Genomic DNA, 129,273 nt, shown 5'->3' with positions numbered 1-129,273 from the left:
TATATATATATATATATATTTCAGTAATAAAAGAGGGAGGGACGGAAAAATAGAGTTGTGAAAGTGTGGGTCTCCATTTTTCCGATGAATAAGATGTGTGTTAATATTCTGTTGTTAAAATAACTAAAATATCCTTAAATATTTGCAAGATAATATAATTTAAAAGTATCCGTGTAAAGAAAATGAGGAACGACGGATACAAAATGGAGAGGAAGTAAGAAGCTTTGTTTTGGAAAAGATATGTTGTGAATTAGAAAAGGTATGATCTACCGTTGAAGTAAAAGGGGACACACCATAGACCAAAAAAGAAGATGGGAGTATGATACTAGGTTGTATATGGTGGACTATGTGAAGGGAAAGGAATCTAAGATGTAAGGAAAGAACAACCCAATCCAGAAGATAAAGCTTAATCGTATTTCACTTTTTCACTTTTGGTGTAAACAGGAGTACCGAGTACATAAAGAATATTGAGACTCTAATGCAGTTGTTAGAGTCTCTATAGATATCAATTAAAAAATTTAGAGAGAGTATTAAGGATAAAATCGTAAATACTTGGTAAGCTAAAATTGCTTACAAGCTGAAAAGTCATAAATTGGGCAGTCGTAGTTGGGATGACCAACTTATGACTTTTGGATGATTTTGGCGTATAAGCACTTGGCTTATAAACACTTAGGTGTTTTACCAAATGAGTAGATAAGCTAAAAAGTGTTAATAAGCCAATTTGACCAGCTTATAAGCTTAGTCAAACACCCTCTAAGCTTATAAGCTGGTCAAACTAGCTTATAAGCAATTTTTTGGCTTATCTAGGCATTTGGTAAATGTCGCCTAAAGTCATAAATTAGTCACCCCTAAATTATGGATTTATAGCTTATAAGCACTCTTCGTTTGATCGAACCTCTTACAATTCATCCCTTGTATCTTTTGTGATCTCCAAAATACTCTTCCTACCATAATATTTAGTTCTCCACCTTCTATTTCCGCTTTTTGTTCTTTTATATGTAAAAATTACTATTAGATTTAGCTTGAAGGACGTTTCAATCATTTTAACATAAAAAGTGATTATCAAGACTTACCAAACATGTTAATGGCTTATTATCGGCTTCAACACTTCTATCCAAACCCGTAACTATTTATTTAAATATTAGCTTCAGCATGTAAAGGTGTTTTTCAACCCTTGATGCTTACAATTACTTTTAATCAGCTATCAGACAGTCTTATAAGCTTATCCAAACACCTCAAAGTAATTTCAGAATATTGTAAACTAGGGTCAAAGATCCTCTAGGAAGGATTTCACAAGTTTAGTCCAAAGCTCAAATAATGATTCTTCTATTTGATTTGATCAAGTCTTTCTATAGACATAGCTCTATTCAGTTCATTATGACGCCCAAACGAATATTGTGAGATTTCCCTAATACTTGATTATTGCCTTTGCAGTACTTTTCTATCCCAACCCACGGACACTACGGCAAGAAATGTGCACTACTTTACCTCTTGTGATTACATGGTCCAAAATCCACATAGTTTTCAGCATCTATATGTTTCTTTGTCATTCAGCTGCTTACAACAGACACTTAAAACTCATCACAACTCTGGTGACTATAAAAATTGAATCTTTGTCTTAACTTTAACAGTTCAGTACACATGGATCAAGATGTTGCGTCGCACCAATGCGCTAGTTGGTTATTTGATAAAATATGCGACATTTGTTATCCTAGGTAGGTCAGTTCATCTTTTTGTTTACAACCGAGAAATTATTAAGGGTTAGTGGTGCACGGTACGGAAGTCTGAGGACAATCAGCTTGATCCTCCCCCCTTCTCCACTGAAGTACCAAGCTTTCGTGTTCAAATCCATGACATGTGCGGGGGGGAGGGGGGGGACGGGGGGGCTTTCATCGCATGGTTCACTGAATATCTAGAGGGTGCTTCATTCATTGTTTCTCTTGTTCTTTTTTCTTCTCAAATCCTAACATCTTCATTTCTCCAAATAAGAAAACATCTTCAACACTACATAATTAACCATTGTAATTGTTCCTCAAAAAAAAAAAAATTTAAACACTGTAATAAATATCATTAATATTATGTACTGTATTTTTTAAAATGGGAATATTTTGTAGTGTTGAAGTCAGTCCTTATCAGGTTCCTTCTTTTAAGTGATTTTGCAAGACAGCATATACTCAAGGATGTCTTCTTCATAATATGTGCCCCTTCAAACGACCCGAACACTACATCAAAGGCCCTTGAGTTTTACACCTCAAGTTCTTCCTTTTTTGTCCAAATTCCTTCCACCTAATTCTTTAAAAGGTTTTAAGATTCTCTTTCTTTGATACTCAATGTACTATTAGTTCAATCTGATCTTTCATAACTAGTCTATCAGATGTTTTAGAGTTCAGAAAGAAAAAAGCAACAGTGTAAGGAGCGAAAAAGAAATGTCGCCATTCAGCACTAGAGAAGTCCATGAAAGTTGGAGTTCATGGAAGCTGATAAAGCCATCAAGAAAATCTGGGCGTGGTACCTTGTTGTATTTTATGGTGTACTTGGAAAAAAGAAATGAAAGATGCTTTAATGAAATTTCAACTCCAAGCAACATCCTGAAAGGCTAGATGCTTAATGAATATATTTAGCTGGTGCAAGTTGTTCCCTATAATTAACATTGACCATTCATTGAATTTCATCAGCTCTTTAGTAACTTGCAATTCTGTTTTGGTAACATATCTTTTGCGCCGAGGTAGATAAAACAGCCTCTCTACCTCACAGAGGTAGGGTGCATACATCCTTTCCTCCCCAGACCCCACTTATGGAATTACATTGTTGTTGTTAGCTCCTTAGTATACTTAAGAAATGAACTGAACAGATCAACATTTTGTATCTATTGCATCTTCCTAATGCCTTTTATGAAATCTACCTACTTTTCTTCAGGTCAGATTTAGCAATTGCTCTGGAATAATCCCTTAAGTTTTAATCTTTATATAAAGCTTACTACTTAGCAATGCCCAAGCTGTAGAAAGCACAAAGCAGATAAACAAAAGCCCAATAAAACACAAATCTCAGGTCTTATAGTCTGCAATAGGAGCAACAAACTCAATATACTTCAAAAGGGTCAATGAATTTAACCTTTTTCTCCATAGACTGCATAAGAGGGGAATCAAATGAGCTACTGCCAGTATCGCTAGTTGCTCGAATACTGAAACTCCGATGACCGGCGAAAGCCTCAAACTTCAACCCTATGTGGGAAAGTTGCTTCATCGGCCTGTAGGAACGGACTGCAATAGAATAGCATTTCACCATTGCAGGTAGACGTGGCTGAACGGAGCAGCTCAGTCGCCGGATACATAGCGCCGCCACGTTTGGCCTCACAAACAGAGCCTTCGTCATCTCTACTGCTTCTTTCCCGTATATGGTCACAAGCAAATTAAAATTTAGAGGTCGTCAGATATACAATCCCCAAATAAAATGTTTTTAAAATTATTTTATGTTATTTTTCTTATTTCCTATATATGGTTTCGAAATTATTTTTGTATCACAATAGTACTATGTAATATGAAAAACTATTTCAGAATACGTAATTCGTTATTTAATAAAATAAAATATCAAAGATGTTCTTCCAAAGTCCCTTAAGAATGACAAAATTCAAATTGAAGTTCAAATATTATTATTCAAATTTATTTAATATTAAACTAAATATTTTTAAATGAAAATTTACTTGATTTATACTATTTAATTACTCATCATAACTATAATTTGCTATAATTATCCCTCACAATTAATTTTATACATTAATTACGTGGCTAATTTTCAGTTAGTATAATTAATCACATCTGTATACGTACAATTCGCAAGAATATACAAATACATAGGTATAATATACAATTATCTAACCGATATACATATACAATTCACATCTCTCCCACTCTTTGCCCTCTCTCGCTCGCCTCTCTCCTCCCTCTCTCAATCTTGCTTGCAATATAAACAAATGCATATATATAATATACAATTATCTAACCGATATACATAAATAATTTACCTCTCTCATACTTTTTGCCCTCCCTCTTGCATCTCTCCTCTCTCTCTCCCAATAACACTCGCATATCTCCTCCTTATAACATGTACCTACGGATTATAATCATCAAATTATAGCTATGGAGAATAGTTAAACTATTTTTTAGCGGTTATATGTAAAAGTTTCCCTATTTTAAATGCTTGTGTATTTCTACTTTTTTGTTATAAGAAATGATAGATAAAACATTAAACAATAATTACTTCTTTGTATTTGGTATGGATTTTAAACTGATACCTTAAGATATCTTTTAAGTTTTCAAAAGTGATTACTTTTGATCTCCAACAAATATTTATTGTTTTAGATTTAACAAAAAGTTTTTTTAAAAAGAAGTACATTTAACTAAAGTATTTCTATTTGTCCTTTTATTAAAATTGTTGAATATGTGTAGAGCTTTAAAATATTTCTTTTATTAAAATTGAGAATTTGGGAAATATACCAAGAGAATCTTTTAGCATCATTTGTTGTTCTTTTTTTGTTCAATGTCAGTCATTTGTAGAATACAGTTATAAGCTTTTTATTTGGACGTATTATCATTCTTTATACGTGATCAAGCAAAAAAATAAAAAAAATTAAAATGTCATCATTACTGTAGTATGTAAAACACCATCTAGGAATTATAATTTTTTTGGAATGTAATGGCTTCATGTTTTTTATCAGTTTTGGCATCCCCATGACGTTAATTTTCTAAAATAATAAATGTAATGTTTATAATAAAATACATATAACTCCCATTATTATATAATTAGTAATTTCTTATCTAATTAAAAACAATTGTTTGATTTTTCAAAAATCAGAAGGCAGAAGAATTATAAAAGTTATAGGAAAGGCAGCATAGGGGGAAAGAGTTCTTATTTAAACATAATTTTACTTAGTATTCACTAATTATAAAATGAGATGTTGAGTTATATAATTTTTTTAAAAATTATTTAATATAGAGAGAAAAAGATTTTCGAGTTTTACAAGTTAGTTTTAAAGTAAAATGTTAATTTTATACAAGTTATAAGATCGAATATATTATATGAATTATGGTAGTGGATATTGGATCGCTAGAGTTCAGTATATCCACGAGATGTATGTTGTGGAGATCGTGCAGATACTGTGATAAATGAGTGATCATATTAATTTGAAAATTATCATACTCATCAAAAGGTATAAGTAACATGCGTTGATGATAAAATGTGAGAAGATTACTTAAGATGGTTTGAACATTTTATGCGTCAAACCAATATATGTATCCATGTATAGGTGTGAAACTATGGTACGTGAAATGATAAAAATGGACATAATAGACCTAAAATCGCATAGAAGAAAATGACATTAACACCTCCAAATACTTTGTACTAGCATAAACATAGCTAAAAATAGGGTACAATAGTTGCCATTATTATTGTTATTATTATCTATTTTGATGATATAGTGTGAGTCTAGAGAAAGAAGAACGAATTCACACATTCTAATTAATAGTATTATATTTTTTAAAAAAGTTGGATCTAGTATGAAAAACACGATTTTAATAGAATCGAACATTTTGGTCTAACTTTTATATATCTATCAAGAATTCTACTAAATATATATAAAATAAAAAATTTTCGATAAACTTTTAATCTCAAATCCATTTCTGAACCTCTCTGACTATATATTATTATAATATATATATGTTAACTTATTTTTATTTTTAGTTTTTATTATTTGTTTTGATATATGAGACGTACCTAAATGAAGAAGGGTGAATTCACACGTTATAATTAATAGTATCACATTTTATTTAAAGGCGAATCTAGTATGGGAAAATGACTTCGGTAAAATCCAACCTTATCTTCTAAATTTTGTATATCTACCGAGAAATCTACTACATATATAATAGAAAAATTGTTTATATAAACTTTTAATCTTAAAACAGTTTCCAAACTTCTTTGACTATATATTATTATAATATATTTTTAACTTATTTTTATTTTTATTTTGATAATATGATAGAGCCTAAATGAAGAAGGGTGAATATACACGTTCTAATTAATAGTATCACATTCCTTTTTAAAGGCGTATCTAGTTTGAGATACACGACTTCGATAAAATCCAACCTTATCTTCTAAGTTTTGTATATCTACCTAGAAATCTACTAACTTTATATAAAATAAAATTTTGTATTTATAAATTTTTAATCCTAAATCAGTTTTTGAACCTATCTGACTATATATTATTATAATATATATTTTAACTTATTTTCATTTTTATTTTAATTTATCTATTTTGTTAATATGATACGAGCCTAAATGAAGAAGGGTGAATTTACACGTTCTAATGAATAGTATCATATTTTTTTCTAAGGAGGATTTAGTATGAGAAACACGATTCGATAAAATCCAACCTTATCTTTTAAATTTTGTATATCTACCGAGAAATCTACTCTCTATGTGTATAAAATAAGATTTTGTTTCTATAAATTTTTAATCTAAATCAATTTTCGAACCTTTGTGACTATATATTATTATAATATATATTTTTACTTATTTTTATTTTAATGTATATATTTTGATAATATGATATGTGCCTAAATGAAGAAGGGCGAATACACACGTTGTAATTAATAGTATAACATTTCTTTTTAAAGGCGGATTTAGTATGAGAAATATTTATAAAATAAAATTTTATTTCTGTAAACTTTTAATCTTAAATCAGTTTTCGAATCTCTCTGACTATATATTATTATAATGTATATTTTAACTTATTTTCATTTTTATTTTACTTTATCTGTTTTGATAATATGATACAACCCTAAATGAAGAAGGGTGAATTCACACGTTCTAATTAATAGTATCACATTTTTTTAAAGGCGAATCTAGTATGAAAAACACGACTTCGATAAAATTCAACCTTATCTTTTAAATTTTGTATATCTATGCAGAATTCTACTCTCTCTGTATATAAAATAAGATTTTGTTTCTATAAATTTTTAATCTAAATCAATTTTCGAACCTCCCTGACTATATATTATTATAATATATGTTTTAACTTATTTTCATTTTATTTTAATTTATCTATTTTGATAATATGATACTAGCCTAAATAAAGAAGGGTGAATTCACACGTTCTAATGAATAGTATCATGTTCTTTTCTAAGGCGGATTTAGTATGAGAGACACGATTTCGATAAAATCCAACCTTATCTTTTAAATTTTGTAATCTACCGAGAAATCTACTAAATATATATCAAATAAAATTTTGTTTCTATAAATTTTTAATCTTAAGTCAGTATTCGAACCTCTCTGACTATATATTATTATAATATATATTTTAACTTATTTTAATTTATCTATTTTGATAATATGATATGAATCTGAATGAAAAAGGGTAAATTCACACGTTCTAATTAAGAATATTACATTCTTTTTTAAAAGCGAATCTAGCATAGAAAACACGACTTCGAGAAAATTCAACCTTATCTTCTAAATTATGTATATCTATCAAAAATCTACTATAGGTAAATAAAACAATTTTTTATTTCTATAAACAGTAAATCTTAAATTCGTTTCCGAACCTCTGTGACTATATTTTTGATAATTGATTATTTCAAACTATTATACTTTATTTTTCTATATATGTAGTATATATAATTACCCAATCAAGTACATATATATAAAAGAAAAAAAATTTCCTCTACAAATACTAGTGTTGGATAATTGGATATTAGTAGAGTATTATATTATCTTTTTGGTCCAATTAACAATAGATGAGAAATAAGAAAGCTTTAATATATATAATTAATAATAAATAAAAGTTTTACATAATCTCTTTGCTGTGACACAGCGCCCACATCGAAAAAAACAAAAGAAAACAAAACTGAAAAATCCCATCTGGAGCAAACTCCAGCGACGGTGGCTGCCTCTTCTCTCTAAATTTATATATAAATTGACACTTCTTCAACCTCAGATTCACTCAAAAACTCCGTCAATTGCCATTTTCTTTGTTGATTATACCTATTAGTTCGATCAATTTGTCACCGCCGATACTTTCCCCGTTGTTTTCTTTGTATCAATCATCGTCTTTTTTGATAAAGACTAGATTTTTACGGAAAAGGGGGAAAATTGATTTGAGTGGAATTTCGGTGAGTTGAAAATCTTGAGGGATGGATCTGTTGATGATAAAGTTCATGGTTTGATTGATTGTTGATGTAAATTGGGTGAATGAGGATGGGATTAGAATCTTCTGGTGAAATTCCTCGTGTTTACCGGAAGATTAATGTGTTACATGAGGGTGCTATTTGATCCGATGACGCCCTTGCTTTAGATTTTTTTTTGTTTCTGTTGTGAGTTGTAATATTAATAGTTATTAAGCGGAGGTGCGTTCATGGATGAAGGTAGTTCTAGCTCTATGGCGGTTGGTTCATCGGAGCTGGCAGCAGAGGGAGCCTTATCATCAGCTGCTGCTGCTGCGGTAGTGGCTCCATCATGGCGTCCGAGCCAGGGAATCTTTGGTCCTTATTTGCCTGGACAACAGGCAAATGCTAACCCCCAAAGTTTGCGGGTAGTTGTTCGAAGACCTGTAAGTGATCCTGTTTACTTTATTCCACTTTGCATTTGGGACTTTCTTGATTGGGGCTCAGATAAGATTTTGTTCATTAATGTCTGCTGAATTTTGAGTTTTAGCAATCAATGAGTCACTGGAATTATGAATTTCTCTATCTGTAGAAAATCTTATGTTCTTAGAGTTGAATGTTTATGATAAAGCTCATCGTATAGCAGTCTGAAGCAGTCATCTTTAATGCTGTTTGTTTTATTCAACCTCGTCAAAAATGACAAAGAAAGGAACCCATTTGAGGCAAGTCAATCTAGATATAGGGAGTGTACCCGGGAGGGGCTTCAATCATACGTTATATCTGTCGCTATTAATAAGAAAGAGTATTGGTCAATTTTTCTTATGGACCAAATTTAGAGCTGATAGCTGAAGCTGTATCGCTTAGGGGTAGTTTGGTTGGGAACAAGTTATCCAGGGGTAACTTATCCCAAGCATGGCAACCAAACAAGACACAAAATTTTCATCCCATCACTTTTTTCTTATCCCGATGCTATTTATTTTTATCACTCACACCAAACGACCCCTTAGAGTTAGGAGTCCACTACATGGCTGGTTTAATCCACAACATTATCCTGGGTGAAGAGGTGATGACTGTATGCCATATCAGCTCCAAGGAGGGGTGAGTATGGGTCAATGTGTTTTGCTGAGTAAGGTTGAGAGTCCTATCTCTGCTATACCCGAAATGCTCAATTACATGACAACGATCATTACCACCCCTTCCCATCGTCATTGACTTTACTATAACTTGGCCTTCATAAACCAATGCCTATAAATAGGTAACTCCCTAAATGAACGATGGGATTAATCATATATATAACATCAAAAAATTACAAAGATATACATATTTCATTTAATAGTTTTTCAATTATTGTCCTTCACTTAAACTTCTCAGTATCACGTTACTAGTATAAAGAAATATTATACAATCATTGGTAGGAAGTCTATTTAATAATATTACACTCTTTTTAAAGACGGATCTAGCATGGGAAGTATGACTTTGGCAGAATCCAACATTTCTGTCTAACTTCTGTATCTGTCGAGAAATCTACTGAATATATATAATAAGATTTTGTTTCTATAAACTTTAAAATTTAAATCCGTTTCTAGAGCTTTCTCACTATATTTTTACTTGTCTTTGATAATTTATTATTTCAATTATCTTACATTATTTTCCTGGTAGTATGTACCCAGTCAATTATAGATATGCGATTGTACAAAGAATTCCTCTACAATTACTAGTGTTGAATAATTGAATATTTGGCATTATCTTTTTGGTCCAATTGACAATAAATGAGAATTAACAAAAATAATACAAGCTTAAATAAAAGATTTACATAATCTTATTGCTGTGACACAGCAGATTTTTGCCCACATTGAAAAAACAAAAGAAAACAAAACTGAAAAATCCCATCTGGAGCAAACTCCAGTGACGGTGACTGCCTTTCCTCTCCAAATTGTCACTTCTTCAACCTCAGATTCACTCAAAAACTCCATCAATTGCCATTTTCTTTGTTGATTACACCTAATATTTCAATCAATTTGTCACCGCCGATATCCTCAGTGCCGTCTGCTTTGTATCAATCATCATCTTTTTGATAAAGACAAGATTTTTACGGAAAAGGGAGAAAATTGATTTGAGTGAATCTCCCGGAGTTGAAAATCTTGAAGGATGGATCTGTTGATGATAAAGATCATGGTTTGATTGATTGTTGAGGAAAACTGGGTGAATGAGGATGGGATTAGAATCTTATGGTTAAATTCCTCGTGTTTTCCAGAAGATTAACGCGTTACTTGAAGGTGTTATTTGATCCAGTGATGCCCTTGCTTCATATTTTTTTTTGTTTCTGTTGTAAGTTGTAATACCAATAGTTATTAAGTGGAGGTATGTTCATGGATGAGGCTAGTACTAGCTCTAAGGCTGTTGATTCCTCGGAGTTGGCAGCAGAGGGAACCTTATCATCATCGTCTGCTGCTGCTGCGGCAGCAGTGACATCATGGCGTCCCAGCCAACGAGTCTTTGGTCCTTATTTGCCTGTTGTCCAGGCAAATGCTAACCCCCAAAGTTTGCGGGTAGTTGTTAGAAGACCTGTAAGTGCCCCTTTCTGATACTGTTTACTTTATTCCTCTTTGCATTTGGGCCTTTCTCGATTGGGGGTGAGATACGATTTTGTTCATTTATGCCTGCTGAGGTTTGAGTTTTAGAAATCAATGAGTAATTGGAAGTATGATTTTTCTATTTTCTGAATCTGTAGAAAATCATAAATGGTTAAAGAGTTAAATGTATCGTAAAGCTCATCGTATGGCAGTCTGAAGCAGTCCTGTTTATTCTGTCTGTTTTTATCAACCTTGGGTCAAAAATGACAAAGAATGGAACCCATTTGAGGCAGGTCAATCTAGATATCCGGAGTGCTGGGAGAGTCTTCAATCATAGATTATATTTGTTGCTAGTAATAAGTAAATGCGTATTCAATTTGTCTTATGGGCCGAATTTTAAAGCTAATAGCTGAAGCTGTACCTCTGAGAGTTAGGAAACCACTACATGGCTGGTTTAATCTACAGCATTATCCTGGGTGAAGGGATGATAGTTGTATGCCATATCAGCTCTAAGGAGGGGTGAGTATCGGTCAATGTGTTTTGCTGACATCAGCAATAAGGTTTATGACTATTTTAATGGAATGTCTGCTGTATTTACTCTTTAGACTGGAATTTGTAGCCGTATAGTGATGGAAGTAATGCTCTGACTCTCGTTCTCACAGCTTCCTTCTAATTATGATTGATGAGTTGAGAGGTGTCTTTACTCCCATATAATATTCCTTTAAGGGGTGTCGTATTGTAATCCCTCCTCCTCACGAAAAGAAAGAAAAATTATGCAGCATTTGTGTAGAAAAAAATATTCACATTAGTAAAAAGAATCCCTTAGTGCCACTTTTAACGATCAGTTAACTTCCCTGTAACAACTTTTTTTTTTTTTGAAATAGGTAACTTTGTATTATATCACAAAACAGTACATACTGAAACCATTATATACAGATGTCTCCTTTTCCAGTGGTTTCAGTTTATATTGAGTCTAAAAATCACTTACTGATACAGTGTAATTGGAGTATACTTGATTACACCAAAAATATAACAATAAAGTGCAGTTTAACTTGACCTTCAGGAATTATTCTCTATGCTCTCAAACACCCAGAATTCATTTTTTCCAAATAGTCCACCATATACTAGCAGGGATAATTCTCCATGTGTTCCTGTCCGGTTGAACTTCATATGTAGGGTTTAGTTTTTTTGTTAATGGGATATGATTGTGCACCTTAATTCTCAGAGATTTGGGGGGGGGGGAGGGGGAGAGTATGGAAGATGATTGTTTAGACTGCGCATGGTAAATAAATTTACCTTTGCATATGTCTATGAGTGTTTCAGTTCCAGGGTTCTATATATAAGAAAATCCTCACTTCACCAATGAAATGATGTTGGATATCATCCCTGATATCATACTGATTATTTTAGTTAAATAGAGCTATTTATGAAGTTTGTATTGTAGTGTACTTCAACTAAATACCCGTCACATGTATTTTAAACTAGTTATTTCTTACTTGATCAAAATGTTTGAGGAATTTTGATCACAAGTACATGGTGGGTCAATGTTCTAGTGTTTTATACTTTAGTTTTTATTTTTATCTCAAAAACATCGAGATAAGTACTCCTCCATTCATTTCCTTATTATCTATCTAAAAAGAATGACGTCTTTCAATTTCTTGAAACAATTTAATTTTAAGCGTCTCATTTTCTCCTGAATGCATGCTAGTTATATAATCTCATGGTATGTTTAAGACACAAGTTCCAAAAGTCTGCTTGTATTTCTTAAACTTTGTGTCCTATCAATCTACACCACATAATGATTGAATGTATACAGGTTACATTGTCATTTGATCGCTGTATGTTCTCCAACTTTATAATTCCACCTACGCTCTTTTTACATCTGAATTCAAATACATCTAGCGTATGAACTTATCACAATTATTCAGCATCTTTGCAATTTTGCTTTATCATTATTTATTTATAATTTTAATGAAGCCGCCCCTGTAATCTAAGCCTAATTAATAATAATGTGTTTCTTTCTCACACCATGATCTCAAAACTGCAGTTGGTGGCAAGGTTAACTAAAGATATCGTTGAGACATACCGCATCTGCAATCCTCATTTCACTTACTCTGAAGAATTGAATCCAAAAAGATTCCTGACGTCCCCATCGGCCGGTGTGTTGAACGATGGCCACGATAATGCAAACTCAGACCTCATTCTTTCTGTCAATCTTGAGTTGGTCAATTTGGACACAAAGAAAAGGTTGGTAATCTCTTCCCTGTTACACATTTTTCTGTCATGTATTTTTGGGTCCTAATTGCCCTTTGAGAGGGTTGATATGCAAAAGCTTTAGAGAGGTGGGGTTCTTTTTATACTTTACACTTCAGAAGTATCCAATTTGGGTAAATTGGATATTTTGCTACTAGTTGTCTCATTATAGCAATTGAATACTTCTTTGCTGTGTATGCTTTTATGTACTTTCTGGTCAAGTGCACTTTATTTATGTGACACTGCTTTTCCTTTGCAGGCTAAACCGCCTGAAAAAGTAAAAGAAAAAATGTATCTGAAATATTTTTCCAAGATTAGATTACATAAGAAAGAAAACAAATATTTGATTATCTACTTAACGACATGAATGATCATGCTTCTCTCTTTAGTTATGAGTAAATGTGTTGCTGTGTGATGAGTCTGAAGTTCTTTTATACTCAGCGGGCAGTCCTTTTTATGATTTTTTCCATGAAACAATTTAATGACCACTGAAGTTTTTTTTTTCTTTCACACCTGCATACTTCATTCTAGTCATTGTTTCCTGTAAATCCTCTCACTTTGTCACAAATTTGACTATTTTGTACTGTTTTCACTGTATACAGGTATGTAGTCAAGGATATGCTTGGGCATGGAACTTTTGGCCAGGTTGCTAAGTGCTGGGTTGAAGAATCGAATTCATTTCTTGCTGTTAAGGTCATCAAGAATCAACCAGCATATTATCAACAAGCACTTGTTGAAGTTTCTATCCTGACAACAGTAAAATTACTCAGCTGGTTTTGTATTTTCAGTGCTGTCTGTAAAGTTGATGCGGATATCATTAGCTCCCTTCCTTTTTCTTTTTCCAGTTAAATAAGAAGTATGACCCTGATGATAAGCACCATATTGTCCGGATCTATGATTACTTTGTATATCGACGTCACTTGTGCATTGCTTTTGAACTGCTTGACACAAATCTGTAAGTTCTGGAGAAGCAGCATTTTAAAATGTTTTGTGTGATTATCTGCAATGTATTACAGACTTCAACATTCTGATTGATTTAAATTTCTTATTTTTTCCAGCTATGAGCTTATAAAGTTGAACCATTTTAGAGGATTGTCTTTGAGCATTGTCCAGTTGTTCTCGAAGCAGGTAATTGGTTGCTGGTCTGAACATAGAACTTCTGATGGTGACCACATCTGTTTGTGTAATAAAGTTTGTAATATGTTTGCCTTACCGTTGTGTATAGATATTGCGTGGATTAGCACTAATGAAAGATGCTGGTATAATTCACTGTGATCTGAAGCCTGAGAACATTCTTTTATGCACTAGGCAAGCTTCTCTGATACCAATGTTGGAGATATCATTTTGCTTCACTAACTTTTCATTTCACTTAGTTTCTTGCATCTTGTCAGTGAAAAGCCAGCTGAAATAAAAGTTATAGACTTTGGATCAGCATGCATGGAGGATCGTACTGTTTACTCTTATATCCAGGTTATTGTTGCTTCTTTCTATTAAAGTTTACTTGATTGCTCTAATATCTCTTAATTTACTAATATCTTCTTATGCAGAGTCGGTACTATAGGTCACCTGAAGTGCTCCTTGGATATCAGTATCCTTGAGTTATTTAGTTTGATCTTACTTTCTGTTCATCGTTTCTTATATTAGTGCCTGCAGGAGGCTGCACCGAATTTGACTGCTTGTATCATTGTGTGGGGAATTTTTTTGTAGTAACTTCCATAGTTTTTCAGTTAGAAGTGTTTCTTCATTCAGCTTCTTGTGGCAATATGATTTGAATGCTTTCCGTCCTTCATCTTAAAGTTTGCCAGCAGAATCACAAACTATCAGGTGGGCTTTCTCTAATTAGATAAAAATGATAGGAGAAGTCCTCCCTTAACCCTCTGCAACTATGAAGTTCATCAGTTTTGGAAATGTTGTTAAATTTTGTTATGATGTTCAAAAAGAGCAGCTTTTGTCCCTAGTAAGGGCATCAAAAGTTTATTTTTGATAGTTAATAAAGCTTTGTATTAAAAGTCCAGCAATCAGAAGGTGATTTGGGGGATTTACATGGGGTAGCTCCATTACGTTTTGTGTAATGAGCTCAAAAAATCTATCACGGTCTCTATCATTTGCAGTTGCCTCGTTACACCCAAAAAGTAGTTGGGATAAACGCCTGTACTTGGTACTAACTACAGATTCTGGTTTGCTTTCAAAAATCCTTACATTCCTTTCCTTCCAAATGGTCCACCATACTCTCGAAGGGAAAGTATTCCATGTTTTCATCTTTGTCTTACCCAAACCTTTTCAGTACCAGAATTGGAGTAGTTCTGTTGTCATCCTCGGTATTGTCCAGTTAATCCCAGCGGTTTTCAGAACAAAATCCCATATCTATCTAGCATAACTGCAGTGAATAAAAAGATGTTTGGCATCCTCATTGTGTCTCTCACATAGTGCACATCCACTACAAATGATTGCTCCCCTTCACATGGCTGTTCGTGAGACACCAGCCACGTGAAGTTCTATTTTTGCAGTCTTTTATCATACTGGGACAATCACAAATGCTATTTTATTTCCATGTAGTATTGTACCTTTTTATTTGGATTTTTTATGTATCGTATACCTTAATCCTTCCTCAGATATACCACTGCTATTGATATGTGGTCATTTGGTTGCATCGTTGCTGAATTATTTCTAGGACTTCCGCTATTCCCTGGAGCTTCAGAATTTGACCTTCTGAGGAGAATGATTAAAATACTTGGGTAAGCTTCTTTCCCATGCCTTAGAAATCTCCTATTTCATCTTACAATTTGTTTCCATTGTATATTAATAATTTTTGTATTTTGTGTTTGTGTCTTGGCTTCAGTGCCATCCAACTTTATGTTTTGTTTTTGGTCTTTGCTTTATTGTTTGTACAGTTAGTTTTCTAGCAGTGAATTTTACTGTTAGGGTATCAAAAATTGGATACTCTAGCAGATTTTGAGTACCTGAGCCTGTGGGGCACTATAGCAGTTACGTTGTTTTGGTGATTTTATGTACCTAGTAAAAAGATGGTAAGTGCCACGGCCCAAGCCTACACCTGGGCAAGACCGTACCCGATGCCATTTGCTGGTCTGAGCGTACCCATAACATGACATAAATCGTAGAGCACTCATCTAGACATGAGCGGAAAACATGTTTTAAAGCATTTGAGGAAATAAATCTTGTAAAGTAGATACTACATATGTTATATTGTAAAACCACACAAAGGTCAAAATCTGAGTACATGACATGACTGCATACTGGTTATCTATCTATCTATCCATGAAGCCTCTTGTTGGAATAGGTATAGGTATATACAATCCTACTTAGAACAAGAATAGGAATAGGAATAGTAAATAGTATTCTACTTGGTAAAGGATTGTATTTTAGTGTCTATAAATAGGGTCTTTGTGTAATAATGTAGATACACAATTCAATAATATTCTTTTCCAATATTTCTCACACCTCTTAACATATTGAGTGCCGTCTACTGAGACAAGACCCCCGACATACCTCAAACAATCTATCCTAACTATTAAAACTAGAGACTAAGCCCCTAAGAAAAGAAAGGGGGCTCACCAAAACCAGAGAATGCGGAGCCTAGCGTGTTGCTCGATCTTGTGTATACATACTTGAGTCTGCATCAATTAAAAAATGCAACTCCCCCTGCCAAGGGATGTATGTACTTATGGAATAGTGCAGTATCTAAAATGTCAGAATGAAACATAAAAGTACATATAAGTAGAGAAACAGGATGACCAACAGAATCATAGACACAACATGGAAGGATCAGGTGAATCCAGAGTCACCAACTTGTTTTGACATTTAGGTCCTAGTCATGCGTTAGTTCGTTGTGGGAGTTCATTAGTATAACCGACACAAAACCATCATGTGAGCACATGTAGTCTAATCTCGGCCCGATCAACTAAGTCATCTAAAAAATTCCTTTCGTGAATCTTGAGATGAGTTTTCTTGAAAATCCTAAGATTGTAGTGTAGAATATTCCTTTGAAGAAGCTTATCTTAACTTGGGAGGAAGAGGAGAAGAGAGGATAATCAAATAGGGTTTGGATAATTAGAGAATGAATTAAAATGTTTTCACGAAAATACACTTAAAAGGCTTCAAAATTTCGCATGCCATGGTACCCTTTGCATGCCCAGCAGCATTTGCCTCCTTGTCTGTGCTCGTGTATGCTTTTGGCCTCACTTCGCTGCCTCGCCGCACACAAGATTGCCTTGGAATGCTAGCCTACTAGCTTTGCAAGCCCTTGGACGAGTACCACGGCCAGTTCTTTCTTAAAATGTACATAACTTCTTCTGTAAAGCTCTTCATCCAAAAAAAAAAACTTCTTGCATAAAGCTCGGATTGACAAATGGTTTGATGCTTTTAAAACTAGATTCAAAGAAGTTTAATTGTATATAATTCACCACTCAGAACAGCAAATGCACACAGGAGAATGAATACAATCTCAAAGCTGAAAGTGAGAGGAGAAAACTTGATTGAACCAGAGGAGATACAGAAGGAGATAGTAACTTATTATGAGGAACTATACTCTGAGCCAGAAGAATGGAGACCATACATGGAGATGAGAAATTGTCCTATGATTCATGAAGAAGTAAACAAATTACTCTTGGCACCTTTTGAGGAACAGGAAATTCTAGAGAGCATAAAAGCATGTGCAGGGGACAAAGCACCAGGGCCAGATGGTTATTCCATGGCTTTCTTCAACCAATGCTGAGACATCATTAAACCCGATCTGGTGGCTACAGTGCAGCAGTTCCATAAGGCAGAGAGGTTTGAGAAGAGTATTAATGCCACCTTTGTGGCTTTGATTCCTAAGAAAGTGGGAGCTGAGGAACTGACATATTTTAGACCTATTAGTCTAATAGGTGGAGTTTACAAGATCATTACCAAACTGCTGGCAGAAAGGTTAAAGAAGGTGCTACACAGGCTTGTAGACAACCAATAAATGGCATTCATAAAAGGTAGACAAATAATGGATGCAGTGTTGATAGCAAATGAATGTGTTGAGTCTAGACAGAGAAGCAAGTGCCCTGGAATTCTGTGCAAGCTTGACATACAAAAGGCCTATGATCATTTAAATTGGATTTTCTTATTACTTATGATGCAAAGGATGGGTTTTGGAGCCAAATGGATGAGATGGGTGAAATTCTGCATAAGCACAATTAAGTTTTCTATTTTAGTTAATAGAACTCCTAGTGGTTTCTTTCCATCCCAAAGGGGACTGACACAAGGTGACTCCCTGTCACCCTTTTTATTCATCTTAGTCATGGAAGGTTTGAGTAAGAGTAATATTCATCATCTTTGAAGCAGTCTCTGGTTTACATATCAATTGGGGGAAGAGTTTCATTTATCCCATAAATGAAGTGGCTGAGGTGGAGAATCTGGCAGGGGTTTTGGGTAGTAGGGTAGGGAACTACCAACAATATACCTAGGTATGCCACTGGGGGAAGGAGCAAATCAATAGGGATTTGGAATGGAGTGATAGAAAAATGCGAATAGAAGCTAACCAACTGGAAGAGCCAATATCTGTCTAGGGGAGGTAGATTAACCATGGTTAATAGTGTGCTAGATGCAATACCTGCTTATATGATGTCTGTGTTTCCAGCACCAGACAAAGTCATACAGAGGATAGATGCTTTGAGAAGAAATTTCTTTTGGCAGGGAAATAAAGACAAAAAGAAGTTTCATCTAGTCAAGTGGAAGAGGTCATAAAAAACAAGAAAGAGGGGACTGGGGATTAGAAACATGAAGAAACAAAACAAAAGCTTAATGCTGAAATGGCTCTGGAAGTTTATGACAGGAGAGAATATGCCTTGGAGAGAGGTGATTAGGGATAAATATGAAATGGAGAATAGGGGGATGACAAAGATGGTGACTACACCATATGGATGTGGTATCTGGAGATCAGTAAGAAATCTTTGGCCTCTGTTTCGTTCTAGAATCAGATTCCAGGTGGGTAATGGAATGAAGGTGTTATTTTGGGAGGACAGATAAATAGCCCAAAGAACCCTGAAACAATTATTCCCAGACTTATATACACTGAGCTTGCAACAAATGTAACTGTGGCTGGAATTTGGACATGACAAGGGTGGAACTTACATCTTAGGTGGAATCTAAATGATTGGGAGATGGGGAACATAATGGCCTTCCATGATACAATGGCACAATTTAGTAATCTAACTAGGGAAGAAGACAAGGTTGTGTGGAAGATTGGCAGCAAAGGGTTTTTTAGTGTCAAGTCAGCTTACAAAGATCTCAATCATTCAAATTCAAATGACAGGAAGGAGCTCTGGCCATGGCAGATGATATGGAAACCTAAAATCCCATACAAGGTAAACTGTTTCACATGGTTACTATCAAAGGAAGCAGTGCTGACACAAGAAAATATAAAGAAGAGGAAGTTCCAACTATGCTCAAGATGCTTTTTGTGTGAGGAACAGGCAGAGACAATCAACCATCTCTTCCTGCATTGCAAATGGACAGATCAATTATGGAGAATATTCAGCAGCCTTAGGAAGATCATTTGGGTGAAACCAAGAAATATAGCACAACTCCTAAATTGTTGGATCAATATAGGCAATACTACAATTAAGGAGGAGAGATGGAGGATTGTCCTAGCTTGTATATGGTGGACAGCGTGGAAAGAAAGGAATCAAAGATGTTTTGAGGGCAAGAAGAACAATTTGCAGAATTTTAAGATGAATTGTATAGCTCTTTATTATTTTTGGTGTAAACAGAAAGTTTTAGTACAGGCAGAAGAACTTTTTGATGTTATCGACTATTTGTGACAAAAAGCACAGATGGAGTCAGTCTAGTTGGTAATACTTTTGGAGGGGGCTACTTTAATGTAGTATACCTGTGGATAAATAGGAAAAAAGTTATCATTCTCAAAAAAATAATAATTCACCATTCAATTCTTTATAATTCTTGAGAGGTTACTGTTTGAACTTTGAAGCTGGACCTTTTGCGAGCTCAATTAAAATTTTAATTTGTATTGTAGCTTCCAATTCAACTTTGTGCTAGAGCCTTCCTTAGACCTTAAATCACCAGTATACCTGTATCCCTTTGGTTTGAGTTACTCATATTCAATGGGTCAAACCTTAGCCTAAAGGTACAAGATATTACATGTAAGATTTCTCTTGAGAAGATTGAATCACTCATCCTGATAGCGGAGAGCATGTGATGTGTTATACAGAGAGAGCTGGTCGAGGTCATGTTCATTATTAGTGGACTTATGAGTATAAAAACATTACTGATTGAGGACTGGCTAGAGAGACTATAGAAGAATAAAAAATTTGACGCCTTTGCAAGGCATTTTGCAATTCTTAGCTAGCGTTCGGCCATAGATTCTTAAATATTTTTGGCAAATATTATTGGGTGATAATTTGGATGAAGTTTCACCATGTGTTTGGCCTTAGTATTTGGGAAACATGTTTCATTTCTTAAGAAATATGATTTATACCCATAACTTTTAAAAACTATCGTTACTTCCACAACAAATCTATTGGATATTTGTTGCAACAAATTACTAGTAGTGTACTGGAGCAATGTGGTAGTTCACAGTGAGTGCAACAAGCATCATTCCATATATCGTGAAGTAGATGAAGCACATGACTTTGAAAAGTGATGATATGGTTGGCTATCAATCTACATGTAACATAATCTCATCAATCAGACCTAAATACTAAAATAACGTTGGGCAAATTTCAGATATAGTTCTTAGGAATGGCTTATTTGAAGGGAATGCTCCTCTCTCTAATAGGTCATTTCTGGAGATCACTTAAATTGGTGGAGATGCCCAAAACTAGAAACCAAGTAGATATAGGTAGGATCTTTTACAAGTTTTCCTTGCACACGACTCCATTGTGGGATCTGAAACATGTTAGCTAACATGCTCATCATAGAAGGTGTCCTGAGGTATCATTATCTTCTTGAGGGTTGTACGCCAAGCCCTTAATCCCTAACTGGCTAAGATTCTTGTCTTCACTATTTCTTTACCAGCAGTGCAGTTGCTCTTGCTCGGCAAGCTGATGTCTTTATTTTCTTTGTAAAGCTCTGTCCTCCATGCTAGTTGTCTATTGATTTGATCATAGTTTGGTTATGAAGGAAACATGTTTGCTTGCCCTTCTGTTTATTATGTTGCAATATGTTCAGGTTTTCATGTATCAACTCAGTAGCTTAGTTGAATACAATTTTTTTTGTGCAGGGGGCAGCCCCCTGATTACATGCTAAAGGATGCCAAAAATACCAGCAAGTTCTTCAAGTTTGTTGGGAGCATTAATCAAGAAGAGTGTGGGCCAGGTCCTATGAGCAGATCTAGTGTTTATCAGGCTTTGACAGAAGAAGAATATGAATCTGTAAGTCAATGAGATTTAAAACTAATGGAAGATCAACTTTTTTTTTTTTTTTTTTTTTAAAAAATTGGTAATGTTGTATTCCTCAGCATTTCCTTAATGCTGGAAACCTTCAAAAAGAAGCAACAAAAAAAAAAAAAAAGAGGAGGAAGCTACTTATACAGAGATCCTAACAAATCTACTTGTACTAATTCACCTATTTCTATCTTTTTACACCAATAATAAGAAGATTAATTTCTTTTATATGTTGTTTTTTGGTAATTAAGTTGTAGCCAGGACATAGATAAGTTCTTTTGCACCTAAAATATCTAAAATACTAAGATAGAGGAAGAACATTAATGAGAAGAAACAGGCGTAGAAATTTTGTGCATTACATTGTAATATGTGGCATCTTCACATGTTGAAGTAGTTATTACTGTTGATTTTATCCTTCTCTGAAAAACTACTATTGATTTTACCTTTCTGAAAAAAAATAATACCAACCTTTTATGAGTGAATGTTGCTCACACTCATGTTATTACACCTATGTAAACACACATGATAATGAGTGGCGCTCTTCAATAAGTTATTCTAGTTAATTTTTGGTAGACTGTTTATATACTAGAGATTTTCCCATCATTAATAAAATTATTTACCTTATCAAAGAAAGAAGCTATCCTAGTTAATCCCTTTTCAACTTTTCCTAGAGGAATTGCAATATGGTCTTGAATTGTGTGTTCATTTTCAGCCTCTAACGACATATTACATATCTTTCAGAGAGAGTCAAAAAAGCCCGTACTTGGGAAGGAATATTTCAATCACATGAACCTTGAAGCCATCGTCAGGAAATATCCTTACAAGAAGATTTTGCGGGAGGATGAGATTATTAAAGGTTGGAAGTCATACATTTCAAGGCATAAATACAGTATATAGATACATACTTATGGATACCGTTTGCATATTCTCGATGATTTTCTGATGCTTGACAAAAGTTTATTGTTGCAGAGAATCAAATACGATTAGCACTAATAGATTTCTTGAGGGGGCTTGTTGAGTTTGATCCAGCTAAGCGATGGTCACCTGTGCAGGTTGCTTAGTATTTCCTTGTACAAAATGATTTGCTTTCTAGTTTCTGTTGAACGATATCTTTAGTGAGGATTTACTTCCCTTATCATGCTGTATTCACTCATGAATTTTTGGTGGTTAAACATTGCTATGGAATGAGCATGTGTGTTTGTATGAAGGAAAATGTTTTCTGAAAAAATAAGTGGTTTTCTTACTTATTTTCTGGTTTTTGGTAAGTAAGCAGAAAATATTATCCCAAAAACATTTACATATAATATGGACAAACACAATGGGAGGTTGGGGTTGGGCTAGGGTGTAGGGGTGGTTGAGGTGGGAGCTATTGGGGGAGGGATGAGGTGTGTTGAAGGATAGTTAGGAGTGGAATGCCCACTTATGGAACTTGTTTCCTCCATACCAAACACACAAATTGCAAAGTCAAAATTCTTTAATATTCTTTAGTAGTTGTTTGTAACACATTGTAACTACTGTCGTAGGAGCAACTTTTGATCATCTATAAGAAAGTGATTTTATGCTAAAAATTCTCTTGTTTGAGACAAAATCAGTTATGGAGAGTAAATGTATCTGAACCTTTTAAGAAATAAAGTTCTTGATTGGATTACGAATAAAATCGAAGTCCATTTTTGATTGAGTGAGACCGACTTATAAAGGTAGGTGCAAGTTTGATGGGATTGAGGGAATGATAGAGGGACACAAGTGACTATGAGGATCGGGGGATGGGGATCGGGCAGGAAGCATAACTAGAGATAAAAAGCATCTGCGGTTTCAATGCAAGTGTTGTTTTGAAATGAAATTTTTTGTATAGAAAATAAATATTTGTGAACAATGTGAAGTCATTTTAGAATGAGTGATTTAGTTCTTGATGCAATAAGTTGGGCAAACCAATTCTTAATTGTTGGTTAAATAAAGCAGCTGATTTTATTGAATCGGAGAAATGCTTTCTCACATAAGCTCTTAATAGTTCCACCCTTCCTCGGATCATAGCATTGTAAAGTCCTGGAATAATGAGGCACCACTAGTGCAATTAAAGTTGTCATTCTCAAAGCAGGTAATTGAATGCATATTATTTGTAACATAGGAAGTTGTATGCTCTCTAATTGGTACTGTCATTGTTTTTGCTGGAGGTTTTTCCTTGAGCTTGTTACTTAGATTTCCTTTGTCATCATGCTTTCGGAGATCTTGTGGTGGCATATGTCTTAAGAATAACTAGTAAGAATTTGCAGTAAGGCCTTTGTTTCGGTGAAAACGAGTCGTTTTTAGTCGGATAGGTTTTAGACAATAATTATCTTAGGGAAAAGGTGGACAAAATATTCGAAGATGAAATATAATCCTTTGCTGATGAGGTTATTTCATCTAATGTCTCCAGATCTCCCCCCCCCCCCTCCCTCCCCCTTCTTTGTACATGGAGTTCCCTTTCTCTTTAGGCATCTTTATTCTTTTTAATTTTTCATATATGATGAGCTTCTTCGTTTAAACTCTATCAAAGGGGTATGGAAGTAACTGAATTTCACACTTTTGAGAAGTCTCGTGCATCTTAATCCTACATAATGAATAATGAAGTATGCAACTGTGGTTCAAATGTCGCCTGATAGCACCATTAGTTGATGGAAGTTACTTCCCTTAAAGTTGATACTCAGCATCTTATGTCAATTTTTCAAATTTCATATTTTAAGAGATGTAAATATTGTGATGTAGGCATCAAAGCATCCTTTTGTGACTGGAGAGCCTTTCACATGTCCTTATAGACCTGCACCGGAGACACCTCGACTGGTGAGTGGTTCCTTTTTTGGGCTACCAGGAATCTTATTATCTATATGATCTTGAGTGGTGTTATATCTATTTTTTGTGCTTGTCAGTCCAATCTGTAGGAGTAATTGTGTATCACTGTACTTCTTGTGCCAACATCTCCATACTAAATAGATTTTGGAAATTCTGCCGCAAGTGGTTGAAACCGCTCTTCTCGGGCAATGTATAGCTTAAGTTGAGCTCGCACCAAACAAAAAAGGAATAAGTTTCTAATTTCCGAAATCGTCTTAGCTAAACCTATAGAATTCCACTTTTTTTTTTTTTTCATTTTTCCTTGCAATTTATAATGCATCAAGGGACAAAGAGCAGAAACTCTTCGCTGAATGTGGCTTATAACCGGTACCGGTGCGGTGAGGTATTCCCGTTGAGATTCCCCAATTTTGATGATTATCTTGTCGTATCTGAACCAGGGAGACATCAAAGTTTGAAGCATACATTCTTTTCTAGCCGGAGATAGAGGAAAATAGAACGATATGGACTTCCACTAAAGATTTTCCTTGCAAGCCGATTCCCTTTTGCAATTTGCAACATGAATTCTAAATTTCTTTCTTTAGCTTACTTCATTGTTGTGCCCTGTGCTCATCCTAGTTTGAGATAGGACCTGGATTGCTCGAGCTGAGCTTTTCCTCTCAATGCGTATGTATGGACTGAAGTTTACAATTTCATGTTGTTTTATCTAATAACTGATTGCCCTCTTCACTTTATTTCAGATATACTGATGCACTTCTCTTGATAAAAGGTTTTCAGAAGTGTTACTATCCTAAAAAAAAAGATAATAGGTTTTCAGAACATAAGGTTGTAAGGAATCATATCTGATTTTCTGACTTATTTTCTTTTCTTACAGCCCGTTTCTCAGAATGTTAGGGTGGATCATCACCCATCTGGAGGCCATTGGTTTGCTGCTGGTCTATCTCCTAATGTGAGCAAACTGCTATATAGACACAATTAAATATGCCTACTTGTTATCTTCAGTAACGTCAGCAGAGGATTTTGTGTTGTCATGCAGATTTCAGGCAGAAATCGAGTTGCAGTGCCGAGCAGCCCTCATTATCAGGTTATGCAATATGCACATGTAGGTAGTTATGGTAGCCTAGGAAGTCATGGCAGCTACCACGATGGTGCTGCGCTTGGTAGTAGTTATGGAAGTTATGGTGATAACAGTAATCTCCATGCATTTTATTCACCTGCGGGTCCATCAGGGATGCATCTCTATGCACAGAATGGTGTATCAATTCTTGGGAGCAGTCCAGACACCAGGAGATTTAAGCAGCTTCCTCATGGGAATGGGCTTGGTGTCAGCCCAGGAAATTTTGTTCCGATGTCTCTTGGAACGAGTCCTTCACAATTTACTCCTCCTAGCATGTATACTCAGATCTCCGCTGGTTCTCCAGGAAATTATGGTCCTTCGTCACCATCGAGGGGTAGTTGTCATGGATCGCCTTTAGGGAAGATGGCAGCAGGTAGCCAGTATAATAGAAGAAAAGGGTGGGCATATCCAGGTAGCTATCAGTCTCAAGAAATATCATCATCCTCGCACTGGCAAGGGCAGGTTGCAGATGGCAACAACTATAGCCAAGCCAATTCTCCAGTTTTTGGTGGCTCTCTGATGCATATACACAGTAACTCCAACCCCAGACAGAAAGGATCAAACAGTGTGAATGTTGGTTTCTCTAATGCGCATAATATTACAAGTCCATCAATGCTAGGTGGGCATGCACAATTCCAGAAAACCCAGGGTGATAAACCTGATGCTAGTAACTCATTGCCTGATCCTGGCGATTGGGATCCCAATTATAGGTAAATTAAGGGGATGCATTGTTTAATAGAAACTGACCTCTCTTTGTAAATTGGTACATATGGGTAATTGACAAAACGTGGTAGCTGTCCTTGATTTTTCTCTGGGCAGTTTTTTGACATCTTACACTCTAACCTGTCAATTTTATTCTTGTCACTATCAAGGTTTTCCTTTTTTATCTTTTTCAATATACAAGAAGAAACAATTGTTTTCTGTACTGGTTTAAGTTGAAGCCTCTTTCACGAAGTTCTTTTGGCTTGTGCCGTTTGTTTTCTTTCATGGATTGTACTCTTTCAATTTGTAAAATTATTAGGTAAATCCTTGTTCATATGATATGTAATAACGTATTTGGTTTTGCCTTGTCTTTGAAACAGTGAAGAACTGCTTCTGCAAGAAGATAGCTCAGAAATGAGCAGCTTATCTAGTGAATTCTCCAAGGGGATGCATCTTGGTCAAGCTGGGGTCTCTCAAGAACCATTTACTGGAATGAGAAGACCAAACCAGATCTCTAATCTGAATCCCAGTATGTCTCAGAGGTAAGTTCTAATTTTAACTTTTTTCTGAAGGAACACCCATACATGTCCTCACATCCCTTTTCTTTTATTATACACATTTTCCCTTAAGAGTCTTGTTTTATGCGGCAAACACATCTGGTCTACATCTCATCATGCATTATTTTAACTTTTGTTTGTTCTCCCTAGGACAGTGGAGGCTCTGATTGCTAGGTACTCACATCTAGTTATCTATTATTTTGCTTAATCAAATTATATTGATGAAATTTATGCTTCAAAATCGACTTGATGCTCCAAATCTTAGGAGTGTCATGGATTTTCTGCTTCTTTCCTCGTCCTAAAATGTCTTAGTTTGCTTCTGCATGGTTTTCCAGTGAAATGCTGAAAACTAGAGTTGTTAAGTTTTGTTTCCTTCTTTTTTCAAATGTTATGGTCATATATTAAGTTTTTATTTTATTTTAGATAGAGAAGGTTGTACTGAAAAGTATTTGTGGGTCCAACTTTGCATTTGTAGGAATTAGTATATTATGTCTGGAAATTTCTTTATTAGGAATGTTGAGATAATTAGGATGTCCGCTGCTTGAGTTGTTTAATTGTGCTCATTTTCTTTTACCCCCGTCTTGGGCAATTGAGCTCTTGTTTTCATTCTTTTCGCTTTTTCTTGCATGATATAGACCTACTGGGCATACTCAAGCATTTTTACCAGGAGAGGTAGGAAGCCCTGCTTCAGGTCATGAGCTGCATGGTGGATATATGCATAACATGGTTAATCCATCATATTTGATGCCTCATTTTGCACAAAGTTCTCCAAGCCGCTTGGGGCAACAGCCCCCTCTTCACCGATTTAACCAGGGGAGAGCAACAGCTGTTCATTATAATGAAGGTCATGCCATGGCGCAGTCATCTCATTCTACCTATAACGCGGATAATCCACTTTCTGCTGCAAGAAATGGTGCATCATGGGGTAAGGATTCAGTAGTCTCTTCTCTCTCTGGTTTTGGTCCTTTTCTCCTTTTGTATTTAGTTGCATTCTATAGAGTTAAAACGTTTTCTCTTTTGCTCATGATTTCATATTTCGAATCCAATTCTTTAAGAGTTGATTGGATAGTTTTTGACATGTTTCTAACCACAATCTTTTTGTGCTGTTGTAGGGCGTAGAGGTAGCAATCCTCTTCCGAACATTCCACCAACATCGCGGACTAGAAAAGATTACAAAAGAATTGCTTAGCTTATTGTTGCCTTCATCGGGGATTAGTGCAAAGAGCTGATCAAACAAATTTAAAAAGTGGCAAAGCTTGTGTTACAAATCCTCATCAATGTCATTTTGTAGTGCTTGCTTAAATGTTAAATGGTTATAACACCACCATGATCTGGTCACACCTTGTTGTCATCACCATGCTCGATCTCTGGGATCTCTGCTTTCTCCTCCCGGTTCCAAAAGGACCAAAATATATGAATGTCAACTCCCTGGATCTAATTTATTGCAAGAAAACTCTAACCAGGTTGCCTGTTAGTATTGTTGCTCCAAGTGGGTTATAATTATTTGTTTGAACAAAGCTTGGTTGTGTTGAGTAGGGTGTTGAATCATAGTTTAAGGTTTATTTGTTAGCAATCTTGTAAACTTAAAACAGGAATCTTGATTCCTTGTAAGTTGGATATTTATTTCAATATCCTCTTAACAGATCAATGTGACTCCTCATGAATTAAATGGAATGACGTGAAAGGAGCCTGGGATTTGTGGTTCTTAATTGTGTGTCACATTCACCATTGATATACACCTAAGTATTATTCACAGAGATAGGATTCAATCTTCACTTTAGAAGCTTAATATAACTGCTGTAGTAGACATTAGGGAAGAACAGTGTTTTGGGGAAGCGAGAAGCAGAAAAAAGGGACTTTCAAACCATAGGGGCTTTCAGATAGTTTCTGAAGCAAGGAGTAAAAAAATCGAGGCAAATGTAGCTCTCCGACTAGCTAGAACACGGGTGGAGGTTAGCTATTCGATTTCATAACTAGTTGGTACGTTCAAATAATAAAAAGAAATCTTCTTTCTAAGCACAAATAGCAACCAAAGAGAAGAAGATAGAACTTACCTTGTAGTAGTCGCAGCCTTAAAAAGAAAAAGCCTTGCAATTTTTGTTGAGAAAAACCCTAATTCGTGCCTTTTGAAGTTAAGCACTCCTTTTCCTGCTTTTCTTTACTTGCACTTCTCGCTTCAACTGTTGAATCCTTCGCTTCAGGGAAGAAAAGTGTTGGTGCGCTTCGCCTTGCTTTGCTCTTGAAGCGCGTTTTTGATAACACTGGTGGATGATTTTCCTTTTCAATGAATAGAAGGTTTTGCAGGTTTTATTGTGATTAATAATGAAGTATCTTTATAAATGGACAATAGATTAAAAAAAGGACATTATCACACCAAGTTAAACTAACTATGTTAAGATCTCAATTAAGAAAAGAAAAGATATTAATAGTGTAATTTTGTTTGGATTATAATTAAGGATAGCTAAGGATCTATTGGAAACAACTTCCCTACGTCTCACTCTCTTCTCGTGATTCTGTATGTTCCCCTCACCCTCCCCTCGTGGATTATGTGTAGAATGCTCACCCTCCCCTCGCGGATTATGTAGAACACTGACCCTTCTCTCGTGGATTATGGGTAGAACGCTCACCCTTCCCTCGTGGATTATGTGTATGTTCCGCTCACCCTCTCCTCGTGAATTATATGTATATTCCCCCAACCCTCCCCTCGTGGATTATGTATATGTTCCCCTCGCGATTTATGTGTATGTTGTTTTTTGATTTTTACGTGAATGGATTTTCAGCGATAAATTGAAAAATGAAACTTGTTTATAGATATGTTTTCCTAATTTCCTCTATTAAAAAAACATAATGTTTGTTTTTCGTAAAAAAATAATTGAAGATTAAAAACCTCACTCACAAAACTAGTAACTTCTTTTTTCAGATGGTCGCCGAAAACATAATTTTAGTTTTTGATTAATTTTTAGAAAACTCTAACTACAACACGCTATTATTTTTCCTTTTACATCTCTACATTTTTGCCCATACGTCAACTTACTGGAATAAATATTAAGCTCCCATCAAGACGATGAGAATAAAGAAAACATGGCTGATGAGTAATGGGACCTTGACATGTGTGACACTCATCCTCAACCTAGTTCTTACATCGCGTCATTCAGAGGCGGAGCCAGAATTTTCAATAAGGAGTTTAAAATCTGTAGAAATAGACATAAAGTAGCCGAAGGGGTTCGACATCTACTATATATACACATAAAATTATTTTAACTATATATAAATAATATAATTTTCCACCGAAGAGGGTTTCGTTCAAGGTGACTCCGCCCCTGGTGTCATATAATTCACGAATATGGCCATAGATCATTGAAATGAATTGAAAATCATTGCGTCATACAATTCAAGGATATGTTGAAAATTATCACGTTATAAATTTCAAGGATATGTCCCAATGGTCACTGAAATGAATTGAAAATCACAAAACTTCAAGAGTGGACAGGTTTAGTCATCAATGAAATAAGTGAATAATCATGAGATCTCTAATTTAATTCTAGCAATAATATTAAATGACTTTCTATTTGTTCGAGTTTTGCCATATCTCGTTATAACTCATAACGAACTTAAACATCTTAGTAGCTAAAGGAAGGGGAATCAACCGAGACCCCGTTAGCGGATTGGGTTCTTCTCCTACACTCCGAAGACACTATCAATAGGACGCTAATCTAAAGATAATGATGTTTTTATTCAAGTAATTTACTATTAAAGAAATACAAGGCAAAATATTTTTCAATCTCTAACAAAGAAAGACAGGAATGAACTCCTCCATTAATCCACAAGTAAAACTTCAATTATTCCATCGATTTATACTTTAAGCAGCTGCAATTTGTTAGAAAACGTAATGGCAATCCAATCACGCTGTGCAGCAGACCACTGAATTTGATTAATCTCAGCTCCAGCGGAGTACACTGACATGGGATCAATCCCATTAGGCCCTGCAACAGTTGGCAACTCCCAAATGAGCGCCTGTCCGTCATCCCCACCAGAACAAATATGTCTACAGCTCTGCGGAGCCCAAGCAATAGCATTCACACTCGCCTGATGCCTTTCCAGTTCAGCCACCGGCATTGCTGGAGACCTAATATCTAAGATCACAATCTTGTTGCTATCCATCAATATGGTAGCCATGTATCTCAAATCCTGTTTGTTCCAAGCCAACCTCAACAATGGTGTATCCGGTTTCGGGCTCTCATAAATAATCGTCGAATGTTCCTTATCTCTCAAATCAAAAATCCTAACGGATCCATCAGCAGAAACAGACGCAAAAACCCCAGCTTCACCCCAAGCTATATCGTAAACCTCTTTGTCATGTGCTATCAATTGAGTTTCCACAACTCCTTTTTCAACATCCCAGATGGTACAAGTAGTGTCTATACTAGAAGTACCAATTCTTCTCGGCTCCACTTCATTCCAATCAAAAGACGTCAAAGGAGCACAGTATTCACTGGTTTTATTGTTACTGAGAGTGAAAAGTGGTTCAATACAAGTATCAGTAACATCCCAGAGACGGAGGTAGTCGCCGGAAGAGGCTAGAATATCATTAGTCTTTAGTGAAGCAGAAGGATTAGGATGAAACATGAGCTTTGTAGGTGGATAAGGGTGTTCGAAAGAGAGATTTGGAACGGGCTTAAGGGTTAGGGTATCTTCATCGAAAGAGAGAATATCAACACGATTGTTGAACTCTTCGATAAAGCTTCCGACGGCAAGTCGACGGCGGCGGTTTGTGAGGGAAGAAGTGAAGGATGAAAAAGCCATAGCGTAGATCGGGTAAGAGGAGTCATATGTAACGGAATTTTCAGATCGGAGATGCGATTCTTGACTTGAATTCTCCATTTTTATTAGAGATCAATTGAAATGAAGTTGAAGTTATGTATGTTTGCGCTTTAGATGACACAATTGGAATTAAAAAAACACAGTGTTGACCGGCCGTTCGCTGGGAGAGAAGACCAAGTAAGCGGTGGGCAGGATTGACCGGTAGATGAGATTTGGGAGAGAAGACAAAGTCTACAAAGTAACAAAATAGAAAAAGGAAAGAAAGAGGTACGCCACGAGAAGTGAGACCCACAAATAATTTTCGATATTTATCGATATTTATGTTCGAGTTCGATTATATTCGGATTCGCATCTATCTAACAATATTATTAATTTATCATAAACAATAAAAATTTTATAACTTAGAACAATATCATTTCTGTTACAACAAACTCTGAACTTGTACTTCCACCACCATTGCAATTTGCAACGCACCACTGTATCACCATTATTGTCAGTTTGCTGAAATTCAGGTACGTAAGCTGCACTCATTGCTTTAACATCTTTCAGCTTAATTACTCTTTTTTTTTCTATTCCGATTTCATTTTCATAGTAGTAATTGTTTTTAATCGAACTGTAGAATCTGCTCCCATCGTAATATTCGCCGTGTATACAAATCTGTTAATTGTATACATAATTATTATTACGTGAACAAGATTTTAATATTGTAGTGGAGTATTTGGTTTTCTAATTTTAAGCTATATATATATTGGAACTTCAAAGAGGTAGATCACGCTTATTTGAAAATTGCATATACTAGCACCCGAGTGTGGCCTACTGCGTTGAAAATTATGAGTCTTAGATTCAAATTTCACTAGATGTCCCGATATTGTGTCGGTGGGAGGTAACAGATACTCCTAAAATTAGTCATGGTACATGCAAACTGGCTGCAGATACCAACAACAATATATCTAATTTAATTTCACAAGTGAGGCTTGGATGTACAGTCAGCTACACCTATCAGTGCAATCAAGCCGCTGGGATCAATACTTGGTCCAAAGCTACTTCAAAATCGTTTAAAAGGTTATGTTAAGGGTGTAGTAAGTGAAGAGCTGCTCACACATACTGTAAGTGCTTCAACTGTCCAAAAAGATTCAAGTTGGTCTTGTAACCAACTTCACAAGCCTAATTCACCTTAACCTCTCCTCTTCTCTCAAGCGTAAACCAGAAATTTAGTAGCTGATCATATCACCACTTCAACACTAACAGAATTCATCAGAACATAAATGAACTAAAGATGTCTCACTCTGTTTCTATGAAACCATGGAAAACTTTAGGCTGAAAGAAAGACTGATGTGAGCCTTCTGATGATCAGCTTGCAGTCTTTCCTTGAAAAAGTCCTGTACTGATTTATAATAATACATTGATGGAGTGTTCCTTGGCAAGAGAAAGGCTTTCAATGAGCAATGTTCGTCTTGTCATGTCAATTGCTCAAAGATATGATAACATGAGTGCTGAAATGGCTGATCTCGTTCAGGTGACTCAAATATTTTGCATTCAAAAGTTAGAAATGCAATTTTCTTGTAAACTAAAAGCAGGAATCTTTATTCCTTGTAAGTTCCATATTTATTTTAATATCCTCTTAAACAGATAAATGTGACTCCTAAATTAAGGATAACCGATGATCTATCAAAAACAACTCTTATAGTTCATCTTCATACCTGACTCTATTCTGAATTTTATTGGATATGTTATTTTTTTTTTTTACACGAATGTTTTGCAGCAATAATTCTAGAAAAAGGAACTTGGTGATGGAGTTGTTTGTTCATAAATATATTTTGCTTTAAAAAAAAACATAATGTTTGTTTTTTGTAAAAAAAAATTGAAGATTAAAAACTTCACTCACAAAATTAGTAGCAATTTTTTTTTTTTTTTCAGATTTTGATACATGTCCAAACCCAACTTTAGTTTTTGATTGTTTTTTCAAAAATTAAACTTCAAATACTATTTTTTTCTTTCCAAATATTAACATTTTTAGCCCATGATGAAAATCTTTTAAAATTGGACAGGTTTGGAATATTCCTCGATCAACTAGAACAAATAAGAAGCACCCATCAAAACTATGCCAATAAAGACACACAACAACACTTACGATCATATTAGGTTCGATGTGGTTTAGTTATCATCGAGATGAATCAAAAAATATAATTTAATTATAAAATTTCAATAGAAATAGAAAAATATTACTGATAATTTAAAATTATTTGATATTTATTATTGATCGAAGATGATAAATATTTCGGAGATAAATGGTACTCTCTATGTCCCTATTTAGTTGTCTATTTTAGAAAAGACACATATATTAAAATAACAATAGTAAAGTTAAAATGAACAAATTAATAAAAATATTTAAAAAGAAAATATGAACAAGTAAATAAGATAAACTAAGTCATCGTTGACGGAAATAAGACAATAAAGTTTTAAAAAGAGAAAGGAAGAGGTAGAAGTACGCCACAAGAAGTGGGACCCGTATATCTATTCCAACCAATGACAGTTGATCTCTAATATCCAAAAACTTAAATACACATTGATCTCCTCTCGCGTTATTTTCATTTTCCTCCCATCAATTTATTATCAACAACGAAAAAACAAATAGTCTTTAACAATATCATTTCTGTTGCAACAAACTCTTTTAACTTCTTTCTACCACTGCCATTGCAACGCCACACTGAATCACCATTTCTGTCAGTTTGCTCAAATTCAGGTACGTAACCTGCACTCATCACTTTTAACATCTTCATCTTAATTACTCCTTTTTTTCTATTTCGATTTAGTTTTTCATAGTCGTGTTTTTCCAATCGAAACTGTAGAATCTGTTCCCATCGTAATGTTCGCCGTGTATATAAATCTGTTAATTCCCTCGTAATCATCGCCTTGTGTGTAGATGCAAGCTGTATGCATAATTATTATTGCGTGCCGAAGAAAATCTAGTTGTATTTGGTTTATTAGTTTTAAGCTATATATAAAAATTGGAACATAAAAGAGGTCGATACTAGGTGTGGTTTATGGGGTTGAGAATGATGAGTTCGTAGGTTCAAATTCAAGTGAGAGTCCATGTGTTTTGGTGGGAGATAAGACATAACTGTATAATTAGTCGAGGTACACGCGAGCTGTTCTGGATACCAACTACAGCATATATATACTGTTTAGTTTCACAAGTGAGGTTTGGGGATGGTGGGATGTAGGTAGACCTTACCTTTATATTTGTGGGGTAGAGAGTTTGTTTCCAATAAACCGTAAGCTTAAAAGAAGTGTAACCAAAGTAGGATTGAAAAGGAAAAACGATAAATAGCAAAGGAAATGAAGCAATAGCAGTGAAACAAATGAGACGATAAGTAGTAGTGAAGCAAATGAAGCTGGCCTGGACAACAAGCTAGAAAAAAAATTGTATTTTAACTCTTCTTCCTAATAAAGTACGTCACTGAAACTCTGAAACCAACATAATTCTTTGCTTTCAAAAGAAACAAGAAAAAGTGGATTTGTCGTTTGTCCAAATTTCTGATTGCTTTCCTTGTTTGTTGAGCTAACTCTCTCTACTGTTACTTTTTACTGAGTTTTTCTTTGTGGGACTTACCTGCAGAAAGTGATTGAGGAGATTAGTCAGCATATAAACTTGGTCATAACCTGATATTGTTGTAATTCAATCTTCCTTGTTAGACGACGCGTGATGGTCTTGGATTGTTAGAAAGGGATAGCCCTCATGATGGCCACAACAGCAGTTATTGGACTGAGTGCAGGAAAAAGACTCTTGAGTTCTTCCTTCTATTATTCTGATCTTAATGAAAAGCTATCTTGTAGTAGTGATCATAGTTTGCCCTGCCATCAGGTTCCTACTGTTAAAAATGTGATCTCCGCTAAAAAGTCATCCGATTATAGCCCCAGTTGTGTATCCAGTCGAAAACTACAATCTGTCAAGGCTCTTAAAGAGCATGTAGACATTGCATCCGACCCTTCTGATGTGCAGTCCTGGTTTGAAAGGTTCGAACAATTGCAAAATGAAAGTGATGACGAGGAGGATGATTCGGTGGAGGTTCTACTCTTGCTGCAGAAGTCCATGCTTGAAAAGCAGTGGAATCTTTCTGCTGAAGAGACATTGACTGCTTCTACACAACATGAAAAGAATTGTAAGAAGATGCATATTGCTTGCTCAGGGACATCTGCTAGGCGGAGGAGAATGGATTCTCGACAAAGGGTTCTTGCTCAAAAAAGTTCAGCTACACCTATAAGTGCAACCAAGCCACTGAGGTCAATACTTGGACCAGAGCTACTTCAAAATCGTTTAAAAGGTTATGTTAAGGGTATAGTAAGTGAAGAGCTGCTCACACACACTGAAGTGCTTCAACTATCCAAAAAGATTAAAGTTGGTCTTCATGTGGAAGAGCAAAAATCAAGGTAACTAACTTCACAAGCCTAATCCACCTTCACCTCTCCTCTGCTCTCAAGTGTAAACCAGAGATTTAGTAACTGATCATATCACCACTTCAACACTAACAGAATTCAGTAACATATAAGCACATAATGAACTAAAAGAAAACTGTCTGCATCCATCAAAACTATATAGCTTTTTGTCCAACCAAAACATACACATGAAACTAATCTTTATAATAACCAAGTACCCAAACAGTCAATTTTAGATTGTCTTAACTGTTTATGTGCTTCTATAAACTCATTTATTTCGAAAACAGGATCATTTTCACAAAATTTAATGTTAGATTGTTTACACTGATCAATAAAGCATGTGAGGAGGAAGGTAAGACATAGGAGTTGGAAGGATACCGAGCTATAATTGTATTGTGATGTTGTTTCTCGAAGCTGTTAAAGATGTCTCACCCTGTTTCTATCAAACCATGTAAAACATTAGGCTGAAGGAAAGACTGGGATGTGAGCCTTCTGATGATCAACTTGCTGTTTCCTTGAAAATGTCCCGTACTGATTTGCAATCTACATTAATCGAGTGTTCCTTGGCAAGAGAAAGGCTTTCAATGAGCAATGTTCGTCTTGTCATGTCAATCGCTCAAAGATATGATAATATGGGTGCTGAAATGGCTGATCTCGTTCAGGTGACTCAAATGTTGTGCATTCAAAAGTTAGATATGCAAATTTCTTGCAGTTGTACATTGATGAATACAGTTCAAATCAAAATTTGCACCTCTGAAGGAAAAATCTTTCATTTTCATACAGGGAGGCCTTATTGGACTACTACGTGGGATAGAGAAATTTGATCCCTCTAAAGGATACAAAATCTCAACTTATGTTTATTGGTGGATTCGCCAGGTACGTTCAATTGTTTATCTAAAATCTCAATCGACAAAGTGAGACAAACTATTTCAACCAACAAATTACTTCTCATGCTTCCTTATTTTTAGTTTCTCCAAAACAATAAAGTTTATCTTTTATCTGGTCATAAATTGGTAATAGTGTCGGGACCTTGACTAACTTTTTCGCCCCATGTTCAGGGTGTCTCCAGAACCCTGGTTGAGAATTCGAGAACCTTAAGATTGCCAACACATCTGCATGAAAGACTCGGTCTAATCCGTAATGCAAAGATGAGGCTTGAAGAGAAGGGAATAACTCCATCTGTAAATGTAAGTTCTGTCAAACTTTGATATATTGGAAGAAGATATTTAAACACTTCTCATGTCACTTGTGAAGTTGATTTTGAGATATTACTTTGTTTTCTTCTTACTGGCTCGTGTTCCAATTGATCACCAGAATATAGCCGCATCCCTAAATATGTCCCAGAAGAAAGTCAGGAATGCAACTGAGGTATAATAATTGTGGCTTAAACTTGTCCTGCTCATTGTTCAAGAAAATGTTTCTCACACATTTCTTTTTACAGGCAAGCAGCAAGGTGTATTCACTTGACAGGGAAGTGTTTCCCTCTTTAAATGGTCTGCCTGGAGCAACTCTCCATAGTGTAAGTCTGAAGTCTGAACTCCGAATGTTCACATAATGTAGGGTTTGACAACTTTATTCTGAATTTTACCAAATAATTCAAGCACCACTTTGCATCTCAAAAAGTGAACATTGACAATCTATTTGATATTTGAGTTGATATTTATGGTATTGGCTAGTAGAAATTTAGATTCAATTCTCAAAAAATTGTGACAAAATGGAATCAAATGTTACTCATATCTGGGTGGAGATGTACAATACTAATAAAAAGGAATTAACTGGTACAAGTCTGGCCATTTATGTTTATTACTCACATAAAGGCGAACTGTAACTGTATGAAACTCTCCTTCAAGTGTCTAAGGTCCTTGAGGCCTCGTATATTCTTTTTACCATTGTTTCATGATCTCGTTTCTTTATTTATTTTATCTTTTTGTTTCCTCTTTTCTGCAGTACATCGCTGATAACCACCTGGAGAACAACCCATGGCACGGTGTTGATGTATGGGCACTCAAGGTAATTTAGTGAAGCGTAGTTTTCACAAGTGAAATAGTTAACATAAAAATGGTACTTTAGTAATATCTAACCTGGGGGCAAAAAACATACAGTTCTCATGAGCAAAAAACTACTGGAATATGCTTATTTTCTGGTAATACCCCTACACCAACCAATGAGGAAAAAGTAGCAGTCATTGCACATTATAGATGTATCTCTAGAGATGTTCCTATTTCCTGATGGAGTTCGATTCCAATATTCTTTGCCAAGCATTGTTTCCCTTAGATATATCCTCTGCAGTTATGATATTTGTACATCAGCTCATAATGATGGGTAGATTCCAAAAACCATATTCCATGGGAAACTAGCCTCTTGCCACACATTCTTCATATCTTTATTTGATAGCGGTTAATTGCGGCCTTCCTATGCTGATCCTTTTATCTAGGCTTGGGTACCACATATATTGCTTTACATAAACTTGTGTTGTCTTAGGAGTCTTCCAGAGTTGTAGATGCCTAAAGTGTCATGTTTTTGGCTTTGCTTATTTTCTTTCGCCATTTTCCTATTAGAGGAAGAGCTAATCCGTCAGTGTTATTAGACAGTATGAATTGTAATGAGAAACTCACTGGTAACTAAATTTCTTATATAAACTTTCATCAGGTTTGCTTCTGAGGAAAAAGTTATCAACCAACTTTACTCACCATGTATATATGACGATTCACAAGTTTATAATCCTGGTGAAAGAAACGTCTTTTCTGATATTTAAAGTTTTACAGGATGAAGTAAACAACCTCATTTCATCAACTCTTAGGGAACGAGAGAGAGAAATTATCCGACTGTACTATGGTCTGGACAGTGAATGTCTCACGTGGGAAGATATTAGTAAAAGGTAAGAGTCAAATATTTGTGGTTGATAACTTGCGATCAAATATTACTTGCTCCATCCAAAATACACGGTTGATCTTGATAAAAGTATCTATGTATTTACATTGCATCTCACATGTTTACCTAGGGTTCTTTCTGGATATTTTAGAAGTCTAGAACTGCCATCTCTTAGAAGCCAAAATGAAATACAGTTACACATGAAGCACATCAAGTATTCAGGTTGCCAAAATCGCCATGTGATGATGAGAAACAATTTTAAGTACCTATCGGGTTGTAAAGAAACTGCACAGATTGATCAAGCTGCAGAATCGGCACATATTAAAACATGGAAATTTGCACAGGCATCTACTCACACTTCACACTTGTACTGAAATAGAGTCATGCTAAAGTTCCTTGCCATAATTGAAATTACACAGTGTGTGTGCTTATACACGTCAAAGTGTTGTTCTAAATGCTACATTTCTTTGTTTAACAGGATAGGCTTGTCCAGAGAGAGGGTCAGGCAGGTTGGATTAGTTGCACTTGAGAAACTAAAACATGCTGCAAGGAAAAGGCGACTAGACGCAATGTTGATCAAACAGTAATTTAAAGCATTTGCAGAGACCATAATACGATTTGACTGTACATATAATGTGAGAATCTTGCATCTCCGACTTATTTTTATGAGGAGAACGTACAGATAAAGAACCCGATACATTCTTGACCACCCCTCTCCGCGGAACCAAGCTCCCAAATATGTATGTGCAGAGACAGAATAATGTAGACGACATTTTTTTGTACCATATATTATAGGATGCATGACGAGCAAAGAGCAAAGAGGAGATTGTTTGCTGACATAGTAGATAATTACAAACAAATGTTGTAATCTGTAGGTATATTCTACATTTTTATGTCTTTCCACTTGATGTGATACTGATTGATTATTTCTGGCAAGACAACATGTATACTTCCTTTTCATACTTACTACCATCTAAATCTCAAGCACTCTAAATATCAAAGCATCTTTTACTATTCCATTTTTGCTCTTTTTTCAGAAGAGTGGTATCTGAATCCATTTTTGCACATTTAAATTGCTAGTCACCTGCCATTTTTAACAATTCTCAACATTTTTCTTTGACTCAAACTTCAAAGACACGGTGGAAAGCTATTGACAGCTTCAAAACTCATTAGAAATAAATCATATGCTTGGAAGTCATGCAAATGATAAATTAATAGTAATAACCAAATCAGAAAGAAAAGCTTAAACTATCAGCAGGTCCTATGAAAAATAATGTCAACCTACAGTCTGATAACACGAAACTGCAAACTGACAAGGAGTTGTATAAATCGCGATACCAATTTTTAAGAGTACTATTTTAAACTGAAGACAACACTAACAATAAGGTATTCACGTTTGTAATTCTATATGTATTATAAAGTGAATTTCATCCTAAAGTTCCGAATGAGATCCTTCTGGAACGGTAACTGTAGCAGTAATAAGTTGGAGAAGGCCGAGGGGAGGTAAGTTTGAACTACTTACTGCTGAGCTGAATTGACTATCACTCACAGCTACAGCTGATCAACCTTCTTTTGGTTTGGTTTTAGCCTTGACACCATCAGGTATGCACGATGAAAAATAAACTGGCAACAGTGTACATACTGCCTGTATTAACAGGGCATGTCCTAGGCCAGAGAAGTCCTTCGCTGTCACCTGGACAAACGATGACAGAGCGACACCAAGATAACCACTTATAATAACAGCCACAGCTAAGGCAGACATGAGAAATGCCATGACAGATCCTTCACATCCCGGTGGGCAGAGCTGTGCCATTAAAACATTGAAGGGTAAGATCTTAAAGAAGTAGAGAACCTCCAGTAATCCGGAGAAGAGCACCACATACAATGAGTCGGGAATACCAAACATCCTGTATACTCCTTTCACGAATAAGAAATCCGAAAACATGAAAACAGCCATAGTAGCCTGAATTGCTGAGATTAGCGTTCTAGGAGACATTGATTTGAGGTTCTTATTGTAGATTATACCCCACAACAGCATTGCAGCCTGCCCAAATACTTTAGATACACCCAACACTGATGATTCAATACCTAAATGTTCTGTCTGGTAATAGAACATTGTCCCTGTTAGTGCAGGAATCATTGCATAAGAAGCTGCAAACCAAATAATCGAATAATAGATCTCTGGTTTCCGCAACGCAACTATAAGCTCTGAAAGTTGTGTTTTGATTCCTCGATCTGATGAACTCTTGGGAAGGTCCAAGGAGCTCTCATGAATAAAAATTGTAACTAGAAATTGAATACTTAAAAGAATGCCAAACATAAGGAACATCACTTGAGGGGAAAAACGATCAATAGCAATACCGCCTGCAAGGTTACCAAGAACTCCACCGACAGAAGCGGCAATCCAAACAAATGACTGGAGCTGGCCTGATGAAGAATGAGGACTATTTTTGGATGATGAACTAGGTGGTTTCCCCAACTCTGCAACCATGGCATCGTTGGCAACCTCAACTACAGAAGCACCCAAGTTTCCAAGCAAGAGATACAGAGTGATCGTAAAAAATGAAATATTTGAAGGGGAGAGGAATATAGCAATCCATGACACTGCCTGCAAAAATGCTGCACCAAAGTATAATCATATGAGCCCAAATGCATATTAATTGGTATGCCTACAGTGAACCACAATAAAATGCAAAATGACTTGTTTCAGGAAACCTTATCTTCCAGACAACCTCCATTACACAATGGAGACAACGAATTAATAGGAGGTATAAGAATGCTGCATACAATTCTTGATAACTTGCACATTGATCAAACATATAATTAGTTCCCTAATGTTGAAGTTAGAACAATGAATTTTGCAATTTCATATTCAGTAAAAAGGACAATCCGGTGCATGAAACATCCCACGTTTAACTAGAGTTCAGGCAGCTTACAGCCTTACACTAACATGAGGGTCAGTGGCTGATTTAACCTGTGAACTAAAACATCTAATTTCTGGAGAATCATACAAGAATCTATCGAAAGTAAATACAACCTCCAGAACAGATAACTAGGCAGCAATTCATAAGAACACCAAAAAAAACAAAGAATCCAAATAGAACATGAACAAAGAATCACTAAAAAGATACTATTTTTTTTCTAATTATCCATTCAGTGCATGTCATTTACCCCATGCTGTTTATAAAAACAAATCTTTACATGGAACAAGCAAGTTATTTTCGCTAGCAATAAACACAATCAACATAAGAGTGAAAGTGTATGCACCTCCAAAGGCAATGTAAGGAACACGATGCTGTCCAAAAATGTAAAAAGAATCAGACAGAATTCCATAGAAGGGCTTAGCCACCATGGGCAAATTGGCAGAACACTGTAGGATCTGTAAAGTAGATGGGTCAACCTTAAGGCCATCTTTTAGAAAGAAATTAACTGCCATCCAAGGAAAACATCTGAATCCCTGCACCAAGAACCCTAACCCTAACAGCAATTTCCTCATCCCTTCACTCCCATTACCACCACCACCCTCTTTTCTTCTACCTCTTTCTCTGATTGAGGACACCATAACTTATTCCTCCTAAACAAAAATTACTGGGAATCTTTATTTGTTGGTACAGTAAGGTATCAAGAACCCAAAAAGCTGCTACCTTTACCAAGATTCAATTTTTTTGACAGCAATTAAAGATGGTGAAATGGGTATGATTTCAAGATTCTGTGCGAGATCCAAGAGGGTGGATGGTGGCGGAAAAAGCAAAAAAAGGAGAATTTTTTTTGGGAATGTGAATTTGGGTGGCAAGTTATTATTATATACAGAAAGTTGGGGAAATCTTACCAGTTGCATATCGAAGATTCGTACTTTAATGTCTTTCCTATTTTATCACTCTCTTTTCCTATTTTAGTATTCCTTAGTGTCCCCTTGTTCCAAATTACTCGTCTATTTTTTTAATTATTATTAGTTACTTATTCCCTTAAATAAATTTAAAAAAAGAATTTTAAATGTATTATACCTCAAATAATTATTTTAATAAAGGTAAAATTTCTTACAAATTTTAAATAATAACTAATAGGATTTAAATAATAGATATACTATATCGATAATTGTTTTCTTAATAAGTGTGTTAAATCAAAAGTGGACAAATAATTAAAGACATAGAGAGTATGAGTTAGTTTACAGAATTCAAGAGAAAAAGACTTTTGAAATTAGTGGTCTAAAATTAGAGGCTTATTTAGAGGGGGTACCGTGGGATCACGTGAACCCATGCTTCCCTCTCTAGATCATATATGATAGTGTCATATTTTTTTAAAAAAATATTTAAATATAGATATGTGAACCCATGTTTAAAATATCATATAATAATACAATGATAATTGGGTGCACTTGTCTTTGAGTAACACCTCTCCAAGTGGTTATCAGTTACATTTTTGACGTTTCAACTAATTTTGCTTTTGTTTTTTCCCTTTTATCTTTCAAAATTTTCAAGTATGCTGCATTGAGAATTTTCAAAAGAAAATTAGCACTATAATTTTTTTATATAATTAAATCAAATGCGTAGAATAAAATAAAAAATTAATAGTACTATATATTTTAGACCTATAATTTATAAAATTTTGTGGTTCATATTAAGAACCTAAAAGTCAAATTGATCAAATTTATATTTAAGATACATTTTTTCGTAACTGTGCACCCATCTAATCAAAATCCTAGATACTCTTTTTTCTAAAACAAGTGACTAAATTAAATTATTACTAACTTAATGTAGATAGATGTTGTTATTATTTAGAAAGACAAAAAAGAAAAGTAAGTCATATAAAATGAGACATAGAGAGTACCATCCTTCGCTTTTATATTTTTTTGTCCTTATTTAGCGTGAATTATTAGTTTTATCTCTAAACTACTAACAAATTAAAAACACTTCTTTACTTGACTTTTAGTTAGTCAAGTAGATGAGTGTTTTTAAAACTGTCAATCATACGTGAACAAATCAAATAATTTACGTCAAATTTAAGAATCTTTTCAATATTTATCTCTAGAAATGACCAAAATAATCCTTAATATTTGAAGATAGATTCAAAATAATCACCGAAAATATAAATAATAGATTATAATTTAATCTCATAAATTTATATTGAATTAAAGATAAAAAAAATTATACCTCCTATTAATCCCCTTTTCCATACTTTACTTTAAATATAATATATATCTAACAAAACTTAAATATTAACTTAAATAAATTTAAAGAATCAAAATTATTCTATACATATTTTAGACACCATTGTGAATTGTGAATATACCCTCAGATCTGAGTTACTATATGATACTAAAAAGGTGAGTAAAATGTATAACAAGATCTCAATTATTAATTAGTGGGCACAAAAGTAATGTAAAAAGTGACGATGCTTGTGCTTTAAGCATGTTACACCTCGGACCACATTTACAAAAGCATTTCCTTCATAGGGTGGTAAACTTAATTGAATCGTAGTTAGTGGCGGAATCTGAATTTTTAATAAGTTTAAAATTAGAAGAAATAAAATATGGATTAGTCGAAGGGAGTTCGACATCTATTATATACATTTAAAAATAATTTTAATCATGTATATATAGTAATATTTTCCGCTGAAGGGGATTCGGTTGAACCCTTAAAAGACATGCTAGCTCCGCCTCTATCGTAGCTGTCGAAGCGAAGTTATAATTTGAAATTCATAAATTTATAAATTTAAAACTTTAGATATTTTTTAAAATTGATAAATTTTATATTTAATAGTATATTCATATATAAAATTATTTTTTCAAAAAAATATATAATATTGAAATTATAGCTATTGATTTCAGTCAAATGCACAAACTCTATACTAGCTTGGTCTATGACCATTTGATTCTTTGGTTTATAATTATTTAATGATTTATAACATTTAGGCAAAAATAATTAATTTTTATTATAGAAATAATTTAACGTAATAAAATAAAAATTAAGTGTTTGTTTATAAAATTGTCTTTATATAGTGTAAAATATGATAATATTTGTATAGTGTTGTTTGAAAGATATCTTTGATAAGTAGTTTTAAATGCACTTGTGAGACTTATAACCACTTTAGATTTCTCAAAAGTAAAATTTTAGCATTTCACAAGATCTGTAACTAATTTTGAAAAGGATATAATCAATACCTTTCTATTATTGTTTCAATATGATTGTCTTTTCTTTTTTAAAATAGTGGTATCACCATCTTTTTTTCATTATCTCGTAATCAAATTTATCGTCAAAAATTTATTTATAACATACAATACAGAAAAAAGTGAAAAGAAAATTAACGAAAATTTAACAAAGAAAAATGGTAACCAATGACATTACCGAGTCCTATTAACATTAGTCCAACTAAGGGTTCGAGTATATTTGAATAATCTAAAATAATTAATAGTTTACTTAGTGGTGAAAAATTAAGAACAATTAAATAATATGAGAGTTTCAAAAATTTATGCAAAACTAGTTTATCTTTAAATATATCGAACTTATGATATATAAATATATTTTTAATTCTAATTTTAATTGTGACTATTACAATGAAAAATTTAAAATATTATGTTATTTATTATTGTTCCCTAATTACGTAAGTATCTATGAATGAGAGAGATGTGTAGATAATTTTAACAAACAAAGTTAATTATACAAACGTAAACCTCTACATAAAAAAAATTCTTTTAAGTCATTAGTCATATTTTTTTCTACTCGCATCGACACTTGTTTCGGAACTAGTGTAAGGTAAATTTCTTTAAGGGGAGAGAGTTGTAACACCTCTAAAATACTAGACCAACTTTCGCAAGTCGATGCACCATTTCTTAATTACTATTGTATGTTTTACTCTTGTGGGAATTTGAAATTTTGTAATATTTGCAACCTCGCTAAGCATAAATTGTGATAGTAATTTAAGGTATTGTATGAGGGTATTTACGTAATTTGATTAATTATAATTACATATAAATTGAAAGTGTCAAGTATATACATATAGGTGTATATTTATGCATTTTAGGCAGCACACAGTAATTTGGACAACATCTTTTTGTGACAACTGTTTATCTGATTAAGCTTCACTCTTGAGACTGTATTTTGACACCTCCTCTTTTGATTTTCGTTTCAATTGAAGACTAAGAACCTTAGTAATTTTTTCAACAATAATTTTTCTAAATAAGGAACATGATACATAATTTAGAGGATAGCGTTATAAGTAATCTTCTTCTTAGAGCTATTTTTACTATCATCTCGCTAATCATTCAATAAAAAATTACTAGTATTAAATATCTTATTAATATGAAAGTTCCTTCCTTTTTTAGAATTATCAATGAAAAAAATATATATTTTAGAACGAATTCTTTTTGAAAACCTGGAATTATTTTGTTATTTTATTTTGTGTTTTATATACTCTAGTTAACTATATATATAAGAAATTCGGAAAAGTACGAGCCAATCGATATTATTTTGCTTATTTTAATTATAATTTTGTGATCAATTATTTTATAACTTTATTCTTAACGTACTTTTTAAATAATTCATGTGACACAAATCATGAAAAGCTCACGTCGATCGAGACGTTTTATGTACTTCTTCCATTTTAACTAAAGATACTATGGATGATAAATTCATAATTAAATTTTAGGCCAAATACATAAACAGATTTCTAAACTTTTTGAGTTTTTTTTCCCCTAGGTATCTCATCTATGTCATTTTCCTATTGAATCATTGAACCATCCATAATTTGTTCCTTTAAAACACTGTTGGTTGATTTTGATCGGCTTTTCTATTGTAAATGCCTTCAACTGTGTTCGAATTGTAATAATTTTGATTGAAGGAATGAAGACAAACCGTATTAGTCTCATTTGTTTTCTAATGTGTTCAAATGACTTAAGTAAAACACAATTATTCTCGAACATTTTCACTATCAATTAGACTAATGAGTTGTGGAATAACATATGTTCCTTTATGAATATCCCTCATAAATTTGGTTCCACATCAGACAACAGTGTTTGTTTAAACGGAATAAATTATGGGGATTGAATGATTCAATAGGAAAATGACGTAGTTAAAGTACCTGAGAAAAAAAACCTAATAAATTTAGAAATCCGCTTATGTATTTGGCCTAAATTTTAATTTATACTCATTGCTTGACGTTTTTAGCATATTTAATGATGATGTTTTTAATGTGTTCTATGATTAAAATTTTTAATTCTGTACTAACTAAACAAAATACAACTTTGATTAAAATATTATAAAATCATTTCTTGTTATAAAATAAGTAAATATGATTAATACTTGTTATTTTTCGTAATTTAATATTCGAAAAATACTTTCTAAAATGAAAATAATTTTTTCGTAATATTTTTCATGTTTACTTCGTTAAATTGAGTATTCATCATCTTTTCATTTAGAATTGAAAAATTATATATCTATATTATTAAATTAAATTCTTTTCAAAATACAGTAAAAAAAAATGTGTTTCAAAATACCATTTGAATCTAATTTATTTTAAAAGTATATAAATACTTGAATTTTTTGTAGACAAATAACAAAATCAACAAAATCTCTGAAATCATTTCAAATATTGAACCTTGGACTCCGAATTATTTTTTTTTCTATATTAATACTATATAATACTAGTGTTAGCCAGCGAACCGTTACATTTTTATTTTTTTTAGCAATAACTATAATTGAATCCTCCTCCATTGATGAAGAATTCAGGTATTTGTAAGAAGATTAGGGTTTGATCCGACTGATAATATCAAAGATGGATGAAGCCAAGACGTTGGCTCAACAGCAGCAGCAGCTAATGATGCAACAACAACAACAGCAGCAGCAGCAGCTACTCCTATTGCAGCAGTTCCAGCGTCAGAAGCAGCAGCAGCAGCAGGATGCGATGGCTCGATTCCCTTCGAACATTGATGTTCATCTCCGTCCTCAACAGCTCCTTCATCGCCCCCTTACCCCTCTTCAATCACAGAACCCGAATTCAAACCCTAACCCTAACCCTAGCTCTAGCAATAATCCGTCAAGCCAGATCCCCAATCTACAAAACCCGGGTACTTCCCAACAACAACAACAGCAGCAGCAGCAGCAGAAGTTGACACGGGTTGCCCCGGAATCGAACCGGGTGGAGCTCCAGATGGCTTACCACGACGCTTGGCGAGTTTGCCATCCTGATTTTAAGCGTCCTTTCTCTTCTCTTGAAGATGCCTGCGAAAGGTGCGGTCTTCTGGCCTCTTACTATTAACTTTTGTAGATTAGAAATGACTTTTGAGTAGATGAAAAAAAGTAATTTTTTTTTTCAAAGTGAAAAATGATATAGTTATGTTTTGCGCAAATGCAAATTGAAGTTGTTTTTTATTTTTTGGGAGTAATTTGGAGTGAAAAACAATTTTTTTGGTAGAGAAAAAACATGGTTTTACTGCATTTTTGGACGTCCATGATTTTATGTTCTAAGTGGGATACACTGGGTATGTTGTTGTTGTATTTTTTTCTGGTTTCATGTTATCCAAAACGTCTATTTGTACAACTTCTGTTTTTAGCTGATCTATGGGAGGTTGAAGGCATCCAAATTCATCTCATGCTTATAAATGTTGAGAAAAAAATATTATAGGGGTAGGACAAGGCAAAGATGTGAGTAGCTATTTTCATATTCCATTCACATTTACTCGTACCATTTGAACTTCAATATGCAATTAGGGATAGGTTCTAAAACAACAGTGCATGCTTCCATCTGTGCTAGAGTCCTTGTTCTTATATGAGCAAATATCCAATTGCGGAGCAGGTATGCTTTTGTTTAGGAATATATTGCTGTTACATTGTAAAGAAGTTGTAGTATCCATATATCCGCTTATGGTTATATCTTGTTATATTTTAGCAGATATAATTTATATGTCGTGTCTGTTACTATTAGTATGCTTACTATGCTAAACAAGTTGTTTGTACTGTTTAGTATGAAGATCCAAGAAGAGTAGCTTCCATGGCCCTTTGAAGTGGCCTGGTATTTTCATTAGTCACAAGTTGAAAAAGACATATATTTTGATCTATTTATCAACCCCCCAAAAAAGAGATAATAATGTGAGAAGTTGGAGCACGTGGTCCAAAAAATTATCTCGACTCACTCCCAGATTAGTTATTGGATATATCAAACCCTATATTAATATTCAGAGGATTCATTATAGTTAGACATGAGCTCGTTTGGATTGACTTAAAAGAGTAGCTTTTAAGTCAAAAATAAGAAATCAAACTTAATGATTTTAAGTCAAGAACTAAGTAGTAGGGGAGGCCTACTTTTGTTCTTTAACTTAGTTTAAGTCATTTTAAACTTATTTTGAGCTATTTTTAATCTTGCCAAACACTTCCTAACTTATTTCAAGATATTTTTATATTTGCCAAACACTTCAAGAAGTCAAAATCTAACTTAAAAGTAGGTTTGACAAAATTTTAAGCCAATCCAAACACCATCTATGTCACCTCATCAAGTGGATGGCACTTGACAAACCTGCCTGTTGGCTGTGTTCATTTCTGGTATTTTTTAACAAGGTCAAGTGTTTTTTGAAAAATGGAGTTGTATTTTTTTGTTGCAGTTTTAGTGTAAACAGGCCCTTTGCAGAAGATGTAGATTCTGCAATTGACATTATTGGGTCACTGTAACCTGTCCAGGAATAGGTTTTTTATTTTTGGGGGGTTCCTGTGACTATGTTTCACTTAGCATAATCTTTGTGCTAGGGGTTCTCTTTTGTATAAAATATAGAAAAAAATCATCAGCTAGAGTTATTGAGAAGTACATGCTGAACACTTTAAATACTCCTAAATATTCACTATGTAGCAGGAGAATCACTGAACTCCCTTTGATGACCGTATAGTATACATCTTTGCACCTATGTAAAGTAGTTTGAAGCTTTGATAGGCATAGGAGGATGTACTTAACCCTTCAGGGTGGCCCAGTAGTTTGGGCTTGGGACTTCCATGCTGGAGGTCTCAAGTTCGAAACCCCTTGCAAGCAAAAGCAAGGGGTATGCCTTCAGGGTCGAGCTCGTCGCACTTGGGCTTGCCTAGTGCTGGTTACCTCTCCTATGTAGTATGCGAGCTTTTGCATAGTGGGAGGGTTTTACCCTGTGCGCCCCCAAAGGGTAGCGGGTGTGGGTTTCCTTTGAGGATGTATTTAACATACTTCCATGTAGTGCTCTTTTTCTGTTTTCATGAGCTGTCCAGTTGAATATATAAATAGGTCTTAATTATTTCTTGCTTCTAGACAAGCCGTGGAAATACACGAGTTTTTGTCACTTCTTTGAAGCATGTAAATTAAATTGCTTGAGAATGTTTGTTTAACTTTGAACATCCTCAGCTGTCATTCTCTTCATACATGATGTAATTGCAAAAAAGACTCTTACTCTTCTTTTTGTTATTCTATCCTCTGTTCACTATCTCCTCCTTTTAGGGGAGATGTTATAGAGAACTTTTTGAAGGACTCTTTTATTTGATAAAAAGATGGGCTCTAGGGCTTTGACATAGGTCGAGGGACTTATGACTTAGGTCACAAATATGAGTCCTGTGCTATGCGAACTAAGCCTAGTATTTAAGGGGAGAAGTGTGTTGGTGGCTATTACCCCCGAGTTTGGAATGCTGCAGTTGATCCTAAGGTTAGTTCAAGCGGGGGATTTCGCGGTCATAGAAATAAAGATTTGACAGAAAGATGTCTTAATTTTTTTTGATAATTTGAATTTTTAGTTTTTCGGGGTTGTCTTTTCCTTTTCAATCTAAGTTCACGATAGAATGGTTTGTCTAATGCTTGCCATTCACTGCTTTATCTCCCAATGGTTAACTCTGCAATGACACAACAATGATTATTGAATCAAAGAACAGCAACTCCTCTTTTTTTGTTATAAAGTCTAGTTAAATTTTTGAGAAAGGTAAAAGTATATGATCATCAGCACAACCTTTGTGCAGGAGTCATATTTATAAATTGCAACAACAAAAGTGTGGCCTTTAGATTTCTTTACACTAAAAATGAAGTAACAACACACAACTAGAAAGTCTAGTCTTTTTAGCTGAGATGTACACTTCTGAGGAGTGGTATCATGAAAAAGGAACTCCAAAGTCCAAACTTTTGTTTCATGACAAATGGTTTTGTGACTTATATAAAGAACATCTGCATATAGTTCCATTTTCTTTGCTCCAGTTCATAGAAGTAGGCAGGGCCATGAGAATCTCTCTCTCTGTAGTCAGCTTTATTGGTTGCCAAAAGCTACTCCTGAGTCCGGACCGACTAGATCCCATGTTGCTTATCGTAGTATAAATGTATAATCTGTTGATGTTTATTCTTTATACCAACTGGGTAAGATCCTAGCCGTGTTTTCTATTTGTTTTGCTGGGATTAGTATGTGGATTACCTATCAAAAAAGTTATAGATGGCATCTCGCCGATGGTATTGACTTCAGACTTTTTCCTCGTGTCATTTTTTTTAGGCTTCTGCCTTACCATGTGGTGGCAGACTATGAAGCAGAGGAGGATGATAAGATCCTCGATTCAGACACTAGTGGCCAAATGCTCTCTCGTTCACAGCAGTGGGATCACAACATTGCTGTGAAAGTTTCAGAGTTTACTGCAACATTTGAGAAACAAGTGCTTGCGTTTAATATAATTTCCCGCAAGAGAGATGTTGGAGAATTCCGTACCGAGGAGAAACTGATGTTAGAGCAGTCACTGTTGCAAGAAGAGAGGAAAAGCCTGCTTGAATTGAAGACAGAGATGGAGGCCAGGCAAAAGATGGGTCGAGAGACTCATGATCCTAATTTGCAAATGGCAGCTCTTGTTCATGCAGAACAAGCCCGTGCTGAATCACAAGCTCGTGCTGAGATGATGAACCGAGCACCAATACGAGCTAGTGCACTTGGGCCTAGGGGGAGCAATATTCAAATGGGTAATGATGTCGGTGAGCACGGACAGGAAGTTAGCCCTGATGAAATGATCAACGGTTGGGGTAACAATGGACATAAAGATGAAAAGGAACCATCGGAGGACTTTTTGAATGATGAAGAAACTGATAATGGAGATGTAGGTACTCAGAGTGAGTGGCGTGGAGGTGGGGAGCTGGATCTGAACACAAGATGAATCATACTAGACCTATCGGTGTTTGGCATTTTCCATGTGAAAAAGTGAATATTTGTGTCAAAGTTTAAACCACCATAATACTTTGGTGCATTCTGTAACTGATTCTACACTTGAAAGTTGGTAGAAGCTCACCTATTAAGATTAGGATGACTGAAGATATAGTTTTATTATGCGTACACTGGAAATGAGTAATGTCCATCTTTTCTGGAATCTACAGGAAAAATGATATAATTCCTGATATTCAGATATGCCAAAGCTGCATTTTTGGTGAATGCCTCACTGCCTTCTCCAATCTACTGTTAAGGTTTGGCACATTTGATGAAGAACCCCCATGCTTCTCCCCTTTCCTTCACAGTCATTACTTTGTTAAAACGTAATTAGCCAGTTTGACATCTGTGGTGCAAAGAACGATTTGATCTGCATGGTGTTTCTTTTTTAAGAATCTAAGTGAATGAAACACCTCTTTTTTGGAGTGGGTTGTTAGTGTGTCTCTTTCTTTATGAAAATTGAGCCTTTTTTATCCGTACACCTGCACAGACCAAAGCTCTTTTTGCAGGTATAATTAATTACCAGAATTGGTGTTTTGCTGTTGAGCCAGTGAGTCATGTCACTGAAAACACAGGTTACTACTACTATTCAAGACACAAGCTTAGTAGCCATCTGCAGATCCTCTCTACATTTTATTGGGAAGTGAGTTATCATGACGTATCTTTGATTGTGTAATCAAGTTGGATGGAGAATAACTACGTACGACTCTAATCTAGTTGTAATCAGAAAACAAAAAAAATAACAAATGCACTATCACAACAGGAAAATCTTTGTACTTTCATCATTCTCGTGTATAAAAATTATGCAGTATGCAATAAGTAGGTAACTTCAATACAAGTCTTCTATAATTATCCTTTACTTTCTGCATGTATAAAGTTTGGCTCACAGAAAGCAACATAAATGACCCCACAGTTGTATATGATGGAAGTTAGCTCTGAGAGCCTCCACGACCTATTGAAAATCTTGATCAACCAATTTTTTTGCTTACAATAGTTGCACCAGCCTCAGCCATTGAACACTGCAACGATATACTGGCCTTAGTCATCAATTTAATTTCAAAGCTGCAAACGATGCTGCAACATCCATTGCCTCGTCAACTTTTGATATATCAGTTGCCTGGAAGGAACGAAATTTAATCATCATGAATAGAATAGTAACACAAGCAATGTATAAGCAATGGAAGCCATTAAGGTAAAAGATGAATGTCAAGTTTGACAATTCCATAATGCACATCATGTGCTTTTATTTCTTGCCATTCAAAAACTTGAAATGTATGCAACGCAACCATCACAAGTACAGTTAATATGCAACTATTTTGAGCAAGAAATTCAGCCCAAGTCATATTCCAAACTTTTTTCTACAACTATAGAAACAAGCAGAGCATGAGTTCACATCAAAATTGAGTACAAACCTGGCCTTGGGCGAGACCACCTTTTCCTCCTCCACCCTTACCTCCCAAGGGCTTCAAAGCTGCATTCAACCAATCTTTAACATTCAACTGCTTGCACTTGTCACCTTTCTCAGGTACCCCAGCACAGACCAAAACTTTTTTTGCAGCTTCATCTTTGCTAAATACCAGAACTGCCATACCCTGTTCAGACAATGAAACAGTCATGATTTTTTATATACAAATTAAAGTTTTGAGAGGAGAATTCAAGCACAAGTGATCAAACAACCTTCTGCTCCATGACTTTGACAACTGCTTCACGGACTGCAGCAGTGTCCAAACCCACGCCAATCTGCAAGATGCAGTATGCTTTTCCACCAGAAGCTGCAGCTTCAGCCATTTCTGAGGCAGCTTTGACGGCTTTTTGTATATTCTCAGCAGCTATCTTCTTTTTGGCCTTTATAACTCGATCCTGAAGAAATCATCAGCATATTATTTTTTCTTTCCTACGCAATTTCATTCAACTTCGGACACAACAGAAACAAAACATACCTGGAGGACCGAGAGCTTGGCCTTGAGATCAGTTTTCACAACAGTGGGAATTTGTGCCCTCTCCACAGTAGCATTCAAAGAAGTTACTTTCTGAAATTAAGAAGTTGATGTATGAATCATCAGACAAGGAACAATAGTAGCAGTAAAAGAGGATCAGCCTAGATTAAAAGAGCCTTGGATCAACTTAATTGACAAAGATTAAAGAACAAAAAGATGCTAGGCTGGGACAAATTAGCCAGAAACTATCCAGCTCCAAAACATCCTAACAAGGAAGATACCACGCAGGGGAGAAATTATAAGAAATATATGACTGGGATAAAGTAAATCTTACCAACAGCTCTGTCACATTAAGTTCTTTTCTTCAGTGTTCAATGAAACAAAGAAGACATGCAGTTCTATAACTATATCTCTTTTTGTTCGATATGAGTGGTTAATTAAAGAAGATACATAACTATGTAGCATAAATGCTGAATGAAGTCATGAACAAATCATCAAATAGGGAGAACAATAAACGGTCCAGTTTCATGACAGCCGAAGCAGGAAAATACAGTGCAGGGGATCAAATTTAAGAAATAAGTAACAGAATAAAAAATAGATGGTTACTAGGAGCACATTTCCCTGAGAGCAGTATTAAACAAAAAAAAGATGGGACGCAGTCCAATATTTTATTCCCTCTCCACCAGAAACAAAAAAAGTCAAGAATACACCCTCACAGAATATTAACAACTAAGGGCAAGAAACACTGTACAAAGTGAATTATGGAACTTCAATAAAATGACAAACATCTAGTCTCACCTAAATAGATGCACAATCTTAAGGAATGATGATGATACTTCCATGGCATAAGCATCAGAACCAATTGAGTTGGCTTGGCACTGACGCATGTAGGAGTTTGATGTTAAGACTTGTAGAAGGTTGGCTCTGTAAGCTATAGTTAGGCAATGAGTGACTACTTTTTGTAAGAATTAGTAGTTAGTGCTAGCCACTATTACCAATCAATTTCACTTCAAATCATCAAGACCAAAAAATTCCACTTCAACAACTCTAATTCTCAATGATTACTCTACAGGTTGTTTTACTTTATGCACAATTTTCAGGGTAAGTTATATGATTCTAACACCTGCTTTTACCAAGGAAAGAAACCAAATAGTACTCAGATTTTACAGAGTCAAGAATAGTGGGCTACACAAGCACTAACCTCTTCCAGCAAGCTTTCATCAGTCTGGGATGCTTCATTTACTTTCTGTTCGAGTGAGGATGCCAAATCAGTGGCCTCAAAAGCACGATAAGTTGTGACAGCAGTAACCCTTCGGATTCCCTTGGCAATTCCCTCCTCAGACATCAGAGCAAATGCCTTAGCTTCTCTTGTATTAGAAATGTGTGTTCCTAAGTATCCATAAATTAGTCAACTGGAACAGACCATAATTCATAATGTACTCCCATAAATAGTATTTAGAGGATAAAAGAAAATACCACCACAGAGCTCAGCAGAGTAGGATGACCATTCTTCATTTTCTGGATTAGCAAGAAGATCCTCCACTTTCTGACCAATTGACACAATCCGCACAGGATCTGGATACACCTATAACTCCAACAGGGAAAAAGTAAGAACGTTTAAATGTCTGAATAGACAAAAAAGAGGGGCGAAATTGTGAAGGCCTTACCTCACCAAAGACAGCTCGAAGACTTTTTATACTCTTAGCATCAGACAGCTTTGCCTCCTTTGAGAATACATCCAATTCGGACTTAATTTGCTCATTGACAATGGATTCAATTTTTCTTAGCTCTTCCGTCTTTACTGGCTTCCCTGTTCAGGTCATTAGAACGTTATCATTCTTCAGAAAGAAGCACACATCGGCACACTCACGACAACAGAAACAGTCATACAAAAAAAGGCTTACCGTGAGAGAAGTCAAATCTCAATTTTTCAGGAAGAACAATGGAACCTTTCTGGTCAATATGGTCGCCTAGTACTTCCTGCATTAGATCAACAACATTATCATATAATCAGCTCTAGAAAGTAAGGAGATGCTGGAACCTGAATCTCTTTATTTTCTGCCAGAGGAAGTACCTTTAAGGCGAAATTTAACATGTGAGTGCATGTATGATTGGGAGCAATCAATGTACGCCTGTTATAGTCAACCTACTCAATCCCCATCAAAGGATCAAAACGAATAATGTAAGTAAAAAGAGGTAAAACAAATCTGAAAGCTTGCATCATACGGTTGTGGAAGGCCAAGCAGAAAAAAGTCTCACCTTACAAATTACTTTATCACCAACAGAGAACTTGTGTGCCTGTCCACTGAATGATCCAATATGAAGAATGAATCCTCCATAAATTTGAACATTACAAACTTGAAAAGAGCCACTGGGGCTTTCCAGTGAACCAGTGTCGTATATCTGTATCCAAATAGTCAAATAGCTTTATCAGAATCAGGAAAGTAGAGTACAATGTGGCATAAGGAGAAAAAAAGATCTACATCTAACCACAGTTTCCTCTTCACAATCTAGAACTTATCTTGTTGATAAGTTCACGTTCCATAAGAGCTTCACATTTCTGAAATTACAGCACTCTAGTGGAAAGAAGCAAAAAACTTGACAAATGGAAGTATTTTACTATCCTATATGTTTAATTGTCATTGAGACGATGCATAGAGGCTTTCAACAAGAAAGAACACAACAGAAATAAACTATTTAAAAATCGTCCGTCTTTAATGCAGCAAGGAACAAAACTACCAATAAGGTTACACTCTTGGGGGAAACAAGAACGTGATTCCTCAAGTTTCTGAAGAATGTGAAATCCTCACATTGTCACAGCTATCCATAACTTCGCATACTACATTTGATTGACAAGAAAAGAAGAAAAAATAATAGGAGATATCAATTATGTTTCAGGGCTATCCAGGTGAAGCAGGACACTCTGAGAGGCACATTGGCTCTCCAGACATAGTTTCATGGCTTGTCCTCAAGCACACCATTCTGAGAACACAAACTTAAAACCTTCTTTGACTGTGAACTTTCTTTCCTTTGAGCTACCCCATTAGATTCTATCTGGTTCCTGGGCTTCAAAAGTGAAACCCTCCAAAGTGGCAAATCAAAACGAGAATGAGTCATTTTTCCATCTTCCTTCAGATAACCGAGAAATCCCCAAGTGTCGGTGGTGCACAGTTCAAAACTTGGTGGATACTGGGCCGGCATATTCCTCTACCTCTCTCTGCATAAATACAATGGTCCTCGGCAGGGCTACAACACCTGCTTGCACCTAACCAACACATCATGTGTTGCTATTTTACCATTAGACTAAACCCTGGGGGCATTCGAGAGAATCACTTTTGTTTGATTACTTCCCTATATATTTCCAAGAAACACTTCCCTTTAAGTGAACAATTAGCAAATGTTCATCATTGGAGCTTTGCATCCAAATATCTCTACAGTGCAACTTCAGTATAGCAAAGAGTAGACTCATTAATCNTTTACTTTTAGTTTGGCTGTTAGAGCTTCAGTTTTGAGTTGTAGGAGTAGCAATGTAGAAAGATAATGTTAAGTATCCTAACCGCAATATGAGCGTGAGCTCACCTGCTTTAGCTTATCTAATCTGGCCAGTCATTACTGTTCATGTAATAAAAGCTTTTTACCATTAGACTAAACCGTGGGGGCATTCGAGAGAATCACTTTTGTTTGATTACTTCCCTATATATTTCCAAGAAACACTTCCCTTTAAGTGAACAATTAGCAAATGTTCATCATTGGAGCTTTGCATCTAAATATCTCTACAGTGCAACTTCAGTATAGCAAAGAGTAGACTCATTAATCCCTACATATGTAGGCATTAATTAGTCTCTACTCTTTACTATGCTGAAGTTGCACTGTAGAGCTCACCCCTCTATAAAACATTCTTGTTGAGGTTAATCTATGTGGGTGTGTTGGTGGGTTGGGTGGATACAGAAATTAAATACCAGTCCCTNTCTTGTTGAGGTTAATCTATGTGGGTGTGTTGGTGGGTTGGGTGGATACAGAAATTAAATACCATAGGCCCTTTAACCACAACATTACAAAAACTTGGGCTACACCCTCCTCTAGTCCTCATACAGATTATTGATAATAACAATATTGCTATTTTAGTGTCCTTCCAGCAACAAATTTAAGTAGAGTACACATATCATTATTTAACATTTTTCTAACCCAGATATCAAAGAAAAGGAACGCGATTAGTTTCTAAGATCACTTCAGGTCCTAGGCTTTTTATTAGTTAGTCAGTTTTTACCTGACCACCTTGTTCAGCATAGAAACTGGTGCTCTCAAGAATAATACCAACTTCATTCCCAGCTGCTGCACTTTCCAAGAACTCAGTTCCAGTGTAGATAGCTTTTATCTCACTCTCATGATCCTGAATTCAGAAATTCAGAATTAAAACTCTGATGTGAGCACTTTGTTACCATCTCAACAAAAATAATGTGAGCACCAAGGGTTTGGTACTAGAAAAATGTTTTCTTGGCAAATAAATGAATTTTTACTTACTTTCTAGTGTTTATATGCAACTAAAAAAGATATTTTCCAGGAGCATTATATATAATCTAGGAAAACATTGTGGGGATGGGAGTTTGGGGGTGGCGGGGGTTCGGATGGTCAAGGAGGAGTTGGGGGCCATTGGGGAGTGGGGAGAGAAAATAGCTTGGAAGGCCACTATGAAACTTGTTATCCCAACTTCCACCAGGGAAGTCATTTTCTTCCTTTTTAAGGAACTTGGTTTCCTAGAAAAAATGTTTTCCAAAATATTTTGACAAGCCAAACATGAAAAATTGGAAAACATTCACTCCATACTATACACACATTAAATAATGATAGTATAATTTTACAGCAGCTGAGACAGCCATTTAGGTTGGGAGAAAATAAAACAAAGAAGTTAAGGAAAACATATCAGACTACAGGTCAGAAAGATAAATTGGCAGGAAATCCAGCAGAGAGAAAAAATATTAATGAACAATTGAGCAAGGATGAAAACATGGTTAATGAAAGGGTAAGAGTGATTAGTTTGTTAACTTAGGGAAAGAAGAGGATGGGGAAGGGAAAGAAGGTTTTGTCCTTGGCTTGAGAAATTGTCATTCAACGCAGATGAAATACAAACGACAACATATAATCATTGAAGCAAGCAACAAATACAAGAAGCCGCTAGTTTTCTAAGGAAGACGAATCAGCAACCTGAGACCAAGTGAACTTGAAAGTATCATTTGTTGCAGCGACCCCTTTCTTGTGCAATGCTGCAGTAGCGTCAGCATCCATGGCAATAGCACCACTGGCATTCTGGTATAAGTTCAAAACATAATGAGGTGTAAGCAAATATCATTAACTTGTAAAGGTAAATTTAATAATATAGTACTTGACTGATGACAACTACTGATGCAACCTGGAAAAATGAGTACAATTTAGCACCTCACTTCATAAGGTGCTTCTCAGCTGTAACCCATTTACCTCCCGCAGCCATTTAAAAAACAACATCTCCACTACTTCTTTCCAGTGTTACAAAGAATAGGTACCATTTCCATGGTAACTCAATCTACCACACTATACATCGCATGTCACCTAAACCCTTAAGTGGTCCATGAGGCTTCATTCTATTGGGAACATGTCCATGTCAAATTCATCCATTTGCATAGCTTCTAAGCTTTTTTTATGACAGTGAGTTCTGCTCTAGCTTGTGTATCTCAAATATCTATTCAGGCATCTGCTTCCTCCCATCATCATAAGAGCCAAATAACCGGCAAGACTTGGACACATGGGAAGAAATAACCAAATGTATTTAAATTTACTGACATTTAAACCCTAATCTCCGAGGTTTGCATGCACTTCATTGATCACTAGGTCAAACCTTTAGGTGCAAGCTTAAGCCTCTAAACTTACTAATATTTTTTAGTACTACTAAACTTGATTTCCCAAGGAACTATTTATTTTCCAGAGAAAATACTCAATTTTGACATGGCTCCAATTTGGTGAACATAAGAATAATCTCTGGCGTCAATTAATTTCTTCAGCCCTCACTATTCAGAATTTCATAACTATTCAAGCTTAAAATGCCCCAAGAAAATTACGTGTGCCTAGATGAAACACTTCCCAACAGCTCAAACAGCAAAGCGGAAATTAACCTAGTTGCGGAGGAGATGAAAAAACAAAAGCAACAAAGAGAACCTTGCTCTGAGCATTTCTTGATCTTTCCCTGGCAGCATCCATAGCAACATTAAAACCATCAACATCAACAACCAAGCCTCGTTCCTCTGCCATTAACTGAGACAAAAAGGTTTAATTTGTTTTCATCACTGAGAAATGAATTAACCGGTTAAAGCACTATTTACCTGGGTCAAATCTAATGGAAATCCGTAAGTGTCCCACAAGACAAATGCCTCCTGCACATCACAAGAGAAGTAAGAAGAAGAATTAAAGACAGATGAGATACCAAGTCGTCCAGAGCTAACAAAAGAAAGTTGGATTTTGAAGTGCATGAAAGGTACAATAATGAATATCTAAAGCAGAAAAAGAATTGCACAGTTACTGGACAAAATTTGATAAGTTGAAATCAATCACTTGAAAACTGACTAATAACAACATTCCATCTATTTGCCTGCAGTTAAGACTACCCATTTTTCTGTTTTTTTGGGAGAGTATTTATTTTATGAAAATTGAAATTTAATCTTTATACGGATGCCAACGGTGTCATATCATAGGCCTCTGCTCAATAGGTGAATGTGAAGCGCACACAGAAAATGAGCAATATGCAGCCAAATACTAGTGAAGAAAAAATTAAGAAGATAAATACCTTTAAAGTAGAAATATTGTTTTATGAAGACCATAAGGTATGTAAAGCAGAATACAAGAGAAGAGAAGAAAACCTATAAATTGAATCATGTTGATAGAATGAGTGAATGACAACATTTAATGTTTATCTTATGCATTAGTAGCTAGCCATGAGCTAAATAAACATCTTTACTTCTGGAATCAAATACTAGCATCTTATTGATTAAAAAGTTTTAGGTGCTATATACAAAATATTCCCGATTTCATTGGAAGTGCAGTTGATAAATTTCAACACCATAATTCTGCCAAATCCTTATGGATGACCGTTTGACCCAATTTAAGTCTTCAATACAATCCAAACTGATGCCATAATATTCTTCTTGATCACAACTCACGTCCTGTTTGTTTTCCCAGGTCTTGAGGAAATAACAAAAGTGAAGCTTCATTACTTCTATGTTATAATAACAGACACGGTTGAGAAACTGCATGTAACCTATACAAACTAATCTGTACGACATCCCGCACCTGAAATACCAGCTAAGGTCGTATAACAAGCTGAAATTTTACTCATAAGTTTCAATTGAATGTCCACATTTCCTTCTAGATCAATGGTTTTCTATACAAAGGGGACTTCTTAAATAACTTATGTTCCATGCAAAGTACCATCAGACCCACAGTTATTCCCATCAGTATAACTTCTGTCTATTCTATTCAAGAAAAACAAAAAAAGAAGAGACATTATGGTTCTACATGTACCTCACTAAATACAACACAACCCAATCAATTTGAATTAGAGGCACTGGACACTAACTGGGATTTGAGATGATCTGAGTATTAAGTATAAATTAAGAGCACAAATAAGATATTGAATTAGAAGGAATTTGGCTGATTTCTCCGTCACAAGTTGTAAATGGACAGTATGCTTGCCTGACCACTAAATTGCTTTCCTTGAACCTCTTGAGCTGCCTTCTTAAATTTCTCGATTCCCTGAAGAAAGAAGTTGGATAAAAAGAGAAAAAAATTAGAAGACAAAACAATAGCAAAATAAGTAATCATTCTCCTCCAATCAGGAGCAAACAAGGAGCAAGAACCGCTCCATCAGAAGTCATGAGTAGCATTTACCACCCAATTTTGTCAAATACAGTTGTAAGAGAGAATCATATCATTAAGCTGAGCATATAGACAAGAAAAGGTTTAGATGTGAAGAAGACAGGTAGTTTAACAATTCCATTACTCGTGTCAACAGAGCAATGAACACAGGTGTAACAAAATTGTAACAGAAAGAAAATAGTTCTACAGAATTGATATTCCCCANTCCCCGGGAAGCTCACAAAATCGTTACAAATTTCAGTTGAATGCTAATTATATTTCTTTCATTTAGTATTAAGCCATCACCTATACAGTTATCAATATGCAGAGAAGTGTTCCAACAGTATCAGTGGTAATAGCGCCTTCAACTCAATCCTATTAGCAAATTGTTTATCATGGAGTTAGTATTACATATGATTTTCCTCAAATAGCTATCAGGATAATATCTGCATACTTCCATTATCTCAGGAAAGAGAAAATCAACAGCAAAGAATCACCAATATAAGAAGACAGCATCTACAGGCTCAATGACTGTTTTGGACAGTTGATATGCAGAATACAAATTACAGTATTTCTTTTTTTTTTTTTTTTGAAACAGGTAACTTTGTATATTACTACAACCAGAACATAGGCAATACTGAGGCATATTTACAATAAGATCATCGGATCCAGCTATCTGAACCTAAATTGAGTCTAGTACATCAATGAGGGGGATAGTGTCATTGGAGTATAATTGAGTACACCAAAAACACAGAAGCAACAAACAGTTGAACTTGACTTTTTGCAAGCTATTTTCTATACTATCAAAACATCTGGAGTTTCTAGACTTGATTCCTTTCTTATATTACAAAGAAGCTTACATGCAGCAATGTCCTTCCAAAGCTAGTTTCTTCATCAGCAATGATATCCCTTATATGTGTCTCACGCAACTTCAGCTCTGGGAAGACATCACCCATAACTTCTACCACCACCTTCACAAGGCTACTCTCAACATAAAGCAGAGTGTAAATAATACATTGATCTCTAGAGAGGATATAGCACAGAACTGCTAAATATCAAATAAACCCTTTTTTGTAGGCCCAAAAGATAATGAGACTGGCAAATTTCGAAGTACTTCCGCATACCTGCTGAAAAATCCTTGTTGCGCTTTCAAAACCTCTGTACCATAGCGCACTGCTCGACGTAGAATGCGTCTGAGGACATATTCACGGCCTTCATTCCCTGCAAAACAAGAAATGTGAACATTAGACTTACCAAAGAACAAAACCAGACACTGCTATTTGGCCTAAAACGTTGTAAACTGTCAGAAGCTCCTTGAAAATACTAGAATCCATACTTCTCTACCAAGCATGGAAAGTCATAGAACCGAAATTTCAAATTAAAATGGATGCACATCATTATAACAGAACGTGTAGGTTTCAAGTAACAGCGGGTGAAGGAAATAGGAGAAAGTATTAGACAACAAATTCACACGGACACAAACTGTAAAATACAAACCATCTTGAAACAAAAAGTGACTGCAAACTCATTCATTATACAAGATTTGAATCTCCACAACAAAACAAACACCAATAAGATTATACATATAATGAATGTTATCACACCTAAAAACTTTTACAAGTAATCAAAACTTTTGACACCATAACATAGTACTAATGTAGGGAGTCAACCAAAACAGGAGAGAAACGATTTTGAACAACCCTAAGCACTAGCTGATGGACCAGACTAACAAGAATCTACCTGGGCAAGAACCATCAGCAATGGCAAAAGAGAGAGTTCGAATGTGGTCAGCAACAACTCTATAGGCCATATCAATATTGTCCACATCATCAGCTCCAACTTTGCCAGAGTACGGACGAGCTCCAGTTGCCTATTAAAAGATTGAAATATCAATTTAGGAGAATAGGTTAGATAAGTATAGCAAAACGAAAATTTCAGTAACACAATTCAGGCTCAGGACCAGTCAGTTCAGGACGAGTTTTTTTTTCTCATCTGGTATAACGCAGGACTTCAAAACCACCAGTCAAGAAGTCAACGGAGGCTCTTCCCCACTTTGCTTCCTACATGAATCGAATCCCAACCTCTTAACTAGAAGTTGAGTGCTCTTGCCAGTAGCCATTATTTTACAGAAAATTCGCCTCGATAATCCTAAAATTTCTGTTTAAGCTAATTTTGTAAATAAAAAGTAAAATACTATGGAAAATAATGTATCAACCACGTTAAAGTGGTTACACAACATTTTTCAAAATAAATGTAGAGATTTTACAATCTTTAGAATTTTCTTTAAAGCATTACTTGAATAAGTATTTACATCAGGGCCACTGAATCACTAAAAATCCTATTTGCGCGAGAAATAATATGGAAAATAAAACTCAATAAAGAGGAATTAGAATAACGTCAGTCATGACATAAATGGGTGAATTCATGAAAGGCCATCATAGAAATAGTCCGTTTACAGTTTACCCAAAGCAATGAGGAAATGTATATGCTAGGTGGCTCAAGAGAACTGCAAATCAATAAAATCGAATTTCAAAAAGATAACATGTTCATATTACCTTTTGTATAGCATCAAATATGGGTAAGAACACATCAGTATCATAATTGCTCATCTTGTTCTGGAGGATAGAGGTTAGTCTTTCAAAACCCATTCCAGTATCAACATGCTTAGCTGGAAGAGGTTTCAAAGAACCATCAGCTTCCCTATTAAACTGCAAAAGACAGACAAGAGTTAAAACAAAGCTTCCCAATGAGAAACAAAAACTTGGGAGATAATAGTACCTGAATAAAGACAAGGTTCCATATCTCAATCACAGTGGGATCATCATTATTAACAAATGATGCAGCATCACGATTCCCAATTCTATCGAAGTGTATTTCGGTGCAGGGTCCGCAAGGTCCAGTATCACCCATCTCCCAAAAGTTGTCCTACTCAAAGCACAAAGTGTAATGAAAAAATCTGAACTTAGCTCAAAGAAATTAAATCATTTGTACAAGAAAGGAAGTTCTCGTGTCAACATACTGGAAGACAATTCTCATTGATTGGAAGTGTTCCTTAAGAACAATGGTTATTGTAGATCAATTACTCAAAACCTTTAAAAACATCTAATTCATATGACAAAAACAGCTTATAGAAATTTGAGTTGCTTCTTTTTTTTCTTTTCTTTAACGAGGGAAATTTTTCTTTCAAATTCCAAAGCTCAATGGTTATTGTACATCAATTACTCAAAACCTCTAAAAACATCTAATTCATAAATTTGAGTTGCTTCTTTTTTTTTTGTTTTGTTTTTTACTTTTCTTTAACGAGGCAATTTGTTATTTCAAATTCCATAACTCAACGAGTAACGCCCCCCCTCCCCACCTTCTTTACCCTACTCCACCTAAATGATGAACACAACTTCTTAATTTTCTTATCAGAAAAAAGGATACTTAATGTTTACAAGGGAAAATGTTACTTATCATCGCCCTCAAAAGTTCATATGCTTCGATGAATATGATGCTCTTCTCCACTTGTGAATGATAAGTACCACAATTTTGCTTCTTTTATCAGCATAAAGGACACTTGCATTCTTATAAGGCGAAAATGACACTTACCACTGCCCTTACCTTACATCATCAAAAAATTTGTCCAAATTGAGAGGTCTTAAAAGTTGCACATGCTTCTAAAGATTTAATAAGATTCACTGGTTTCAAAAATATCAAGTATACTAAGAAAATTACCTCATTGAAGATTCAGTTTTGAATTAACATAGCACCAAACAGAAAATGATGAATTTGAGCAAGATGACAAATTGGAGATACAGTGCGATAACATACTTTGCAGTCGAAAGGCAACACCCTGCTAGGAGGAAGGAACTTAAGCCATAGGTCTCTAGCTTCATTATCCGCTGGAAGGCCAGATTTTTCATCACCTCCAAAATAAGTGGCATAAATCCGTTCACTTGGCAGTTTATATACCTGGACAAAAACCATCAAACAAGGGGAAACACTTGAACAAGTCAGCATCCTACCATTTCTTGATCAAACAGCATATATGCAAGGATCCCAACTGACTCTGAACAAGAACATTACTAACTATTAATGAGGTTAAAACTTGCCTGGGTAAGTAGTTCCCAGGCCCATCCAATTGCCTCCTTCTTGAAATAATCCCCAAATGACCAATTACCAAGCATCTCAAAGAATGTGTGATGGTAAGTATCCTTACCAACATCATCAAGATCATTATGCTTGCCACCAGCACGAATACACTTCTGTGTATCGCAGGCACGCTTAAGTTTACTCAACGGACTATTAGGGTCAACAATACCCAAGAAAATAGGCTTAAACTGATTCATCCCTGCACGAAAAAACAAACTTTATCTATTCAACCCCAAAAAAAACAACAAAAACAACATTCCAAGTACTGTACAATAGTGAAGGAAAAACGAACCAGCATTAGCGAATAGAAGAGTAGGGTCATTATGAGGAACTACAGGACTGGATTGAACCTCTTTATGATCTTTCCCTTGGAAGAAGCTGATAAAAGTCTGCCGGACCTTATTGGCCGGCCAATCCAATACTTCCGGCTGAGAACCCATCGGCTTTGAAACAGAAAAGGTACGTGTGAAATTAAACAGCCGTCCACTCACCGCCGGCGACGGAGGAAGCAGCAAGGCGGCGGAAGAAGGAAGTGTGGCAGCTCTGTAGTAGTAGGGTAAAGCTAAGGCAATACAACGCCAAGTCGAGCCGTCAATTGAAACCCTCATCCATTCCTTCAAATATAAAATGATAAAATGCTTATATTCAGACGTGGTGTTGACACAGATGTAATTATAATATAAAAAAAATAAAAAATGAATGTTACAAATTAACAACATTAATGTTTCCATTTTTGGCCAATTAATTCCAACATTTATTTTCAAAAAAAACATTATTGATAACTTTTTCTAGTTAAAAATTTTATTATTAAAAAAAACTATAGCTTTATATTCATCGGGAATAAATTTGAAGAAGTGAGTCATTTATATGTGACTGGATATAATCTTTTATTTTTAAATGGAAGGCTTTATTAATCTCTCTATTGGTTTTTCTTTTTAGTTCGAAAATGGATTTGATTTATTTCACTTATGAATTAGAATTCATAGTAAAAAAAAATTTATTCATCGAAGTTTATCCTATTCTCTATTGAAATCATTCTCTTTGGATTACAATGATTTTAGACTTTTAAGTATCATTCTCTCGTCTTACTATTTTATATCTTAAATATTTAAGAATGTTTTATAATTTAATATTAGAATTCATAGTAAAAAAGATTTTATTCATCGAAGTTTATCCTATTCTCTATTGAAATCATTCTCTTTGGATTACAATGATTTTAGACTTTTAAGTATCATTCTCTCGTCTTACTATTTTATATCTTAAATATTTAAGAATGTTTTATAATTTAATATTAGAATTCATAGTAAAAAAGATTTTATTCATCGAAGTTTATCCTATTCTCTATTGAAATCATTCTCTTTGGATTACAATGATTTTAGACTTTTAAGTATCATTCTCTCGTCTTACTATTTTATATCTTAAATATTTAAGAATGTTTTTTAATTTAAAGCAGTATTAATTTAGGTCTACTTGACTAATAGAAATGCTTTGAGTGGTAGCCCATTAGTCGTGACCTAATTGCTGATTTAGTTAAATGTATTCCAAGGGATTTTATAATAAGATTTTGTGATATTCTTTTAAGAAAAGAAGCACCCGATTCTAACAAATTTGCCTTATCCTTGTTACACCTAAGATAATAAATCTTCCAATATATCAAGAGTTTATTTTATTTTGTGTTTATTTGTTCTTAATTTACTTTATTCTATAATAAGTTATTTCTTTTATTCTACAATAAGTTATTTCGTATAAAAGGCGAGATAAAATAATTCTATGAACCATAAAATATCCCAACCTATCCCATGGCACAACCAAATGACCCCTTAAGTTTAAGATCAATAATGATATTTTATTTGTTGTAAAGCCAAAATAAAAACACTTGCATTTCTTTACCTCCAAATAATCCATCATACAAAAGGAAGAAGCTAAGAGACAACCATTTTTTGCCATGAAACAAGAAAATTCACAATATCTTTTATGACATACACCAACTAATTCCCAAAATATTAATTGAAGAGAAGATGCCAAATTTAACAAATGAAATTACAGTATAGTTGCAATTGCAACCTGGCCCTAAATAATGTTCACTTACAATGCATGTAATAAGTTACATAGACACTGTGGCAAGAGTTGCACATTTCTCTACCTCAAAAAGTTAATAATGAAACAGTATGCAATTCCAAGGTTTGAAGTCACATAACTAGGATCCGTCTATACTGAATTTCTCGTCATACCTATCCTACGATCATAGAATCAAGAAAACATCTACCAAAACTGGGTTACTGTTGCTCCAACAACAATAACCATTCCTGCAAAATCCTGAATCTAGAATATATCATGCAAACACTCACATGATGACTCCTTCAACATTGTTAAGAGCCTTCTTTGCAATCTTGAATTTATCTGCCAGAGACTTTTGGCTATCAATGACATACTTGCGGATAAAGAAGACAATCCCATCACGAAGTGATTCATACTCTGGCAAAAGAGCAATTCGAGTAAAGATGTTCCAGACAAGCTTTTCAGGGAACTCCAAGATAGTCTCAAATAGCATCCGAAAGTGCATGATTCTTTTTGGAGTCAATTGTGAAGAATCACTGAGATCAACAGCCTTCAGTACAGCAAGTGAAAGGCTAAAAGAAGCAACCATCTCTGCGACAAACTTGGATAAGTGCATTGATCTGATCAGCTGCATCTGATCAAGCTCCTTGAAATGATCCCACAGACAGTACTGCAAGTAACAATGGATTAGCATGGTTATGGTTTTGAGATAAGTATAATACAGTGCTTTTGGAACTAGACATACTTGATAATATTGCACTACTTTAAGGAGGTTAGCGCATGCAATATTCATGGGTGCAAACATCAGTTCATGCGAGTAACATATTTCAAATGATTCTCAAGCATGATAATTCTGACCACTCCAATAAAATGGGATATGAGAACTAATGGTGTAGAGAAAGAGAAAACTGTCTGTATATAGTTCTCAAATTCATCCTCCATATCTAAAATGAGCATATGATCTCAAATAATATCAGATTATTCTCAAAGCATAACAATTGTGGCCACTATGATAAAAAGGAAAACAAGGACCAATGGTGTGTGACAGAAAAGGAGTAAAAACTGTGTCTGAGCATACTCTCATTGTATCCGTCCTACATTACCAAAATGAGCATATGATTTCAAAATATAATTTTATGTGCCAAGAAAATTCTTGAACCACCAGAATGTCTCAATTTAACCCACTATTAACTTGTGTCACAGGTCAGAAATTGACTTCGAACTTTAATTGCATCAAATGCAATCAGGAAACAAAAATCAAAAGAAATTTCACTGTTCATACTTCATACAGTGTAAGAAGCACTTCATTTGTCTTTTCCTCTTCTCCTTTTCCTGACATGTGATAAGATGAGGGGTGTATTTGTATGAGGGAAAATATTTAAAATAAATGGTCTTTTTACTTATTTTCTGGTGTTCGTTAAGCAAGCAGAAAATATTGTCCCAAGAAGTTTATATATAATTTAGACAATCACTATGGTGTGGAAGTGGGGCGTGACTGTGGAGGAGATGATTAATGTGGAATGCTACTTATGGAACTTGTTTTCCCTACTACTAGAACTGAAGTCTTTTTCCTAAATTCCTAAAGAAAATGTTTTCTATAATATCTTGACCAACCAAACATGAGAAAACTGAAAAATATTTTACACTCATAATAAATACACACGAGATGTAGTTTTTCCCTTTCTAGAAATCACGTAATGTAATAAATAAACTTTTTGTCCCCAGCTTTGCCGAGTGCAGAAGACCGTGTAACATAACTTCTCAAGATGCATTTAAGCAGAAGACATACCTGCAGGGTGAACTTATTGTTTTTATCATGGCTGCATAACTTGGAAGCTAGAGCACAATAGTATTTGTTAAAAGCTTTCTCCTGTAAACAGCATTCCACCAAAACTCTTATGATTTCCCTATCCTGCATGTACAAATATTAAAGAATCTGCACACCGGAAGCACAACAATGAATAGCAGGGAATTCAACCAACAGTTGCCAACCTGCTTGCCTTGCAAATCTAATCTTAGAAGTTTCTCAAATGCATCAATATAGTCCTCCCCACTCATTATTACGCAGAAAATTGCCCTTCTTGCATCAGTATTCATCCTCTGAGCAGCAGCAAGCTGGAGCATCTTTTGAGCCTCAGTGACCTCCAAATCAATTGTGCTGGCAACATCTTGAACATCAGTTGTGGAATCAATATTTCCAGACATCCACCACTGGCCTCTCTTGTCAGGATCAATCAGCTTGCTCCACTTTAACCCTCGAATCAATATATCAACTACTCTGAGCTGCAAGTAAGATAACAAGAAGAGATTAGCATGCTAAGGATGATAGAAATGATGAGACAATGTAGAGTTATGATCTAAGGAATTTCAAATTTCATGGAACTTGGCAGCTAACTACCATCATTTATTGTTTTAATCTATCGAAATAACAAAAGCATAGTAGTGAAACTTATGCACTATAACATCTTTGGCCCTCCACGTTTATCTTCCGCAGAACTACCCAATCTTGCAAAAATAGTGTTCTGCAATTGTATTACTTGATCAACAAATATATATGTATTAGTTCCACTAGTGTGAAAGCCAGCACATATTCACTAGATTTGAAACGCTATATTCAGCACAACGTACCAAATTTTGCATTTAAGTGCAACAAAGATTGGACGTAATATGTGGATTATATTTCTCGATTGAATATCTTGTTGAGAATCAAGAGAAAACATCAAACCAGGAGCTTTTAAACAATTTCTCAAAAATCCCACATACGGATTTAATTAACCTATCAGATACAGTAAAAAAAACATGAGATCTTTTAGTACTCATACAAGAACTAAATTTGTTGTTCCGAAAATAAAGACACTGGAAGAGAGGGGCGATCAGTTCAACCATCTAGATACTGGCTCAGAAAGAAGAGCTTTCTATTACTATACCTTAGAAGAGTGATCGTACCTAACAACTGAAGGGATAAAACATACCTTTTTTCTCAATAAATAAAAGACACCCATCATTCAAAGGAATCAGCTTCTTTCACGAATGAAACAATAAAGGATTTGGTTAACAATACATATTAAGTGATAATTTGACAATTGGAGAATGAAAGCAAGTTAGAGAGTTGAGAATTTGTGGGAGAAAACTAGCAAGCTCCTAAGCCTAATCCCATCCGAGGAGCCAACCGTTCTCCAATATCTCATATAAGCACTGATCAGAGACAATTACACCCATAACAATAAGAAGAGGAGTAGAACATTCAATGCTTGCTTAATTTACACGATTTTCCATAGCAATCTCAAGGTATAGTTTCCGGTTATTCCATTTTTTTAATCTTCATATTCTAACTCGGTTGCAATTGAAGGAGAGTGTTGCGTGACTGGTCAAAACCTATCTTTATTATTTCCCAAGGAAGACTACCGTGTCTATTTTATAAGATAGATGAAAACAACCTTACAAAGGTCACCCCAGATCAAATGTGCCAATAGATAATTATTTGACTAAAACAGCTGAATCCAACAAGCACCTGTTGTAGCCATTTCTTTATTCGGGTAAGCGGCAAGGTCTCCTCCTTCGTCCTTTTTTTATTGTTTTTGATATCACATATCATCTCAAGCATGAATTCCATCTGTCACAAAACCAGTACGTGTAAATATAGATTAATGTGGTTCCAGAAATTACGTGGTTAGCTGAGACAGAATAAGAAGCAATCTGCATAAGAAAGCATTAACATACCCTTTTCCCCATACTGTTTGATTGTCCTTCCCCAGATGAGGATTTCAATTCATTCACCCTATTCTGAACGCTAACTATAAAATTCTTCATGCCAACAGGATCATCACCTCTCAATTTCATCCCACAAGCTGTTCAGTAAAAGCACATACGCATAATCATTTAATATTCAGACTAGTCAGAATTGGAAAAGAATCTTGGTGCAATCTGGTTATAGTAAATGATGTCGATGGAATGTCAGACACAATAGAGGGGTTGCATAACCTGTAATTATGCCTATTGCACTGGCTTAGTGTCACATATGAAGCATACAAAAGTTAGCAAAACACAAGTTCCTTCTTTAAGTTAGAAATTAATTGTCTGATTTAGAAAAACAACTTATTTGTGTGTTGAAAAGAAAAACCATATGCTACAAGGGAAAAAGGGGAATAGTTAAGGCCTTGAATTAACAGCACCTAGCAACTCATGAATAATTTGTTGAAATTTCTCTGGAATAGGGAACAGACATGGGGCAAGAGTAAAGAAGGAGAAATACTTGGATGACTGATCATTCCAACAAAGAAAGACAAGTCTTTAAGGTAAATTTATTACCTTGAAGCACTGTCAATATGGTAGAAACATCCACTTCTGTCAGTCTCTTGCTCAATGTCACCAAGAAATCATATATCAAGTCACTAAGAAGAATAAGAAATATAATTAAATTAATGAGGGTTCAAATTAATGAAATTAGCAATAGATTAAGTGTTCTTGCTTCTACAGGGATTCATATCATGATTAAAATATAAAATATTAATTTTAGAAAAAACAAAAGAGGACAGAAGTTACCAAATTCACTGCAGTTGTGGTTACTGTTTTGAGAGCCAAGTAAGATGGTGCTCCTTTTTGTTACTCTCATAAATTATTAAGGTAGAACATACAAGGCATGCAAGGAAGGGTAAGAGGTGGGGAGGAGATAAGTCTGTCGATGTTGCCTCTTTTTCGCTACCATTTGTTCTTTTTTTGTGAGGAGGGGTTAGAGGGAGAGAAAGAGTAAGACATTTGCTTTACGTGTATAACGTTGTAAGTATAACAGTCATGTTTCTCCACGTTGCTCTTTTCAGGAAGCAATTATGGAGGACTTGTCTGAATTAGTGATTATATGCATCAAGTAATTCTGATATTAGAATTTAGACCAGAAATCATATACAAGGAAAGCACCATAGAAGACAAAGGAGATATGTAGGCATATGTACTATGCCAAGGTTGTCCACCAAACAACCCAAGTCAGAGAGTAGTCAATTCAAATATAGTGCTTACCTTGAGCAAACTCCAAAAGTGTACAAGTATGAGAGCAGAAGTGTCAGGTTCCTAACAGAGAGGTTATCTTCATTCTGATACTCATCCTAAATAAAACATAAAAGTTACTAAAAATTGCTGTCGATGTTATATGAGACGAGGCAAGTAATCAATGCTTTTAAATACTACTGCATATAACACAACAATTTTTTTTTGAGAAAATATCAGAACATACTACACCGACAAAAAGAAGATTAACTGCTCCTTAGATAAAAATTACTTCTCCTTTTATTCAAATGTAAGTGTTCAATCCATAAAATTACCACTTTTTTATGTGTCAATACCTCAAAACATTTAGCCATAGATGCCAGAAGTTTGGCGCCAAAGTCCATCCCAACCAAACATGCCATGCCAGCAACAAAAGCAGCAAAAACTGCTGCATACCTTTTATATAGAAAGTAAAAGAAATATGTGTGAGTGCATATAATTATGCATTAGATAGAAACTTCAAGTATACCAGCTATGACAGAAACACACCAACACTAGAGGATAGTAAACTAACACTAACAACTAGCTAGTTAGTCATCGACGGTCTTCAAGTTCAAGTGTTAGAAAAGGAAATATATGGTGGATGACAGAACTCAAAGAAGGTGCATACTCCAATAAGCCATCCACTTATGATATTTACTAATCTACAACCAGTCATCACATAAGCAAATTAATATTACCCAAAGCATAATGAAAGAGAACACTATCGTATAACCATTTTTTTGAGAATGATAACTTTTTTTCCCTATTTATCCACAGGGTATACTACATCAAAGTAGCCCCCCTTCCAAAAGTATTACAAACTAGACTGACTCCATCTGTGCTTTTTGTCACAAATAGTCTATAACATCAAAAAGTTCTTCTGCCTGTACTAAAACTTTCTGTTTACACCAAAAATAATAAAGAGCTATACAACTCATCTTGAAATTCTGCAAATTGTCAATAATCGTATTTCCATTGGACACCAACTATGCTAATGGCTCAAAAGTGGTAGCCGAGGAAGGAAGAATTCTAGATTTTAAAAAAGACGATAAAAGTGTGTAGCTGGAATGACCTTTACTTGAGTCTATGCGCCATGTAAAGGAAAGCAAGGAAAACTCTTTGGAAAGAGCTGGCTAATTTTTTTGAGAAGGTAAATAATTTTATATTGTGGGAACCTTGCATACAATCCATGTACCAAAAAAGAGGACCTACACCATAATATGGTTCTCAACAAAAGAGGTCCAATCCTCTACAAATAGAGGGACCTCAAAAGTACACCAAAAGAAAACTAAGGCAAAAAACTACTTTGCAAATTGAAAAAAACTTGCTCCACTCCTTCAAAAGCCCTTTTATTTCTCTCTTTCCAAATGACCCACATGATTGCTAAGGGGGGCACTCTCCATGCACATGGTCTTTCTTCTCTCTCATAAGAGTCCAACCTTGCAAGGCCTCCTTCACAGAGGTCGGCATCACCCACTGCATCCCAAACAAATTAAAGGGCCACCCTCCATAATCTATTAGCCACTTTACAATGCAATAGCAGATGATCTACATGCTCACCCTCACTCCTGCACATAAAGCACCAATTGACATGGGTTCTCTGCTTCCTTGGGTTTTCCGCTGTTAAAATCATGCTCATTGTCACCAATAAGGAGCTAGCTGCTATTTGAGGATTGGTTTCATATGGCCTTCTCCAAAAGATATCTCGTGGATATCAGATGGCCTTTTTCCAAAGATGTTGGCATATCCTAAGGGATGCATCTTTAAAACCTAGGAACAGTTTCATCAAGAAGGCAGAATGAAGAGAAGTTCAAATGCTACATTTATTACTCCCAATCCCAAGAAGAAAGGAGCAGTGGAAATAAAAGATTCCAGGCCTATAAGCCAGCAGGAGAAAATGATTTCAAAGGTGCTTACAGAAAGATTGGAAGTGGTTATTAGCAAGCTTGTACGTGTTATAAAAGAACTTACTAAGATTAATATACTAAAAGAAAGAAAATTGAGGAAGTAATATATTTCAAATATGTATATACGTATCTATATGTACAATGGCTATTTATAGCCATGAGTTTAATACACATATGTATAACTTGGCCACCTTATTGGCCAATTGATGATATTCTACATTTCTACTAATGGGAGAGTTCCACATGGCATGCATAATTGATTTGCATACCATTTACAAGTGATGCAATACTTTTAAAGGTTAGGGGCCACGTGGCACCAAAAAATACTTTACAACACTCCCCCTTGGATGTCTATGTAAAAGAAAAGTACATAGACATACATAATACGCATTACTTGCTGCCTCATTAAAAACCTTTCTAGGTTGTCCCACTGCGTTTTCCTAGAAAGGTTTTTAATGAGGCAGCAAGTAATGCGTATTATGTATGTCTATGTACTTTTCTTTTACATAGATATCCAAGGGGGAGTGTTGTAAAGTATTTTTTTGGTGCCACGTGGCCCCCAGCATTTAAAAGTATAGCATCACTTGTAAATGGTATGCAAATCAATTATGCATGCCATGTGGAACTCTCCCATTAGTAGAATATCATCACGGCCAATAAGGAGGCCAAGTTATACATATGTGTATTAAACTCATGGCTATAAATAGTCATTGTACATATAGATACGTATATACATATTTGAAATATATTACTTTCTCAATTTCTTTCTTTTAGTATATTAATCTTAGTAAGTTCTTTCAAGTAAACAAAACGCATTTATCAAAGGGAAGCTATTGGCCAACGCTGTGCTGGTTGCTAATAAGTGTTTAGACCATTATCAGAAGGGGGGAAATCTGGGGTTGTATGTAAATAAGATATGGAGAAAGCTTTCGACAGTGTTAAGTGGGATTTCCTCAAGATTATTGATTCCATGGGTTTGGAGCATAATGGATACAATTAATCAAGTATTGTATCTCCACTGTCAGAATATTTATTATTCCCAGTGGCTTGCGTGAAGATTACTTCCCTACACATAAGGATTTAAGATAAAACAATCCACTTTCACCATACATGTTCATTCTGTCCTTGGAATCTTAAGGTCTAATGCTAAGGAAGGATACAGAAGTTAAGTAGGTAGAAGGTTTTAACATTCAAGGCAGAAATGCCAACAAAGTTGAAGTCCCTCATATCCTTTACACTGACGAATTTTTGGTGTTTTGTACTACAGAGTGCAGAGGAGGAGCAAGTGCAACTACTTCATCTGAAAGCAATTATTCTAGCTTTTCAAGCTATTTGCATGTGCATTGGCAAAGAATAGCATCTTTTCTGTTAATGCAGACCCCGTTATCCACAAGCTGGCTACAACATTATTTTGTAAAGTTGAGAGTTTCCCTATAACATATCTTGGAAAGCCTTTTTGGGTGCAAATTTAAAAGATGCTTATGTGTGGCAAGGGGTGATAGAGAAGTGTGAAAGAAAATTGGCACCCTAGAAGAAGTAGTTCATCTCATTTAGAGGCAGGTTGAACTTGATTAATAGTGTAATCGATGAAATCCCCACACATATAATGTCTATATTTCCCACGCCCAAGAGTGTGGAAAGGAAATTGGACAGAATAAGAAGAAATTCCTGTGGGAGGGAAATCAGGACCAGAAGCAGATCCATTAGACAAAAGTATTATTAATAGAAACAAGAAATCTGAAGGCTTGAGGGCAAAAAATTCTGCAGCTACAAAATAGGAATCTAATACTGAAAGGAGGTTTATGATAACGGTAATGATCAATGGAAAGATGTTGTGTCTGAAAATATGGAAGAATTGAGTGGTGCACGAATATTGTAAGAGGAGCCTATGGTGTTTAAGCTGGAAACACATCAGGAGCCTCTGGAAGAGATCTTTGACTGTGTAAGCAGAAAATTGGCAATGGAAGAAACTGAAAATGTCGACCAATATGTGGTTAGATGATATTCCATTGAAAGAACAGTTCCCAGACCTGTAAGCAATCAGTACAAACCAATACAGCACTGTGGAAGACTGTTATTCTAATGGAGGGTGGAATCTGTTCCTGGAAGAAATTTATATGATTGGAAGTCGAAGACATGAATAACTTTTTCAGTAATTGGAAACTATCTCCATCGATCATCCATAAGTTACTTAATATGAAGGAAGTTTCAAAAGGATGGCAAGTTCAATGCCAAACCGTGCTATAAAAATCTCCTGGGAAGTACAGGAGTCACTCAAAATGGTTGACCACGGAGGACTATCTGAAAGACAATTTGCTACACCAAGAGTTGCTTGCTTCACATTCATTGTTAGGCATGAAACCTGCCTAACTCATGACAATTTGCAGAAAAGAGGTTTCACCGTCTGCAGTAGATACCTCCTTTGTGAAGAAGCAGTTGAATTTCTCCATTGTGCTTTTACTAGACATATCTGGACCATGTTTCCTACCATTTTTGGTGTTCACTGGGTCATGCCAGGATGCATAAAACTTCTCCAATGCAGCTGGTACACAACAGCCTACATCAAATGGTACCAGGCATTACTGGACTGCTATCCCTGCTTGGCTGCTTGCTTTTTCTGTTCACTTGGATGGAAAGGACATGGGTATTTTGAGGACAAGGAGGACAGTATTCAACAGGTCAAATCTAGGTGCTTGAAAAATATGAACCTATGGTATAGGAAGGCTCCTGTATCTGATTTTCTATCGATATTAGATCTTTTGTGCTCCTTCAATATTTAGAAGGATGTTCCCCTTTCTTATGTACTTTTTGGAGTACCTAATAAGATTCTCTACCCCCATAAAAGAAAGATAATACAGCATTGACTCAAGGGGTACTAGAAAAAGTGCCAACAGGTAAATTTTTTTGCCTCTCAAAACATCAAATAAGAATTCTCTGATTTGCAGATTAAGGTCCACCTTCAATAAAATGCTTTGAGAAACAAAATACTGATTAGCATTACTGTCACTCAAAAATTGTTCCACTTAGCTTCTGTGAAACCCTTGTTAGGAAACAAACATCTTGAAGCAACGTTAGCGGGTTAGACAGAAGATTTTTCTGAACTTGGTAACTTCGTGAGTTAGACAATAGATATTGCAAGAAAATAAGCTAACACCAGTTCCAGATTCAAATTAACTGTTGTCTCTAGAGAAATTATTCAAAAATAAGTTTTCTGTAGAAAATTAGACTGGATAAATTGTCTTCAGATAAGACGAGGTAAATTCTTACTGTTCATTGCCACGCGGACCTCTAGAACATGATGCCAGAACCTCATCATTGATAATCTGAGAACCAAAGGTGCGACCAACAGTCTGCCAAGGGGGAAACGATAATTTTAGGCGTTAATCCAAGTTGATTTTTAATTTACAACAATAGAATAAGAAAACAAATATTTTTGAGGTATAGTCACATTGGTCAGAAAAGGTATGCTGTGGTGATCAAGAAACTAATAAACAAATCTCAATATGTAAGAGCAATGAAATTAAAAGCGCGCCGCGCAGATACCATCTGCCACTTCGCATGACCAAAGGCGAGGCCCATGTCTCAGTGGGCCCTTCTATTTTTTTTAAAAAAAAACTTCAGTTTAAAAAAGGGGTCCTTATAAATTATTAAAAGAGTCTGTCCCAGTTCCCAACTTCCCTAGACTACAATTAACGGGAAGTCACAGAGTTTCTAAATGGCAAAAAAAGAAGAAGATGAAGTATTATAAGAAGGCTTGCGGCACAAAAAAAAAATCTGTTCTTCTTCCTCTTCCTCTGGCAGAACAAGGCAACAAGCAGCAAGCAAATACACAGGTATCTTCCTTCTCTTATTGTTTTACTTCTTAGTTTTTTACTGATTTCATAAATTGTTGATGCTTCAATATTTCATACTCCTTTTTATCTTTGTAGAAAATTTTAAAATAAATAGAAATATGGGACACTTGTCCTTGATTGTGGAGATTTTGTTGCGAAGATACAGCTTTATGGAGGAGGTACATAGCTGAGAAATATGGCCTACAGAGCAATTGGATAACTGAAGAGGTGAATGGTACCTTTGGGTGCTCAGTATGGAAAACTATCAGGAGAATGTGGACTGAGTTCAATGCGCAGGTGACTTTCATAGTGGGGAATGGCCTGAAGATCAGTTTCCGGAATGAGATCTGGTTAGGCGATGTGAAAATGAAGATACTCTTTCCTGACTTGTACATTATTAGCCTACAACAGAATGTCACGATAGCGCAGATGTGGAGTCCTCAAGGCTGGAACCTTATGTTTAGAAGGGCTCTAAATGATTGGGAGGTTGAAAGAGTAACAGACCTACTTCAGGCCTTGAAACCGTTCCTTGGCATCAACGCAGAGCCCGACAAACCAGTTTGGAAATTGCATAGCAGGGGAGTTTTTACAGTGAAGTCCTGTTACTGGGAAAGGAACATCAACCATTTTTTGACGACAGTTTGGCCCTGGAAATTAATATGCAAGATTAAGATCCCTTTAAAAATTGCTTGCTTCACTTGGTTGGTAATTAGAAGAGCTTGTCTACCCACAAAGTGCTATAAAGAAGAGGTATACAGATCTGCTCGAGGTGCTATATGTGTGAACAAGACACTGAAGTAAATGGCCATTTATTTTTGCATTGTAGGATGGTTACAGATCTGCGGAACATGTTCATTTGTATGCTCGAGGTTGATTGGACAATGCCCAAAACCACTTTTGAGGTACTAACACAATGGCAAGGAATTGGGAAGAGAGGATCAAAGGAAGATAGGTGGAAAAATGTACCTGCTTGCATTTGGTGGAGACTACGAAAAGAAAGGAACGGAAGGTGCTTTGAAGGGAGGACTAGCAGTTCCCAGATGATCAAGATGAGATGTCTTAGCCTTTTGTTATTTTGGTGTAAGCAAGATTTAGTGGGGGAAGTAGACAGTATAGTGGAGTTTATAGGCCAACTGTAAATTTTTAACTTTTTTTGGATTTGAGAATGATGGCACCCCCTGGGGGTTTGTAAATCCCTCCTTATCAATTCCTTGATGAGCTCTTTTCTGTGAATACAAAGTTACCTATTTCAAAAAAAATAATTAACACCTGTAAATTGTAATAGGATAATAACAAAGATATATAACCACAGTGGTGGACCCCATATATATATAGTTGTTGTATTTAATTATTTGCTTGCATGCAAAATTCTTTATATATTTTTTTTTGTATCAGCTTAAAAGTAATAAAGAACCTGTCCAGTGTCCCCTTTTTTTGTTCTTGTTGTGTATTATTATTTATTATTTAGAAATTATAACTGCTATATTATAACTTCTTTTTTATCCTGGTTGGAACTATACCTACTTGAAGGACCCTGACGACACTACAAGAGTCACGTGCAATTTTTGTGGAAAAACCACCACGGGGGGGATTAATCGGGCAAAACAACATTTGATCGGAAACATTAGGAATGCAGCGATGTGTAAAAAATACCCAGAGGAGGCTAGAGAGAAATTGAAAAATTACATGGAGGAGAAAAAAATAAGAAAGGAAGTCTATGTTAACGAGTTTCCCGAATTTGATGAGTTTGAATATCAAGACAATGTTGGTGGAGAAGATGAAGTCCAAGAGATCAATCATAAGAAAAGAGGTGGAAGAAGTTTTCCTAGTGGCTCTAATAAGAAACTGGCCAAAGGAAAGGGACCTATGGATATATTTCTACAAAAGCGTGGAACACTTAGGCAAACAAATATCAAAGACTCGTGCGATAAAGAAGCAAGAGCAATGACGATTCAAAAAGTAGCTAGCTTCTTTTATGACAATGGGATCCCATTCAATGCAGCAAATGAGGCTGTCGGAAGGTATGGTTCAAACTTGAAGCGTCCAAGCTACCATGAATTAAGAGTTTCATTACTTAGGAAGGAAGTTGAGTTGACCAATGAGATTATAAACAGACATAGAAAAGAATGGGTGAAGTATGAAACTTCCATTATGGCAGATGGTTGGACAGATAGAAAACAGAGAACTTTGATAAAGTTTTTGGTGAATTCTCCACATGGAACAGTGTTTATTGAGTCAATTGATGCTTCCTCACTTGTCAAGACCCGAGAGAAGTTATGTGAATTGCTAGATAGATATGTGGAACGCGTTGTAGAACAGTAAGTGGTTCAAATTGTAAGTGATAGCAACTGTGTTGGCTGGTAAGAATTTATGCTTTAAAAATCTAAGTTTATGTTTTACTTTCTAATATCAATCAAAGTTTTGATTTCTAAATTTTAACATATCTATTTACCCTTTTTTTCTATAGGAGAACTGTTACAGAGAAAAAGACCATACATATTTTGGATGTCATGTGCAGTTCACTGTATAAATCTTATGTTAGAAGACATAGGGAAGATTCCTATCATCAAGAAGGCCGCTCCAAAAAGCAATTGCCCTTGTTGGTTTCATTTATGGACACTTAGGAGTCTTAAATATGATGAGAGATTTCACTAAAAAGAAAAGAGTTGGTGAAATGTGGGATTACTCGATTTGCTACGAGTTCTCTGACTTTGCAACGGTTGCATTGTCAAAAAACAAATCTGCGAGCAATGTTTACATCTGTCAAATGGGTGATTAGTAGGTGGGCTAAGTTACCAAGGGGGAAAACTTATGAAGTCGTGGATAGAACTAAGGAGTCTATTGCAAAGGCATTTGAAGGGAAGACTATTGATGAAAGATGGCAATGCCAATTGCATCATCCATTACATGCTGTTGGACATTATTTAAATCCAGTGTTCTTCTTTCAAAATCCAGCTACTGAGAATTGTCAAAAAATAACAAAAATGAGTTGTATGCTTGTATTGAAAAATTGGTTCCAAGCACTGAAGTACAAGATAAGATCATATCAGAGATACCATTGTACACAAGAGCTGAACAACAATTTGGCCTTCCTATTGCAAAAAGCACTAGAACGAAAAGATCTCCAGGTAAGTGAATACAATAACATTAAAATTCTTAATGATTTAGTTTATGTTTAGAAGTTTACTTAATATTTCTTACTTAGTACTGAGGTAATAACTTGTACATAATGATGTCTACATAACACTTTTTACAATTGAATGGTGGAATTTATATAGTAATTCAGCTCCCAATCTCCAAAAATTAGCCATTAGAATTTTGGGTTTAACGGCTAGTTCTGCTGGATGTGAGCGTAACTGGAGTGTGTTTGAGCATGTAAGTACTAAGTACTCGTAGTGTACATCATATAATTAATTTTTCTTTGCATAGTTAATCAATTAGACTAATTTACTAACACTAACCAATGCTACAGATCCATACCAAAAAAAGAAACAGATTGGAGCATCAAAGATTGAATGATCTAGTGTTTGTTAAGTATAACCGTGCTTTAAAAGCTCGTTATGACTTACGGAGTGTCATCGATCCAATATCGTTGGATAACATTGATCATAGTAATGAATGGTTGGTGGGGAAGATGGGTATTAATATGGAAGCAGAAGATGAATCGGTATTTGGTGATGACAACTTAACTTGGGGTGATGTTTCAAGAGCGTCGGGCAGTGAGGATGTGTTGACATACACAAAGCGATAAAAGAGATAGTCAGAAGTTATTACAACTAATGCCTCTAGCACCCGAGCTCCACGTATTGACATAGAAGATGAGGTTGATTCAGATGAGTCAGGGGAAGAAGACATTGAAGGCTATAAATCTAGTGATACTGATACCAATGAGAATCACCCTATTGAGGAAGATGATATGGAAGAATATTATTTTAGTGATTAGAAAAGTAGAATATATAAAAACATATATTTTGATAAACCAATCTTCATTATAAGCACTATATATTTACTATTTTTGTGTCTATTATGTTCTATAAGTGTGTGTGTGTGTGTGTGTATATATATATATATATTAAAAATTCTTCATAGTGCGCTTTTATTTACTGAAGCCCATGCTTCGCGCTTTAAGCTCCATCAGGGCTTTAGCGCTTTTTTGTGCTTTTGACAACACGAGTACAAGACAAGTATTCCTGAAAAGTAAGTATAAGTATTTAAAGATATCTGAACATTACGGCTATAAGTGATAACAGTAAAAACGACAGAAAGCAATGTAAATGGTCTTGGTATTCTCAATGCTGAATCACACAAATTAACATTCTTAAGATCCAACTTTCAAATTGCTGATTGCACTTAGACAAGTCACAAACAATTGTATCAAAACTACAGAGTCAATAAAGTAGTAGGGGCAAAAAATAAGAATCATAATCTGAAACCTCAAGAAATACACCAACAAAAGGTATTTCAATATAAATTACTAGCTTGAATCATAGAAACAATCAAAAGAAACATTATTGTGGACAGTGCATTAGGTGATTTTCAGATAAAAAATCAGTCAGAATATTGGATGAGAACAAGTCGCATACCTGGTAGATCGTGGAAATTTCACTTGTGATCGATTCCACGTTAGCCTCGGACATCCTATTCAGAAGACCTGAAAGAAATTGATTCTTTTAATGGTCCTCAGGTGCAAAAAAAATAGATCATTTTGCAAAACAAAAAAAAAGGTTTCCAAAGTCCAGCAAAATGAATGCAACTGTTACAAATTTAATACCTCTTAGTCGTCGACGAATTTGAGCGAACTCTTCCGAATCATTTCCCAAGCATGACCTCAGGCGAGGAGCAACATATATTGCATTTTCTTTGGCAGCAGATCTAGCTGCTGCCTTCACATCTGTACAGTATGAAGTGCTCTCAGCTTTCTGCTCTTCCTCTTGATTGTAATCTTCTCCTTGCACTTCTTTATTATATCTTTTCTCTTTAGATCTTTCATTTGAGGAGCTCGTATCACGCTTTCGAGGTGCTTCTCCAACAAGTTGTGTATTTTCATCCTCAAAAGAATCCAGAAGTGAAGGAATTCCCTCAAATAAATTATTCATATCATCATGATCCCCAAGTAATTTCCCTCTCTTCACCTTGAGCTTCTTCGCAAGCTTCCTTTCCAAAGCCAGATCCTCATCTGCTGAGATATCCTGTCCACGCATTTCAGTTGCAAGAAGCTCTTCAAACTTTGTCTTCTTTCTTTTCATCTTTTTTGACTCTTTTTGTTTTGCCTGTAAATCTGTGTCGACATGCTCAACATAGCTAACACATGAAGGATCAAACTTTCCATCCTCAGAAACCAGTTTACCATCTAAAACTTCAACCACTGTCTTTTTTTTCAGTTTCTTGTGTGAAGGGTCAGTATCAGTACCCTCCAGAGATTCGTTCAGTTGACTGTTACAGTCAACTACAAAAGGAATTCCTTCAAGTAACATATCGATATCATCATCTCCTCGCAATTTCTCATTCTTCACCTTGAGTTTCTTAGCGAGTTTCCCCTCCAATCTCAGATCTACGTCCGCAGAGATAGCGTCTCCCTCCTTTTCCATTTTAAGATACTCCATAAACATTGTCTTTGAATTTTTACTTGAGACATGTTTCCTTTTCAAACTCGTATTTTCCACCTTAGAAGAATCCAACCGTGGAGAAGTGTCCAAGTCTTTCTTTGAATTTAAGGAGTGTAAATGTTCATGCCTTTGTACTTGGCTATCCTTCTGTGAATGCACTGTCTGTGTTGGTTTTGAATTTGGCAACATTCTCCGGGCTTTTTGTGTTTGCTACAACCAAGTGTCAGGAGAGAAAATCATGTCAAGTTAAATTTATGTGCTTTATCATGAGTGGTAATAGCTAGACCTTATGCCAAAAACAAAAGTATCTGCTTAAATAAAATCTGCCACAGTAATTAGCCTTATCAAATGATGTTGGTTGGTTATACGTGAACATTATCATTAATTAGAACCCTTTCCCAAAAGAAAAGCTTTTTACATCTATCATCATTCACATCTTCCTAAACTGTTGGAAACAAAATTTGATGGAAAAAAAAGCTTTTATTACATGGACAGTAATGACTGGCCAGATTAGATAAGCTGAAGCAGGTGAGCTCACGCTCATATTGCGGTTAGGATACTTAACATGATCTTTCTACATTGCTACTCCTACAACTCAAAACTGAAGCTCTAACAGCCAAACTAAAAGTAAAACATGCCCAAATTTGATTCTTTTCATGCAATTCATGCTAGATTGTACATACAGATAAACTAAAAATCAGATATAAAGAGAAAAGTAAACCAATTACTTGATGTTGGATCCATGAATCAAACTTCTTATGTTTTTTAGCCTTCCGAGCTTCTTTTCTACTTTCTTTACGAGACTTTTTCTTCTCTGTATCACCAAAAAAAAAAAAGAACACTGGGAATAAGTACAAAAACGGAAGGCTGTAACTATATTAACACAAGAAAACAGCCTTACCCATTATCAAATTCCGGAGTAGGGAGTTAGGGTTTTCTGTGTGAGCTTTGCAGCAAACGGGAGAGGGGCAGAAGCAGCAAAAGCCGTCGGCGGCCTTCGGAGTTAGGTTGGAACTTGAAAGTTAGATGAAAACACAATTGGCACTGGCTCTCAGCGGCTCGCTTTGAGTTCAACCGTATTTTTTAAGAGCTTTTATTTTACTGCTAATTATTATTATTATTAGAAGGAAAAATAATTAATAAGGATTAAAATTTGATTTCTTTCGGCCAATGAAATAGGCGCTTTTTTAAATAAATTGACATAACCAATTTATGCTAAAAGTATAATAGTGTTATTTTGTAAAGGGAAAAGCACTCATAAAAAAGACTCAATTTATGTCATTATCAAAAAATATATATATATATATTTATGTGATTATTTTTTAATAATAATTTCACAAAATTATTTTGACACATAATTAATTATAATTCAATTACGTTATCAATTTTTAATTAAAAAAATTAAATTAATTTTTTTATTAAATAAATTGAGTGACCAAATTATAATTGATCACATCATTAATTTTTTAATAAAAAAATCAGAACTCTGAATAAAATTTAAAAATAATTATATTTAATCTAAATTTAAGTGAAAGAGCAAATTTTTATAATTCGTAAATTTTGCAGAAAATCTTATCTAATTGTACTTTTCATTCTTTGTGTCTCATTTGACATCGTTGCGGTCAATAGAGATCGGTGAAGCTTAAATATGACTTCATTATGAAATGACCAGTGCCTGTTTGGATAGACTTAATAAAAGCAGTTTTAAAAAGTATTTTTGAAAGTGTTTAAATTTAATTTTAAAATAAGCAGTTATGCGTTTGAATAAAAGTGTTGAAGTTAAAAAAAAAGTTGTTGATGTGTTTGGCAAATAAGTACTATAAACAGCTTTTTAAATCAAAATGTCTTAAATACCCTTCAAGACATTTTGATTTAAAAAGCTGTTTATAGTACTTATTTGCCAAACACATCAACAACTTTTTTTTTAACTTCAACACTTTTTATCCAAACGCATAACTGCTTATTTTAAAATTAAATTTAAACACTTTCAAAAATACTTTTTAAAACTGCTTTTATTAAGTCTATCCAAACAGGCACTGGTCATTTCATAATGAAGTCATATTTAAGCTTCACCGGTCTCTATTGACGGCAACGATGTCAACGAGACACAAAAGTACAATTAGATAAGACTTTTTGCAACACTCACTCTACTATAAGACCGCTAAGAGGGATTCATTCACTTGAATTCCTGCTAGCACTAAAAAGTTATGAATCATAAAAAATTGCTCTTTAAATTTAAATTGAATAATTATTTTTAAATTTTATTTAGAGTTTTGAATTTTTTTGTTAAAAAATTGATGAGGTGACCAATTATAATTCGGTCACATCATGAATTTATTTAATAAAAGTAATTAATTTAATTTTTTTAAACTAAAAAATTGATAATGTAATCAAATTATAATTGGACATGTATTAAAAATAATTTTACAAAATTATCGTTAAAAAATAATGTATAAATAATTATTTTTTTTAATAATAATGACATAGATAAGCATTTTTAAAAGTGCTTTTTCCCTTGAAAAATAACCTTATTATATTTTTAGCATAAATTGCTTATGTCAATTTATTTAAAAAGCACGTAATTCATTGGCCGAAAGAAATCAAATTTTAATCCTTATTAATTTATATTTCATTCTAATAATAATAATAATTTGCAGTAAATAAAAGCTCTTAAAAATACGGTTGCACTCAAAGCGAGCCGCTGAGAATTAGTGTGCCAATTGTGTGTTCATCCAACTTTCAAGTTCCAACCTAACTCCGTAGGCCGCCGACGGCTTTTGCTGCTTCTGCCGCTCTCCCGTTTGCTGCAAAGCTCACACAGAAAATCCTAACTCCCGACTCCGGAATTTGATAATGGGTAAGGCTGTTTTCTTGTGTTAAATAGTTACAGCCTTTCGTTTTTGTACTTATTCCCAGTGTTTTTTTTGTGATACAGAGAAGAAAAAGTCTCGTAAAGAAAGTAGAAAAGAAGCTCGGAAGGCTAAAAAACATAAGAAGTTTGATTCATGGATCCAACATCAAGTAATTGGTTTACTTTTCTCTTTATATCTGATTTTTAGTTTATCTGTATGTACAATCTAGCATGAATTGCATGAAAAGAATCAAATTTGGGCATGTTTTACTTTTAGTTTGGCTGTTAGAGCTTCAGTTTTGAGTTGTAGGAGTAGCAATGTAGAAAGATAATGTTAAGTATCCTAACCGCAATATGAGCGTGAGCTCACCTGCTTTAGCTTATCTAATCTGGCCAGTCATTACTGTTCATGTAATAAAAGCTTTTTACCATTAGACTAAACCGTGGGGGCATTCGAGAGAATCACTTTTGTTTGATTACTTCCCTATATATTTCCAAGAAACACTTCCCTTTAAGTGAACAATTAGCAAATGTTCATCATTGGAGCTTTGCATCTAAATATCTCTACAGTGCAACTTCAGTATAGCAAAGAGTAGACTCATTAATGCCTACATATGTAGGCATTAATTAGTCTCTACTCTTTACTATGCTGAAGTTGCACTGTAGAGCTCACCCCTCTATAAAACATTCTTGTTGAGGTTAATCTATGTGGGTGTGTTGGTGGGTTGGGTGGATACAGAAATTAAATACCAGTCCCTTTTAACCACAACATTACAAAAACTTGGGCTACACCCTCCTCTAGTCCTCATACAGATTATTGATAATAACAATATTGCTATTTTAGTGTCCTTCCAGCAACAAATTTAAGTAGAGTACACATCATTATTTAACATTTTTCTAACCCAGATATCAAAGAAAAGGAACGCGATTAGTTTCTAAGATCACTTCAGGTCCTAGGCTTTTTATTAGTTAGTCAGTTTTTACCTGACCACCTTGTTCAGCATAGAAACTGGTGCTCTCAAGAATAATACCAACTTCATTCCCAGCTGCTGCACTTTCCAAGAACTCACTTCCAGTGTAGATAGCTTTTATCTCACTCTCATGATCCTGAATTCAGAAATTCAGAAGTAAAACTCTGATGTGAGCACTTTGTTACCATCTCAACAAAAATAATGTGAGCACCAAGTGTTTGGTACTAGAAAAATGTTTTCTTGGAAAATAAATGAATTTTTACTTACTTTCTAGTGTTTATATGCAACTAAAAAAGATATTTTCCAGGAGCATTATATATAATCTAGGAAAACATTGTGGGGATGGGAGTTTGGGGGTGGCGGGGGTTCGGATGGTCAAGGAGGAGTTGGGGGCCATTGGGGAGTGGGGAGAGAAAATAGCTTGGAAGGCCACTATGAAACTTGTTATCCCAACTTCCACCAGGGAAGTCATTTTCTTCCTTTTTAAGGAACTTGGTTTCCTAGAAAAAATGTTTTCCAAAATATTTTGACAAGCCAAACATGAAAAATTGGAAAACATTCATTCCATACCAGACACACCTTAAATAATGATAAGTATAATTTTACAGCTGCTGAGACAGCCATTTAGGTTGGGAGAAAATAAAAGAAAGAAGTTAAGGAAAACATATCAGACTACAGGTCAGAAAGATAAATTGGCAGGAAATCCCAGCAAAGAGAACAAATATTAATGAACAATTGAGCAAGGATGAAAGCATGGTTAATGAAAGGCTAAGAGTGATTAGTTTGTTAACTTAGGGAAAGAAGAGGATGGGGAAGGGAAAGAAGGTTTTTGTCCTTGGCTTGAGAAATTGTCATTCAACGCAGATGAAATACAAACGACAACATATAATCATTGAAGCAAGCAACAAATACAAGAAGCCGCTAGTTTTCTAAGGAAGACGAATCAGCAACCTGAGACCAAGTGAACTTGAAAGTATCATTTGTTGCAGCGACCCCTTTCTTGTGCAATGCTGCAGTAGCGTCAGCATCCATGGCAATAGCACCACCGGCATTCTGTCAAGTATAAGTTCAAAACATAATGAGGTGTAAGCAAATATCATTAACTTGTAAAGGTAAATTTAATAATATAATACTTGACTGATGACAACTACTGATGCAACCTGGAAAAATGAGTACAATTTAGCACCTCACTTCATAAGGTGCTTCTCAGCTGTAACCCATTTACTTCCCGCAGCCATTTAAAAAACAACATTTCCACTACTTCTTTCCAGTGTTACAAAGAATAGGTACCATTTCCATGGTAACTCAATCTACCACACTATACATCGCATGTCACCTAAACTCTTAAGTGGTCCATGAGGCTTCATTCTATTGGGAACATGTCCATGTCAAATTCATCCATTTGCATAGCTTCTAAGCTTTTTTTATGACAGTGAGTTCTGCTGTAGCTTGTGTATCTCAAATATCTATTCAGGCATCTGCTTCCTCCCATCATCATAAGAGCCAAATAACCGGCAAGACTTGGACACATGGGAAGAAATAACCAAATATATTTAAATTTACTGACATTTAAACCCTAATCTCCGAGGTTTGCATGCACTTCATTGATCACTAGGTCAAACCTATAGGTGCAAGCTTAAGCCTCTAAACTTACTAATATTTTTTAGTACTACTAAACTTGATTTCCCAAGGAACTATTTATTTTCCAGAGAAAATACTCAATTTTGACATGGCCCCAATTTGGTGAACATAAGAATAATCTCTGGCGTCAATTAATTTCTTCAGCCCTCACTATTCAGAATTTCATAACAATCAAGCTTAAAATGCCCCAAGAAAATTACGTGTGCCTAGATGAAACACTTCCCAACAGCTCAAACAGCAAAGCGGAAATTAACCTAGTTGGGGAGGAGATGAAAAAACAAAAGCAACAAAGAGAACCTTGCTCTGAGCATTTCTTGATCTTTCCCTGGCAGCATCCATAGCAACATTAAAACCATCAACATCAACAACCAAGCCTCGTTCCTCTGCCATTAACTGAGACAAAAAGGTTTAATTTGTTTTCATCACTGAGAAATGAATTAACCGGTTAAAGCACTATTTACCTGGGTCAAATCTAATGGAAATCCATAAGTGTCCCACAAGACAAAAGCCTCCTGCACATCACAAGAGAAGTAAGAAGAAGAATTAAAGACAGATGAGATACCAAGTCGTCCAGAGCTAACAAAAGAAATTTGGATTTTGAAGTGCATGAAAGGTACAATAATGAATATCTAAAGCAGAAAAAGAATTGCACAGTTACTGGACTAAATTTGATAAGTTGAAATCAATCACATGAAAACTGACTAATAACAACATTCCATCTATTTGCCTGCAGTTAAGACTACCCATTTTTCTGTTTTTTTGGAAGAGTATTTATTTTATGAAAATTGAAATTTAATCTTTATACGGATGCCAACGGTGTCATATCATAGGCCTCTGCTCAATAGGTGAATGTGAAGCGCACACAGAAAATGAGCAATATGCAGCCAAATACTAGTGAAGAAAAAATTAAGAAGATAAATACCTTTAAAGTAGAAATATTGTTTTATGAAGACCATAAGGTATGTAAAGCAGAATACAAGAGAAGAGAAGAAAACCTATAAATTGAATCATGTTGATAGAATGAGTGAATGACAACATTTAATGTTTATCTTATGCATTAGTAGCTAGCCATGAGCTAAATAAACATCTTTACTTCTGGAATCAAATACTAGCATCTTATTGATTAAAAAGTTTTAGGTGCTATATACAAAATATTCCCGATTTCATTGGAAGTGCAGTTGATAAATTTCAACACCATAATTCTGCCAAATCCTTATGGATGACCGTTTGACCCAATTTAAGTCTTCAATACAATCCAAACTGATGCCATAATATTCTTCTTGATCACAACTCACGTCCTGTTTGTTTTCCCAGGTCTTGAGGAAATAACAAAAGTGAAGCTTCATTACTTCTATGTTATAATAACAGACACGGTTGAGAAACTGCATGTAACCTATACAAACTAATCTGTACGACATCCCGCACCTGAAATACCAGCTAAGGTCGTATAACAAGCTGAAATTTTACTCATAAGTTTCAATTGAATGTCCACATTTCCTTCTAGATCAATGGTTTTCTATACAAAGGGGACTTCTTAAATAACTTATGTTCCATGCAAAGTACCATCAGACCCACAGTTATTCCCATCAGTATAACTTCTGTCTATTCTATTCAAGAAAAACAAAAAAAGAAGAGACATTATGGTTCTACATGTACCTCACTAAATACAACACAACCCAAATCAATTTGAATTAGAGGCACTGGACACTAACTGGGATTTGAGATGATCTGAGTATTAAGTATAAATTAAGAGCACAAATAAGATATTGAATTAGAAGGAATTTGGCTGATTTCTCCGTCACAAGTTGTAAATGGACAGTATGCTTGCCTGACCACTAAATTGCTTTCCTTGAACCTCTTGAGCTGCCTTCTTAAATTTCTCGATTCCCTGAAGAAAGAAGTTGGATAAAAAGAGAAAAAAATTAGAAGACAAAACAATAGCAAAATAAGTAATCATTCTCCTCCAATCAGGAGCAAACAAGGAGCAAGAACCGCTCCATCAGAAGTCATGAGCCACCCAATTTTGTCAAATACAGTTGTAAGAGAGAATCATATCATTAAGCTGAGCATATAGACAAGAAAAGGTTTAGATGTGAAGAAGACAGGTAGTTTAACAATTCCATTACTCGTGTCAACAAAGCACTGAACACAGGTGTAACAAAATTGTAACAGAATGAAAATAGTTCTACAGAATTGATATTCCCCGGGAAGCTCACAAAATCGTTACAAATTTCAGTTGAATGCTAATTATATTTCTTTCATTTAGTATTAAGCCATCACCTATACAGTTATCAATATGCAGAGAAGTGTTCCAACAGTATCAGTGGTAATAGCGCCTTCAACTCAATCCTATTAGCAAATTGTTTATCATGGAGTTAGTATTACATATGATTTTCCTCAAATAGCTATCAGGATAATATCTGCATACTTCCATTATCTCAGGAAAGAGAAAATTAACAGCAAAGAATCACCAATATAAGAAGACAGCATCTACAGGCTCAATAACTGTTTTGGACAGTTGATATGCAGAATACAAATTACAGTATTTCTTTTTCTTTTTTTTTTTGAAACAGGTAACTTTGTATATTACTACAACCAGAACATAGGCAATACTGAGGCATATTTGCAATAAGATCATCGGATCCAGCTATCTGAACCTAAATTGAGTCTAGTACATCAATGAGGGGGATAGTGTCATTGGAGTATAATTGAGTACACCAAAAACACAGAAGCAACAAACAATTAAACTTGACTTTTTGCAAGCTATTTCCTATACTATCAAAACATCTGGAGTTTCTAGACTTGATTCCTTTCTTATATTACAAAGAAGCTTACATGCAGCAATGTCCTTCCAAAGCTAGTTTCTTCATCAGCAATGATATCCCTTATATGTGTCTCACGCAACTTCAGCTCTGGGAAGACATCACCCATAACTTCTACCACCACCTTCACAAGGCTACTCTCAACATAAAGCAGAGTGTAAATAATACATTGATCTCTAGAGAGGATATAGCACAGAACTGCTAAATATCAAATAAACCCTTTTTTGTAGGCCCAAAAGATAATGAGACTGGCAAATTTCGAAGTACTTCCGCATACCTGCTGAAAAATCCTTGTTGCGCTTTCAAAACCTCTGTACCATAGCGCACTGCTCGACGTAGAATGCGTCTGAGGACATATTCACGGCCTTCATTCCCTGCAAAACAAGAAAATGTGAACATTAGACTTACCAAAGAACAAAACCAGACACTGCTATTTGGCCTAAAACGTTGTAAACTGTCAGAAGCTCCTTGAAAATACTAGAATCCATACTTCTCTACCAAGCATGGAAAGTCATAGAACCCAAATTTCAAATTAAAATGGATGCACATCATTATAACAGAACGTGTAGGTTTCAAGTAACAGCGGGTGAAGGAAATAGGAGAAAGTATTAGACAACAAATTCACCAGACACAAACTGTAAAATACAAACCATCTTGAAACAAAAAGTGACTGCAAACTCATTCATTATACAAGATTTGAATCTCCACAACAAAACAAACACCAATAAGATTATACATATAATGAATGTTATCACACCAAAAAACTTTTACACGTAATCAAAACTTTTGACACCATAACATAGTACTAATGTAGGGGGTCAACCAAAACAGGAGAGAAACGATTTTGAACAACCCTAAGCACTAGCTGATGGACCAGACTAACAAGAATCTACCTGGGCAAGAACCATCAGCAATGGCAAAAGAGAGAGTTCGAATGTGGTCAGCAACAACTCTATAGGCCATATCAATATTGTCCACATCATCAGCTCCAACTTTGCCAGAGTACGGACGAGCTCCAGTTGCCTATTAAAAGATTGAAATATCAATTTAGGAGAATAAGTTAGATAAGTATAGCAAAACGAAAATTTCAGTAACACAATTCAGGCTCAGGACCAAGCAGTTCAGGACGAGTTTTTTTTCTAATCTGGTATAACGCAGGACTTCAAAACCACCCGTCAAAAAGTCAACGGAGGCTCTTCCCCACTTTGCTTCCTACATGAATCGAATCCCAATTTCTTAACTAGAAGTTGAGTGCTCTTGCCAGTAGCCATTATTTTACAGAAAATTCGCCTCGATAATCCTAAAATTTCTGTTTAAGCTAATTTTGTAAATGAAAAGTAAAATACTATGGAAAATAATGTATCAACCACTTTAAAGTGGTTACACAACATTTTTCAAAATAAATGTAGAGATTTTACAATTTTTAGAATTTTCTTTAAAGCATTACTTGAATAAGTATTTACATCAGGGCCACTGAATCCCTAAAAATCCTATTTGCGCGAGAAATAATATGGAAAATAAAACTCAATAAAGAGGAATTAGAATAACGTCAGTCATGACATAAATGGGTGAATTCATGAAAGGCCATCATAGAAATAGTCCGTTTACAGTTTACTCAAAGCAATGAGGAAATGTATATGCTAGGTGGCTCAAGAGAACTGCAAATCAATAAAATCGAATTTCAAAAAGATAACATGTTCATATTACCTTTTGTATAGCATCAAATATGGGTAAGAACACATCAGTATCATAATTGCTCATCTTGTTCTGGAGGATAGAGGTTAGTCTTTCAAAACCCATTCCAGTATCAACATGCTTAGCTGGAAGAGGTTTCAAAGAACCATCAGCTTCCCTATTAAACTGCAAAAGACAGACAAGAGTTAAAACAAAGCTTCCCAATGAGAAACAAAAACTTGGGAGATAATAGTACCTGAATAAAGACAAGGTTCCATATCTCAATCACAGTGGGATCATCATTATTAACAAATGATGCAGCATCACGATTCCCGATTCTATCGAAGTGTATTTCGGTGCAGGGTCCGCAAGGTCCAGTATCACCCATCTCCCAAAAGTTGTCCTACTCCAAGCACAAAGTGTAATGAAAAAATCTGAACTTAGCTCAAAGTAATTAAATCATTTGTACAAGAAAGGAAGTTCTCATGTCAACATACTGGAAGACAATTCTCATTGATTGGAAGCGTTCCTTAAGAACAATGGTTATTGTAGATCAATTACTCAAAACCTTTAAAAAACATCTAATTCATATGACTAATACAGCTTATAGAAATTTGAGTTGCTTCTTTTTTTTCTTTTCTTTAACGAGGGAATTTTTTCTTTCAAATTCCACAGGTCAATGGTTATTGTACATCAATTACTCAAAACCTCTAAAAACATCTAATTCAAAAATTTGAGTTGCTTCTTTTTTTTTTCTTTTTTTTTTCTTTTCTTTAACGAGGCAATTTGTTATTTCAAATTCCATAACTCAACGAGTAACGCCCCCACCCCCCCACCCTTCTTCACCCTACTCCACCTAAATGATGAACACAACTTCTTACTTTCTAATCAGCAAAAAGGATACTTAATGTTTACAAGGCGAAAATGTTACTTATCATCGCCCTCAAAAGTTCATATGCTTTGATGAATATGATGCTCTTCTCCACTTGTGAATGATAAGTACCACAATTTTGCTTCTTTTATCAGCATAAAGGACACTTGCATTCTTATAAGGCAAAAATGACACTTACCACTGCCCTTACCTCACATCATCAAAAAATTTGTCCAAATTGAGAGGTCTTAAAAGTTGAACATGCTTCTAAAGATTTAATAAGATTCACCGGTTTCAAAAATACNAAATATCAAGTATACTAAGAAAATTACCTCATTGAAGATTCAGTTTTGAATTAACATAGCACCAAACAGAAAATGATGAATTTGAGCAAGATGACAAATTGGAGATACAGTGCGATAACATACTTTGCAGTCGAAAGGCAACACCCTGCTAGGAGGAAGGAACTTAAGCCATAGGTCTCTAGCTTCATTATCCGCTGGAAGGCCAGATTTTTCATCACCTCCAAAATAAGTGGCATAAATCCGTTCACTTGGCAGTTTATATACCTGGACAAAAACCATCAAACAAGGGGAAACACTTGAACAAGTCAGCATCCTACCATTTCTTGATCAAACAGCATATATGCAAGGAGCCCAACTGACTCTGAACAGGAACATTACTAACTATTAATGAGGATAAAACTTGCCTGGGTAAGTAGTTCCCAGGCCCATCCAATTGCCTCCTTCTTGAAATAATCCCCAAATGACCAATTACCAAGCATCTCAAAGAATGTGTGATGGTAAGTATCCTTACCAACATCATCAAGATCATTATGCTTGCCACCAGCACGAATACACTTCTGTGTATCGCAGGCACGCTTAAGTTTACTCAACGGACTATTTGGGTCAACAATACCCAAGAAAATAGGCTTAAACTGATTCATCCCTGCACGAAAATACAAACTTTATCTATTCAACCCCCAAAAAACAACAAAAACAACATTCCAAGTACTGTACAATAGTGAAGGAAAAACGAACCAGCATTAGCGAATAGAAGAGTAGGGTCATTATGAGGAACTACAGGACTGGATTGGACCTCTTTATGATCTTTCCCTTGGAAGAAGCTGATAAAGGTCTGCCGGACCTTATTGGCCGGCCAATCCAATACTTCCGGCTGAGAACCCATCGGCGTTGAAACAGAAAAGGTACGTGTGAAATTAAACAGCCGTCTACTCACCGCCGGCGACGGAGGAAGCAGCAAGGCGGCGGAAGAAGGAAGTGTGGTAGCTCTGTAGTAGTAGGGTAAAGCTAAGGCAATACAACGCCAAGTCGAGCCGTCAATTGAAACCCTCATCCATTCCTTCAAATATAAAATGATAAAATGCTTATATTCAGACGTGGTGTTGACACAGATGTAATTATAATATAAAATAAAAAAATGAATGTTACAAATTAACAACATTAATGTTTCCATTTTTTGCCAATTAATTCCAACATTTATTTTCAAAAAAAACATTATTGATAACTTTTTCTAGTTAAAAATTTTATTATTAAAGATTTTAAGAAAAAGAAATTCTAAGCCACATCGGGAATAAATTTGAAGAAGTGAGTCATTTATATGTGACTGGATATAGTCTTTTATTTTTAAAAGGAAGTTTTTATTAATTTCTCTATTGGTTATTCTTTTTAGTTTGAAAATAGATTTGATTTATTCAACTTATTAGAATTCATAGTAATTTTTTTTTATTCGTCAAAATTTATCCTATTCTCTACTGAAATTATTTTCTTTGGATTACAATGATTTTAGACTTTTAAGTATCATTCTCTCGTCTTACTATTTTATATCTTAAATATTTAAGAATGTTTTATAATTTAAAGCAGTATTAATTTAGGTCTATTTGTTGACTAATAGAAATGCTTTGAGTGGTAGCCCATTAGTCGTGACCTAATTGCTGATTTAGTTAAATGTATTCCAAGGGATTTTATAATAAGATTTTGTGATATTCTTTTAAGAAAAGAAGCACCCGATGCTAACAAATTTGCCTTATCCTTGTTACACCAAAGATAATAAATCTTTCAATATATCAAGAGATTATTTTATTTGTGTTTATTTGTTCTTAATTTATTTTATTTTAGAATAAGTTATTCAATATAAAAGACGAGATAAAATAATTCTATGAACCATGGAACATCCCAACCTATCCCATCGCACAACCAAATGACCCCTTAAGTTTATGATCAATAATGATATTCTATTTGTTGTAAAGCCAAAATAAAAAAAACTTGCATTTCTTTACCTCAAAATAATCCATCAGACAAAGCCAGAAGCTAAAAATGGTGCTTATTTTATTCTACAAAGAGAAAAGGGTTTGATATACCCTTCAATTTTGTCATTTGGAGCTGATATACTCCTCGTTATAAAAGTGGCTCATATATGCCCTTACCGTTATACAAATGGCTCATATGTACCCCTGCCGTTACAAAGTGGCTCACATATACCCTTCATTTAATGGAAGTTAAAAAATTAGTTTTAAATTTATATTTATTACTTCTAATTTTTTTTAAAAAAAATATTTAGGGATATATATGATTCTTCTATCAAAGTTCAAGGTATGTTTTAATTTGTTCATACATAAATTATTTTTTGACTTCTTTTATAATAATTATTTGAGTTTCTTATTCTTATTTTGTTTTTTTCTTTCATTCCTTAGTTTATAGAGAGAAAAAATTAAACTATTTTTTTTTGTGTGTATTGTAGTTTAATTTCGAATTCGAGGAAAAAATTTGATCATCTACAATAAGTTTTACAAGAATATCAGTGAAATATAAATAAAGTTGATTATCAAAATAATAATTATAAATTAGTCATTGAAACAAAAAAAAGTCAAAAAAAATATGTTTGACGAGGATTAAATTTATATGGGATTTAATTTTTTAGAAAAAAATAATAAAAATTTAGATTAAAATCATTTTTTTTCATTTCCGTTAGAGGAAAAGGGTATATGTGAGCCTTTGTTTACAAGTAGGGATATATATGAGCCACTTTCCTAACAAGGGGTATATCAGCTCTAAATGACAAAGTTGAGAGGTATATCAGACCCTTTTCCCCTTCTACAAATAAGTTATTCCGTATAAAAGGCGGGATAAAATAATTCTATGAGCCATGGAATATCCCAACCTATCCCATTGCACAATCAAATGACTCCTTAAGTTTTAAGATCAATAATGATATTCTATTTGTTGTAAAGCCAAAATAAAAACACTTGCATTTCTTTACCTCCAAATAATCCATCATACAAAGGCAGAAGCTAAGAGACAACCATTTTTTGACATGAAACAAGAAAATTCACAATATCTTTTATGACATACACCAATTAATTCCCAAAATATTAATTAAAGAGAAGATGCCAAATTTAACTAATGAAATTACAGTAGAGTTGCAATAGCAACCAAATCCCCGAGGCCCTAAATAATGTTCACTAACAATGCATGTAATAAAGTACATAGACACTGTGGCAAGAGTTGCACATTTCTCTACCTCAAAAAGTTAATTATGAAACATTATGCAATTCCAAGGTTTGAAGTCACATAACTAGGATCCGTCTATACTGAATTTCTAGTCATACCTATCCTACGATCATAGAATCAAGAAAACATCTACCAAAACTGGGTTACTGTTGCTCCAACAACAATAACCATTCCTGCAAAATCCTGAATCTAGAATATATCATGCAAAGACTCACATGATGACTCCTTCAACATTGTTAAGAGCATTCTTTGCAATCTTGAATTTATCTGCCAGAGACTTTTGGCTATCAATGACATACTTGAGGATAAAGAAGACAATCCCATCACGAAGTGATTCATACTCTGGCAAAAGAGCAATTCGAGTAAAAATGTTCCAGACAAGCTTTTCAGGAAACTCCAAGATAGTCTCAAATAGCATCCGAAAGTGCATGATTCTTTTTGGAGTCAATTGTGAAGAATCACTGAGATCAACAGCCTTCAGTACAGCAAGTGAAAGGCTAAAAGAAGCAACCATCTCTGCGACAAACTTGGATAAGTGCATTGATCTGATCAGCTGCATCTGATCAAGCTCCTTGAAATGATCCCACAGACAGTACTGCAAGTAACAATGGATTAGCATGGTTATGGTTTTGAGATAAGTATAATACAGTGCTTTTGGAACTAGACATACTTGATAATATTGCACTACTTTAAGGAGTTTAGCGCATGCAATATTCTTGGGTGCAAACATCAGTTCATGCGAGTACCATATTTCAAATGATTCTCAAGCATGATAATTCTGACCACTCCAATAAAATGGGACATGAGAACTAATGGTGTAGAGAAAGAGAAAACTGTCTGTATATAGTTCTCAAATTCATCCTCCATATCTAAAATGAGCATATGATCTCAAATAATATCAGATTATCCTCAGAGCATAACAATTGTGGCCACTATGAAAAAAGGAAAACAAGGACCAATGGTGTGTGACAGAAAAGGAGTAAAAACTGTGTCTGAGCATAGTCTCATTGTATCCGTCCTACATTACCAAAATGAGCATATGATTTCAAAATATAATTTTATGTGCCAAGAAAATTCTTAAACCACCAGAATGTCTCAATTTAACCCACTATTAACTTGTGTCACAGGTCAGAAATTGACTTCGAACTTTAATTGCATCAAACGCAATCAGGAAACAAAAATCAAAAGAAATTGCACTGTTCATACTTCATATAGTGTAAGAAGCACTTCATTTGTCTTTTCCTCTTCTCCTTTTCCTGACATGTGATAAGATGAGGGGTGTATTTGTACGAGGGAAAATATTTAAAATAAATGGTCTTTTTACTTATTTTCTGGTGTTCGTTAAGAAAGCAGAAATTATTGTCCCAAGAATATTTATATATAATTTAGACAATCACTATGGTGTGGAAGTGGGGCGTGACTGTGGAGGAGACAATTAATGTGGAATGCTACTTATGGAACTTGTTTTCCCTACTACTAGAAATGAAGTTTTTTTCCTAAATTCCTAAAGAAAATGTTTACTATAATATCTTGACCAACCAAACATGAGAAAATTGAAAAATATTTTACAGTCATAATAAATACACACGAGATGTAGTTTTTCCCTTTCTAGAAATCACGTAATGTAATAAATAAACTTTTTGTCCCCAGCTTTGCCGAGTGCAGAAGACCGTGTAACATAACTTCTCAAGATGCATTTAAGCAGAAGACATACCTGCAGGGTGAACTTATTGTTTTTATCATGGCTGCATAACTTGGAAGCTAGAGCACAATAGTATTTGTTAAAAGCTTTCTCCTGTAAACAGCATTCCACCAAAACTCTTATGATTTCCCTATCCTGCATGTACAAATATTAAAGAATCTGCACACCGGAAGCACAACAATGAATAGCAGGGAATTCAACCAACAGTTGCCAACCTGCTTGCCTTGCAAATCTAATCTTAGAAGTTTCTCAAATGCATCAATATAGTCCTCCCCACTCATTATTACGCAGAAAATTGCCCTTCTTGCATCAGTATTCATCCTCTGAGCAGCAGCAAGCTGGAGCATCTTTTGAGCCTCAGTGACCTCCAAATCAATTGTGCTGGCAACATCTTGAACATCAGTTGTGGAATCAATATTTCCAGACATCCACCACTGGCCTCTCTTGTCAGGATCAATCAGCTTGCTCCACTTTAACCCTCGAATCAATATATCAACTACTCTGAGCTGCAAGTAAGATAACAAGAAGAGATTAGCATGCTAAGGATGATAGAAATGATGAGACAATGTAGAGTGATGATCTAAGGAACTTCAAATTTCATGGAACTTGGCAGCTAACTACCATCATTTATTGTTTTTATCTATTGAAATAACAAAAGCATAGTAGTGAAACTTAAGCACTATAACATCTTTGGCCCTCCACGTTTATCTTCCACAGAACTACCGAATCTTGCAAAAATAGTGTTCTGCAATTGTATTACTTGATCAACAAATATATATGTATTAGTTCCACTAGTGTGAAAGCCAGCACATTTTCACTAGATTTGAAACGCTATCTTCAGCACAACGTACCAAATTTTGCATTTAAGTGCAACAAAGATTGGACGTAATATGTGGATTATATTTCTTGATTGAATATCTTGTTGAGAATCAAGAGTAAACATCAAACCAGGGCTTTTAAACAATTTCTCAAAAATCCCACATACGGATTTAATCAACCTATCGGATACAGTAAGTAAAACATGAGATCTTTTAGTACTCATACAAGAACTAAATTTGTTGTTCCGAAAATAAAGACACTGGAAGACAGGGGCGATCAGTTCAACCATCTAGATACTGGCTCAGAAAGAAGAGCTTTCTACTACTATACCTTAGAAGAGTGATCGTCCCTAACAACTGAAGGGATAAAACATACCTTTTTTCTCAATAAATAAAAGACACCCATCATTCAAAGGAATCAGCTTCTTTCACGAATGAAACAATAAAGGATTTGGTTAACAATACATATTAAGTGATAATTTGACAATTGGAGAATGAAAGCAAGTTAGAGAGTTGGAATTTGTGGGAGAAAACTAGCAAGCTCCTAAGCCTAATCCCATCCGAGGAGCCAACCATTCTCCAATATCTCATATAAGCACTGATTAGAGACAATTACACCCATAACAATAAGAAGAGGAGTAGAACATTCAATGCTTGCTTAATTTACACGATTTTCCATAGCAATCTCAAGGTATAGTTTCCGGTTATTCCATTTTTTTAATCTTCATATTCTAACTCGGTTGCAATTGAAGGAGAGTGTTGCGTGACTGGTCAAACCTATCTTTATTATTTCCCAAGGAAGACTACCATGTCTATTTTATAAGATAGATGAACACAACCTTAAAAAGGTCATCCCAGATCAAATGTACCAATAGATAATTATTTGACTAAAACAGCTGAATCCAACAAGCACCTGTTGTAGCCATTTCTTTATTCGGGTAAGCGGCAAGGTCTCCTCCTTCGTCCTTTTTTTATTGTTTTTGATATCACATATCATCTCAAGCATGAATTCCATCTGTCACAAAACCAGTACGTGTAAATATAGATTAATGTGGTTCCAGAAATTACGTGGTTAGCTGAGACAGAATAAGAAGCAATCTGCATAAGAAAGCATTAACATACCCTTTTCCCCATACTGTTTGATTGTCCTTCCCCAGATGAGGATTTCAATTCATTCACCCTATTCTGAACGCTAACTATAAAATTCTTCATGCCAACAGGATCATCACCTCTCAATTTCATCCCACAAGCTGTTCAGTAAAAGCACATACGCATAATCATTTAATATTCAGACTAGTCAGAATTGGAAAAGAATCTTGGTGCAATCTGGTTATAGTAAATGATGTCGATGGAATGTCAGACACAATAGAGGGGTTGCATAACCTGTAATTATGACTATTGCACTGGCTTAGTGTCACATATGAAGCATACAAAAGTAGCAAAACACAAGTTCCTTCTTTAAGTTAGAAATTAATTGCCTGATTTAGAAAAACAAATTATTTGTGTGTTGAAAAGAAAAACCATATGCTACAAGGGATAAAGGGGAATAAGTTAAGGCCTTGATTAATAGCACCTAGCAACTCATGAATAATTTGTTGAAATTTCTCTGGAATAGGGAACAGACATCGGGCAAGAGTAAAGAAGGAGAAATACTTGGATGACTGAAACACACCAACACTAAGGGCTCGTTTGGTGTGAGGGATAAGCATAAATAGTCCTGGGATAAAATTGAGATGTCTTGTTTGGTTGACATGTTTGGGTTAATTTATCCCACCATTTATAGCATAGTGATGAGATAAGTTATCCCATATACATGGTGGATAAGTTATCTTAGGATAACTAACTCCAGGATAGTTAATCTGGGGATAACTAGTTCCCAACCAAACGACCCCTAAGAGGATAGTAAACTAACACTAACAACTAGCTAGTTAGTCATCGACGGTCTTCAAGTTCAAGTGTTAGAAAAGGAAATATATGCTAGATAAAAGAACTCAAAGAAGGTGCATACTCCGATAAGCCATCCACTTATGATATTTACTAATCTACAAACAGTCATCACATAAGCAAATTAATATTACCCAAAGCATAATGAAAGAGAACACTATCGTATTACCATTTTTTTGAGAATGATAACTTTTTTTCCCTATTTACTAGACTGACTCCATCTGTGCTTTTTGTCACAAATTGTCTATAACATCAAAAAGTTCTTCTGCCTGTACTAAAACTTTCTGTTTACACCATAAATAACAAAGAGCTATACAATTCATCTAGAAATTCTGCAAATTGTCAGTAATCGTATTACCATTGGACACCAACTATGCTAATGGCTCAAAAGTGGTAGCCGAGGAAGGAAGAATCCTAGATTTTAAAAAAGACGATAAAAGTGTGTAGCTGGAATGACCTACTTGAGTCTATGCGCCATGTAAAGGAAAGCAAGGAAAACTCTTTGGAAAGAGCTGGCTGATTTTTTTGATAAAGGTAAATAATTTTATATTGTGGGAACCTTGCATACAATCCATGTACCAAAAAAGGAGGACCTGTACCATAATATGGTTCTCAACACAAGAGGTCCAATCCTCTATACATAGAGGGACCTCAAAAGTACACCAAAAGAAAACTAAGGCAAAAAACTACTTTGCAAATTGAAAAAAGCTTGCTCCACTCCTTCAAAAGCCCTTTTATTTCTCTGTTTCCAAATGACCCACATGATTGCTAAGGGGGTACTCTCCATGCACATGGTCTTTCTTCTCTCTCATAAGAGTCAGAGGTCGGCATCGCCCATTGCATCCCAAACAAATTAAAGGGCCACCCTCCATAATCTATTAGCCACTTTACAATGCAATAGCAGATGATCTACATGCTCACCCTCACTCTTGCACATAAAGCACCAACTGAAATGGGTCCTCTGCTTCCTTGGGTTTTCCGCTGTTAAGATCACGCTCATTGTCACCAATAAGGAGCTAGCTGTTATTTGAGGATTGGTTTCAGATGGACTTCCCCAAAAGATGTGTCATGGATATCAGATGGCCTTTTTCCAAAGATGTTGGCATATCCTAAGGGATGCATCTTTAAAACCTAGGAACAGTTTCATCAAGAAGGCAGAATGAAGAGAAGTTCAAATGCTACATTTATTACTCCCAATCCCAAGAAGAAAGGAGCAGTGGAAATAAAAGATTCCAGGCCTATAAGCCAGCAGGAGAAAATGATTTCAAAGGTGCTTACAGAAAGATTGGAAGTGGTTATTAGCAAGCTTGTAACAAGTAAACAAAACGCATTTATCGAAGGGAAGCTATTGGCCAATGCTGTGCTGGTTGCTAATAAGTGTTTAGACCATTATCAGAAGGGGGGAAATCTGGGGTTGTATGTAAATAAGATATGGAGAAAGCTCTCGACAGTGTAAGTGGGATTTCCTCCTCAAGATTATTGATTCCATGGGTTTGGAGCATAATGGATACAATTAATCAAGTATTGTATCTCCACTGTCAGAATATCTATTATTCCCAGTGGCTTACGTGAAGATTACTTCCCTACACATAAGGATTTAAGACAAAACAATCCACTTTCACCATACATGTTCATTCTGTCCTTGGAACCTTAAGGTCTAATGCTAAGGAAGGCTACAGAAGTTAAGTAGGTAGAAGGTTTTAACATTCAAGGCAGAAATGCCAACAAAGTTGAAGTCCCTCATATCCTTTACACTGACGAATTTTTGGTGTTTTGTACTGCAGAGTGCAGAGGAGGAGCAAGTGCAACTACTTCATCTGTAAGCAATTATTCTAGCTTTTCAAGCTATTTGCATGTGAATTGGCAAAGAATAGCATCTTTTCTGTTAATGCAGACCCCGTTATCCACAAGCTGGCTACAACATTATTTTGTAAAGTTGAGAGTTTCCCTATAACATAACTTGGAAAGCCCTTTTGGGTGCAAAATAAAAAGATGCTTATGTGTGGCAAGGGGTGATAGAGAAGTGTGAAAGAAAATTGGCACCCTAGAAGAAGCAGTTCATCTCATTTAGAGGCAGGTTGAACCCGATTAATAGTGTATTCGATGAAATCCCCACACATATGATGTCTATATTTCCCACACCCAAGAGTGTGGAAAGGAAATTGGACAGAACAAGAAGAAATTCCTGTGGGAGGGAATCAGGACCAGAAGCAGATCCATTAGACAAAAGTATTATTAATAGAGACAAGAAATCTGAAGGCTTGGGGGCAAAAGATTCTGCAGCTACAAAATAGAATCTAATACTGAAAGGAGGTTTACGATAACGGTAATGATCAATGGAAAGATGTTGTGTCTGAAAATATGGAAGAATTGAGTGGTGCACGAATATTGTAAGAGGAGCCTATGGTGTTTAAGCCGGAAACACATCAGGAGCCTCTGGAAGAGATCTTTGACTGTGTAAGCAGAAAATTGGCAATGGAAGAAACTGAAAATGTCGACCAATAGGTGGTTAGATGATATTCCATTGAAAGAACAGTTCCCAGACCTGTAAGCAATCAGTACAAACCAATACAGCACTGTGGAAGACTGTTATTCTAATGGAGGGTGGAAACTGTTCCTGGAAGAAATTTATATGATTGGAAGTCGAAGACATGAATAACTTTTTCAGAAATTGGAAACTATCTCCATCGATCATTTATAAGTTACTTAATATGAAGGAAGTTTCAGAAGGATGGCAAGTTCACTGCCAAACCGTGCTATAAAAATCTCCTGGGAAGTACAGGAGTCACTCAAAATGGTTGACCACGGAGGACTATCTGAAAGACAATTTGCTACACCAAGAGTTGCTTGCTTCACATTCATTGTTAGGCATGAAACCTGCCTAACTCATGACAATTTGCAGAAAAGAGGTTTCACCGTCTGCAGTAGATACCTCCTTTGTGAAGAAGCAGTTGAATTTGTGAATCATCTACTTCTCCATTGTGCTTTTACTAGACATATCTGGACCATGTTTCCTACCATTTTTGGTGTTCACTGGGTCATGCCAGGATGCATAAAACTTCTCCAGTGCAGCTGGTACAAATAGTCTACATCAAATGATACCAGGCATTACTGGACTGCTATCCCTGCTTGGCTGCTTGCTTTTTCTGTTCACTTGGATGGAAAGGACAAAGGTATTTTGAGGACAAGGAGGACAGTATTCAACAGGTCAAATCTAGGTGCTTGAAAAATATGAACCTATGGTATAGAAAGGTTCCTGTATCTGATTTTCTATCGATATTAGATCTTTTGTGCTCCTCCAATATTTAGAAGGATGTTCCCCTTTCTGATGTACTTTTTGGAGTACCTAATAAGATTCTCTACCTTCCCATAAAAGAAAAGATAATACAGCATTGACTCAAGGGGTACTAGAAAAAGTGCCAACAGTTGTGGAACTTCTGCAGGTCAGAATAAGCTGAAATAATTAAAATATATCATAGATCAGCAGTAAATTGTTTTGCCTCTCAAAACATCAATTAAGAATTCTCTGATTTGCAGATTAAGGTCCACCTTCAATAAAATGCTTTGAGAAGCAAAATATTGATTAGCATTACTGTCACTCAAAAATTGTTCCACTTAGCTTCTGTGAAACCCTTGTTAGGAAACAAACATCTTGAAGCAACGTTAGCGGGTTAGACAGAAGATTTTTCTGAACTTGGTAACTTCGTGAGTTAGACAATAGATATTGCAAGAAAATAAGCTAACACCAGTTCCAGATTCAAATTAACTGTTGTCTCTAGAGAAATTATTCAAAAATAAGTTTTCTGTAGAAAATTAGACTGGATAAATTGTCTTCAGATAAGACGAGGTAAATTCTTACTGTTCATTGCCACGCGGACCTCTAGAACATGATGCCAGAACCTCATCACTGATAATCTGAGAACCAAAAGTGCGACCAACAGTCTGCCAAGGGGGAAACGATAATTTTAGGCGTTAATCCAAGTAAGTTGATTTTTAATTTACAACAATAGAGTAAGAAAACAAATATTTTTGAGGTATAGTCACATTGGTCAGAAAAGGTATGCTGTGGTGATCAAGAAACTAATAAACAAATCTCAATATGTAAGTACAAGCAGTGAAATTAAAAGCGCGCTGCGCAGATACCATCTGCCACTTCGCATGACCAAAGGCGAGGCCCATGTCTCAGTGGGCCCTTCTATTTTTTTTAAAAAAAAATTCAGTTTAAAAAAGATGTCCTTATAAATTATTAAAAGAGTATGTCCCAGTTCCCAACTTCCCTAGACTGCAATTAACGGGAAGTCACAGAGTTTCTAAATGGCAAAAAAAGAAGAAGATGAAGTATTATAAGAAGGCTTGCGGCACAAAAAAAAAACAATCTGTTCTTCTACCTCTTCCTCTGGCAGAACAAGGCAACAAGCAACAAGCAGCAAGCAAATACACAGGTATCTTCCTTCTCTTATTGTTTTACTTCTTAGTTTTTTACTGATTTCATAAATTGTTGATGCTTCAATATTTCATACTCCTTTTTATCTTTGTAGAAAATTTAAAATAAATAGAAATATGGGACACTTGTCCTTGATTGTGGAGATTCTGTTGCGAAGATACAGCTTTATGGAGGAGGTACATAGCTGAGAAATATGGCCTACAGAGCAATTGGATAACTGAAGAGGTGAATGGTAACTTTGGGTTCTCAGTATGGAAAACTATCAGGAGAATGTGGACTGAGTTCAATGCGTAGGTGACTTTCACAGTGGGGAATGGCCTGAAGATCAGTTTTCGGAATGAGATCTGGTTAGGCAATGTGAAAATGAAGATACTCTTTCCTGACTTGTACATTATTAGTCAATGTGGTAATTAGAAGAGCTTGTCTACCCACAAAGTGCTATAAAGAAGAGGTATACAGATCTGCTCGAGGTGCTATATGTGTGAACAAGACGCTGAAGTAAATGGCCATTTATTTTTGCATTGTAGGATGGTTACAGATCTGCGGAACATGTTCATTTGTATGCTCAGGGTTGATTGGACAATGCCCAAAACCACTTTTGAGGTACTAACACAATGGCAAGGAATTGGGAAGAGAGGATCAAAGGAAGATTGGTGGAAAAATGTACCTGCTTGCATTTGGTGGAGACTATGGAAAGAAAGGAACGGAAGGTGCTTTGAAGGGAGGACTAGCAGTTCCCAGATGATCAAGATGAGATGTCTTAGCCTTTTGTTATTTTGGTGTAAGCAAGATTTAGTGGGGGAAAGTAGATAGTATAGTTGAGTTTATAGGCCAACTGTAAATTTTTTAATTTTTTTGGATTTGAGAATGATGGCACCCCCTGGGGGTTTGTAAATCCCTCCTTATCAATTCCTTGATGAGCTCTTTTCTGTGAATACAAAGTTACCTATTTCAAAAAAAAATTAACACTTATAAATTGTAATAGGATAATAACAAAGATATATAGCCACAGTGGTGGACCCCATATATATATAGTTGTTGTATTTAATTATTTGCTTGCATGCAAAATTCTTTATATAATTTTTTTTTGTATCAGCTTAAAAGTAATAAAGAACCTGTCCAGTGTCCCCTTTTTTTGTTCTTGTTGTGTATTATTATTTATTATTTAGAAATTATAACTGCTATATTATAACTTCTTTTTTATCCTGGTTAGAAATATACCTACTTGAAGGACCCTGACGACACTACAAGAGTCACGTGCAATTTTTGTGGAAAAACCACCACGGGTGGATTAATCGGGCAAAAACAACATTTGATCGGAAACTTTAGGAATGCAGTGAAGTGTAAAAAATGCCCAGAGGAGGCTAGAGAGAAACTGAAAAATTACATGGAGGAGAAAAAAATAAGAAAGGAAGTCTATGTTAACGAGTTTCCCGAATTTGATGAGTTTGAATATCAAGACAATGTTTGCGGAGAAGATGAAGTCCAAGAGATCAATCATAAGAAAAGAGGTGGAGGAAGTTTTCCTAGTGGCTCTAATAAGAAACTGGCCAAAGGAAAGGGACCTATGGATATATTTCTACAAAAGCGTGGAACACTTAGGCAAACAAATATCGAAGACTCGTCTGATAAAGAAGCAAGAGCAATGACGATTCAAAAAGTAGCTAGCTTCTTTTATGACAATGGGATCCCATTCAATGTAGCAAATGAGGCTGTAGGAAGGTACGGTTCAAACTTGAAGCCTCCAAGCTACCATGAATCAAGAGTTTCTTTACTTAGGAAGGAAGTTGAGTTGACAAATGAGATAATAAACAGACAGAGAAAAAATGGGTGGAGTATGGAACTTCCATTATGGCAGATGGTTGGACAGATAGAAAACAGAGAACTTTGATAAAGTTTTTGGTGAATTCTCCACATGGAACAGTGTTTATTGAGTCGATTGATGCTTCCTCACTTGTTAAGACCCGAGAGAAGTTATGTGAATTGCTAGATAGATATGTGGAACGCGTTGTAGAACAGTATGTGGTTCAAATTGTAAGTGATGATGGTAGCAAGTTCGTGTTGGCTGGTAAGAATTTATTGCTTTAAAAATCTAAGTTTATGTTTTACTTTCTAATATCAATCAAAGTTTTGGTTTCTAAATTTTAACATGTCTATTTACCCTTTTTTTCTATAGGAGAACTGTTACAGAGAAAAAGACCATACATATTTTGGATGTCATGTGCAGTTCACTGTATAAATCTTATGTTAGAAGACATAGGGAAGATTCCTATCATCAAGAAGGCCCCTCCAAAAAGCAATTGCCCTTGTCGGTTTCATTTATGGACACTCAGGAGTCTTAAATATGATGAGAGATTTCACTAAAAAGAAAGAGTTGGTGAAATGTGGGATTACTCGATTTGCGACGAGTTCTCTGACTTTGCAACGGTTGCATTGTCAAAAAACAAATCTGTGAGCAATGTTTACATCTGTCAAATGGGTGATTACTAGGTGGGCTAAGTTACCAAGGGGGGAAACTGCAACACATATTGTCTTGACGGTAACATTCTGGAGTCAGGTATCTAATATTTTGAAGATAATGGGGCCTCTTGTTAAAGTGTTGCGATTAGCTGATAATGAGAAAAAACCTGTCATGGGGTACATTTATGAAGTCGTGGATAGAGCTAAGGAGGCTATTGCAAAGGCATTTGAAGGGAAGACTGTTGATGAAAGATGGCAATGCCAATTGCATCATCCATTACATGCTGTTGGACATTATTTAAATCCAGTGTTCTTCTTTCAAAATCCAGCTATTGAGAATTGTCAAAAAATAACAAATGGGTTGTATGCTTGTATTGAAAAATTGGTTCCAAGCACTGAAGTACAAGATAAGATCATATCAGAGATACCATTGTACACGAGCTGAACAACAATTTGGCCTTCCTATTGCAAAAAGCACTAGAACGAAAAGAACTCCAGGTAAGTGAATACAATAACATTAAAATTCTTAATGATTTAGTTTATGTTTAGAAGTTTACTTAATATTTCTAACTTAGTACTTAGGTAATAACTTATACATAATGATGTCTACATAACACTTTTTACAGTTGAATGGTGGAATTTATATAGTAATTCAGCTCCCAATCTCAAAAAATTAGCCATTAGAATTTTGGGTTTAACGGCTAGTTCTGCTGGATGTGAGCGTAACTGGAGTGTGTTTGAGCATGTAAGTACTAAGTACTCGTAGTAGTGTACATCATATTTATTAATTTTTCTTTGCATAGTTAATCAATTAGACTAATTTACTAACACTAACCAATGCAACAGATCCATACCAAAAAAAGAAACAGATTGGAGCATCAAAGATTGAATGATCTAGTGTTTGTTAAGTATAACCGTGCTTTAAAAGCTCGTTATGACTTGCGGAGTGTCATCGATCCAATATCGTTGGATAACATTGATCATAGTAATGAATGGTTGGTTGGGAAGATGGGTATTAATATGGAAGCAGAAGATGAATTGGTATTTGGTGATGACAACTTAACTTGGGGTGATGTTTCAAGAGCGTCGGGCAGTGAGGATGTGTTGACATACACAAAGCGACAAAAGAGATAGTCAGAAGAGTTATTACAACTAATGCCTCTAGCACCCGAGCTCCACGTATTGACATAGAAGATGAGGTTGATTCAGATGAGTCAGGGGAAGAAGACATTGAAGGCGCTATAAATCTAGTGATACTGATACCAATGAGAATCACTCTATTGAGGAAGATGATATGAAAGAATATTAACATATATTTTGATAAACCAATCTTCATTATAAGCACTATATATTTACTATTTTTGTGTCTATTATGTTCTATAAGTGTGTGTGTGTGTGTGTGTGTGTGTGTGTATATATATATATATATATATTAAAAATTCTTCATAGTGCGCTTTTATTTACTGAAGCCCATGCTTTAAGTGTGCTTCGCGCTTTAAGCTCCATCAGGGCTTTAGCGCTTTTTTGCGCTTTTGACAACACAAGTAGAAGACAAGTATTCCTGAAAAGTAAGTATAAGTATTTAAAGATATCTGAACATAACAGACGGCTATAAGTGATAACAGTAAAAAAGACAGAAAGCAATGTAAATGGTCTTGGTATTCTCAATGCTGAATCACACAAATTAACATTGTTAAGATCCAACTTTCAAATTTCTGATTGCACTTAGACCAGTCACAAACAATTGTATCAAAACTACAGAGTCAATAAAGTAGTAGGGGCAAAAAATAAGAATCATAATCTGAAACCTCAAGAAATACACCAACAAAAGGTATTTCAATATAAATTACTAGTTTGAATCATAGAAACATCAAAAGAAACATTATTGTGGACAGTGCATTAGGTGATTTTCAGATAAGAAATCAGTCAGAATATTGGATGAGAACAAGTCGCATACCTGGTAGATCGTGGAAATTTCACTTGTGATCGATTCCACGTTAGCCTCGGACATCCTATTCAGAAGACCTGAAAGAAATTGATTCTTTTAATGGTCCTCAGGTGCAAGAAAAATAGATCATTTTGCAAAACCAAAAAAAAAGGTTTCCAAGTCCAGCAAAATGAATGCAACTGTTACAAATTTAATACCTCTTAGTCGTCGACGAATTTGAGCGAACTCTTCCGAATCATCTCCCAAGCATGACCTCAGGCGAGGAGCAACATATTTTGCATTTTCTTTGGCAGCAGATCTAGCTGCTGCCTTCACATCTGTACAGTATGAAGTGCTCTCAGCTTTCTGCTCTTCCTCTTGATTGTGATCTTCTCCTTGCACTTCTTTATTATATCTTTTCTCTTTAGATCTTTCATTTGAGGAGCTCCTATCACGCTTTTGAGGTGCTTCTCCAACAAGTTGTGTATTTTCATCCTCAAAAGAATCCAGAAGTGAAGGAATTCCCTCAAATAAATTATTCATATCATCAGGATCCCCAAGTAATTTCCCTCTCTTCACCTTGAGCTTCTTCGCAAGCTTCCTTTCCAAAGCCAGATCCTCATCTGCTGAGATATCCTGTCCACGCATTTCAGTTGCAAGAAGCTCTTCAAACTTTGTCTTCTTTCTTTTCATCTTTTTTGACTCTTTTTGTTTTGCCTGTAAATCTGTGTCGACATGCTCAACATAGCTAACACATGAAGGATCAAACTTTCCATCCTCAGAAACCAGTTTACCATCTAAAACTTCAACCACTGTCTTTTTTTTCAGTTTCTTGTGTGAAGGGTCAGTATCAGTACCCTCCAGAGATTCGTTCAGTTGACTGTTACAGTCAACTACAGAAGGAATTCCTTCAAGTAACATATCGATATCATCATCTCCTCGCAATTTCTCATTCTTCACCTTGAGTTTCTTAGCGAGTTTCCTCTCCAATCTCAGATCTACGTCCGCAGAGATAGTGTCTCCCTCCTTTTCCATTTTAAGATACTCCATAAACATTGTCTTTGAATTTTTACTTGAGACATGTTTCCTTTTCAAACTCGTATTTTCCACCTTAGAAGAATCCAACCGCGGAGAAGTGTCCAAGTCTTTCTTTGAATTTAAGGAGTGTAAATGTTCATGCCTTTGTACTTGGCTATCCTTCCGTGAATGCACTGTCTGTGTTGGTTTTGAATTTGGCAACATTCTCCGGGCTTTTTGTGTTTGCTACAACCAAATGTCAGGAGAGAAAATCATGTCAAGTTGAATTTATGTGCTTTATCATGAGTGGTAATAGTTAGACCTTATGCCAAAAACAAAAGTATCTGCTTAAATAAAATCTGCCACAGTAATTAGCCTTATCAAATGATGTCGGTTGGTTATACGTGAACATTATCATTAATTAGAACCCTTCCCCAAAAGAAAAGCTTTTTGCATCTATCATCATTCACATCTTCCTAAACTGTTGGAAACAAAATTTGATGGAAACAAAAGCTTTTATTACATGAACAGTAATGACTGGCCAGATTAGATAAGCTGAAGCAGGTGAGCTCACGCTCATATTGCGGTTAGGATACTTAACATGATCTTTCTACATTGCTACTCCTACAACTCAAAACTGAAGCTCTTACAGCAAACTAAAAGTAAAACATGCCCAAATTTGATTCTTTTCATGCAATTCATGCTAGATTTTAAATACAGATAAACTAAAAATCAGATATAAAGAAACGAGTAAACCAATTACTTGATGTTGGATCCATGAATCAAACTTCTTATGCTTTTTAGCCTTCCGAGCTTCTTTTCTACTTTCTTTACGAGACTTTTTCTTCTCTGTATCACCAAAAAAAAAAAACACTGCGAATAAGTACAAAAACGAAAGGCTGTAACTATTTAACACAAGAAAACAGCCTTACCCATTATCAAATTCCGGAGTAGGGAGTTAGGGTTTTCTGTGTGAGCTTTGCAGCAAACGGGAGAGCGGCAGAAGCAGCAAAAGCCGTCGGCGGCCTTGAGTTAGGTTGGAACTTGAAAGTTGGATGAACACACAATAGGCACTGATTCTCAGCGGCTCGCTTTGAGTGCAACCGTATTTTTTAAGAGCTTTTATTTTACTGCTAATTATTATTATAATTAGAAGGAAATATAAATTAATAAGGATTAAAATTTGATTTCTTTCGGCCAATGAAATACGTGCTTTTTAAATAAATTGACATAAGCAATTTATGCTAAAAGTATAATAGTGTTATTTTGTAAAGGGAAAAGGCACTCATTCTATGACTCAATTTATGTTATTATCGTTAAAAAATAATTTATTTATGCTATTATTTTTTAACGATAATTTTATAAAACTATTTTTAACAGATGATCAATAATAATTCAATCACGTTGTCAATTTTTTAATTAAAAAAATTGAATTAATTTTTTTAATTAAAAAAATTAATTGACCTAATTTTTTAATAAAAAAAATCAAAACTCTGAATAAAATTTAAAAATAATTATTTAATTTAAATTTAAAGTTAAAGAGCAAATTTTTATGATTCGTAACTTTTGCAGAAAGTCTTATCTAATTGTACTTCTCATTCTCTGTGTCTCGTTCACCTCGCTGCCGTCAATAGAGGTCGGTGAGCTTAAATATGACTTCATTATGAAATGACTAATTTTCTTCGTTGATTGTCGTGCAAGTTGATCTTGAAATTTTGGTACATTTATATATATATGTATGATGTTAAGATTTCGACACATTCGTTCATTAAAAATGTTTATAAACAATCTTTAATACATTTATTCATCAAATAAAACCTATAAACATTACATAGCTCGATTTTAAAATTTCTAATTTTAATATAGGGCTTTTCTGAGATATTGAAAAACTCGATTTTTAAATGGGATTGACACACTCATATCGCATTCTATCCCACACACTCATATCGCATTCTATCCCCTCAATGCCTTCTGAATTTAAGTAAATAATACAGTTTAGATGATTTGCAGGAGTCTGTGATATTCAACTGCCAAAGCCAAAGCTCCCATTCATGTCAAAAAGAATTAGCGAGATACCTGCACCTATTGGGAGAAGCACATGAATGCAATTTTATTTATTTAAGTATCCTTGGCCAATAGCTACTGGTTAATTAAAGGTTTAGTATGTGCTTAAGAGCAAAATTTACTTTATACCGAGTAGTTATGTTCAGGACACTTGAAACACATTACAATTGTGATACAAGACAAAGATGCCCTCAACCTAAGGTGGATCAGAGTAATCCACTAGATGAAGACAACTTCAAATGAACAAAAGCAAGTAGTAAAAATATTGTGCTGGTTACATGCTTATTATACTTGAAACAGATCCATAGCTCCATAGATGAAGTAAAGAAATCTAGAGAGGCATAGGATCTCCCAAACTTAGTTGTCAGGCTCCATATGATTCAAGTGGAACGCACCTTCATTATTGTGCTGCACTTGAACTTTGAACTTCTCTTCCTTCCCTCCCCTGCTGGTTTTGATGACCAAATGAAGCTTTGTAGAATCATCAGCCATCTATTAAAAAGCAAATTCAATGGTTACTTCAAAAATAGGGTATAACAACATTTGTATGGATGTTCTGATCATATGCAAGTTAACCACATAATAACAACCCAATGACTGGCAAGCACGAAAAAGGAGCATACCTCAGCATTAGCATGAACAATCTCTTGTAGTTCATATGGAAGTATAGAGTTGGATCTCTGCTGGATGGTCTTTATTGCATGCTCTGCAGCTTCTTCAACAACCGGATCATGCACAGGCACTGATTTCAATCCACTGCTCTGCTCTACTAAATAATTTAAAAGAGAAAAAGACCATAAATCACAAAATTCATTTCGAAGAGAATATTACTTTCTAGGGATATGGGGTATCGAAGTTAAGCCTATTCACTCTTTTTGAGATAACATTCTCCACCGGAAGAACTAGGCAAAACTTCTTGCAGTTGAGAAGAAGACAACAGAACAACAGAAAAAGGAGGTCATATTAACAAATTAATAGTCACACGCACATAAAGCAGAGACCTGAAGCAGATCAATTACAACCTTGACACAAACCTATATCACCTAAAATAACATTGTTCATTGCAAGTCGAAGCGTAGTATTCAGTTGATTGATGCAAAACTCCAAACTGTTGATTAGATTGAATAGAACACCATAATTAACATTAACATAAAAAAGAGAGCTACCTTGCTTAACTCCTAGATCTGAAGAAGTAAAGGTAGGAACGTCTTCAACATGGTTGAACTCTTGAAGTTCCTTAAAATTCAACCATGGTTTGACCCAGACCTTAGCCTCATAGAGTTTCTTTTTTCCAGCATCCATGACCTCAAGAGTGAGGTGGTGCAGTTTACCTGCAACAGTTTGTTCTTGCGCCTTCACTACTCTGGCCAATTCAATCATTGCATTCTGGAAAAAAAAAATAAAGGCAGTTGAAGTCTACATTGCTCTCATCCTTTAAAAAGATACTTAAGATAAGCCTATAATCAACATCAAAGATACAAACAGAATGATTGTACCAAGTGAAGTCTATTATCAAAAATGTCGAAGGAGAAAAGGAAAACTGAGAAAACAGAAGAGGAAAGAGAGAAAAAGAAGAGAAAAGCTTTTGCCCTTTATCATAAACACATATAACAAAGTAGGTAAATGGAAGGTTAACTGATATTGATTGTTCTTGACAGAGAGGACAAAGAACTGGTTTTCTGTGGTTTTTTCCAGGAATACTCATTGTATATTGTTATTCCCCCAAAAATAACATCTTTTATCATTTTCTCTTATTACAAAACTAAACAGGCATTGAAAAATTCATAACCATGTTTTGACAAGTTAATATTTGATGTACTTCATTGAAGAAAAAGTTCTAGAGAGACGTTCTTAATGTATTTCATAATGTATATCATTGAAGAAAAAGCTCTAGAGAAAGAATACTAGTTTAACTTAACAAATAAACAAAATGACCAAGTCTCTGTAGTTTGTTTTAATTAATGTTTCAAAATCTCCAAACCCATTCAAGTTAGAGAAATCATCAAGCAGGTGAGGTATATTAGTCTATCCGCCTATGTATTTATGATATTTGTACTCACTTTGCAGGTGGACAGCTGCATCATTAACTAATTTCTTGAACAGATCGACCAGATTGGAATGATTGATCAAATGTCTGTTACTCATCATGACTGTTTGTGGTCATTTGAAGTAGCCTGTGAGTTGGAAATACAGGTAATAAAGCATCTACACCGACTAATTGGGTTGGCTACCACTCAGAATTTTAACTAAAATACGTAGAAGAAAACCCATGAAGAATCCAAGGGGTCAACATCTACTGTAACCTCGTATAAACCTCGTACTTTTGCACCCAAAGGGGTGGGGGATGGGTAGCCCTTTTAAAAATGGATCCACCACACTACCATCCTTCTACTATTGAAACATCTCTAAGTTGTTTTGAATCAGAGGCTTCTTTTCTAGTGTAAGAGAAAGAAGGGAACAGCAAGATGGTGGAAATCACAGTGTCAAGTCTTCCATCATCTATTTTAGAAAGCATGTTATATGTTGTTGGTAAAGAATCAAGAAGGTTGCTTCAAGCATTTCTTTAGAGTAAGCGCTGCATACTTCCCCTTTGTCCTCTCATCAGTTTGATTACAGTAAGCCCACGGACACAGTTCAGGGAAGCGTGAAGCGGAAAAAAGCGATAAGGCCCCGCTTCACGCTTTAAGCTAAAGCGTTCACATACTCATTCAAGTCTCTGGAGCATAGAAGGCTCGCATCGCTTCAGTTCATCGGACTTCAAAATTTTAAACTAAAACTATCGCCATCTACACCGACTTGCATATCCAGGGGCGATGTGATGTCATAGATATCATCTATAACCTAGTCCATCTGCTGATACAGTAGTCTAACTGCAGGTGCAAGGGGATCCGACAGATAGCCTAGTCAAGACCTTTTCATCAGTTCTTGCAACTGGAGGATAACAGGTATAGGATACAGAACGTCAATGATTGTGGTGTTCCTGCAACAGAATGGTAGCATGTGAAATTGACCATGCTACACTGCTGCTTTCTACGTATAGATTTTAGTTACCAGGATAGACCATATGATGGGTTCCGCTCCTTATACAAGAAGACGGTACTAATAGTCCAGGCAAAGTAAATTTTGGTGTGGCCTTGTAAGAATAGAAGACGACCCAGAGAAACCACACTTCTGCCAGCATATAGGACAGAACAGGTGCAGACTAAATATATGATCAAGCTGCACAGCATTTTCAAAGGAATGCTGGATCCATACTATTTCACTGAAGTTTCTTTGACCACCCTTTGTAGACATAATTGACCTAACACAAACTACGTGTACGCCATTGTTTACCACAATAAACTAGAAGTAACCCATGAAAACTCTGTGATAGATGTAGAAACTAGGAAACTGGTTGTTCCAGAAGGTTTTCTTTTAGTAACTAATAATATTCTTCATGTCATTTGATCACTCATCCACGTAATGTCAAACATTTCAAAAACTGTCAGCGGGTTCCTTTTGTTTTTATAAAGGTTCCGCGTTAAACGGTACATAGGGGAGGAGACTCCTAGGATAGTTCACCTCTAATGATATTAGATCATCACCAATTAATTGTGCGTCCAATGGGCTGATTGTCTTGACCCCTACATTTATAAGCTTAAGTAACAACAAACTAGAAAGCAAATTGCAATAAGAGTTTTTACAAGGAAAGGAGTCACGCATGTAAACAGATTTTTATCCCAAAATAGGTAAGAACCTAAACCACAAATCTTGTTCTCTGGGTAGACCACCCCGGCCTAATGTCCAGAACAAATGAAGATCTAATCAACACCAGCATTGCGGCGGAGGAAGCAAGCGGAAGCAAGAGCATCATTGATTTCAATTCCATGCAGGACAGATGTAATACCGACGAATAAATATGAAATCAGGAGAATAAAGTTGTAAATGAGTAATCGTACCAAGAAAGCCTAAAGACATTTTAAGGGTTAAACCAAAGCTGAAGGCTAAGGGGAAACTTGAAACAAAAGTTCAAGGTTCCATTTAAGGAGTTCAGAGGGCCTTTCCTATCAAATTAAAGGTCTTTAGTCTACATTCGAACAATACAAACCGCTTGTCCATCGGAAATCGAGACAAAAAATTACTTGTGTTCTACCACGGATCTACGCAACACCCAAGCGCATACGTGACATGGACGCCATCCAAAAGGGAATGAATAAAAAAGGTGTGGTGTTGACAACACACCACTTCCATTAGGAAATGAAGTGGCAACAATATTGTAACTTAGTGGTGGAGACTATTTCGTTATAAAAGCCCAACGTATATTTCAACACCCAAATAATAGGGTTAGCAAGACATATCCATTGTGAACTCACACTCCACACTCCATGTTTAGAGAAAGACACACACACCAAGTGGCCTTCAATTTATCTTCGCTAAACAGATAGCAAACTATACAAATATTCCTTCCATCACTTCCACATGGAGGTGGTGTCATCAATACCACACATTGTGCTATTCATTCCCCCTACGACAGGGTTCATTTCAAGTATGCACTTGGATGCCGGTACATCCACGGTAAAACACACAACCAAAGATATTCGTCTTCTCAAAAAAACTTCAGCTTGTACACAAAAATACAAGAAACCCTTCCTAAATCAACGTGAATTCCTCTTTATAGTTTTTCATTTCACCAGGCCCGTGAAATGATTATTGTACTTCACTTTGCATTTCCTCCATCGGGCTTGCCAGAGGGAGAACTAGATTTGTGGTTTCACCTAGATATTAACCTACTGTGAGTGTAAAGGAGTAAAAAAGTATTTTCAATATCAAACAATCAGTCCAGAACAGAAGCGATGGCGAAACTCGTAACCCTAATACAACTAAAACAGGTAATTGAATATGGTGTTAGGGTAAAGATCACCGAAGACGTACCTCCTTCTTATTATGCTCATCGACGGCAAATTTAGCAAGGCTATGGATCTCGTCACTGTTCTGCGAGGAACCATGAGAATCATGAACTCCACCAAGAGTAGCCATCTCTTCACTGCAGAATCCTCCTGATTTTCCCTGTTCGCTTAACCCAAACGCAGAAAGCAGAAAAAGTACTAACAGTATTACTCTGCTTCGAATCACTCTCATCTGTTGTTGTGAATTTCAATTCCTTCTTCTTAAGCGAAAAAAAAATGCCCTTTTGTCCTCTATACTATTATTATTACTCTCTCTATTGCTTTCATCGAAAGACTTTTCCTTTATCTTTGCTCTTAAGATATCTGCAAATCACTTTTTTTGACTTGAGAAAGTGACCGACACCAACATCGTTGCTTCGTGACACGTAGCCAACGCGTGTTAACTAGGGTGTGCTTTTCGATTTTTCGGCTGGGTTTTATACTATTTGGTTTTGATTTTTTCGATTTTTGATTTTGAATAAATGTAACTCAATTCAAACCAAAATACATTCGATTTGATTTGATTTTTCTCTGTTTGGTTTGGGTTTATTCGATTTGATTAATCGGTTATGTCAATATTAGAAACATAACAAAATTATTTGCAATTTAAAAAATAATATATACTTTTTAATATAAATCACAGGTAGAACGTAAAACATAGAGCCGTCAATATGGGCTAGGCCCGTTGGGCCGGCCTGGCCTAACCCGGGATTTAATAGGGTTGGGCTAAGATTTATGGGGCCCATTTAAGGAAAGGGCTTTTTAGCCCGGCCTGAATAAGCCTGCTCATTTGGGGGGCTTGAGAAATATCAGTAGGGCCGGCCCGTGGGCCAATAAAAATTAATCAAAAAATATAATATAATATTAAAATTTAAAAATAAAGAGAGTCCAAGTCAAAACAATTAGGTTAATATTTCTGTTTAGATATTTATACTTTTAGTTGAAAAAAATTAATAAATATCAAGGAAAATGCACAAGTACCCCGTAGACTATGACCAAAATCCCAGAGACACACCTTAACTAAACTTTACCCCCTGAACTTTTTTTATACACCTTTTGTCTTATGTGGCACTCTATGTGACTCCACTCAATTGAGGCGCATCGTAGATATTTGGATGCCACGTAAGCCAAAGAGGTACACAAAATTACAAAAAAAAAAAGTTTAAGGGGGTAATACGACCTTAGTAAAGTGTGTCTTTGAAATTTCGGTCATAGTCTAAGGGGTACTTGTGCATTTTTCCTAAATATTATAAATATAATTTTATTTATGAATTTGATTAACAAGTAGTGACATTAAGGTCTCATTTGTTTCTATTAAGATTAAGACGTCTGAATGTGAATACGCATTTAAATATTAAGATCTGCATTAAGATCTAGATGTGTAAATCTGAATAAACATCTGAATATTAAAATATTGTCTCTGAATCTGAACACTAAATTATTGGGACAGTTTGTTTTCAATATATGAATGCACATATGAAATTAAACGTTATATCAATAAAAATATTACTAAAACCTTGTTAGTAAAATAGTTTTTTTCATATAAAATAATATTTTGAACTTTTTTTTATCGTAACAAGGCAATATGATTTATCTTTTAAAAGCTCAACTTCAAGTTACATCATTAATATGATTATTTTTTGCACTCAAATACTTTGAGAATCTAATATAATGCAATTTAAAATAGTTTATATAGAGTAGTAAATATATAGTTTAGAAATTTATTATTGTTATCGATCAAAAAACTAGTACTTTCTTATTTTTTGAAACCTTGCTAAATATTATATCATGGGATTGCTTATCAATTCAAATATATTGATTAATTTATGAAAGTAAAAGATGTATATTATGTTAATATAAATAAAGGAAATTATTATGGCAAGCATGTAATTAAATATTAATTAAATAAGAAAACAACTTTTATGAGTTGTTGTGATTTAGTTGAATTAAGATATGAGTCTTATTTTTTAGTATAAATAATGTTAAGGGTGTGTTACAGATCTGATTCATTCAGATATATCCAGACCCGTTAATAGACTTATAAGAAAATAAAACAAACGAACTTAATTAAATGAATCTGAATAATTAAGATTCAGTTTCTTAAAAACAAACACACTTAATGATGCAAATCTGAATGATTAAGATTCAAACCCCATTAAATGCAAGCAAATGAAGGACTAACATAATATAATATTGTTTTATCGATATTTATGATAATATTTTTAAATCATAATTTATAATTTAATTTAATAATTATAAAAAAAAAATATAATTTTTTAAAAAGTGGGCTGGCCCGGCAAGCCTGTAGCCCACGTACTTGTGGGTTGGGGGGACCATTTTCTGGCCCACACAAAAAATGGGCTAGCCCGGCCTGGCCCGTAAAATGTCAAAGCCTGTATGGGTTAGCCCGGATGGGGTGGGCTAGCCCATATTGACAGCTCTAGTAAAACACAATACGTAAAAGTATGTCAGTTATAGATGTTCAAACATAAGAAAATAAATTGAAAAATGAAAACAATTAAAAAGAGAAAAAAGTGGTTAACTTCAACTTAATTAATTAATATATATAATTCGATTTTTTTGGTTTTTCGATTTTCATTATTCTAAATTGGAAAACAAACTAAAAAGTCAAACAAAGTAAATTAGAAATCCAAAATTAAACCAAGAATCTAAAAAAAAAAATCCAAATTAAAATTCGGTTCAATTTGGTTTGATTTTTCGCTAATACAATAATGCACACCCCTAATGTTAACTTATTCAGATTTTTTTTATTTAATTCATATTAAAGTCTAATTAAATTCAGATTCGTATTAGAAAATCTTTCACTATGAATAAAGTGTTATCGAAATTTTATATTCAAGAGTTAGAATATAATTAAATATTTATCACTCTATCAAAATTTTCGTTGATAACTTAAGGGAGATTCGTTTGTGAGTTTCGCATAGTAGGAAAATTACGGCAAAATCGATGTTTAATCCCTAGGCACGTTTTGAAATCTTATAAAATCCAAATTTACGTGAAAAAATATGCATTCGCTAATAAATTAAGTCTCAGTGAGTTTTTTTTGGTTTGGATTATCAGTTGAATTTTTTATTTATATTCGCAATTTTTATCTAGTCAATATTTAAGGTCAATTAAAATAATATTTTAAAATTTTATTAATCATTAATTAAATTTATGTAACGTTAATATTGTTGAATTAGATAAAATTTCGATATTGTAAAAGGAGTTAGAACAGAATATTTTGTATTAAAAGGAGTTTAAATAAGAGAAATAATACTTTTATCATGTCAATTTGTTTCATCTATTTTTCTTTTTACGAAAAAGGCTAAAAATTATTCGTAAACTATTCGAAATAGCTCACATATACCTTTAAATTTTATTTTGACTCAAGACTACCATTTTCGTCATAATATTAGATCATACCTATCCTTGTAATTAACAGAAGCATCACGTGAATACCACATAAGCGTCAAACATTTTTACTATCATCTAGACTCATAAATACCATAATATCTAATTTTCCCCTTGTTTAAATATGAAATATATATTTTTTAAAAAAATTATGTCTAATTAAATCATGAATAAGCTGGTCTTCTATAGTTTGCAAAATAAATGCAGGAGAATTATTTAATTTTCCTATGGAACATCAGTTAAAAATTGTGGTTAATTTGTTAGTTGTTACAAATTATGGTACTTATGGTATCTCTGTAAGTATATTTATTAAAAAAAATTGATCTTATTAGTTTTAAGAAGTAGCAAATGTTTGACACTTACTTGGCATCCACGTGATACTTATCATACTTCTGTAATTCTGTTAATTAGAAGGTACTCAATACTATGACTGGAGAGGTAATTTTGATCCAGAATATAGTTTAAGGGTAAATATGAGCTATTTCGGATAGTAAAGATATTTTTGAGGATTTTTCGTTCTTTTTAACCTAATTACAAAGGAATGTCTCTTTTTTTTTTTTAAAGATTTGTTAATCTAATTTTATACTTGACATATTTAACAGCAACAGTTAAAAAAATATTTTGACACATGTGATATATCTTTAATTTAAAAATTAAAAATTTAAAATTTTTTTTTATTTTCTTAAATTTGATGTCAAATCATATTAAATTAACAAATTAAAACAAGTAAACTATTATTAATCCATCCATAAATATCTCAAAAATCATTCTTAATATTGATATATATTATTTAAAACTTATAATCAAATAAATTCCATTTTATATTTCGTCGAAAACAATGAAAAATTGGTTGGCAGATGGACCCCGGGGGGGAGGTGGGATTGGGCCTGGATATGAGTTGGGTAGATGTTACATTGGGCTGGGCTTGTGAGTGTTGACATTTTTTTGAGGAATTTTCATAAATAAATAGAAGGGGAAATTGTATATAATGGCAAATTAATAAATTAAATTAATTACTTTTGATTTGATTGTGTTCTGTAGCAAATTGTTTGTTAGTCGCCTCTCTCTCTTTAAACTGTCGCTCGCCACTCTCCTCTCTCGCTCGTTTCCTCTCACTTTTATACAAACACAAGGGTATAAAATTTGTTTCCATTTGTATAAAGCGAGAGGAAATTGTATAAATACATATATTTTTGTTCTCCTCTCCCAGATCTCGCTCGCCACTCTCCCTAATATCGCTTGACACCCTCGCCTCTCTCGCTTATATAAACAGATTCGAAATGTATAAATTGTGTTTCTGTTTGTCAAAGCGAGAGAAAATTGTATATACACATGCAAATACATATATTTTCGTCCGATACACTTCTAATTATACAATAAAAATACTCCCTTGCCCAGATTCTTTTGTCTTTCTCTCTTTCTCATTTTATACAAATTCAAATTGTATATAATTTTTCTCTTTCTCGTTTTATACAATTTGATTCAATTGTATATTCCCTATCCAAGTCTCTTTTGCTTTTCTCTCTTTCTCATTTTATACAAAATGAAATTGTATATAATTGTTTATACACTTATAATTATACAATTCGTTTTATACACTTCGTTTTATACAATTCTCTGCTCAAGTCTCTTTCTCTTTCTCGTTTTATACACTTCGTTTTATACAATTCGCTTCAATTGTATATGTATAGCGAATTATATATTTATATATTTGCTGTGGAGTGCAATTATGCAAAATTTGTTATAGCATACAAATATGAATTTTATGTTTGCTATATGTGAAAGTTCTAACACCTATAATTGTTGGCAATATTCTTATGTATACATTATAAAGTTTAAATATACCTGCTACAATATTTTATATATCAAAAGAAAATCACACGCCTATTTTTAAAAAATATTTTTTTTGTGTATACATAATGTAACTGCAACTTTAACTGTGTAATTTATGTATATGTGTTATTAAAATATCTAATAAAAATCATTGCCTCTGAATATTATTTGAATAACTATTGTCAATTATAAAAAATTCTGCCTTAAAAGTTCATGTCACAGTTTTTAATGAGTTAATTAATAAATATTTTTTCACTTCTTAAAAGTAGGCAATTATTTTTTAATAAACTAATTGCTGCTATTTGTAAAAAACGATTCATAAAATTACAATGAACTTTCTCTTTTTGTTGTTGTAAATTACGATATTTTTTAAATAGACTGATAAATAAAGTTAAGTTTTAGAATTTAAAGAAATTACAAAACTTACTCTCTTAACTATAGGAGTTAAAAACAAGAAAGAAAAATAATCAACATCTCCTTAATGCTATTGATTGTACATGGTTAAAAAAATTGTAAAAGTTTGTTATTTTTCTTTTAGGCTAATATACGTGCTATTTTTTTAGGCTATTAATTTCTAATTAATATTGAGCTATATATTGCTAATTAGATATAATAGAGAAAAGACATAAAGATACCATTGAAGTTGTCCCGTATTTGCATAAAGACACCTAAACTTTAAAAGTGTTCTATCACCCCACTAAACAACTATATATCGTTGTAAATTGGCCATTTTTATCCATTAACTCATCTGGGTTGTTTACATGCACGCTAGGCGCGTCATGGGCCATTTTTCATTTTTATTTACCAGTTTAAAACAGCCACATGTCATTTTCTTTATTTAATATTAATTATTTAATCAATTTTTGTATCTTCCCAATTTAAACTCAAAAATAGCCGTTGGAAGCCTTAATATTTTGATTTTGATGGCAAGAACAATATTGATGCTCTCTTTTTGACGACTTCATCATCATCCTCAAGAAAATAAGGTAGGAATTCGTCTTTTCTCTTTTAATTTCCAGTAGAAACGTTAATTTGAAGTTTTTTATGGTTGAATTTTTTCTCAATTTTGTGATTAGTTTTTGATTGAAAATGTAAAATGCAATGTTGAATCGTATTTGTAATGATGAGAATGATCCGATGTTGCGAGTGAAACTGCGATGCAAACATGGTGACTTACTATCAATGCAAACTTCATGGTCGGAGCATAACCCAGGTCGAAGATTTTGGTCTTGTCCACGCTATCGTGTATGTTTACTAATTCTTTTATGGAGATCTTTTGTTTATGTATTTTTCTTTAATTTGTGTTTTGCGTATTTTAGGAGGATGCGTGCAACTTCTTTAGATAGAGGGATCGAGAAGAACTTGATATACGATCCAAGTACGTTTCCGAAATTAGCAAAGAGAATTAAGGAGTTGGAAGAAGTATTGACATCTTATGAAAGTGTGTTGAAAGTAACCAAGTCATGATGAAGGAGAAAAAGAAGGGCAAATGTTGTAAGTTGAAGCTAATCGTCTTGATCATTATTCTGTTTTCTATGTTTAAGTCTAACCAAGAATATGAAGGATGGAAGTTGTAGGTGTGTGCAACCAAAATTGTCATAGACATCTTTAGTTACTTTCAAATTTTTGAAATTGTAGGTGTGTGTACCTAGAAGCTAATTGTCTTGATCTTGCTAGTTGTAGGTATGTGTAACTTGAAGGATAGAATTTGTTGAATGTTCAAGTTATTGTTGTTCTTTGTTGTCGAAATTGTTATGATCTGAACAATTAGTTAATGTATTTGGTTCTCTTATCTATATTATCGTGGCAATCATTTGAGAAACTTCACAAATATGTCAATTACAATTAAAAAGGCAATAACAAAACTGACTAAAAAGAAGACTTCATAATCGAGTTTGATTCCAACCATTCAAGTTTGTTTGGTTACACGCAAAACTGAGTTTGTTTCCAATAAAAAACAACACAAAAATATTCATAGTTAAATTTTGTTTGTCAAAATGAACAAGACAACATCAAAATGCCCTACTTCCATGGCACAGATGTCTTCCTACTTGAAGTTGTTTGGCCTTGGCTACTAGCAACATTAGCAGCAGCTACAGAACTAGTTTGGCTAACCTTTTCAGCCCTCATTCTTTTCATGTTGCTACTGGTAATAGTTGTCTTCCCCTTCCATTTGAATCCACGTACTGGTGTGTAGCCAATATCACCGGTGACAATATCAGCCCTCTTTGTAACTTTTGTACCAGTATTGATAACTCTTCTACTTGGCAATCCAGGCTGCTTAGTCAAATAAATACACACTCAAATATTAGACAATTAGGTTTGCAATGACAATTGTAAACTTGCATTGATAGTTGTAAACTTACATTAAGAGTTGTAAATCCATCTTCAGCTTTGTATATGTCAACACCTACCATTCTTGGCCTTTTAAAAGGTTTTGTTTGTCCTCCACTGGTGTCCTCATGTTCTACTGGTCTCTTCCCTCTTCCTAGGCCTCCTCCAGCAGTTTGCTTCAAAACTAGTTTGACTATGTTGGGTCATTCCTCTTCCTCTACTTAGTCCTTCATTCACATTTCTTTCTTGAGCCAATTCTCTCCCTGATCTTGCTCCTCTACCTGTACCTCTACCTCTCCCTCTACCATTTACAGTCTGTACTTTGAAATCAAAATATTAAAGCATATCTATATTATCTGACAATGATATAATAATTAGATATATTACCCCTGTGTTTGTAGCATTTCCATGTGATTGAGCTGGAACACCTCTGCCACTTGCTCTTTCTCTTATTGCTCTTCCTGTGCCTTTTTCTCTACCACTTCCAGTAGCCTGTATATTAATATATCAATACATATACATCTACATATAACATACATTTGAGAGTAACAAATAAAAGTACCTGTGTCTGAGAAGATGGTTCAGCTGACTGACTTGGACCAGTACTTCTTGCCTGAGAACATGGTTCAGTTGATTGACTTGGACCAGCTTGGTTTCTTGTAGGACATCCTCTTTTATTGTGTCCTTGTATGCCACATTTGCTACAAGTCATTACAGCACCTCTTTTGCTCAACTTTTCAGTTTTTCTGCTTTCATCTGCTTCCTTTCTTCTAACCTTACCTGATCTTCCAGGCAACATTCTGATCTTTGATGGTTTTACAATTGGATTATTTGAGGTTGGCCACATTTCCATGTTATTCATTGGCTGAATAAAATGGGCATATGTGCTAAGGTAGGTTTCCTTGCTATAACAGCTAGCCACATAATGGATTGGTTCCAAGTTTTTGTAATGAAGGGCAGCAACACCATGAGGACAAGGAATTCCCCTGAGCTGCCAGGATCTGCAACTACACCTCCTATTAACAATGTCCACAGTGTGTGTAAACCCATGGTGTTTAATCTCAAAACCTCTTTCTCCATTCCAAGTCAAGTTACATTGCATAGACTTTTGAATGTTTTCTTGCAAAATCTTCAAAGACATAGGAGATATATCAGTGATCCAAGTGTTTGAGAACTCTCTCAAATCACCAATTCTTTTCATCATCTTCACCCTTATCTCCTCAAGCATTATAATGATGGTTTTAAAACCTTGCAGGCACTATTCAAGCATTAAAGCTTTCTGCCATATTGTTGTCCACAACATCACATTTGCTATATTCTTCAAAATACTTCTTGCACCATGTATTCAAATTGTACCATAAAAGATTATGTCACGACCCAAAACCGAGCCGCGACTGGCACCCACATTTACCCTCCTATGTGAGCGAACCAACCAATCTAAACCTTAACATTTCAATTTAATATCAACATAAAGCAATGCGGAAGACTTAAACTCATTATTAAAAGACAATTCAATAACTTCTAAAATTCAACATCTATTATTTCCCCAAAATCTGGAAGTCATCACCACAAGAACATCTATGATCAAATTACTAAACTAAGAGTATTCTAAGAAGCTAAAACAAATAAAAGCTAGTCTATGCCGAAACTTCAAGGCATCAAGACATGAAGAAGGAGATCCAGTCCAAGCTAGAAGCATTAGCTCACCCTGAAGATCCGGTGTGACGAAGACTGGCTAGAATTACTGTTGAGTCGAAGATGACGGCACGTTTGCTGCATTCCACAATATACAAGAAG

At 34.9% G+C, this 129,273-nt stretch overlaps 10 protein-coding genes across 13 annotated transcripts in view; 3 read left to right on the top strand and 7 right to left on the bottom strand.

The window, feature by feature from the left end:
- Nucleotides 1–3,438, bottom strand: part of LOC107015001 (protein BOLA4, chloroplastic/mitochondrial) — a 6,132-nt gene extending 2,694 nt beyond the window's left edge. Inside the window, exon 1 of the mRNA XM_015215146.2 lies at nucleotides 3,112–3,438. Within this exon, the coding sequence (XP_015070632.1) occupies nucleotides 3,112–3,372 (261 nt within the window). The 5' untranslated portion in view covers nucleotides 3,373–3,438. The remainder of the gene's footprint in view (nucleotides 1–3,111) is intronic.
- Nucleotides 3,439–7,853: 4,415 nt separating this feature from the next.
- On the top strand, nucleotides 7,854–28,274 carry LOC107014386 (dual specificity protein kinase YAK1 homolog). 2 transcript variants are annotated; one of them, XM_015214271.2, is made up of 19 exons: nucleotides 7,854–8,162; nucleotides 8,415–8,599; nucleotides 12,774–12,973; nucleotides 13,582–13,735; nucleotides 13,825–13,934; nucleotides 14,038–14,107; nucleotides 14,205–14,287; nucleotides 14,371–14,449; nucleotides 14,527–14,567; nucleotides 15,592–15,714; nucleotides 21,204–21,354; nucleotides 22,108–22,222; nucleotides 22,336–22,418; nucleotides 24,109–24,183; nucleotides 25,064–25,138; nucleotides 25,226–26,016; nucleotides 26,389–26,550; nucleotides 27,201–27,490; nucleotides 27,678–28,274. In XM_015214271.2, the coding sequence occupies exons 2-19, from the start codon at nucleotides 8,429–8,431 to the stop codon at nucleotides 27,752–27,754; spliced, it is 2,850 nt and encodes a 949-aa protein (XP_015069757.1). In that variant the 5' UTR covers nucleotides 7,854–8,162; nucleotides 8,415–8,428; the 3' UTR covers nucleotides 27,755–28,274. The 2 variants fall into 2 exon arrangements, with proteins under 2 accessions (XP_015069757.1, XP_015069756.1); XM_015214270.2 differs by having other exon boundaries at nucleotides 7,854–8,599.
- A 2,005-nt stretch (nucleotides 28,275–30,279) lies between these two features.
- LOC107012197 (protein TRANSPARENT TESTA GLABRA 1-like) lies at nucleotides 30,280–31,648 on the bottom strand. Its single transcript, XM_015211969.2, has one exon. It carries the CDS (start codon nucleotides 31,444–31,446, stop codon nucleotides 30,418–30,420), a length of 1,029 nt encoding a protein of 342 aa, XP_015067455.1. The 5' UTR covers nucleotides 31,447–31,648; the 3' UTR covers nucleotides 30,280–30,417.
- Nucleotides 31,649–33,965: 2,317 nt separating this feature from the next.
- Nucleotides 33,966–39,713, top strand: LOC107014714 (RNA polymerase sigma factor sigA). 2 transcript variants are annotated; one of them, XM_027915890.1, is made up of 11 exons: nucleotides 33,966–34,129; nucleotides 35,006–35,817; nucleotides 36,287–36,485; nucleotides 36,607–36,699; nucleotides 36,882–37,010; nucleotides 37,138–37,191; nucleotides 37,265–37,342; nucleotides 37,771–37,833; nucleotides 38,589–38,701; nucleotides 38,825–39,038; nucleotides 39,173–39,713. In XM_027915890.1, the coding sequence occupies exons 2-11, from the start codon at nucleotides 35,126–35,128 to the stop codon at nucleotides 39,221–39,223; spliced, it is 1,686 nt and encodes a 561-aa protein (XP_027771691.1). In that variant the 5' UTR covers nucleotides 33,966–34,129; nucleotides 35,006–35,125; the 3' UTR covers nucleotides 39,224–39,713. The 2 variants fall into 2 exon arrangements, with proteins under 2 accessions (XP_027771691.1, XP_015070237.1); XM_015214751.2 differs by lacking the exon at nucleotides 38,825–39,038 and having other exon boundaries at nucleotides 33,967–34,129; nucleotides 39,173–39,695.
- Nucleotides 39,714–39,923: 210 nt separating this feature from the next.
- LOC107014715 (probable folate-biopterin transporter 7) lies at nucleotides 39,924–42,549 on the bottom strand. Its single transcript, XM_015214752.2, has 2 exons — nucleotides 41,962–42,549; nucleotides 39,924–41,313 (listed from the first exon to the last, which is right to left on the bottom strand). Exons 1-2 carry the CDS (start codon nucleotides 42,254–42,256, stop codon nucleotides 40,256–40,258), a joined length of 1,353 nt encoding a protein of 450 aa, XP_015070238.1. The 5' UTR covers nucleotides 42,257–42,549; the 3' UTR covers nucleotides 39,924–40,255.
- Nucleotides 42,550–47,246: 4,697 nt separating this feature from the next.
- LOC107014232 (mediator of RNA polymerase II transcription subunit 9) lies at nucleotides 47,247–52,284 on the top strand. The gene is made up of 2 exons (XM_015214084.1): nucleotides 47,247–47,918; nucleotides 51,167–52,284. Exons 1-2 carry the CDS (start codon nucleotides 47,464–47,466, stop codon nucleotides 51,810–51,812), a joined length of 1,101 nt encoding a protein of 366 aa, XP_015069570.1. The 5' UTR covers nucleotides 47,247–47,463; the 3' UTR covers nucleotides 51,813–52,284.
- A 324-nt stretch (nucleotides 52,285–52,608) lies between these two features.
- LOC107014231 (alanine--tRNA ligase) lies at nucleotides 52,609–66,442 on the bottom strand. Its single transcript, XM_015214083.2, has 23 exons — nucleotides 66,101–66,442; nucleotides 65,769–66,007; nucleotides 65,488–65,628; nucleotides 64,453–64,599; nucleotides 64,230–64,382; nucleotides 63,415–63,544; nucleotides 62,799–62,895; nucleotides 62,535–62,655; nucleotides 61,513–61,572; nucleotides 60,147–60,197; nucleotides 59,983–60,078; nucleotides 58,999–59,100; nucleotides 58,064–58,186; nucleotides 56,056–56,199; nucleotides 55,871–55,942; nucleotides 55,701–55,776; nucleotides 55,464–55,606; nucleotides 55,273–55,381; nucleotides 54,998–55,185; nucleotides 53,800–53,889; nucleotides 53,537–53,719; nucleotides 53,272–53,451; nucleotides 52,609–52,976 (listed from the first exon to the last, which is right to left on the bottom strand). The coding sequence occupies exons 1-23, from the start codon at nucleotides 66,414–66,416 to the stop codon at nucleotides 52,905–52,907; spliced, it is 3,033 nt and encodes a 1,010-aa protein (XP_015069569.1). The 5' UTR covers nucleotides 66,417–66,442; the 3' UTR covers nucleotides 52,609–52,904.
- A 1,329-nt stretch (nucleotides 66,443–67,771) lies between these two features.
- LOC107014350 (nucleolar MIF4G domain-containing protein 1 homolog) lies at nucleotides 67,772–96,441 on the bottom strand. Its single transcript, XM_027915829.1, has 24 exons — nucleotides 96,105–96,441; nucleotides 95,774–96,012; nucleotides 95,493–95,633; nucleotides 94,450–94,596; nucleotides 94,227–94,379; nucleotides 93,413–93,542; nucleotides 92,797–92,893; nucleotides 92,533–92,653; nucleotides 91,526–91,585; nucleotides 90,159–90,209; nucleotides 89,995–90,090; nucleotides 89,008–89,109; nucleotides 88,070–88,192; nucleotides 83,400–84,444; nucleotides 83,212–83,279; nucleotides 78,063–78,145; nucleotides 73,203–73,302; nucleotides 72,880–72,965; nucleotides 72,175–72,257; nucleotides 71,587–71,714; nucleotides 71,378–71,479; nucleotides 69,859–70,149; nucleotides 69,656–69,778; nucleotides 67,772–68,536 (listed from the first exon to the last, which is right to left on the bottom strand). The coding sequence occupies exons 1-24, from the start codon at nucleotides 96,418–96,420 to the stop codon at nucleotides 68,153–68,155; spliced, it is 4,269 nt and encodes a 1,422-aa protein (XP_027771630.1). The 5' UTR covers nucleotides 96,421–96,441; the 3' UTR covers nucleotides 67,772–68,152.
- Nucleotides 96,442–98,443: 2,002 nt separating this feature from the next.
- On the bottom strand, nucleotides 98,444–113,842 carry LOC107013568 (nucleolar MIF4G domain-containing protein 1 homolog). The gene is made up of 14 exons (XM_015213448.2): nucleotides 113,839–113,842; nucleotides 113,670–113,755; nucleotides 112,108–113,152; nucleotides 111,920–111,987; nucleotides 106,918–107,000; nucleotides 106,031–106,144; nucleotides 105,811–105,939; nucleotides 105,484–105,603; nucleotides 105,201–105,361; nucleotides 102,237–102,364; nucleotides 102,028–102,129; nucleotides 100,512–100,802; nucleotides 100,309–100,431; nucleotides 98,444–99,189 (listed from the first exon to the last, which is right to left on the bottom strand). The coding sequence occupies exons 1-14, from the start codon at nucleotides 113,840–113,842 to the stop codon at nucleotides 98,806–98,808; spliced, it is 2,838 nt and encodes a 945-aa protein (XP_015068934.1). The 3' UTR covers nucleotides 98,444–98,805.
- A 1,149-nt stretch (nucleotides 113,843–114,991) lies between these two features.
- Nucleotides 114,992–120,202, bottom strand: LOC107015187 (cysteine proteinase inhibitor 6). Of its 2 annotated transcripts, none has more exons than XM_015215380.2 (4): nucleotides 119,882–120,202; nucleotides 116,137–116,356; nucleotides 115,594–115,736; nucleotides 114,992–115,462 (listed from the first exon to the last, which is right to left on the bottom strand). In XM_015215380.2, the coding sequence occupies exons 1-4, from the start codon at nucleotides 120,086–120,088 to the stop codon at nucleotides 115,328–115,330; spliced, it is 705 nt and encodes a 234-aa protein (XP_015070866.1). In that variant the 5' UTR covers nucleotides 120,089–120,202; the 3' UTR covers nucleotides 114,992–115,327. The 2 variants fall into 2 exon arrangements, with proteins under 2 accessions (XP_015070866.1, XP_015070865.1); XM_015215379.2 differs by having other exon boundaries at nucleotides 115,594–115,739; nucleotides 119,882–120,200.
- Nucleotides 120,203–129,273: the final 9,071 nt, after the last annotated feature.

The sequence above is a fragment of the Solanum pennellii genome, chromosome 3 (genome assembly GCF_001406875.1).
Source record: "Solanum pennellii chromosome 3, SPENNV200".
NCBI lineage: Eukaryota > Viridiplantae > Streptophyta > Magnoliopsida > Solanales > Solanaceae > Solanum > Solanum pennellii.
Note: the sequence above shows the minus strand (reverse complement) of the source record. Positions and strands in the feature narration are given on the sequence as shown.

Excerpts from the sequence above, each read along its gene's own strand:
- LOC107014386 (XM_015214270.2), top strand. The coding sequence starts at position 8,405 with ATGGATGAAGGTAGTTCTAGCTCTATGGCGGTTGGTTCATCGGAGCTG. Across the intron at positions 22,223-22,335 it reads GGAGGATGAGATTATTAAAG|AGAATCAAATACGATTAGCA; the intron begins GTTGGAAGTCAT and ends TTATTGTTGCAG. Across the intron at positions 26,551-27,200 it reads AATCCCAGTATGTCTCAGAG|ACCTACTGGGCATACTCAAG; the intron begins GTAAGTTCTAAT and ends TGCATGATATAG.
- LOC107012197 (XM_015211969.2), bottom strand. The coding sequence starts at position 31,446 with ATGGAGAATTCAAGTCAAGAATCGCATCTCCGATCTGAAAATTCCGTT.
- LOC107014714 (XM_027915890.1), top strand. The coding sequence starts at position 35,126 with ATGATGGCCACAACAGCAGTTATTGGACTGAGTGCAGGAAAAAGACTC. Across the intron at positions 37,192-37,264 it reads AAGTCAGGAATGCAACTGAG|GCAAGCAGCAAGGTGTATTC; the intron begins GTATAATAATTG and ends TTCTTTTTACAG. Across the intron at positions 37,343-37,770 it reads CTGGAGCAACTCTCCATAGT|TACATCGCTGATAACCACCT; the intron begins GTAAGTCTGAAG and ends TCTTTTCTGCAG.
- LOC107014715 (XM_015214752.2), bottom strand. The coding sequence starts at position 42,256 with ATGGTGTCCTCAATCAGAGAAAGAGGTAGAAGAAAAGAGGGTGGTGGT. Across the intron at positions 41,314-41,961 it reads TCCTTACATTGCCTTTGGAG|CATTTTTGCAGGCAGTGTCA; the intron begins GTGCATACACTT and ends ACTTTGGTGCAG.
- LOC107014232 (XM_015214084.1), top strand. The coding sequence starts at position 47,464 with ATGGATGAAGCCAAGACGTTGGCTCAACAGCAGCAGCAGCTAATGATG. Across the intron at positions 47,919-51,166 it reads CTTGAAGATGCCTGCGAAAG|GCTTCTGCCTTACCATGTGG; the intron begins GTGCGGTCTTCT and ends CATTTTTTTTAG.
- LOC107014231 (XM_015214083.2), bottom strand. The coding sequence starts at position 66,416 with ATGAGGGTTTCAATTGACGGCTCGACTTGGCGTTGTATTGCCTTAGCT. Across the intron at positions 64,600-65,487 it reads TGTTGCCTTTCGACTGCAAA|GACAACTTTTGGGAGATGGG; the intron begins GTATGTTATCGC and ends TGCTTTGAGTAG. Across the intron at positions 63,545-64,229 it reads TATTTGATGCTATACAAAAG|GCAACTGGAGCTCGTCCGTA; the intron begins GTAATATGAACA and ends ATCTTTTAATAG.
- LOC107014350 (XM_027915829.1), bottom strand. The coding sequence starts at position 96,420 with ATGAGGGTTTCAATTGACGGCTCGACTTGGCGTTGTATTGCCTTAGCT. Across the intron at positions 72,966-73,202 it reads CTATGGCTAAATGTTTTGAG|GATGAGTATCAGAATGAAGA; the intron begins GTATTGACACAT and ends TGTTTTATTTAG. Across the intron at positions 69,779-69,858 it reads TAGATTTGCAAGGCAAGCAG|GATAGGGAAATCATAAGAGT; the intron begins GTTGGCAACTGT and ends TTGTACATGCAG.
- LOC107013568 (XM_015213448.2), bottom strand. Across the intron at positions 105,940-106,030 it reads AGTAAAAGCACAATGGAGAA|GCAGGTTTCATGCCTAACAA; the intron begins GTAGATGATTCA and ends GTCATGAGTTAG. Across the intron at positions 99,190-100,308 it reads ACAATAAGTTCACCCTGCAG|TACTGTCTGTGGGATCATTT; the intron begins GTATGTCTTCTG and ends TGTTACTTGCAG.
- LOC107015187 (XM_015215379.2), bottom strand. The coding sequence starts at position 120,088 with ATGAGAGTGATTCGAAGCAGAGTAATACTGTTAGTACTTTTTCTGCTT. Across the intron at positions 115,740-116,136 it reads AGATCTAGGAGTTAAGCAAG|TAGAGCAGAGCAGTGGATTG; the intron begins GTAGCTCTCTTT and ends TAAATTATTTAG. Across the intron at positions 115,463-115,593 it reads TTGTTCATGCTAATGCTGAG|ATGGCTGATGATTCTACAAA; the intron begins GTATGCTCCTTT and ends GCTTTTTAATAG.